The 119,691-nt window shown below is 38.6% G+C and overlaps 1 protein-coding gene and 1 pseudogene across 6 annotated transcripts; both read right to left on the reverse strand.

Annotated features, from left to right (window-relative positions):
• Positions 1–31,540: 31,540 nt before the first annotated feature.
• On the reverse strand, positions 31,541–117,997 carry SLC30A9 (solute carrier family 30 member 9). Of its 5 annotated transcripts, XM_086407731.1 has the most exons (18): positions 117,756–117,997; positions 105,333–105,485; positions 91,768–91,830; positions 89,236–89,335; positions 87,038–87,130; positions 86,215–86,297; positions 79,509–79,567; positions 75,598–75,665; positions 73,123–73,225; positions 62,041–62,096; positions 59,734–59,869; positions 56,277–56,316; positions 55,269–55,340; positions 54,611–54,718; positions 51,743–51,908; positions 43,765–43,894; positions 40,898–41,011; positions 31,541–32,976 (listed from the first exon to the last, which is right to left on the reverse strand). In XM_086407731.1, the coding sequence occupies exons 1-18, from the start codon at positions 117,865–117,867 to the stop codon at positions 32,932–32,934; spliced, it is 1,701 nt and encodes a 566-aa protein (XP_086263857.1). In that variant the 5' UTR covers positions 117,868–117,997; the 3' UTR covers positions 31,541–32,931. The 5 variants fall into 5 exon arrangements, with proteins under 5 accessions (XP_086263857.1, XP_086263860.1, XP_086263861.1 ...); XM_086407734.1 differs by lacking the exons at positions 105,333–105,485; positions 117,756–117,997 and adding an exon at positions 99,019–99,144; XM_086407735.1 differs by lacking the exons at positions 105,333–105,485; positions 117,756–117,997 and adding an exon at positions 98,042–98,521.
• LOC147370757 (E3 ubiquitin-protein ligase RNF126 pseudogene) lies at positions 82,997–86,297 on the reverse strand (annotated as a pseudogene). Its single transcript, XR_015166181.1, has 2 exons — positions 86,215–86,297; positions 82,997–84,350 (listed from the first exon to the last, which is right to left on the reverse strand). The product of XR_015166181.1 is annotated as an E3 ubiquitin-protein ligase RNF126 pseudogene (transcript).
• Positions 117,998–119,691: the final 1,694 nt, after the last annotated feature.

Here is a 119,691-nt window from a genome sequence, read left to right on the forward strand (position 1 = left end):
TCCATTTGATCTAGTGAATGAAGGGGACAACCAGTGATGAAGTGAAAGTGACATGTGATCCAAAATTTCTGTCCAGCATTTTCTGCATTCACACTTTAAACATACATGCTTCTGTAGTTCTATTGCTCAGGGAGAGGACGAATACTACAGTTTCTTCTCTTGACCTTTTAACAGTGAAAAGATGTTGATTGTTTATGAACAGTGACCTCATTACAAAAGCAAAGTAGCTATGGCTAAATAAGATGGCATGGTGGCTTCCCACTAGTTACTACATAAAATGAATCTAAAATACCAAATACTATTGAACATTGAGACTGAATGTATCATTCATAAGTTAGACCAAGTAAAAACTAATACATTTTTTCATTTAGGGAAAACGTTTTATTTTTGCACTACAAGGTGAGTGTCCTAAACAGCAGTTTTGGATGGAAAAGCAATTTAGTCCAAATAATTTGAGTTTGAATTGGAATATAAATTAAAATGAAATTTAAATTATTTTGCTATTCTAAAGCATTGAAACAGGATTATTAAGTCACTTTGGTTTTTAATATTTTGTAGCAGGTCACACAGTAAAAGCTACAAATCAAACAAATGTTAGGAACAAATTCAGCAAGGTTGCAGGAAACAAGATCAGTATATGAAAATCAACTCTTCTATGCACTAGCAACACTCTGAAATTTAAAAACCAATTTTATTTTCAATCATATCAGAAACAAACCCTTAGGAATGAATTTTTAAAAATAAGTGCCAGACTTGTACTCTGCAAACTACAGTACATTAGTGGAAGAAATTTTAGAAGTTCTGAATAACTGGGAGGATACTGCATGATAGTAAAGTGGAGGAATCAATATTGTTAAGATGGCAGTACTTCCCAGATTGATCTACGAGTCCATTGTAGTTCCTAACCAAATTTCAGGTGACCTCTGCAGAAATTGACCACTTTATCCTAAAGTTCTTATGGAAATGCAAACAATGTTTACATTGGTGGTCAGTTGATTTTTAACAAGGGTGCTAAGATAATAAGGAAAGAATAGCCTTTAGGACAGATTATCCTGAGTCAGTAGGATATCCACATCCAAAAGAATGAAGTTGGACCCCTACTTTTATACCATGTGCAAAAGGTAATTCAAAGTAAATGGAAGAGCTAAAACTACAAAACCCTTGGGAGAAAACAGGAATAAATCTTGGGTTAAGCAATAGTTTTCCTCAATACGACACCAGAAAGTATAACTGATAAAAAAAGATAAATTGTACTTCATCAAAGTTAAAACTTTTACATTTCCAAAAGCAACATAAAGAACAAAAAGCCCATAGAATAGAGGAAATACTTAACAAATTATATATCTGATAAAAGACTTGTAGCCAGAATATATAGATCTTTTACAACACAATAATACAACCTAATTAATTAAAGCACAAATAACCTATTTAAAAGTGGGCAAGGGTTCTAAATATACATATCTCCAATGAAGATATATACAAATGGCCGATAAGCACGTGAAAAGGTGCTTAACACCACTTGTCATTAGGAAAATGCAGATTAAACCACAGTGAAATAGCAATGAAAAAGGTAATGTGATAACGTATCAGAATATGGAAAGATGAAATACTCATACACTGCTGGTAAGAATGTAAATGGTGTAAGTCACTTTGAAAAACAATTTGGCAGTTCCTTAAAAAGCTCAATGTCGTTTGACCCATCAATTCCACTAGTGGGTATATACCCAAGAGAACTGAAAAAATATGTCTAAACAAAAACTTGTACATAAATATTCATAAGAGCTTTACTTACAATACCAAAAAGTGAAATCAATTTACATTCATCAGGTGATGAATGGACAAATAAAATGTGATATATCTACAAAACAGAGTGGTGTTCAGTTACCAAAAAGGAGGAAACTACATACTACATCAGTACAGTCACTCAGTCGTGTCCGACTCTTTGCAACCCCATGAACCGCAGCACGCCAGGCCTCCCTGTCCATTGCCAACTCCCGGAGTTCACTCAGACTCACGTCCATCGAGTCAGTGATGGCCATCCAGCCGTCTCATCCTCTGGCCTCTCCTTCTCCTGCCCTCAATCTTTCCCAGCATCAGATCAGGGTCTTTTCAAATGAGTCAGCTCTTGGCATCAGGTGGCCTAAGTATTGGGAGTTTCAGCTTCAGCATCAGTCCTTCCAATGAACACCCAGAACTGATCTTTAGGACGGACTGGTTGGATCTCCTTGCAGTCCAAGGGACTCTCAAGAGGCTTCTACCAACACCACAGTTCAAAAGCATCAACTCTTCAGCGCTCAGCTTTCTTCACAGTCCAACTCTCACATCCATACATGACCACTGGAAAAACCATAGCCTTGACTAGATGGACCTTTGTTGGCAAAGTAATGTCTCTGCTTTTGAATATGCTGTCTAGGTTGGTCATAACTTTCCTTCCAAGGAGTAAGCGTCTTTTAATTTCATGGCTGCAGTCACCATCGGCAGTGATTTTGGAGCCCCAAAAAATAAAGTCTGCCACTGTTTCCACTGTTTCCCATCTATTTGCCATGAAGTGATGGGAACGGATGCCATGATCTTAGTTTTCTGAATGTTGAGCTTTAAGCCAGCTTTTTCACTCTCTTTCACTTTCATCAAGAGGCTCTTTAGTTCACTTTCTGACAAGGGTGGTGTCATCTGCATATCTGAGGTTATTGATATTTCTCCCGGCAATCTTGATTCCAGCTTGTGCTTCATCCAGCCCAGCCTTTCTCATGATGTACTCTGCATATAAGTTAAATAAGCAGGGTGACAATATACAGCCTTGACGTACTCCTTTTCCTATTTGGAACCAGTCTATTGTTCCATGTCCAGTTCTAACTGTTGCTTCCTGACCTGCATATAGGTTTCTCAAGAGGCAGATCAGGTGGTCTGGTACTCCCATCTCTTTCAGAATTTTCCACAGTTTATTGTGATCCACACAGTCAAAGGCTTTGACATAGTCAATAAAGCAGAAATAGATGTTTTTCTGGAACTCTCTTGCTTTTTTGATGATTCAGCGGCTGTTGGCAATTTGAACTCTGGTTCCTCCCCCTTTTCTAAAACCAGCTTGAACATCTATCTGGAAAGTCACAGTTCACGTATTGCTGAAGCCTGGCTTGGAGAATTTTGAGCATTACTTTACTAGCACGTGAGATGAGTGCAATCGTGCGGTAGTTTGAGCATTCTTTGGCATTGCCTTTCTTTGGGATTGGAATGAAAACACCTTTTCCAGTCCTGTGCTCACTGCTGAGTTTTCCAAATTTGCTAGCATATTGAGTGCAGCACTTTCATAGCATCATCTTTCAGGATTTGAAATAGCTCAACTGGAACTCCATCACCTCCGCTAGCTTTGTTCGTAGTGATGCTTCTTAAGGCCCACTTGACTTCACATTCCAGGATGTCTGGCTCTAGGTCAGTGATCACACCATCGTGATTATCTGGGTCGTGAAGATCTGTTTTGTACAGTTCTTCTGTGTATTCTTGCCACCTCTTCTTAATATCTTCTGCTTCTCTTAGGTCCATACCATTTTTGTCCTTTGTTGTGCCCATCTTTGCATGAAATGTTCCGTTGGTATCTCTCATTTTCTTGAAGAGATCTTCAGTCTCGCATTCTCTTGTTTTCCTCCATTTCTTTGCCTTGATCGCTGAGGAAGGCTTTCTTATCTCTCCTTGCTATTCTTTGGAACTCTGCATTCAAATGGGTATATCTTTCCTTTTCTCCTTTGCTTTTCGCTTCCCTTCTTTTCACAGCTATTTGTAAGGCCTCCTCAGACAGCCATTTTGCTTTTTTGCATTTCTTTTTCTTGGGGATGGTCTTGATCCCTGTCTCCTGTACAATGTCACGAACCTCCATCCATAGTTCATCAGGCACTCTGTCTATCAGATCTAGTCCCTTAAATGTATTTCTCTCTTCCACTGTATAGTCATAAGGGATTTGATTTAGGTCATACCTGAATGGTCTAGTGGTTTTCTCCACTTTCTTCAATTTCAGTCTGAATTTGGCAGTCAGGAGTTCATGATCTGAGCCACAGTCAGCTCCTGGTCTTTTTGCTGACTGTATAGACCTTCTCCATCTTTGGCTGCAAAGAATATAATCAGTCTGATTTCGGTGTTGACCATCTGGTGATGTCCATGTGTAGAGTCTTCTCTTATGTTGTTGGAAGAGGGTGTTTGCTATGACCAGTGCATTGTCTTGTCAGAACTCTATACCATGGATGAACCCTTTTTAAGTTGATTATACATTCATACAATATATTTACTGAGAGCCTGATTGCCTGGCACTATACAGGTACTGTGTCCCAGGAATGGAATAAATACAGCTGATAGCTAAGTAACTATTTGGAGAAAAAGGACCAACACCTGTTATGAGAAAATTCTAAGTTCCACTGAGCAACTCATTTTTGAATATATTTTTTAAAAACCGCATCAGTCATACAAAGAGAAAATACATGTCTGTCTCTGTCACACTAAGATAATTCAATCTGAGCATCTCAGCCAAAGTACATGCCAGTTCAGGGAATTATTCACATATAATTTAATGTACTCCCAAACCCTGGTTGACTCTTTCTCATAATTCCTCCCTCCTCTTAAAGCTGTTTTTCAGGCCTCACATAAGACACCATCTTAGTGATACACACCTGGTGTTTGAACCAGCCTGTCAGGAAATAGATGGCACAGTCGATTTGAGAAGAATTTGATAAAGACACAGTCCAAAGGTGTGAGCAGGTTAGCCTGAAACTACAGTGGGGAGGGGCATCTAGCCCTTGCGTTGGCAGGGTGCTGTCGTCAGCCTGAAGAAGTGAGGTGAGCAGCGGTGGGGCTGGAATTGGGAGTGCCTGCTAGGAGATGTGGTCTCCGTGCGAGGAGACGTGGTCGGACTCCACAAAGCTTGCAGGGAAGGAGCCGGAAGAATCACCACCTGAGCCCCCTCTTTCTCTCTCCCGATGCTCCCCTCCGGCCGAAAGTACCTGGAAAGCAAAGGGCAGTGGAACAGGTGGGAGCCCATGCAGGTCAGCCCCCGGGCGCAGAGCCAAGGTGGAGACGGAGTCAGGGGAAGAAGTTGGTCACAACTGATACAGGGACAAGCTGGAGAATTCAAAGGATCTGTTTGGTTCCCCTTCCCTGAAATCCTGAGAGATGACTTCTTTACATAAATGACATTTTAGTTCTTAATAATTTGAATAGTTACCATATCAAGCCAGTAGTTTAATGCTTTCTCTCATTGTCGTGAATCTTCTTACGGCCTGTGAGGAAAACTTAATAGGATCCCTTGCTCAACAGATGAGTAAACTAATCTTAGAGGCATGGACCCAAGGTCACAGAGCTAGTGGTGGTGGCATGCTGAGGGCAAGGTGCTCATCCAGGCAGTCCAGCTCCAGGTGAGAAACCCAGCTTTCACCCATGCCAGTAAAACTGACCTTTGAAGACCTTCAAGGCTGAAAAAAGAATGGCAACAATAACGCTGATAAAATAGTGGACGTAGAAGTCATTCAGTCATGTCCAACTCTGTGACCATGTGGACTATGCAGTCCATGGAATTCTCCAAGCCAGAATACTGGAATGGGTAGCCTTTCCCTTCTCCAGGGGATCTTCCCAACGCACGGGATCAAACCCAGGTCTCCCACAGTGCAGGCAGATTCTTTACCAGCTGAGCCACAAGGGAAGCCCGTAACTACCTCTTAAGTCTACCCAGCTTTGACTGATCAAGTTATAATTCTTCTGTTCATATGGCCTGAGAAAACTGCTCAAAATCCTAAAAACAAAAAATGCCCCAGTGAATATTGGTGGAATTCCTGGGTCCCAGGTGAGTCTTGTTTCTGATTCAGTCCTAAAGATCCATAGAGATCTTAATGCCTCTATCAGCAGTCCTCCGTGTTCAGTGATCCTGATGTTTAAAACATATGCTTGCTTCTATAAATGAATGAGTGAAGAGATGATTGATAGATAATAGATAAGGTAGAGTAAGATACATCAAAATAGACTATCTCGAACTTGTTCTGATCCATTGTCAAATTTTAATAAATTAGGTTAAAACATGGGATTGAAATACAACTTTCATTCTCACCTAACAAAAACGTTATGGGCCACAGTGGTTATGATTCCAGGCTTTCACTGTCAAGGGCCGGGTTCAATCCTTGGTCAGGAAACCAAGATCCTACAAGTTGCGTGACACAGCCAAAAAAAAAAGTCATGGACCAGATTAGTTTCGATTTTTCTTTTAACTTCTTTACTACTAAAAAATAAAAATTCATCAAGGCACAGTGTATATAAGAATATCACTAATGAAAATGAAATATAGTGAACAATAAACTGTGTGGTTGGATACACACACAGAGAGACCAGAAAATGTATAAATATAGGCTGCTTTTAAAGGCTAAGGTGCACTTCCCAGCAGTAAGTGAGATTTAAAACATTTTTCAGTGTCTGCCAGATTCTAGGAAGAAACGCAGGCCTGTCAAGATGTGAGGAACAGGGGTAGGGAAATGTCTTCTAGCCTGTCTCCTTCTTGGTCCGAATGACAATGATTGTTTTCTCCTTCCTGGCAACACAGAAGCATTTTCAATTCAATTTTTAAAACATAATAATTATGTTTGATTGTGACTTGTGTTATGTTTTCTATTAACACATTGTACTAAATAATTACCCTTTCATTTCTTATGTAATTTCGGGTACTTTTTTTCTGTGACTTCAGAAGAATGTCAAAGTAAAAACTAGTGACATGTGAAATATATGTTAGCTTTAAAATTAGTAAAGATTAGATAATTCTGTCACATTTCCCTTTAAGGATGCTTAATGAGGAAAATCTCCTGAATCTACTATGAACCATAAACATATGTTTAATGAAGAAGTGAATAATCCTAATGAAATGTATAAAGGAAGACATTTCTTTGAAGGGTCATTAATAATTGAGAAGTTATGAATAAAACAAATTTAAATACTGTCTAATTCAGCAGGCAATTACTATCACATAGAAAAGTGAGGCCCAGAACATTCTACTAGTAACCTGTTACATTCATGCAGCTATTTGCTAGCAGTGCCTATATGAATATCAAAACTTAAGGCCCTAGAGCCGTACAATTTTTACAGCTACTTGTCCAAACTTCTTATGGGCTCTTCCCTTTTTCCCCAAGTGCAGCTTCCCTTAGCTCACCTTTTCCAGTCTGCTTATTCTCCACCACTACCGGCCATCAGCTTCTATTCTCGTCTTTGCATTTATCTTTGAAAGTTTATTGTAGCAGTGCTTTATTATTATGAGCTATTTTTACCTGGAAATGGAGGAAGTAGGGATGGTAAGTATGTTAGAATGCTTCCTAGAACATATATTGTCATGTTCAAAAGCTAACCCCAGAAATTAGAAATCTTCACCCCTTTCTGCCAGCTGCCCCACCCACCCCCCCAGCACTAACAAAAACAATGCAGACTGCTTGTCCCAACTCACCTATCTGGAATCTATTGTCTCAGCCCTTGTGGTCACATCCCTGCCAGGGTTCTCTCCCCTCTTTGTCTGCAATGAGGTTAAGAACCTGGTGGATGACAGAGAAAGACAAATATCATATGATACCTTTTATATATGAAATCTAAAAAAAAAAAAGGTACAGATGAACTTATTTACAAAACAGAAATAGAGTCACAGGTGTAGAAAACAAACCTACAGTTATGGGGGAAGAAGGGAGGGAGGGGTGAATTGGGAGGCTGAGATTGACATATACACACTGCTGCTGCTGCTGCTGCTAAGTCACTTCAGTCGTGTCCGACTCTGTGTGACCCCAGAGACAGCAGCCACCAGGCTCCCCTGTCGGTAAATTGGGAGGTTGAGATTGACATATACACACTGCTGTCCAAAAAATAGATAACTCACAAAGACCTACTGTATACCACAGGGAACTCTACTCAATACTCTAATGCCCAATACGGGAAAAGAATCTAAAAAAGTGGATATATGTATATGCGCAACTGATTCACTTTGCTGTACAGTGTAAACTAATACAGCTTTTAAATTAACTAAACTTCAATAATTTAAATTGAATCTGGTGGATAAGGAAAAATGAGGAACTTGTCCAGAGGTAAAGACATGTGATGTCCAGGGGACCTGCCCCCTCCTCTCTGGGGCCCTAGTTAGTTAGGAGACTTTGAGCAGAAGCCCCTCTGAACAAGGATCTGTTGTCTGACACAAGTGGGAAGTGGAAGTACCTTAGGGAGTGAGGAGCAGTGGGGGTTTTAAGCTATCAAGGTCTCAAAATTGTCTTGTTACTGCAACATAACTTAGTCTATCTGGACTCACACACACACTACAAGAGTTTAACTGTTAGGGTAAAGACCACTCTGAAAATCATAAAAACTTGGGACTCTCTCCCTAGATACACTCAGAATTTCCAGGCAATTCCAAGGGATTCTTACGCTAAGTTTTATCCATGGTCCCCATGTTAAGAACGCCTCCTAATCTAGAGCCTTCTCCTCAGCTCTGAATCGCTTTTTCCCTGGCAGCTTATCCCACAGCTTTTTTGTTTCTTCCTAGTAGGTGTTGGCTACATTGAAAGGCTTTGCAGTAAAATATGTTGCTGTAAAATATTAAAAGTACTATGCCCAAATTATTAGGCTAGAAAGAGGACATCAGAAAGACAAATGGACGAACCTGTTCCAAACTTGAAGTCTCACTCTTAAGAAAGCACTGCCCTGGGACTTGCCGCACAGTGCTGCAACTACTGAAGCCCACGCACCCAGAGCCTGTGCTGTGTCTCAAGAGAAACCACCGCGACGAGAAGCCCACGCACCGCAACGAGGAGCAGCCCCCGCTCACCACAACTAGAGAGACGCCGACGTGCAGCCAAGAAGCCCTAGCACAGCCAAAAATATTAATATTAATTAATCAATAATAATAAACATCACCTGCACAAAATGAGCAAATGTTATTTTTTTCAAAAAAGCATTGTGCTACAATCCTTATTGAAACAAAGCAGCTTTGCTCCCCAAATACCCTAAAATGAATGCATATACCTTCTCAAAATGATGCCCAGCCTTAATCTGGTGGGTTCTTTAATATTAATACTGAAAACTTTATGGTATACTAATAAAAATATTTATTAGGAAACATTTTCTAAGGATGGTTATTCTGTGCTAGAAACAATCCTTCCCACTTTGTTAAGCAGACAAGCTGCCAATTTATATTGCAAGCAGGCAGGCACTGCAGACTCAGCCACCCACATTATTCCCCCATGTTCCTGCCTCCCCTCCCTCCCCTTCACTCTAATCAGAAAAGCAAATGCAGTTGTTTGAGTGCCTTTACTCTACACCATGATATCTGTTCAGCGAGCAGATGTTCCTTACTGCCTAGGTACTAAGTGTCTAACCAGGAAAATACTTGGGGAGAATGTTTAAAATCGGGTCACTTAAATTTGTTCCCAAAATAAAGCAATTTTTACATACAAGTCATCAGACAATGACCCAGTGTTTTTGTAAAATGTCTTTAAAATCAGTTTCCTTTTTTCCTTTTTTTATTGGAATATAATTGCTTTCCAATGCTGTGTTATTTTCTGCTGTACAATCAAGTGAATCGGCTGTATGTTTCCAAATGTCCCCTCACTCTTGAACCTCCCTCCCACCCCTCATAGCCCTCTCGTAGGTCATCAGAGAGCACCAAGCTGAGCTGCCTGGGCTATAGCGCTGAGCCCCACAGGCTAGCTGTTTCACGTGTGATAGTGGATATTCAGCAATGCTCCTCTCCCAATTTGTCCCTCCCTCCTCTTCCCCTACTGTGTCCACATGTCTGTTCGACACATCTGCGCCTCTGTTCCTGGCCTGCAAATATGTTATCTATACCATTTTTCCAGAGAAGGCAATGGCACCCCACTCCAGTACTCTTGCCTGGAAAATCCCACGGATGGAGGAGCCTGGTGGGCTGCAGTCCATGGGGTCTCAAAGAGTCGGACAGGACTGAGCGACTTCACTTCCCTTTTCACTTTCATGCATTGGAGAAGGAAATGGCAACCCACTCCAGTGTTCTTGCCTGGAGAATCCCAGGGACAGTGGAGCCTGCTGGGCTGCCATCTATGGGGTCGCACAGAGTCGGACACGACTGAAGCGACTTAGCAGCAGCAGCAGCATACCATTTTTCTAGATTCCATATATATGCATTAATATACATTATTTTTCTCTTTCTGACTTACTTCACTCTGTATGACAGACTCTAGGTTCATCCACCTCTCTATAAATGATCCAATTTCATGCCTTTTTATGGCTGAGTAATATTCCATTGTGTGTATGTACCACATCTTTATCCATTTATCTGTCGATGGATATCTAGGTTACTTCCATGTCCTGGCTACAGTAAATAGCACTACAGTGAACACTGAGGTACATGTGTCTTTTGAATTGTGGTTTTCTCCATATATATGCCCAGTAGTGCAATGGCACCCCACTCCAGTACTCTTGCCTGGAAAATCCCATGGATGGAGGAGCCTGGTGGGCTGCAGTCCATGGGGTCGCTAAGAGTTGGACACGACTGAGCGACTTCACTTTCACTTTTATGCATTGGAGAAGGAAATGGCAACCCAATCTAGTGTTCTTGCCTGGAGAATCCCAGGGACGGGGGAGCCTGGTGGGCTGCTGTCTCTGGGGTCACACAGAGTTGGACACGACTAAAGTGACTTAGCAGCAGCAGCAGTGGGATTGTTGGGTCATATTATTTTTTGTCTCTTCCTGCTCCAGTTCTTATCCAACAACTAACAAAAATTAGTTTTATTTCCATCTTCCTTTTGAGCTATCTGAACACAAACCCTCAATTTTGCTTTACTTTTTTCTTTTTTAAGCATTTATTGAGTCTTCAGTATGTGTAGGCACTGTGCAAGTGGTCGGTCCTGGGCCTGTCCTTGGGTCTCCAGTTCCCTATCACCAGGGAAAGATGGGATCTGAAGGAAAGAGTATTGTGGTCTTTTCAGAGTGATATGGTGCAGCTTTCACACCGACTGCAGCCGGTCACTGGGCTCCAACCGGTGGACTCTGGTTGGAGAGAATCAGAAATAGCCCCAGTGTGATCTGGTCTTGTTGAGACAAGGAAGCGGGCTACTCCCAAAATCACTCCTGCTCAGCTTCCCCCCAGAACACAGCTCAGAATGAACACAGCAGGGTCTAGGTGAGCCCCTTACACTCTATCAGCTACAGCTGATTTTACTGCTCTTTTAAATGCATCCACAGCCATTTTTTAAATGCACTGCTGGAAGTGAAGAGTTTTATTCCAAAGTCCTGTAGTTAAAGCCTGCATTGTAATGAAAAATTCCTAGCTAATCTTCACTCTTAAAAAACCATCATTCTTTTAGCAGATTGGAAGGAAAAGGCTGAATAACTTTGAAAATAATTGCAAGTGACAGCACTTCACATTCAAGAGAATAGAAATATATTCTGTTAGAAATACATCACGTGGCTCCAAGCATGCTGAGGTTGAAATAATTTTTTTGTTAATAAATTATCTTACTTCTAGCTTGGTAGCTAGGATAGTATTAGTATAGTAGTAGTATTACTAAAATATCAACTTTTAGCTTGGTGGCTAGAATAGTAATGATATAGTAGTAGTATTACAAATAATAGTAGTATTTGTAATAGTTTCAAAGTCTTCAATATATTTGTAAAAGAAGAAAATGCCTATTCCATTGATGACCCTGCAAATAGGTCATCCTATTATCCAATCATGATAACCTGTTGCTCTCATATCATTTATGACATTATTGTGTATATTTGTGTGATTCTCTGTATAAAGTTTGCATGCCTCATCAGACTTCTAATTCTATAATATCAGGAGACATAGTTTGTTCATCTTTTAATATCTTTTACCTACCACAGAATCTTGCATATTTTATGAAGTGCCAAAACATGTTTAATGTGTTAGTGTACTATGCTCATATGTGTGTATTATACATAGATGATGAGCACAGCAAGAAGTTCGTAGAGATTTGAAGAGGTTTGTGAGAAGAGACTTCGGTCATCCTCACCGTGGGCAGTGCAGCAGGGCCAGGCAACACTGACACCATCTCATCCCACTCCCTCAGTTGTAGAGAACCTAGGCATATCCCGACCTGCGCTGGAGAGTGAAGACAGACAGGAAACCCCCAAGAAATAATTCTATATAACGTCACTGTAATTTGAAAAGTGAGAATATATTTTAGTTATATAGGCATGCAGAAATGTAAATGTCAATTATATGCACAAATGTTGGAAGACATAGGTTTCGTTGTCCAAATTATTCTGTACACATAGTACCTAGAAGGGATTTCTGGGTGGCACAGCGGTAAAGAACCCTCCTGCCAATGCAAGAGATGCAAGAGACGGGGGGTTTGATCCCTGGGTCGAGAAGATCCCCTGGAGAAGGAAAAGGCAGCCCACTCCAGTATTCTTACCTGGAAAATTCCAGGGACAGGGGAGCGAGCATGAGGGGTTGCAAAGAGTTGGACATGACTGAGCATGCCACACAGTAGCAGCAGGAGCTATAATGCACACACACACACACACACACACACCCTGCTACTACTACTACTACAGTACCTTGGCATTAAATAAAGGGCAGAGATCTTGGAAGACAGGGGACCTGAATTGAAATCCCAGCCCCAGGACATCCTGGCTATGTCACTTTGGGCAAGTTATTTAAAGCTAAACCTTAGGTTGCTTATCTGTAAAATACCTTTGCTTATTTGTAAAATATCTGTACAATACCACTTTGAATTAACACAAGAATTAACATCTTACTATTTGATTTTTGCCTCATCTTTTCTTTATTCCTTGTTTAGGATTTACTGAATATTTATTATGTTTCCATTTTATCTCCACTGTTGGCTTATTAGCTGTACCTCTTTGTATGAGGGTTAGCTAATAATGTGTTTTAGCATTGCTAAAACATACTGTCCTTTAGCCTTGCTCAGGCTGCCTGGAAATATAAGTGTAACACTTCATTAAGAGTGTAAGAGTCTTCTATGTCTCTATTCCTGTCCTTTTGTGCTACTGCTGTCATATATTTTAATTCTACATTTTATGGGTTTCGAAACTCAATTCCATTTTGGTCAAAGAATATACTTTGCATGATTCAAATCCCTTTAATTTCATCAACACATGTTTTATGGTGAAGCAGAAGGTCTTTATTGGTAAATAACCTGAGTGAACTTCAAAAGAATGTGCATTTCTGTTTCAGGATGAAAGGTACTACAAATGTCAAATAGGTCCAGGTAGCTGACAGTGTTGTTCACATCTTCTCTATACTTATATAGAGGACTTTCATCTGTGTCTATTGATTATTGTGAGAGGACCATTGTGTGCATTTATCTATTTCTCTTCCAGTTCTATCAGTTTTTGCCTCATATATTTTGAAACTCTGTTAGATAATGAGGCTGATTTCTTTAACCAAGAAACCGGAATTTATATCTTAAGGTAAACATTATTCTTCAAATCAGTAATTACCTTGAAAGAACTTGAACTCATTATATAATGACAATATTCATGTTGTTTGTGAGGCTTCTCCTACAAAATGAAATAATGAGCCACAAATGCAAAATAGATTTCATTATACTGCTCCTTATTTATCATCCCCAAACAATGATAACTAGCTTACCCATCCACATTCATAAGTCTTAGATCCAAGTGGTTTTGACAGCTTCACCCGAAATTCCATTTATCCTCAAAAGGTGAAGATATCTATCACTTCATCAGCCTAATTTTACAAACGAGTTACAAATACTAAACTCCCAAGCAGGTGTTCCAAACATATCCTAAAGATGGCAGCATTGTTAGAATAAGACAAGAGTCTCACAAGGGACTATTTTTAAAGGAACATTGACTTGCGCTTTCAGTTCAGTTCAGTTCAGTCGCTCAGTCGTGTCCGACTCTTTGCGACCCCATGAATCGCAGCACACCAGGCCTCCCTGTCCATCACCAACTCCCGGAGTTCACTCAGACCCATGTCCATCGAGTCAGTGATGCCATCCAGCCATCTCATCCTCTGTCATCCCCTTCTCCTCCTTCCCCCAATCCCTCCCAACATCAGAGTCTTTTCCAGTGAGTCAACTCTTCGCATGAGGTGGCCAAAGTACTGGAGTTTCAGCTTCAGCATCAGTCCTTCCAAAGAACACCCAGGGCTGATCTCCTTTAGAATGGACTGGATGGATCTCCTTGCAGTCCAAGGGACTGTCAAGAGTCTTCTCCAACACCACAGTTCAAAACCATCAATTCTTCGGACCTCAGCTTTCTTCACAGTCCAACTCTCACATCCATACATGACCACAGGAAAAACCATAGCCTTGACTAGATGAACCTTTGTTGGCAAAGTAATGTCTCTGCTTTTCAATATGCTGTCTAGGTTGGTCATAACTTTCCTTCCAAGGAGTAAGCTTCTTTTCGTTTCATGGCTGCAATCACAATCTGCAGTGATTTTGGAGACCCCAAAAATAAAGTTTGACACTGTTTGCACTGTTTCCCCATCTATTTCCATGAAGTAACGTGACCAGATGCCATGATCTTAGTTTTCTGAATGGTGAGTTTTAAGCCAACTTTTTCACTCTCCTCTTTCACTTTCATCAAGAGGCTCTTTAGTTCCTCTTCACTTTCTGCCATAAGGGTGGTGTCCTCTGCATATCTGAAGTTATTGATATTTCTCCCGGCAATCTTGATTCCACCTTGTGCTTCTTCCAGCCCAGCATTTCTCATGATGTACTCTGCATAGAAGTCAAATAAGCAGGGTGACAATATACAGCCTTGACGTACTCCTTTTCCTATTTGGAAACAGTCTGTTGTTCCATGTCCAATTCTAACTGTTGCTTCCTGACCTGCATATTGGTTTCTCTTGCGCTTTAATGTTTATTAAAAATATGTTGACATTGTTTTATGATCATACTTTGGATACAATTCCAGATTAACTCCCAACAATTAATTATGTAAGAAGGCACATGTATTAATTATGTAAGAATTATGTAAGAATATATATGTATTAATTATGTAAGAATGCATATGTAAGAGTTCCAAAGAATAGCAAGGAGAGATAAGAAAGCCTTCCTCAGCGATCAATGCAAAGAATTATTGGAAAACAATAGAATGGCAAAGAGTAGAGATCTCTTCAAGAAAATTAGAGATACCAAGGGAACATTTCATGCAAAGATGGGCTCAGTAAAGGACAGAAATGGTATGGACCTAATAGAAGCAGAAGATATTAAGAAGAAGTGGCAAGAATACACAGACGAACTATATAGAAAAGATCTTATGACCCAGATAACCACGATGGTGTGATCACTCACCTAGAGCCAGACATCCTAGAATGTGAAGTCAAGTGGGCCTTAGAAAGCATCACTATGAACAAAGCTAGTGGAGGTGATGGAATTCTAGTTCAGCTAATTCAAATCCTGACAGATGACTCTGTGAAAGTGCTGCACTCAATATGCCAGCAAATTTGGAAAACTCAGCAGTGGCCACAGGACTGGAAAAAGTCAGTTTTCATTCCAATCCCAAAGAAAGGCAATGCCAAAGAATGCTCAAACTACCACACAATTGCACTCATCTCACGTGCTAGTAAAGTAATGCTCAAAATTCTCCAAGCCAGGCTTCAGCAATACGTGAACCGTGAACTTCCAGATGTTCAAGCTGGTTTTAGAAAAGGCAGAGGAACTGGAGATCAAATTGCCAACATCCGCTGGATCATTGAAAAAGCAAGAGAGTTCCAGAAAAACATCTATTTTTGCTTTATTGACTATGCCAAAGCCTTTGACTGTGTGGATCACAATAAACTATGGAAAATTCAGAAAGAGAGGGGAATGCCAGACCACCTGACCTGCCTCTTGACCTGTATACAGGTCAGAAAGCAACAGTTAGAACTGGACATGGAACAACAGACTGGTTCCAAATAGGAAAAGGAGTACGTCAAGGCTGTATATTGTCACCCTGCTTATTTGACTTCTATGCAGAGTACATCATGAGAAACGCTGGGCTGGATGAAGCACAAGCTGGAATCAAGATTGCTGGGATAAATATCAATAACCTCAGATATGCAGATGATACTACCCTTATGGCAGAAAGTGAAGAAGAACTAAAGAGCCTTTTGATGACAGTGAAAGAGGAGAGTGAAAAAGTTGGCTTAAAGCTCACCATTCAGAAAATGAAGATCATGGCATCTGGTCACATCACTTCACGGCAAATAGATGGGGAAGCAGTGGAAACAGTGGCTGACTTTATTTTTCTGGGCTCCAAAACCACTGCAGATGGTGATCACAGCCATAAAATTAAAAGAGACTTACTCCTTGTAAGGAAAGTTATGACTAACCTAGACAGCATATTCAAAAGCAGAGATATTACTTTGCCAACAAAGGTCCATCTAGTCAAGGCTGTGGTTTTTCCAAGAGTCATGTATGGATGTGAGAGTTGGATTATAAAGAAAGCTGAGTGCTGAAGAATTGATGTTTTTGAACTCTGGTGTTGGAGAAGACTCTTGAGAGTTCCTTGGTCTGCAAGGAGGTCTAACCAGTCCATCCTGGAGGAGATCAGTCCTGGTTGTTCATTGGAGGAACTGATGTTGAAGCTGAAACTCCAATACTTGAGCCACCTGATACCAAGAGCTGACTCATTTGAAAAGATCAATGCAGGAAAGATTGAGGGCAGGAGGAGAAGGGACGACAGAGGATGAGATGGTTGGATGGCATCACCAACTCAATGGACATGGGTTTGGGTGGACTCTGGGAGTTGGTGATGGACAGGAAGGCCGGGAGTACTGCAGTTCATGGGGTCGCAAAGAGTCGGACACGACTGAGTGACTGAACTGAACTGATTCTGCCATTAGAAAAGAAATCCTGCCATTTGCAGCAACATGGATGAACCATGTTCAAGGGCATTATGCTAAGTGGAATAAGTCAGACAGAGAAACACAAATACTATATGCTATCACTTCTAAGTGGAGTCTTAAAAAAAAAAAAAAAACCAGAGAGCAGATTGGTGTAGGGGCTGTGAAATGGATGAAATTGGTGAAGGGAGTCAAAAAGTACAATCCTTCCAGTTATAAAAAATGTCAGGAGGATGTAACATGCAGCACAGTGACTATAGTAGAAAGAAGTGTTAGTCGCTCAGTCATGTCCGACTCTTTGAGACCCCATGGACTATACCGGCCAGGCTCCTCTGTCCATGGGATTCTCCAGGCAAGAATACTGGAGTGGCTTGCCATTCCTTTCACCAGGGAATCTTCCCAACCCAGGCATTGAACCCAGGTCTCCCGCATTGCGGGCAGATTCTTTGCCATCTGAGCCACAAGTCGCTAGGGAAGCCCAAGAATACTGGAGTGGGTTGCAATACCCTTTTCCAGGGGATCTTCCTGACCAGGGATCGAACCCCGGTGTCTACATTGCAGGCAGATTCTTTAACATCTGAGCCACCAGGGAAGCCCCAGAGGGGACACTGTGGCTGCATGGCCCGGGAATCAAACCCATGCCTCTTGCCTGGCAGGCAAGAATTCTACTACTGAACCACCCATACACCGGTTAACAATTGCGTGTTTGAAAATTGCTAAGAGTAGTTCTTAAAAGTTCTCATTACAAGAAAAAAAGTTTGTAACTATGACTGGTGATGGATGTTAACTAAACTTGCGGTGATCATTTTCAGTGCATAAGCATAGTGACCCATAATCCTGTGCACCTGAAACTTATATGATGTAATATGTCAGTTATACCTCAATAAAATTAAGTAAGTAAATAACCTGTAAGAAAATTGAAGTGCCTTAGTCTGAAAACACTGCCAAGCTTGAGAGGTGCTCCTACTGCAGCACTAAGCCCATCTTCAGGACACAGCAAGGCCTTGGGCTTCAGAGATGTGAAGGTGGAGCTGAGAGGCCTGGGAGGAGCCTTGCAGGCTGGGGCAGGAAAGAAGTCCCAGGCGACAAAGGAAAGAGCTGTGACATCCATTTCATCCCTTCTGGAGGTCTGAACTGTTCCCCATTTGGAATAAACTGAGAATGTTTATACCAAATACAACTGCCTGTAAAGTTTTAAACTGCTTCAATCTGAGTTTAACAGCCACCTCTCCCTTCACCTCTTACTAAATCATCTTAAAGCTACATCTAGAATTCAATAGGAAAAATTACAATAAAAATGGGTTTTAGGGTTTTCACAGATTTATTCAATATTTCTACTGAGAACAAATAAATCACAATTCAGAACTCCAGCAAGAAACAATACCTTGAAGCTACACTTATGAGGAAACAAGTTAAATCTACTGAACCACCAGAGACACTCTATCTACCATTGCAAAATAAGCGTGAGAGTCTCATCCTTTATGCCTCTCCAGATCCAGCAGAGATGTAGCAGAGTGGAATTCACTCAGTACTGACGGCTAGAGACAGTCTGCATGAACACTCGAGGAACAGGTTCTCAGGAATGAAAATGCACTCTGATATTCCTGTTAGAATGAGGTTGCATGAGCCCAGTTAGAGCTATCAGTTGAAGATCAATACCATATTTTTGTACACATTCCTTTCCTCTTTCCTGAAACACACCACCCCGTGCTCTCTGTCTGACCTCCAAGGGCACAGCCTGGAGGAGGCTTTCCCATCCCTACTGCCCAGGTAGGAATGAGGTGGACAGTGCCCAGTGACACAGGGTGCTCTCAAAACATCTGTTGAGTGAATGCAATAATTGAAGCCTCGGTTTTTTAAATTTCTCTTTCAGTTTTCCAATTTTATAAGACAATTTCTCTAGGCTTCTCTGACAGAGAAGTATCTGTTTTTACAATAACCCATAGTGAGCTCCAAGACCATGACAGATTATATAAATGAAGAATTAAGCACATGGCCTTCTTGAGTTTGAAATACAACTGTTTTTTAAAATTTATTTTTAAATTGGAGGATAATTGTGTTACAATGTGGTGTTGGTTTCTGCTGTACAACAATGCAAATCAGTCAGAACTATATTTATACCCCCTCCTTCTTGAACCTCCCACCCACCCATCTCACCCTCTAGGTCATCAGAAAGCACCAGGCTGGGCATCCTGTGTTATATAGCACAATATACCCCTATTTTTAGGGCTGGAAGTTCCTATGGGAAAGTTGAAATCTAATGGTATTAAACTCAAGTTTTAAAAATAATTGAAAGAAACCATCTTATCTTCAGCCTTTTCCCTTTAAAATTTTTGGTTCTTATTTCTTTTTGAAAGGGAGTATTAAAGTTAGAATTCTAATTCAGAAATTCTAACATCTTAGTTTTACGATACTCTATGATGTTTTCAATTATATCAGGACAGTTGAAGAATTGTCGGTCCTTTTCAATTATCTTTTTGTTATACTCTATAACATCTTATGGAAAACCTGAACAAGCTTTTTGATCAACCCAATGAAAGACACATTCATCACTGGAAATCTCTAAATGACAAAAAAAGAGAAAAGTCATATTGAACATTGTTACTGCTTAGTGTATGTATTAGGTTGGTGCAAGTTTTGCATTGTTGAAATTTGCCATTTGATATTGGAATACATTCTTAAATAAATGTGGTTATGTTATACAACATTTTAATGCACATTTCTTGTTTTATGTTTTCTGCTAGTGAATTATTACTTGCTATTTATTTTACATGTGTTTTAGTTATGGAAATGATGCTAGACAGAAGCAAACTTGAGCAATATTCTTATTCCAGTTCAAAATGTGTCATAAAGCAGCCGAGACAACTTGCAACATCAAGAACTCATTTGGCCCAGGAACCACTAATGAATGTATAGTGCAGTGGTGGTTCAAGATGTTTTGAAAACAAGATTAGAACCTTGAAGATGAGGAGCTCAATGGCCAGCCATTGGAAGTTGACAACGACCAATCAAGAGCCATCATTGAAGCTGATCCACTTACATGAGAAGTTACCCAAGAACTCAACATCAACCATTTTACTGTCGTTTGGTATTTGAAGCAAATTAGAAAGCTGAAAAAGCTCTTAAAGTGGGTACCTCATGTTCAGTTCAGTTCAGTTCACTCACTCAGTCATCTCCGACTCCTTGCAACCCCATGAACCACAGCAGACCAGGCCTCCCTGTCCATCACCAACTCCCAGGGTCTACCCAAACTCATGTCCATTGAGTCGGTGATGCCATCCAACCAGCTCATCCTCTGTCGTCCCCTTCTCCTCCCACCTTCAAACTTTCCCAGAATCAGGGTCTTTTTAAAAGAGTCAGCTCTTCATAACAGGTGGCCAAAGTATTGGAGATTCAGCTTCAACATCAGTCCTTCCAATGAACACCCAGAACTGATCTCCTTTAGGATGGACTGGTTGGATCTCCTTGCTGTCCAAGGGACTCTCGAGAGTCTTCTCCAACACCACAGTTCAAAAGCATCAATTCTTCGGTGCTGTCTAGGTTGGTCATAACGTTCCTTCCAAGGAGTAAGTGTCTTTTAATTTCATGGCTGTGATCACTATCTGCAGTGATTTTGGAGCCCCAAAAAATAAAGTCTGTCATTGTTTCCACTCTTTCCCCATCTATTTGCCATAAAGTGATGGGACCAGATGCCATGATCTTAGTTTTCTGAATGTCGAGCCTTTAAGCCAAATTTTGCACTCTCCACTTTCACTTTCACCAAGAGGCTTTTGAGTTCCTCTTCACTTTCTGCCATAAGGGTGGTGTCATCTGCATATCTGAGGTTATTGATATTTCTCCCGGCAATCTTGATTCCAGCTTGTGCTTCATCCAGCCCAGCCTTTCTCATAATGTACTCTGCATATAAGTTAAATAAGCAATGGGTGACAATATACAGCCTTGACATACTCCTTTTCCTATTTGGAACCAGTCTGTTGTTCCATGTCCAGTTCTAACTGTTGTTTCCTGACCTGCATACAGGTTTCTCAAGAGGCAGGTCAGGTGGTCTGGTATTCCCATCTCTTTCAGAATTTTCCACAGTTTATTGTGATCCACACAGTCAAAGGCTTTGGCATAGTCAATAAAGCAGAAAGATGTTTTTCTGGAACTCTCTTGCTTTTTCCATGATCCAGCAGATGTTGGCAATTTGATCTCCAGTTCCTCTGCCTTTTCTAAAACCAGCTTGAACATCTGCAAGTTCATGGTTCACGTATTGCTGAAGCCTGGCTTGGAGAATTTTGAGCATTACTTTACTAGCATGTGAGATGAGTGCAATTGTGCAGTAGTTTGAGTATTCTTTGGAATTGCCTTTCTTTGGGATTGGAATGAAAACTGACCTTTTCCAGTCCTGTGACCACTGCTGAGTTTTCCAAATTTGCTGGCATAATGAGTGCAGCACTTTCACAGCGTCATCTGTCAGGATTTGAAATAGCTCAACTGGAATTCCATCACCTCCACTAGCTTTGTTCGTAGTGATGCTTTCTAAGGCCCACTTGACTTCACATTCCAGGATGTCTGGCTCTAGGTCAGTGATCACACCATCGTGATTATCTGGGCCGTGAAGATCTTTTTTGTACAGTTCTTCTGTGTATTCTTGCCACCTCTTCTTAATATCTTCTGCTTCTGGTAGGTCCATACCATTTTTGTCCTTTATTGAGCCCATCTTTGCATGAAAAGTTCCCTTGGTATCTCTAATTTTCTTGAAGAGATCTCTAGTCTTTCCCATTCTCTTGTTTTCCTCTATTTCTTTGCATTGATCGCTGAGGAAGGCTTTCTTATCTCTCCTTGCTGTTCTTTGGAACTCTGCATTCAAATGGGTATATCTTTCCTCTCTCCTTAGCTTTTCTCATCTCTTCTTTCATAACTGTTTGTAAGACCTCTTCAGACAACCATTTTGCCTTTTTGCATTTCATTTTCTTGGGGATGATCTTGTTTCCTGTCTTCTGTGCAATGTCATGAACCTCTGTCCATAGTTCTTCAGGCACTCTATCAGATCTAATCTCTTTAATCTATTTGTCACTTCTGCTGTATAATCATAAGGGATTTGATTTAGGTCATACCTGAATGGTCTAGTGGTTTTCCCTACTTTCTTCAATTTACATCTGAATTTGGTAATAAGGAGTTCATCATCTGAGCCACAGTCAGCTACCAGTCTTGTTTTTGCTGACTGTATAGAGCTTCTCCATCTTTGGCTGCAAGAATATAATCAATCTGATTTCTATATTGACCATCTGGTGATGTCCATGTGTAGAATCTTTTCTTGTGTTGTTGGAAGAGGGTGTTTGCTATGACCAGCGTGTTCTTTTGGCAAAACTCTTAGTCTTTGCCCTGCTTCATTCTGTACTCCAAGGCCAAATTTGCCTGTTACTCCAGGTGTTTCTTGACTTCCTACTTTTCAGTCCCCTATAATGAAAAGGACATCTTTTGGGGGTGTTAGTTCTAGAAGTTCTTGTAGGTCTTTATAGAACTGTTCAACTTCAGCTCTTCAGCATTACTGGTTGGGGCATAGGCTTGGATTACCATGATATTGAATGGTTTGCCTTGGAAATGAACAGAGATCATTCTGTCATTTTTGAGATTGCTTCCAAGTACTGAATTTTGGACTCTTTTGTTGACTATGATGGCTACTGCTTTTCTTCTAAGGGATTCTTGCCCATAGTAGTAGATATAATGGTAAATTCACCCATTCCAGTCCATTTTCATTCACTGATTCCTAAGTTGTCAATGTTCACTCTTGCCATCTTCTGTTGGGCCACTTCCAATTTTCCTTGATTCTTGGACATAACCTTCCAGGTTCCTATGCAATATTGCTCTTTACAGCATTGGACTTTACTTCCATCGCCAGTCTGAGTGTTGTTTTTGCTTTGGCTCCATCCCTTCATTCTTTCTGGAGTTAGTTCTCCACTGATCTCCAATAGCATATTTGGCATCTACTGACCTGGGGAGTTCATCTTTCAGTGTCCTATCTTTTTGCCTTTTCATACTGTTCATGGGGTTCTCAAGGCAAGAATACTGAAGTGGTTTGCAATTCCCTTCTCCAGTTTTGTCAGAACTCTTCACCGTGACCCGTCTGTCTTGGGTGTACACAGCATGGCTCATAGTTTCATTGAGTTAGACAAGGCTGTGGCCCATGTAATCAGACTGGTTAGTTTTGTGTGATTGTGGTTTTCATTCTGTCCACTCTCTGATGAAGAAGGATAAGAGGCTTATGGAAGCTTCCTGATGGGAGAGACTGACTGAGGGGGAAACTGGGTCTTGTTCTGATGGGCGGGGCCATGCTCTTTAATCCAATTTTCTGTTGAAGGGTGGGGCTGTGTTCTCTCCCTGTTAATTGATCTGAGGCCAAACTATGGTAGAGGTAATGAAGATAATGGTGACCTCCTTCAAAAGGTCCCATGCAGGCAACCCTACACTCAGTGCCCCCAACCCTGCAGCAAGCCACCACTGACCCATGCCTCCACCAGAGACTCCTGGACACTCACAGGCAAGTCTGGATCAGTGGTTTGTGGGGTCACTGCTGCTTTCTCCTGGGTCCTGGTGTGCACAAGGTTCTGTTTGTGCCCTCCAAGAGTCCATTTCCCAGTCCTGTGTAAGGTCTGGTGGCTCTGTGATGGGGTTAATGGTGACCTCCTCCAAGAGGACTTGTGCCACACCCAGGTCTACTGCACCCACAGCCCCTTCCCCCGCAGCTGTCCACTGATGACCCGTACCTCCTCAGGAGATACCAAACACAGTTCTGTCTCAGCCTCTGTGGGGTCTTTGGGTCCTGATGCACATAGGTATATTTGAGTCCTCTGAAAATTTCTGGCGGGTATGGGGTTTGATTCTAAACACAATCTTTCCCCTTCTACTATCTTAGTGGAGCTTCTCCTTTGCCCCTGGACATGGGATATCTCCTCAAAGTCGCTCCAGTGCCGCCTAGCCACTGCTCCAGCACCTATCGTCTTGCTGGAGCTTCTCTGCCCTGGGGTGTAGGGATCTCCTCACAGTTGCTGCAGTGCCATGCAGCTGCGCTGTGTTGGTCATTTAACTAGACTGTGAGTCTATTTTTTTTTTAATTTTTATACCTCTAGAGATAGCACCATACATGAAATATTAACTTGTCAACATATATTTATTGAATGCCTACGATGCCAATCTAGATGCCAATCTAGTTTCTGGAGATCCAGCTCTCATGGATGTTACATGTTAGTAGAGATAGACAATAAACAAAATAAAATTGTAGTATGCAGGTAATAAATGCTATTGTCAAAAATAAAACAAGGAAAAATTAGAGGTGTGAGGAGAGAAATGGAGAGGGTTTGCTACTTTATAAAGGGTGGTGAGGAAAGGCCTCACCTTTAATCTATGCTTTTTTTAATATATTTATTTGGCTGCACCAGGTCTTACTTGCCACTTGCGGAATCTTTGATCTTTGCTGCAGCGTGGGCAAACCCTAAGCTGTGGCGTGTGGGATCTAGTTCCCTGACCAGGGACTGAACCCCGGCCCCTACACTGGGAGCACAGAGTCTTAGCCAATGCACCACCAGGGAAGTCCCTGTTAAGGTGGCCTTTGAACAGATATCTGAAGAAGCAAAGCAACATACTGTGCAGGCATGTGGTGGAAAGAGTATTTCAGGCAGTACAAAGGCCCTAGGTGGAGAGCATATGTACAGCCGTAGGATGTATAAAAAGCAGAAAGGAGGCCAGTCTAGCTGGAACAGGGGGAAGAAAATAGAAAATGAGGTCTGAGAGATGGTGGAGAAAGTCATCATGGAGGACTTGTAAGCTTCGTCCGAACAGACTTTGTTAGTCTGTATGAGATGAGAAACTACAGGGAGGGCTTCAAGAAGTGACATGATCTAATACCTTTTCAAAAAAGCACAAGCTGCTGTGTTGAAGCAATGTGAGGGCTAGGATTAGGAGGAAATCACTGAAGAGTCTATTTTGAAAATTCAAGCAAGATATGATGATGGCTGACATGAAGATAATTGAGATGCTGAGAACTAGATTCTAAGTATATTTTGGAGCTAGAGCCCGTACATCTTGCTAAGGGGTTGAATGTTCATTGTATGAAAAATAAAGAGGAGCCAGGCATAAAGACAAAGTTTAGGGCAACTGAAAGGATGAAGATGTCACTTAATGAGAAGGAAAAGACTGCAAGAGAATTGTTTTGAAGGTGAGACGAAGAAACTGGGAGTTTTCTTTTTTGATATGTTGAATTTGAGATATTAGTGATCTCCCAAATCTCAGTAATGCTCACATTGCAATGGTTATGGGTTGGTTGTCTTTCTGTTCCATGTGCCTTTTTTATTCAGGAAACCAGATTAAAATAAAACAGCCCCTATCTGGAACATGCCATTCTCAAGAAAGAGGGAAAACAGCTATGGTAGAATCATGCAATAGCTCTTAAAACATCTGCTCAACTAACACAACACTTTAAATCAACTAATCTGCTCAGACATGGCATATACCACTCATGCTCACAATATATTAGCCAAAGCCTGTTGCATGACAAAGCCTGATGTTAATGGAAAGTACTGTAGGTCTTATGGCCATGGGATAATTATTCAACAGGGACGTGTAATGTTCTTTCATAAAGGCAGTGAATAATCAGGACCAATCACCTAATTTACCCAAGTGGAAAGTCAAGCTGGCAACTGGGTGTATGAACCTAGGGTTCAAGATATAAAATTCAGATTTCAATAAACAGTGGTTTTTGAAGGCATAGAATTGAGTCACCAGTGAATGAGTGTGGCCAGAGAAGAGATGTAACCCTGGGACATGCCAATTGTTGGAGGTAAGGGAAGTGAGGAATAACTTGCAGAAGAGACTGGAAAAGAGGCCACTGAGGTAGGAGGAGAACTCAAGAGAGTGGGGTTCAGAAAGTCAAAGATTCAGCATCACATGTTGCTGGGTAGGTCAAGTCAAATGATCACTTAAGACTGACCATCGTATTTAGTAGTATGGAGGTTTAGCAAGGGGTTAGCAGAAAGAATGAAAATGGGAAAAAAGAAGAGCAGCAAATATAATGACTCCTTTGAGCTTTTTTCCTGTAAAGGGAAACAGAAAATTGGGAAAGTAGTTGAAGGATTTTTTTGTTCTTAGAAATTCATGAGTGTGTGTGATTGATGTTTGTTTTAGTTCATTTTCTATGATGGGAGACATAAGAGCATATTGATAAAAATCCAGACATTTTGTGAAGATTTCATACATTGTCAAACATAGCAAGACTGGCCAAAAGTCTGCACCGACTAGCCGGGTTGTGAATGCAAAGGAAAAGTTCTTGAAGGAAATCTTAAGTGCTACTCCAATGAACAGATGAATGATAAGAAAACAAAAGTCTTATTGCTTATATGGAGAGAGTTTTAGTAGTCTGGCTGGAAGACAAACAAGCCACAACATTCCTTAAGCCTAATCCAATGCAAGGCCCTACCTAACTCTCTCCAACTCTGTGAAGGCTGGGAGAGATGAGGCAGCTGCAGAAGAAAAGTTTGAAGCTAGCAAAGGTTGGTTCATGAAGTTTAAGATAAGGAGCCATTTCCATAATATAAAAGTGCTAATATAGAACTTTATATTAGCAAGTGTAATGGAGAAGCTGCAAGTGCTAATGCAGAAGCTGCCACAAGTTATCTAGAAGATCTAGCTCAGATAATAAATGAAGGTGGCTACACTATGTAACAGATTTTCAGTGTTGACAAAGCCTTATATTGGAAGATGCCCTCTAGGACTTTCATAGCTAAAGAGAAGTCAATGCCTGGCTTCAAAGCTTAAAGGGACAAACTGATTCTTTTGTTAGGAGCTAAGGCAGCTGATGACTTGAAGCCAATGCTCTTTTACCATTCCCCAAATCCTAGGGCCCTTAAAAGTTAGGCTCAATTTACTCTACCTGTGCTCTATGAGTGGAAGAGCAAAGCCTTCAGAAGACAACGTATCTGCTGTTGTCACACACAGCTCAAAAAAAAAAAAATTCCCTTTCAAAATACTGCTCTTGTTCTATGATCCAATGGATGTTGGCAATTTGATCTCTGGTTCCTCCGCCTTTTCTAAATCCAGCTTTTATATCTGGAAGTTCTCAGTTCATGTATTGCTGACGCCTAGTTTGAAGGATTTTGACCATTACTTTTCTAGCATATGAAATGAGCACAATTGTGCAGTAGTTTTGAGCATTCTTTGGCATTGCATTTCTTTGCGAATGGAATGAAAACTGACTTTTTCCAGTCCTATGGCCACTGCTGAGTTTTCCAAATTTGATGGCATGTTGAACACAGCATTTTAACAGTATTGTTTTTAGGATTTGAAATAGCTCAGTTGAATTCCATCACCTCCATTAGCTTTGTTCGAAGTAATACTTCCTGAGGCCCACCTGACTTCACACTCCAGAATGTCTGGATCTTGGTAAGTGATCACACCATTGTGGTTATCTGGGTCAGTAAGATCTTTTTTATACAGTTCTGTATATTTTTGCCACCTCATCTTAATTTCTTCTGCTTGTTAGGCTCTTACAGTTTCTGTCCTTTATCGAGCCCATCTTTACATGAAGTGTTTCCTTGGTATCTCTAATTTTAAGACCTCTGGTCTTGCCTATTGTTTTCCTCTATTTCTTTGCACTGTTCACTTAAGAAGGCTTTCTTCTCTCTCTTTGGAACACTACATACCTTTCCCTTTCACTTCTCTTCTCTCAGCTATTTGTAAGGCCTCCTCAGACAACCATTTTGCCTTCTTGCATTTCTTTTTCTTTGGGATGATTTTGGTTACCTCCTCCTGTACAATGTTACGAACCTCCGTCCATAGTTCTTCAGGCACTCTATCAGATCTTATCTCTTAAATCTATTTGTAACGTCCACTGTATAATCGTTAAGGGATTTGATTTAGGTCATACCTAAATGGCCTAGTAGTTTTCCCTACTTTCTTCAATTTCAGTCTGAATATTGCAATGAGCTCATGATCTGAGCCACAGTCAGATACAGGACTTGTTTTTGCTGACTGTATGGAGCTTCTCCATTATTGACAATGTACCTGATCACCCCAGAGCTCTGATGGAGATGTACCACAAAACTACTATTTTCATGCTTGCTAACACAATATCCATTCTGCAGCCCATGGACCAAGACTTTCAAATCTAATTATTTAAGAAATATATTTCATAAAGCTGTAGTGATTCCTCTGATGGATCTGGGTAAAGTCGATTGAAAACCTGGAAAGGATTCACCATTGTAGATGTTATTAAGAACAGAAGTGGTTCACAAAAAGAGGACAAATTATCAACATTAACAGCAGGTTGGAAGATATTGCTTCCAACCCTCATAACTTTGAGGCGTTCAAGAACTTCAGTGGAGGGAGTAACTGCAGATGCGGTGTAAACAGCAAGGAAACTGGAATTTGAAGTGGTGCCTAAAGATGTGACTGAATTACTTCAATCTCATGATAAAACTGTAATAGATAAGGAATTGCTTTTTATGAATGAGCAAAGAAAGTGGTTTCTTGGGGTGGACTGACTCCTGGTGAAGATGCTGTGAAGAATATTGAAATGACAACAAAGTACTGAAAATATAATATAAATTTAATTGATAAAGCAGGGCAGGGTTTGGGAAGATTAACTTCAATTTTCTACTGTATAGAAAATTGGAGGAGAATCTACAAAGTTCTACTGTGGGTAAAATGCTATCAAATGACATAGAAACTGTTCAAGAAAGCAAGTCCAATGATGTAAGGAAACCATTATCTTAAGAAATTGCCACAGCAACTCCCAATCTTCAGCAACTGCCACTACCCTGGTCAGTCAGCAGCCATCAACATGAAGACAAGACTCTCCATCAGCATGAGGCCTCTCAAAAGGCCCAGAGGATGGTTAGCATTTTTTGGCAATAAAGTACTTTTAAATTAAGGTATTTACATCGTGCTGTTAGGCATAATTCTAGTGCACACTAAATAGACTACAGTGTAAACAGAACTTTCTAAACATTTCTTTGGCTGTGCTGGGTCTTCATTTTGGGCATGTGCAATCCTTTCTTAATTAAAAAAAAATTTTTTTTTAATTTTTAATTTTTTTTAGCTGCGGCATTGGGGAACTTTAGTTGCAGCATGCAGACTCTTAAGCTGTGGCATGTGGGATCTAGCTCCCTGAACAGGAATCAAACGCAGGCCCCTGCACTGGGAGCACGGAGTCAGCCACTGAACCACCAGGGAAGTCCAACATAACTTATATGCCACGGGAAGCCAAAAAATGTATGACTTGCTTTAGTGTTTGCTTTATTGCAGTGGTCTGGGACAGAACCTGCAATCTCTCTGAGGGATGCATGTACATAAAAAATGGCACTTGGCATAAACAGCTCAAATTATCCTGTTGATAGCCGTATTATACAACAGATTTTTTTTTTTTAAACTTTTGTCTATTTTAAAACTTCTACGAGCTCTTAAAGACACACACATATTTTGTATTTTGCTTCACAAATTCTAAACTGTATTGCTTTTATTTTCAATATGTTTTGATTTGGAGGGAGATATGCCCTCTCAAAATACCAAATTACTTTGAATAACTAATATGGCTCAGTTTCTTGTGAAAAAGGAAACACAGTTGGGCTTCCTGCAGGATTAGTACAGAATTCAACCTGGATCACACTGCAGGCTGGCTCTAGGCTCAATCTTTTGTTGTTTTAATTTTTGTACTTTTTTCCCCCTAAATATACTATATAGGTATATCTCAAAAGACATAAACCAACTAACATGTTCCAATAATCTTATTTTGTTAAAATGTAGTGATACAGTATGTGTCACTAAGAAATATATATGTTTTAATTTTCACCTTACCACGTACATGATATTCTAACAGTATATTAATAATAGTTCTCTTTATACGGAAAATGGATTATAAAACAATTAAGGGTTTTTATATCTTAGTTTTGTAAAACTGAGGACACCCACAAATTAACAACCATGCTCAAGAAATAATAAATTGTTTGGAAACAAAGGTATGATATTTAAGGTTAGCACAAGAAGTATTTAACAAACATTTATTTATCAGGGGGGAAAAATCCCAAACTAAGAAGTAAAACATTCTTATTTACATACAACATTTATTAAGGAAGAATGCATCCTGAGGGACCAGGGAAATCTAACCTGCCACAGAGATCAGACAGATGAAATACAATGTAATAGAAACAAAAATTTTCTCTTTTCCATAAAACCAAGTCTAGAGATGCTAGTAAACTTAAATGCAAATATAAAGGCTGCCAGACCAATCTTCTATATAAATGCTTTCCAAAGTTCCATTTCAGAGACAAAGATGAGGGATTTAGGGGGGACAATCTTTGAATCAACATTTTACCTTCAATTCTTTGCTTCAGTGACTTCTGACAGTTTGGCAAATTGGGGGTCATCACATTTAAAAGAAATGCCAAAGTTTGACAAATGCAATCTAAGAAAAATAGTATAAATTCCAAATGCCTGTGCAATTTTCTGTAGTTTCCAGCATTCTCAAAAAGTTATCAGATTTAAAACTTAAGCCATTTCCTTTAGATGGTATAACTTTACCAAAAAGCATTACCCAAAGTACAGGATAATTAAGGTAACACACTGAAGTCATATACCCAAAATTCAAATCTAATGCCATTTTGTTGTTCTGGTTTATTTGGTGTGTAGGAGGATGTATGCAGTTTATTTTTTAAAAAACTTGAAGGTTTTCCAATCTATCTTACAGTTTCCTAAGTATATGTTCAGGAATCTCCCTCTTTGGAACTGAATATTACTAACATAATAAGTGGACACTAACATAGTCCACTTAAAAACAGATCTCTACTCCTCATCCTCTGCTGTGGTCTGAGAGACATGCCACCTTCCATAGTCTGGGGCCTGTTACTAACAAGTACATTTCACCTTTGCTACTTTCCAGATTTCAGCTTAATACAAAGAGAAGTAGTGGCCTTAACTGACCTCTTCTCTGTCCAACATTAGATATCATCTTATTTTTAAAGAAAGGGGATCAAATTCCCTGATTTCAAAATTCAAATTTGACTCTCATTTAAAAGAAAAAAAACAAAACAAAACAAAAAAAGGACCAGTGTTGTTATACATTAAATTCCTAGACAGGCTGTACTTCTTTATGTCAGATTTCACTTAAAGTATCAGTGCAGGACAAGACCAAGAAGAAAGGACAGAAACATAACCTTCAATTAGGTATTACTTCAATCAAAATCAGATTAGAAAAGTCAAAGAAGTATCAGGAATTGGCTTCTTTCAGGGAGTCCTTTAAACAAAATCTACCACTTGGAATAACTATTGCACATCAACTTGAGATTTTTTTTAATAAGTTAATATTCTTGTCTAGCTATGTGATATTTTTCCGAGTAATTTTACTAGGAGGAAACTGGATATAATTTGGTACCTTTCCATATGGCATTGACATGGAATAACAAAACGGCAGGTGGGAAAGGGGAGGGAGGAAGACATAGAAAATATAGAGTGAATTATAATGGGTAAAAAAAGTTTCTTAAAAAGGGTGAAGAATTTGAAACTGTAAGAACAAATTGTGGGTGTATACAGGTATATGTATAAAAGAGTTTAATATCTTAAAAAATAAAATTGGAATGTTATTTTTCTTAAAATATACAGCATGCAAAATGCTACAATTGTAATGGTAAAAAATGTACAGAAAACTAGATTTTCACAATTTTCCAGTAAATGACAATTCTGGGTCAAAAAATTACCACTACAAACCCTTTAATCAAATGTTTATTTTTTGTTTCTGGCATTACAATTTGCTATAATTGGTAAACTTCAATCTAAATAAGTTTATAGACACTGACCTAGGTCCTTAAACACCCCCTTATCCAGCAAAGAGATTATTCACCAGCTATCCCTCTTGCGTGGACAACGCTCACCGGTACCTGAACAACTTAAAGTGCGTGTGAACTGGTTTGATGAATGGAGAGACACAGCTGTAGTTTTGCACTCAGTTTTTAATTACTGAATTATGTTTTTTCACCTTGATACTTTATGATCATCAGAAAGCTACTTACATAATTTATAATCATACTTTATGCTAAATGCCCATTTGTAACTGCAAGAAACTCATGTTACACTATTGACTATGATATTAAACAAAGTCATGGTCACAAGTTTTTGTATAAGAGGTTTATGTCTCTATCTCTTAAAGCAAGAAATATCACACAGTTCAGATTTACATAAGTAGTGCCTCTTTTAAAATAAATTAAAAATAAAATGCTGTGGTGTCTGTAAAATTATAAATATTTCTAGTCCACTTTACAGAATGTTAAAATACTTATAAATGCATTATCTCCTAGTAAATACACATGGCAGCATTGGAGCCAGTTAAAAAAAACAAAAACTAAAAACCAGTCATCACACTGGCCCATGGAAACATCTAGGGTTATTTTATATTTCCTACCATTAGAAAAATTAAACTAAATAAGGAAAAAAACAAAGGAGAGAAAAGAAATTTTACAAAATGGCAACTAGCATGACCTAAAAGAGTGTACTGAAGTTATCTTCCTTCAATTCAGTAACAGAGTCCTATTGGAATGAACATTTATGGATAACCAAGTTATTACGACAGTGTTCCTCTTAGTGCTCAGGTTTGACAACCTATGTCAAAATAATTTCTACATTCTGTAAGGAAAGACAGACTTTGAAAATGGAGTGACTGTTTCAAAAACCAGAATACAAGATTTAGCCAGAATGTTCAAGATTGACAGGTTTTGATGGAGTGAAATCTTCACTGGCCACAAAAAAAAAATCATAATCTTACGGATGCTGCTTATTTTTACCCATGTGAAGGAAGGAAACATGATTGCAGGTACAATACACACTGACAGGCTAAAGTAAGAAATTATGAACAATTTAAGTAACTAAAACGTTTCCATTGAAACATAAAAACATGATTTCCAAATTGATTCAACTTGTAATAGGTCTCTTAGAAGAAGCTGTTTTAGTTCTATGGACTGTTGAATTGCCCTTTTCATATAAATACTTCCTCCATCTTCAAATAAACGGCTTCTGAATGGCATTGACTCCCTCAGGGTGGGAAAGTAGTCTTGGCAAACTTGGTTCCAAGGCTCCCTCCAAGGTGATTCATCCCATCAAGTTTATAATATCTCTAAATCTACATGTCGAACTTCAGGATTTCGTTTCTGGAAGGAAAAAAATCACCGTTACGTTATTAATAGCAAAAGACAATCTTCTATTTCCTTTATTCCTTTTTTAAAAATTTTATTTATTTTTAAATTTAAATTTATTTATTTTAATTGGAGGCTAATTACTTTACAATACTGTATCAGTTCTGCCACACACCAACATGAATCCGCCACGGGTGTACACGTGTTCCCCATCCTGAACCCCCCTCCCACATCCCTCCCCGTTCCTTTTTATCAACTTTACTTTATTTACGTAGATCCACCATATGGCATGTGGGATCTTAGTTCCCCAACCAGGGATCATACCCATGTGCCTCCAGCATTGGAAGCTCAGAGTCTGAACCACTGGACTGCCAGGAGAGTCGCTCTTTTTATTTCTTTTGCTCCCTAAAGCCAATGAAAACTTTTGATCAAACTATTTCGCTGTAGCATAGTATCAAGAGAAATATTTACATAGGGAAAAACACAAGATCAATAGATAATGACCAATTATACACTATAAACAGTAACAGTAAGTAGTCCAACCTCCCTGAGTTTTGTCCATATGTTCATTAACACAATAATGAATTAAGAATCTAGTACATGCAAAGTATTGCAAAGCAGTGCAAATACTCATTTGTGGTGAAAATCACTGCAGAACAATAATAATCAGAATTAAGCTGATATTAACTTATTTTACATATTCCAGTAACGGTCCATATAGTCTTGATCTAAGACTGTTCTAGAAAGTAGAGCTATGGTTATTAAATAAGACTCTGCTTCTAACCCTGAGGGACTTAGTTTACTCAGAGGCAAGTATATGAATAACCTTTATGAGTTAAAGCATTATAACTAATAATAATAATCAGTTAACCTTTAATGAGCAGTTACTCTTGTGTCAAACACTGTGTAAGAGGCTTCATGGAATAGTATGCACTTTAAAACTGTCATAATAACCAATTATTTCCATTTTACATATGGGAAAACTGAAGGTTAAAGAAATTAACTAACCATCCAAAGTCACACAGCTAGTAAGTGATGGAGGCAAGACCGATTCCAGGCCTGACTCCAGACCCCAAAGCTCCTAACTATTTTTATGTACTAAATAATGATTCTGGTTATAATAACATGAGATCTATTACTTTCGTTCACGAGATCCAGAAAGAATTCACTGAGGATATAATATCTAACCAAGGTTTGAATACAGTGAGTTTTCCAGACAGATGAGGAAAAGGGTCTAGACAGAAGAAACATGAGCAAAGTCAGACAGCCTGCGAACTCTGCACTGGCAACACAGTGTGATCAGCACAGAAACTGCAAAAGGGCGGGTTAGTGATAAGGCTGGAAAGATAAGCAGAAGTCAGACTGTAGAAAAATCTAAAGAAATTTCAACAACAAAAATTATTATAGGCCTAGACTGTAGCAAGCACTGAAGTATACAACAATGAACAAGAAACAAACAGCACTTGACTGGAAAGAACTTATCTTTAGTGAGGAAACACACGTTAAGTAAGCAGACATTATAACGTTATGCTACTACAGAGCAAGTTAAGATTTGGGAGGATTTTCCCACTATGGATATGATACGTAACGCAAGAACTTTTCCTTTGACTTGAGATTAATTGTACCTTATGACCACCTTCTCCTCCTCTCCTCCTACAGGAGGAGAAGGGGACAACAGAGGATGAGACGGTTGGATGGCACCACCAACTCAATAGACAAGAGTCTGAGTAAACTCCAAGAGTTGATGATGGACAGGGAGGCCGGGCATGTTGCTGTTCATGGTGTCACAAGCAGTCGGACACGACTGAGCGACTGAACTGAACTGATGACCACCTTAGTAGCTATGCTTCCCTCATAGCTCAGTCTGTAAAGAATCTGCCTGCACTGCAGGAGACCTGGGTTTGGTTTCTGGGTTGGGAAGATCCCCTGGAGAAGGAAATGGCAACCCACTCCAGTATTCTTGCCTGGAGAATCTCATGCACAAAGGAGCCTAGGAGGCTGCAGTCCATGGGTTGGCAAGAGTTGGACACAATTTAAGGGACTAAACCACCACAACCACATTAGTCAGGGATATCTGCACCTAAAAGTGTAGGCAAAATGTGGCATCTTGGTTTGAAAGACTTACATAACTCAAAAACATGAGATAATTCAGTCTACTAATGATTTCAGTTCGGTTCAGTCGCTCAGAGTGTCCAACTCTTTAAGACCCCATGGACTGCAGCATGCCAGGCTTCCTTGTTCATCACCAATTCCCAGAGCTTGCTCAAACTCATGTCCATCGAGCTGGTGATGCCATCCAACCATCTTATCCTCTGTTGTCCCCCTCTCCTCCTGCCTTCAATCTTCCCCAGCATCAGGGTCTTTTCAAATGAGTCAGTTCTTCGCATCAGGTGACCAAAGTATTAGAGTTTCAGCTTCAGCATCAGTCCTTCCAAAGAATAATCAGGACTGATTTCCTTCAGGATTGAATGGTTTGATCTCCTTGCAGTCCAAGGGACTCTCAAGAGTCTTCTCCAACACCACAGTTCAAAAGCATCAATTCTTCAGCACTCAGATTTCTCTACAGTCCAACTTTCACATCCATACATGACTACTGAAAAAACCATAGCTTTGACTACACAGACCTTTGTCAGCAAAGTAATGTCTCTGCTTTTTAATATGCTATCTAGGTTGGTCATAGTTTTTCCTCCAAGAAACAACGGTCTTTTAATTTCATGGCTGTAGTCACCATCTGCAGTGATTTAGAAGCCAAAAAAATAAAGTCTATCACTGTTTCCCCATCTATTTGCCATGAAGTGATGGGACCAGATGCCATGATCTTAGTTTTCTGATGTTGAGTTTCAAGCCAACTTTTTGACTCTCCTCTTTCACTTTCATCAAGAGGCTCTCTAGTTCTTCTTCACTTTCTGCCATAAGGGTGGTGTCATCTGCATATCAGAGAAGGCAATGGCACCCCACTCCAGTACTCTTGCCTGGAAAATCCCATGGACGGAGGAGGCTGGTGGACTGCAGTCCCTGGGGTCGAGAAGAGTCGGACACAACTGAGTGACTTCCCTTTCACTTTTCACTTTCATGCATTGGAGAAGGAAATGGCAACCCACTCCAGTGTTCTTGCCTGGAGAATCCCAAGGACGGTGGAGCCTGGTGGGCTGCCATCTACAGGGTCGCACAGAGTCGGACACAACTGAAGCAACTTAGCAGCAGCAGCATCTGCATACCTGAGGTTATAGATATTTCTCCTGGCAATCTTAATACCAGCTTGTGCTTCATCCAGTCCTGCATTTTGCATGATGTACTCTGCATATAAGTTAAATAAGCAGGGTAATAATATACAGCCTTGACATACTCCTTTCCTGATTTGGAATTAGTCTGTTGTTCCATGTCCAGTTGTAACTGCTGGTTCCTGACCTGCATACAGATTTCTAAGGAGGCAGGTCAGGTGGTCTGGTATTCCTGTATCTTTCAGAATTTTCCACAATTTGTTGTGATCCACACAAAGGCTTTGGTGTAGTCAATAAAGCAAAAGTAGATGTTTTTCTGGAACTCTCTTGCTTTTTCCATGATCCAACAGATGTTGGCAATTTGATCTCTGGTTTCTCTGCCTTTTCTAAATCCAGCTTGAACATCTGGAAGTTCATCATTCACGTACTGTTGAAGATTGGCTTGGAGAATTTTAAGCATTACTTTGCTGGCATGTGAGATGAGTGCAATCGTGCAGTACTTTGAGCATTCTTTGGCATTGCCTTTCTTTGGGATTGGAATGAAAACGGACCTTTTCCAGTCCTGTGGCCACTGCTGAGTTTTCCAAATTTGCTGACATATGGAGTGCAGCACTTTCACAGCATCATCTCTGACAGTTTGAAATAGCTCAACTGGAATTCCATCACCTCCACTAGCTTTGTTCATAGTGATACTTCCTAAGGCCCACTTAACTTTGCATTCCAGGATGTCTGGCTCTAGGTGAGTGATCACACCATCGTGATTATCTGGGCCGTGAAGATCTTTTTTGTATAGTTCTTCTGTGTATTCTTGCCACCTCTTCTTAATATCTTCTGCTTCTGTTAGGTCCATACCATTTCTGTCCTTTACTGAGCCCATCTTTGCATGAAATGTTCCCTTGGTATCTCTTAATTTTCTTGAAGAGATCTCTAGTCTTTCCCATTCTATTGTTTCCCTCTATTTTTTTGCATTGATCACTGAGGAAGGCTTTCTTATTGCTCCTTGCTATTCTTTGGAACTCTGCATTCAGATGGGTGTATCTTTCCTTTTCTGCTTTGCCTTTAGCTTCTCTTCTTTTCTCAGCTATTTGGAAAGCCTTCTCAGACAGCCATTTTGCCTTCTTCCATTTCTTTTTCTTGGGGATGGTCTTGATCACTGCCTCCTGTACAATGTCATGAACCTCCATCCATAGTTCTTCAGGCACTCTATCTATCAGATCTAATCCCTTGAATCTATTTGTCACTTCCACTATAAGGGATTTTATTTAGGTCATACCCAAATAGTCTAGTGGTTTTCCCTACTTTCGTCAATTTAAGTCTGAATTTGGCAATAAGGAGTTCATGATCTGAGCCACAGTCAGCTCCCGGTCTTGTTTCTGCTGACTGTATAGAGCTTCTCCATCTTTGGCTGCAAAGACTATAATTAATGATTTAATGGCTTCTAATTAAATCACGTGCACCGTCAGTTGCATCCAACTCTTTGTGACCCCATGGACTACAGCCCATCAGGGTCCTCCGTCCATGGAATTTTCCAGGCAAGAATACTGGAGCAGGTTGTCATTTCCTACTCCAGGGGATCTCCTGATACAGGGATTAAAACTGCATCTCCTGCACTGGCAGGTGGATTCTTTACCACTGAGCCACCTGGGATGTCCCAATTAAAGCAAAATAAGCTTAAAAATAATAAGCTTATATGATTATGATAAGAATAAATACACTTAAGAATGGCCAACTTGTTAAGTATTCTCCAGTCCATACTGTGATGTACTGTTTCCAATAAGAGTAAAGCCAAAATTAAAAATTAGTTTTAAAAATCCATTATTTTCCTTGCCAGGGACATAAAAGCAGATAGAATGGAAATGTAACATATATTCATTCACCAATTACCCAGCATAAAAAGAATCATCTCACATTTTATTAAGAACAATGGTTTTCAAAGTTTGGTCCAGGGATTACTGGGTTATGGAGATATTTTCAGGGGTGACTCCGAGGTCAAACTATTTTCCTAATTACATAAGACGCTTTTTGCCTTTTGTATTATGCTGACATTTCCTCCAATGGCATAAAAGCAATGGTGGATAAAACTGCTGGGACCTTCATACAACTCAAGACAACTTACACCAAACTATACTGACATTCATTTTGCTTCTTTACTGCCACTCCATTGGTTTTTTTTTAAGCCAGTTTCACTCTGAAATGTCCTTCATGAAGCAGTAAAAAGTACTAATTTATTAAACTGAAATTGTGAATACAATTTTTAAAAAATGTTTTGTGATAAAATGGGAAATATGTATAAAGCCCTCTAGTGCCACACAGAAGTCTGATGTCACAAGGAAAGGAACCCCCATGACTGCCTGAATTACGAGCTCAATCAGATGCTTTTTATCTGAACACCATTTTTACTTGAAAAAATAACTAACAAACCATGGTTATTAAAATCTGGTTATTTGGTAGGCACCCTCTTGTGAAATAAACAAAATGAGTCTACTTCAAGAAAAACAACTAATAGTATTTTGTTGCTAATAATAAAATGCAAGCTTTCAGGTCAAAATTAGGATGCTGAAAAACTCATATCCACCATGATGAGTCTGACAGTTTCCCAATATTTAGAAATGTATCAACATTTGAATGATGTGCATAAATTCAATGAGCCAGTATTTTCCAAATGACCAATTCATAATGCTAAAGAATTATGCATGGGTTAAAAGATCCCATCAGACAGAGAACAAAGACAGGCTAACAGATTTTAATATAATAATGTATAGGACAGAACTTATTGTACCCAAACAGAGTTCTGACAGTTGCTCTTGGCTACTGGGAGATAATCTTCAGGCCCTTGGAAATCCTGCCTGATAATTATGTTTTTATCTTTGGCCACATGGTGGCTGCTGTATCTCCAGAAAGGGGTGGAGACTAGAGGTGTCAGCTCTTCCTTAGAGGGGCTGGAGATGAGAGATAGGCTACTCAAGCAGTCAACTACAGAGCCCCGAGAAAACTCCTGGATACCTAAGCTCAGCTGAGCTTCTCTGGTTGGCAGCACTCCATGCAAATTGTCACACATCATTACCATGAATGTAACACTGTCCATGACTCCCCGGGGAGAGGACAGAGAAACTCCAGGTTCAGAACTCTGCTCTATACACCTCTTTCTTTGACTAGCTTTAATCTGTATCCTTTCACTGTAACAACCCATTCAGTGAGTTCTGTGAGTCCTCCTAGTGAATTATCAAACCTGAGGATAGTCTTAGAAACTCCTTGAACTTTGCAACTGGTATCACAAATGAAGATGGTCTCCTGGACTATGCCCTCTAACTTCAAACACTGTATGAAAAGTTCATTGAATGGTTTCATATTTCACATCACAACTAAGCTTTAAGAGGTTACCAATTGCCAGGTTTTGATATAATATTAAAAGAGAATATAACAATTTAGCTTTTTAAGTGAATGCTGCTGCTGCTAAGTCGCTTCAGTTGTGTCCGACTCTGCGACCCCATAGACGGCAGCCCACCAGGCTCCCCCGTCCCTGGGATTCTCCAGGCAAGAACACTGGAGTGGGTTGCCATTTCCTTCTCCAATGCATGAAAGTGAAAAGTGAAATGGAAGTCGCTCAGTCGTGTCCAACTCTTCGCAACCCCAGGGACTGCAGCCTACCAGGCTCCTCCATCCATGGGATTTTCCAGGCAAGAGTACTGGAGTGGGGTGCCATTGCCTTTTCCGTTTTAAGTGAATAAATATTCTTAAATTTCTCAATTGTAATTTATAATTTGCTAAGTATCAATAAATATAACCTACCAAAAAAAGCTCAAGTCCTCAATAATATTTAAGACAGTAGAATCCTAATATCAAAATACGTGACAATTACTCATCCAGAAGTTCTGAAAATCATGCCTGATAGAGCTCATGAACTATAATATTAACATTAACAAAATCATCAAAATTAAAACAAATACATTAACAAAATCATCTTTTTTTGAAGGGCTTTGATCACATACGTAGATTCTAAAAGATAGTAAAATAGTGATAAAAATGTTTCCCTTCAATTTGTCATTCCTCATCAACTTTTAACAATATTAAAGATTGATCAACATCAACTGAAGAAAATTCACTGCCTTCAACAAGCTATAGATGTTAACAATCATTTACAAGTTTTCTTCACTGCAAACGATTAGAACTCCAACGTCAACAAACGACAATTTCAGAACACAGAGGTATTTTTAAAGGCAGTCTGGTTACGTAATATTTTAGTTAAAAAAACGATAGGTTGTAATGCTATCCAACTGAACAGAAACAAACAGAAAATATAAATTAATGTCAGACAGATTAAAGAAAAATGTATATACTTAAAGTCACTTTCTTTAAACTTTTGAACAGAATCTAAGGTTTCCCCTTTACCTTTCTCTAAAAATATTAGAGACCACTTCTTAAAGACAAACCTCTGACTATTTTAGAAACTAAGCAATCAGTATAGAACAGGGGTTAAAAATACTGAATCTTAAACTAAACAATAAAGGTTCAAATCCCAAGTCCCCTGTTTCCTTGAGTATATTATCTAACTTCTCTAACCTGGTCATTTTGTTGACCGTAACTACTGATACGTTATGAGGTTACTGAGAAGATAAAAGCACACAAGTAATGCAATTAGCAAAGTGCCTGACATAGATAAATATTCAAAAAATAGGTGACACTGTTAGCATATTATTATTATGAATATATCTTACTTTCAGTTCCTTCTCAAGTCTATCTACTTCAGCTCCTAAAGTATCAATAATATTTTCTCCATGTTTAAGCATAAAGGTCTCTAGTTCTTCAGGAGTCTTCACTTCTTGAATTTCCTATAAAAGAAAATGATAGGATAAAAACAAAATAAATTCTTAAAAAAAATCATAGTCATACATTGATAATTTCTTCTAAAAATTATAACAAATACCATTGAGTTTTATGAAATATGGAAAACTTTCAAGCCATAAGCAATGGACCATCTATTTCTAAAAAAAAAAAAAAATCAATCTCAGAAAAATTGAATACAATGACCCACAGAGGTAATACTGCAAAATCAGTGAGAAATGAATGGACAAATCAGTAAGTAGTGCTGAGAAAATTATTTTTTAATAGGAAAAAAAGCCTAAATCCCTTAAACTAATAAATAATTCCAAGTGGACTGAAAACCAAAGGTATAAAAGTAAACCATAAAATTTTTAGAAGAAAAGAATATTTTATGATAATGGGATACAGAAAGGTTTCTCAATCAAGATAATAAAAAGCATTTCAAATTTGACATAAAATTAAAAACTGCATTAAATCTTCTGTAAAACAACAAAGTGGAATGATAAGTTACAAACTAGGAAGTTATCCACATATACGTAACTGAGGAACGATTAGTACTCAGCGTATTAAAAATAAAACATTTACAAATCTGTCAAAATAAGAGAAAGTAAATTAACAATGAAGTAAGTAGAGGAAATTCCAATGGTCAATAAATTTCTATGCTTATTATCCTTACTACTATCACGGAAATATCAACTAAATCAACAGGATAGTATTTTATATCTATCATAATGACAAAATTTTTAAAACTCTGTCAATACAGTCTACTGAAGATGTAGCAATAGAAACTTTGCTACATTGATGATGGAAGTTAAACTGACATACTTTGGAGAACAATTTGCCAATATCTAAGGAAGCTGAAGATATGTTCAGCCCATTGCTCACATATTTTAAATCGAGCTATATAATAATGCCCTAAATTTCTTGCACATGTGCCCTAAAGTTTTGCACATGCAAACAAGGAAACATGTATAAAAATGCCATCGTAGTGTTGTTTCCAATAGTTTAACACTGGGGCCAATATAATTTCCCATCAAATGGGGACTGGATAAATAAACTGCAGTATGTTCATTTATACAATGAAATACTATATAGCAAGTAAAAGTAAATTAATAGGGTATATATTACCATAAAACACACTGCTAAACAAATTATATAGATAATCATATTATACCATTTATAACAATTTTCAAACATCTAAAATGTTATTCTATCTTGTGCTAAGAAAAATATCTTGAAAAATATAAAAATCTGAATGGAAATGACAAGTACTAAATTCAAGATAATTGTTAGTTCTTGGAATGGAAAAAAGAGAATGAGATCTAGAAGGAGAAACAAGGACTATAACTATTTTTGTAATGATTTCTTTTCGTTTTTTACAATCTTAAGCAAATACAGTATTGTAAATGTTAATATTAGACAAAGGCAAGTGGTAACCTCTGCTCTCAGAGAAGGCAATGCACCCCACTCCAGTACTCGTGCCTGGAAAATCCCATGGATGGAGGAGCCTGGTGGGCTGCAGTCCATGGGGTCACTATCAGAATGACACGACTGAGCGACTTTCCTTTCACTTTTCACTTTCATGCATTGGAGAAGGAAATGGCAACCCGCTCCAGTGTTCTTGCCTGGAGAATCCCAGGGATGGCGGAGCCTGGTGGGCTGCCGTCTATGGGGTCGCACAGAGTCGGACACGACTGAAGCGACTTAGCAGCACCAGCAACCTCTGCTCTATTCATTATACTATCGTCTATAAATTTTCTTTTAAAGTACTCCTAATAAAAAAGCATGGATTCTGGAGATACAGATATCTAAATGAATATCTGACTCCATATTATGGCTCTGAAATTTAGGCAAGTTATCTAATCTTTCTGTGTCTGAATTTGCCTATATATAAAAATTAAGGGGCTTCCTTTGTGGCTCAGTGGTAAAGAATCTGCCTGCCAAAGCAAGAGATATGGGTTTGATCCTTGGTCCAGGAGGATCCCACATGACATGGAACAACTAGGCCCTTGGGCCGCAACTATTAAGCCTGTGCTTTGGGCTTCCCTGGTGGCTCAGAGGTTAAAGCGTCTGCCTGCAATGCGGAGACCCAGGTTCAATCCCTGGGTTGGGAAGATCACCTGGAGAAGGAAATGGCAACCCTCTCCAGTATTCTTGCCTGGAGAATCCCATGGACGGAGGAGCCTGGTAGGCTACAGTCCACAGGGTCGCAAAGAGTCGGACATGACTGAGCGACTTCACTTCACTTTGGAGCCCAGGAGCTGCAATTACTGAGCCACTTGCTCCAACAGCCAAAGACCACACACCTTAGAGTCCGTGCTCCGTAAGAGAAGCCACCACAATCAGAAGCCCACGCACCACAACTAGAGTAGACCCTGATGCTGCAACAGGAGGAAAGCCCACACAGCAATGAAGACCCACTACACCTAAATTAAATAAATACGAATTATTAAAAATAAATAAAATAAAAATGAAAATATTAATTCTTCACCTCACAGGTTGTTGAGAGTAAATAAAATAACATATATAAAATGTGTGGCACCAACAAGCACTTTAATAATAAATTACCTTTTCTGCTGTCTCCTTTGAAACACTCTTACACTAAGTAAAAAGGTCTTTGTCAAATTTTAGAGCCCTAAGAAGCTGAAACTTGAAGTGACTTTAAGACTTACAAAGAAAAGCTTTTATTTTATTTACTCAGGAAGTAACTCTTCAACCCTTGGCTATATTAGAAAAAAAATTTAAAAATACATAAACTTACTTGTAGCATTTGGTCAAAATCTTGTTTTTCCAAATACGATCTCGTAACAACTCGTCCATCGAAATCTACTTCTGCCTTAAATCTCACTTTCCCTAATCCCAGGTCTGTGGCTTTAACATCATGAATTGCCCTGTAATCAATAACAATGCATACAAATTTATACACACACACAAACTTTTTAGTGGCAAAAGTCTAGAATTCTTTTTTTTCCACCAGTGATGAAAATGGACTAAGATGGCTTCCAGAGTGCTCACCATTAACCACCTACCATTTTCCAAAAAATTGCTCGTTAAGTTTTTTTTTTTTTGATATAATGCCATACAAAGGTGCAAACAATACTATTTTACGGTAATTTTAATATACATTAATCACATAGTTTGTAGATTAAAAAATCAACTCTAAATTGCTTTTTACAATACTGTCATTTTATCTCATAATCTTTTTTTCAATAGCTCCTTTTTCACACAATGCTCAGAAGTACTGTATTAGAATGAGCTTAATAATAACTACCTAACAGGACGGATTATAGAGTTTTGCCAAGAAAATGCACTGGTCATAGCAAACACCCTCTTACAACAACACAAGAGAAGACTCTACACATGGACATCACCAGATGGCCAACACCAAAATCAGATATATTATATTCTTTGCATGCAAAGATGGAGAAGCTCTATACAGTCAGCAAAAGCAAGAGAGGGAGCTGACTCTGGATCAGATCATGAACTCCTTACTGCCAAATTCACTTATATTGAAGAAAGTGGGGAAAACCACTAGACCATTGAGGTATGACGTAAATCAAACCCCTTACGATTATACAGTGGAAGTGAGAAATAGATTCAAGGGACTAGATCTGATAGATAGAGTGCATGATGAACTATGGATGTTATACATAGTTTGTGACGTTATACAGGAGACAGGGATCAAGACCATCACCAAGAAAAAGAAATGCAAAAAAGCAAAATGGCTGTCTGAGGAGTCCTTACAAATAGCTGTGGAAAGAAGAGAAGCGAAAAGGAAAGGAGGAAAGGAACGATATACCTGTTTGAATGAAGAGTTCCAAAGAATAGAAAGGAGAGATAAGAAAGCCTTCCTCAGCGATCAATGCAAACAAATAGAGGGAAACAATAGAATGGGAAAGATTAGAGATCTCTTCAAGAAAATTAGAGATACCAAGGGAACATTTCATGCAAACATGGGCTCAACAAAGGACAGAAATTGTAGGGACTTATCAGAAGCAGAAGATAGAGGTGTCAAGAATACATAGAAGAACTGTACAAAAAAGATCTTCATGACCCAGATAATCACGATGGTGTGATCACTGACCTAGAGCCAGACATCCCGGGATGTGAAGTCAAGTGGGCCTTAGAAAGCATCACTACGAACAAAGCTAGTGGAGGTGATGGAGTTCCAGTTGAGCTATTTCAAACTCTGAGAGATGATGCTGTGAAAGTGCCACACTCAGTATGTCAGAAAATTTGGAAAACTCAGCAGTGGCCACAGGACTGGAAAAGGTCCGTTTTCATTCCAATCCCAAAGAAAGGCAGTGCCAAAGAATGCTCAAACTACCACACAATTGCACTCATCTCACATGCTAGTAAAGTAATGCTCAAAATTCTCCAAGCCAGGCTTCAGCAATACGTGAACCGTGAACTTCCAGATGTTCAAGCTGGATTTAGAAAAGGCACAGGAGCCAGAGATCCAATTGCCAACATCCACTGGATCATGGAAAAAGCAAGAGAGTTCCAGAAAACATCTATTTCTGCTTTATTGACTATGCCAAAGCCTTTGACTGTGTGGATCACAATAAACTGTGGAAAATTCTGAAAGAGATGGGAATACCAGACCGACCACCTGACCTGCCTCTTGAGAAACCTGTATGCAGGTCAGGAAGCAACAGTTAGAACTGGACATGGAACAACAGACTGGTTCCAAATAGGAAAAGGAGTAAGTACATCAAGGCTGTATATTGTCACCCTGCTTATTTAACTTATATGCAGAGTACATCATGAGAAAGGCTGGGCTGGAAGAAGCACAAGCTGGAATCAAGACTGCCGGGAGAAATATCAATAATTTCAGATATGCAGATGATACCACCCTTATGGTAGAAAGTGAAGAAGAACTAAAGAGCTTCTTGATGAAAGTGAAAGAGGAGAGTGAAAAAGTTGGCTTAAAGCTCGACATTCAGAAAACTAAGATCATGGCATCTGGCCCCATTACTTTATGGCAAATAGATGGGCAAACAGTGGCTGACTTTATTTTTCTGGGCTCCAAAATCACCACAGATGGTGATTGCAGCCATGAAATTAAAAGATGCTTACTCCTTGGAAGGAAAGTTATGACCAACCTAGACAGCATATTAAAAAGCAGAGACATTACTTTGCCAACAAAGGTCCGTCTAGTCAAAGCCATGGTTTTTCCAGGAGTCATGTATGGATGTGAGAGTTGGACTATAAAGAAAGCTGAGCATAGTAGAATTGATGCTTTTGAACTGTGGTGTTGGAGAAGACTCTTGAGAGTCCCTTGGACTGCAAGGAGATCCAACCAGTCCATCCTAAAGGAGATCAGTCCTGGGTGTTCATTGGAGGGCCTGATGTTGAAGCTGAAACTCCAATACTTGGCCACCTGATGTGAAGAGCTGACTCATTTGAAAAGACCCTGATTCTGGGGAAGACTGTGAGCAGGAGGGGAAGGGGACAACAGAGGATGAGATGGTTGGATGACATCACCGACTCAATGGACATGAGTTTGTGTAAACTCCGGGAGTTGGTGATGGACAGGGAGGCCTAGCGTGCTGTGGTTCACGGAGTTGCAGAGAGTCAGACCCGACTGAGAGACTGAACTGAATTGAACAGGATGGATGTGGGAAATAATGAACCAAGATACATAAAATGTTTAATATGGCACCACTTACACAGCAGGCTTTTAATCAATGACATTTGCAAAGTAGATTAAGATGGCATGTTTAATTTATAGATAAAAGAATCCCAGAGGGATATGAGAGACCTAAGGTAATTTATCTAGTCAACAGGAGAGCCAGGCCTCACCCCAGATCTTTCGATATCCAAACCTAGTGGCCTTCCCGTTATACCATTCTGCCTCCCAGAAAAGGAAGCAGACGCTCAAGCATAACTGATTTTTATCCTTCCTGCCCTAATCCTAGGCATCAATCTTCCCCGGAACACTATTGATAAATTCCCTTCTTTTTATGGTAATCACTATAATATCTTTTGTTTACAGGATACATAAGAAAACTAAAACCCCTCTGAATTCTAAGGACATTGAGATTTTCTACTGGGAAAACAAGCCTAAGTGAGGCACCAAGTACTCTTAAAACATCTGCCTGAGAGATCTTAAGCAAGTTACTATGGAGTCTAAAATTCTTTATCCATATGAATATAGATTTATAGATGAAAATAAGAATTAGTGGCTGAATATTTATAAAGTTATATATGTCCAAATTGAAACAGAACTTGTCCAGATTTGTAAGAGGCTATATAATTTATTCATTTTAGAAAAGTGTATCTAACTCAGTCTTAACAAATGATTTAAAATACTCATGACTTGACTAAAATTAAATAGCAGTTAAAAATATTGATATACTTTCCCCTTATACTCTTAGTTAATTTATATATCTTAACTGCAGATAGAAAACTGTGATAGGCAGTGTTTATCATGGTTCCAGCGATCCTCTCCTCTTGTGTTCAGGCCCTTGTATAACCCTGTCTCTTTCAATGCAGGCTACCCCTGGTGATTTGCTCCTAACCAAAGAATATGGCAAGATGATGAGGTGTCATTTCAAGATCAGGTGACTGATCTGTGACTTTTATCTTGTCCACACTCAATATCTATTGTCTTCTCTATTTGCATACTTTGATTAAGCAAACTGCCATGTTGGAGAGTTCCACATGGGAAGGGAACTAAATTCTGTTGATAATTGTGGGAGTAAGCTTAGAAGCTGATCCTTCCCCAGGAGATGACTGAAGTCTCAGTCAATACCTTAACTGCAATATGTGAGAAACCCTGGAGTGGAGACCCAGGTAAACTGTGCTCAGATTCCTGACCCATAGAAGCTGTGAGGCAATAAATGATGTATTAAATCACAAAGTTTTGGGGTAATTTGTCACAGACCAATAGAGGTAACTAATACATTGCTTTAAAAACTGTATAAACTTTCTGAAATAACTAACATTTATTTTTCCAACAATTTAATATATAGATCTTCACTATTTCAGTTCAGTTCAGTTCAGTCACTCAGTCGTCTCTGACTCTTTGCGACCCCATGAACCACAGCACGCCAGGCCTCCCTGTCCATCACGAACTCCAGGAGTCCACCCAAACCCATGTCCATTGTGTAGATGATGCCATCCAACCATCTCATCCTCTGTCGTCCCCTTCTCTTCCCGCCCTCAATCTTTCCCAGCATCAGGGTCTTTTCAAATGAATCAGCTCTCCACATCAGGTGGCCAAAGTATTGGAGTTTCAGCTTCAACATCAGGCCCTCCAATGAACACCTAGGACTGATCTCCTTTAGGATGGACTGGTTGGATCTCCTTGCAGTCCAAGGGACTCTCAAGAGTCTTCTCCAACACCACAGTTCAAAAGCATCAATTCTTCAGCGCTCAGCTTTCTTTTATAGTCCAACTCTCACATCCATACATGACTCCTGGAAAAACCAGGGCTGTGACTAGACAGACCTTTGTTGGCAAAGTAATGTCTCTGCTTTTTAATATGCTGTCTAGGTTGGTCATAACTTTCCTTCCAAGGAGTAAGCGCCTTTTAATTTCATGGCTGCAATCACTATCTGCAGTGATTTTGGAGCCCCCAAAAATAAAGTCTGCCACTGTTTCCCCATCTATTTGCCATGAAGTGATGGGACCAGATGCCATGAGCTTAGTTTTCTGAATGTTGAGCTTTAAGCCAACTTTTTCACTCTCCTCTTTCACTTTCATCAAGAGGCTCTTTAGTTCTTCACTTTCTGCCATAAGGATGATATCATCTGCATATCTGAAGTTATTGATAGTTCTCCCGGCAATCTTGATTCCAGCTTGTGCTTCTTCCAGGCCAGCCTTTCTCATGATGTACTCTGCATATAAGTTAAATAAGCAGGGTGACAATATACAGCCTTGATGTACTTACTCCTTTTCCTATTTGGAACAAGTCTGTTGTTCCATGTCCAGTTCTAACTGTTGCTTCCTGACCTGCATACAGGTTTCTCAAGAGGCAGGTCAGGTGGTCGATCTGGTATTCCCATCTCTTTCAGAATTTCCCAGTTTATCGTGATCCACACAGTCAAAGGCTTTGGCATAGTCAATAAAGCAGAAATAGATGTTTTCTGGAACTCTCTTGCTTTTTCCATGATCCAGTGGATGTTGGCAATTGGATCTCTGGCTCCTGTGCCTTTTCTAAATCCAGCTTGAACATCTGGAAGTTCACGGTTCACATATTGCTGAAGCCCGGCTTGGAGAATTTTGAGCATTACTTTACTAGCATGAGATGAGTGCAATTGTGTGGTAGTTTGAGCATTCTTTGGCACTGCCTTTCTTTAGGATTGGAATGAAACAGACCTTTTCCAGTCCTGTGGCCACTGCTGAGTTTTCCAAATTTGCTGACATATTGAGTGTAGCACTTTTCAGGAAATTTCAAATTTGTCACCATCTTTCCTTTTACAGTTCTTCCCTAGAGTTTAATTATAAACAACATATACAAATTATAAACACATTATTCCTAACAAATGGGTGCCAAAATACATGAAGTAAAAACTGACAGAAATGAAAGGAGAAATGGGCAATTCAACAACAATAACAGGCAACTTCAATATTCTACTTTCACTAATGGAGAAAACAATGAGGCAAGAGGATCAATAAGGAAACAGAAAACTTGAGCAGTATAAACCAACCAAATCTAATAGACATCTACACAACACTCCTTACAATAGCAGAATAAACATCCTCAAGTACACATGGAACATTATCCAGGATAGATCATGTTAGGCTATAAAATAAAGCTCAGTAAATTCAAAAGGACAGAAATAATAAAAAGAGTGCTTGACAACCACAATGGAATGAAATAAGAATTAATGAAGACAGTTGAGAAATTAAACCACACACTACTAACCAACCAATGGTCAAAGAAGAAATCTAAAGTGAAATTAGAAAATACTTTGAAGTAAATGAAAACGAAGACATAACATAATACAATTTATAGGATGAAGTGAAAGCAGTACTTAGAAGGAAATTTATAACTGTAAAAGCCTATATTAAGAAAAGAAGATGGGTATCAGATAAAAAACGTAACGTATCATCTTAAGGCACTGAAACAAGAGCAAACCTAAATCAATACTAAACGTAAACCAAGCAGAAGGACAGAAATAATATAGATTAGACCAGGATTCAAGAAATAGAAAAAACTACAGAAAATCAATTAAACCAAAAGCTAGTCCTCTGAAAAGATCAACAAAATTGATAAATCTTTAGCTGGACTGACCAAGGAAAAAAAAAAACCAACACTTAAATTAGCAGAATCAGAAATGAAAGAGGAGACATTACTACCAATCCTAAAGAAATACAAAGGAAAACCACGAACAGCTGTACCAACAAATTAGATAACTTCGAAGTAATGGACAAATTTCTAGAAAGACACAAACTGCTGAAACTGACACAAGATGAAACAGACAATCCGAATAAATGTGTAAAGAGATAGAGCAAGTAATCAAAAACTAACCAAGCAGAAAGCCCATCCCCAGATGGCATCACTGCTGAATTGCACCAAACATTTAAAGAAGAAATTATAACAAGTTTTTTTACAAACTCATTAAAAAATTAGAAGAGGAGGAGAGGAAACACTTCCAAACTCATTTTATAAAGTCAATACTACCATGATACTAAAAGTAGAAAAAGAAATCACAAAAGAAATCACAAGAAAAGGATATTAACATGGAGAATCTCACATGAAGTCACTAAGCCTAGTATTGATTCTAAAAATGCTCAACTTCTAATCTTGATCTAGCAGGTAACTACTTTTTAAGAATAAACATGTAGGGCTTAGAATATAAATATAGTAATCACATACTCATTTGTTTTAGTGATGTAGATACAGAGGTCATTCTTAAAAGACTGAACTTTTAATTATAACTTTTTAATTATAACTTTTAATTAAAAAGATTTTAATTATAACACAAGAAAAACACATTCTTAGAGTTAAATATGTGTGTGTGTGTGTGTGTAGATTAGTAGAAAATTAGAATTTTAAAGGATTGTTCCTTTCCCTTCACTCTGAAACTATACTACTGCTTAAGTTCACTAAGTTCTATTAGAACACTTTATCTCTTCTGATTATCTATTAAATCTTCAACTCTTTATCATTTAATGATAAAGATTATAAGGAAAAACATTTAAAATAAGCTAAAATAAGATGTTTATACTAAAAAAAGTATAAATTATATTCAATTTGGTAGTCATATCCCAATGAATAAAAATCTTTTAGGTTCAATGTATTCAATTTGTGGGGACTTCCCTGGTGGTCCAGCGGCTAAGACTCCAAGCTCCCAATGCAGGGGTCCCAGGTTCAGTTCTGGTCTGGGAACTAGACCTGACATGCTGTAACTAAGACCCAGTGTAGTCAAATAAATTTTTAAAAATACATATTCAATTTGTAATTATAAATATAAGGCAAATATAAATACGAAGATTTCATATAAGTGGTTCCACATTGAAGAGGCAAATACTTAGCAAACTTCTGTTCCCATTATATGATCTAACTGTTTCTTATTTTTAGAAAAATTAAAGATATAAAAAATTTAAAAGGAAATTCAGGGAGTTTGCTAAATGCTTTCACTTGCTTTCTTGTAAGGTTGCAATGCTGCAAAGTAATAGATTAAAAAGTTCTGAAGGCTAAGGATTCAAAACCTCTTTTGGAAGAACTTATAAAACAAGCATTTCTATTTCTCTAAACTTTAATAGCATCACTGGAATAAGCTGACCTTACTGACGGATCGTTCTCCAGGAGCTCAGTAAGCCGTTGTACTTGTTCTGGCTGGATGGATCGCCCTAAGAGTGCTTCCGTGTTAGTGTAGATGAGGAATGCTGAGACCACGCCTAATAGGGTGCCCACACCCAAAGAACCGAGGCTGTCATACAGTGGGTTGCCTAAATAAAAGCACATAAGAAGTCAGTAAATTAACATGTTCCATTTCAATGAGCTTTAGGGAGCAAAGAACCTGAATTAGTAAATCAAGGGACCTGAAATTCATTCCTAATTCCTTTAATGACTTTCTCCTAATAGTTTTACTATTCTACAAAATAAGAATGCTACAACTTGCTGCATATTACATAAAGAGTATTATGCAGTTTAATTACTTATGATCCATTACTTGCACCTGGTTACATGGGTTAGGGTTCAGAGCATTTTCAAATTAGAGACAAGATATATATACGAAAGTAATAGAGTCCATTTCTTTTTTGATATGTTGGTAGCACTTTTCCTAGTTGACAAAATAATTGTAGGATCAACAGCTAAAAAAAATTTTTGTGTTTTGTCTTATAAAGATTCTGTGAAAGATTTAAGCCATATAAAAAAATACGTTTGAGGCACTTTTATCTCTTTCAACCAAGAATGATAACATAGGTAGTAACATTCTTAGATACACAAAAAGAAAGCAGAAAGCAAATGGAAGTTCATTTGCATCTAACGGCTACCTTAAAGCAGTGGTTCTCAAAATGCAGTCCTATGACCGGCAGCAGCCGCAGCATCACTGGATAACGTGGCAGTGATGCAAATTCTCAGGTCTCGCTCAAGACCTTCCAAACCAGAAATCTGCAGCAGGGGCCTAGCATTCTATGCCTTCCCAATCCCTCCAGATGATTCTGATTGTAAAGTTTGCCTTAGGCTGTTAGGGCTTTATTCTCTTCCAGAACCTGTAAGAGTTGACTTATTACCTATGAATGTATCAATAAATATTATACTTTAAATCTTTATAATAAATTTTACACACAAGGTTTTTATAATTAAGCATTTATTCCATAGATCAAATGTCAGTATTAAATTTAACTACCTTAATGCTTGATAAAATATGCATGTTTTACTAAAAAAAAAAATCTCAATTTACATTAGTTTTATTAACATATGGTCAAAATATAACACTAAAAAGGGATGACTTATTTTGTACTACTAAAGTATACAAATATGATCCATTTGTAAAACATAATCCATTAGGAAGTTTGTAATTATAGAGTTTCAAATCAAATACTGTTCTTCTTTAGAAATCTAAACTTAATTATTTTTACTTTCAAATATACATTTTTAATAACTGAATGACAATAAAAATGAACAGAATTATTAGCTGGAAAATATTTTATTTCCTGGCATGTCATTTAATGTAAATGACTTAAGTAATTAAATAAAAATTAAGGTGAAACTTTAATAATACATACTTGGTAGAACGAGATCTTTATCTTGATTTTTTTTCAACCTCGTTTTTTTTTAAATTTATTTTTAACTGGAGGAAAATTGCTTTACAATGTTGTATTGGTTTCTGCCATACAATAACATGAATTAGCCATAAGTGTAAATATGCCCTCCCTCATGAACCTCCCTCCCACCTCTGATCCCATCCTACCCCTCTATTAAAAGTTGACCTATTCATCAAGTCATACTTTCCTTAAGCCTTACATTTTGCTAAGAAATTATTTATGTCTGCTGCTGCTGCTGCTGCTGCAGAGTCGCTTCAGTCGTGTCCGACTCTGTGCGACCCCAGAGACGGCAGCCCACCAGGCTCCCCTGTCCCTGGGATTCTCCAGGCAAGAACACTGGAGTGGGTTGCCATTTCCTTCTCCAGTGCATGAAAGTGAAAAGTGAAAGTGAAGTTGCTCAGTTGTGTCCGACTCAGCGACCCCATGGACTGCAGCCTACCAGGCTCCTCTGTCCATGGGATTTTCCAGGCAAGAGTACTGGAGTGGGTCACCATTGCCTTCTCCGTATTTATGTCTAAAAAGTGTCTAAAATGGTAAGGTCAACTAGAAAAACAATCAAAACATTTAGGAATATTTTGGATCACAGTGAAAATCAGAAAATGATGGTTTAGTCTCAATATGCACATTCAAAATGAGAAAAATCTATTCATACTTCAGACTATGTTAATACTGCAGAACGGTGGAAGCTCATTACCTAAAATTATTTTAAATATGCTAGGACAAACAGGAAAGAATGGAAATACCATTCCGAGAGAATTCCAACCTCAGAAATTTAGTTTCTTCATAATAATTGGTTCATTTATTTTAGAAAATAAAAATAAAATGGTTTATCTGTCTTATTGACCTGTGCTGCACTGGCCTTCAAAACATTTAACTAGCTGCCAGAATAAGGATGGAAGCAACTAAAGAATCAAGGAAACAGGAAAGCAAAAGCAGTTATTATTGGCACTAACAGTGGAGAAAGACAAATGAATGAGCCACAATGTATATTTATTTTAAACTTTAGAGTTTATTAAAGTTCTCTGTCGTATATTATCTCAAACCTGTAAGGTCACTAGGACAAGTATCACCAATATCTACACATAAAGAACTTAAAAGCTCTGAATAGTTGTGTAATTTACTAAGTCACAGCTAGAAAGGTTTAGAGCATTATAGAAATGCTCTATTAGCAGCTTTCTTTATTTCTAAGAGAAATTTCTAACTCAGAAATCTGAATACTTTTACTATCTTATTTGTCTTATACAAACAGTTAGTATGAAATTCACATTTAACAATCTATTGATTTAAACTTTTTCAATGATAAAGAAGGAAAATTCCCACATATTAAAGGATTATTTAAGTAGTACAAATAAATCACCCATAATCCGAGAAATATTTACCTGTTATGGAGGTAAGGCCCATACAAGTGGCTGCTATTGTCACTCCCAACACAGCTGCAGTATCCTCCAGTAATATAACATTTGTACTAGGATCACGACTTTCCATTACTTAGTCATTGGGGTAGAGACAAGAAAAGAAAATTTTGAAATCTTAATTTGATGTTTTCAGGTAACATAAAATGTCCATTAATTTAACTTAATTTAATTTGAATTAAAAGGGAGTTCCCTAGTGGCCTAGTGGTTAGGATTATAGGCTTTCACTGCTATGGCCCAGGTTAAATCCCTTGCTGGGGAACTTAAATCCCATAAGTTGTGCCCAATGGCCATTAAAAAAAATTTTTTTAATGTATAAGATCCTGACTTTTAAAACTGTTCAATATAAATATAGTTACTTGATTTAAATGGTAACAATAACTGATATGTAAAGTCAAATTACTTTCTCAAGTTACGTAAGCATACACAGAAATATCCAAATATAAAGCACTCCTATTCAAATTACACTACATTTTTCTTTTTAAAAGAGCTAATATATAAGAGCCATAGGGAAGACACTGAGATATATTTTGTACACATCTATGTGGAACAAAGCAACAGTACTCGGTGATTTTAGGCAAATAACGATGATGATATAATACACCTACATTTCTAAAGTACATACCATACTTGTAAAATGACATTCCTTTGGCCCGAGCACTCCTACGAAGCTCATTTACAGCAACAAGAAGTGTTGCTGAAAGAAAAGCACTCATATCAGATGGAAGAAACTTCATGCCTCCAAACTTTAAAGATGGCATCTCAAAAGATAAATAAATAGGCACAATGCTTTAATGCTAAGAGCTGTCAATAGGAAAAGTTCTATATTAAACTAGCCATTATCAAGAACCCCAGTTAATCATTATAATAAAATGAATCCCATATTTTTAGCTACCATAATTTAAATATCATTACCATCACAACAGCCTTAATTTATTAGAAAACGATTAGTTGTCGGGTACCACACTAAGCACAATCATTTTTGAGACTCCCAACCTTTTGAGGCAGGTGGTATTATCAACATTTTACAAGACTGTCAAAGATGAAGTGATAATGCATAGAAAACGACAATGTTTCAAAAGTAAACATACTATAAGTAGAGCAGCAGATAAGGCAGTTTCATGCATGGTACTAGCACTTCTCTGTCATATTACTTCTATAGCTGAAACTTTCAAAAACTTAAAAATACTTGTTCTGCAAAAAGGGACAGCCTTCCCAGGTTAACATTACTAAAGCCTGATTCTTAAAAACTCGCTATATAGTTATGTATTTATACTCCATTTAAAATGTTCTGAGCTTAAAAATACTTGTTCTGCAAAAAGGGACAGTCTTCCCAGGTTAACATTACTAAAGCCTGATTGTTAAAAACTCACTATATAGTTATGTATTTATACTCCATTTCAAATGTTCTGATACTTAAGAACAAGAACAAAAAAAGCTTTTCCAAATTTGGCCTCATCCATTACAGGAATCAACATAGTACATTATACAAAGAATTTCCTCCCTCAAAGGAGACAAAACTTTATTCTTATTTCTACAGTTTTCTTTAACCAAGAGAACTTATTATTAATAGCAAACTACAAAAATGGAGTATAGATTATTAAGAATAACAAAATTCTGGGATAGTACGTACCTCCTTCAGATACTAATGATCCCGCTAAAATACAGTATGCCTAGGAAATAAATATTAAAATAAAGCATAAGTTAATATTTCACTAAAGAATTATAACAGTCCATGCATAAGCTTAATGGAAGGAAACATCAATTCAATCCTAATCAGATAAGGATTTTGATGGGAAATAGTTCAAGTGAGGACAATGAGACACATGGTGTCTTCATAAGAAGAAACAAGAGTTAAAATTTGATGACCATCTCATTTTTTAATACCTGGAAGAGTAATATATACACACACAGTAGAATGTTATACCATGACCTAAGTTAATTCATGATATAAAAGAATTATTACTTAACTGGTAAAAAAAGTTTTTGAACTTCAAAATGAACACAAACATTTGAAATCTAGGGTTGTGGATACAGTATGATCCACAACCATACCCAGTTATGTCTTAATTTTCTTTGGACGCCCAGTACCAAGAGAATTCTTTCTCGGTCCTGATTCAGATGGATCAGCAGTTATACACAGTAATCAATTTGGGGGAGGAAGACAATACCATTTTCCTTACAAGCCCAGACACTCTTGAATTAGATAAAGATATCAAGAGGTATCACTAAGAACAAAGCTAGTGGAGGTGATGGAATTCCCAGTTGAGCTATTTCAAATCCTAAAAGATGATGCTGTGAAAGTGCTGCACTCAATACGTCAACAAATTTGAACTCAGCAGTGGCCACAGGACTGGAAAAGGTCAGTTTTCATTCCAATCCCAAAGAAAGGCAATGCCAAAGAATGCTCAAACTACCACACAATTGCACTCATCTCATATGCTAGTAAAGTAATGCTCAAAATTCCCCAAGCCAGGCTTCAGCAATATGTGAACCGCGAACTTCCAAATATTCAAGCTGATTTTAGAAATGGCAGAGGAACCAGAGATCCAATTGCCAACATCTGCTGGATCATCAAAAAAGCAAGAGAGTTCCAGAAAAACATCTATTTCTGCTTTATTGACTATGCCAAAGCCTTTGATTGTGTGGATCACAATAAACTGTGGAAAATTCTGAAAGAGATGGGACTACCACTCTACCTGACCTGCTTCATTAGAAATCTGTATGCAGGTCAGGAAGCAACAGTTAGAACTGGACATGGAACAGCGGACTGGTTCCAAATTGGGAAAGGAGTACATCAAGGCTGTATATTATTACCCTGCTTATTTAACTTATGTGCAGAGTACATCATGCAAAATGCAGGACTGGATGAAGCACAAGCTGGTATCAAGATTGACAGGAGAAATATCTATAACCTCAGATACGCAGATGACACTACCCTTATGGCAGAAAGTGAAGAAGAACTAAAGAGCCTCTTGATCAAAGTGCAAGAGGAGAGTCAAAAAGGTGGCTTGAAACTCAACATTCAGAAAACTAAGATCATGGCATCTGGTCCCATCACTTCATGGCAAATAGATGGGAGAACAATGCAAACAGTGACAGACTTTATTTTTTGGGGCTCCAAAATCACTGCAGATGGTGACTGCAGCGATGAAATTAAAAGACGATTACTCCTTGGAAGGAAAGTTATGGCCAACCTAGATAATATATTAAAAAGAAGAGACATTACTTTTCTAACAAAGGTCTGTCTAGTCAAAGCCATGTTTTTTCCAGGAGGCATGTATGGATGTAAGAGTTGGGACTATAAAAGAAAGCTGAGCGCCGAACAATTGATGCTTTTGAACTGCGGTGTTGGAGAAGACTGTTGAGAATCCCTTGGACTGCAAGGAGATCCAACCAGTCCATCCTAAAGGAGATCAGTCCTGGGTGTTCATTGGAGGGCCTGATGTTGAAGCTGAAACTCCAATACTTTGGCCACCTGATGTGGAGAGCTGATTCATTTGAAAAGACCCTGATGCTGGGAAAGATTGAGGGCAGGAGGAGAAGGGGACAACAGATGATGAGATGGTTGGATGGCATCACCGACTCAATGGACATGAGTTTGGGTAAACTCTGGGAGTTGGTGATGGACAGGGAGGCCTGGCGTGCTGCAGTTCATGGGGTCACAAAGAGTCAGACATGACTGAGCGACTGAACTGAACTATCAAGAACACCTTTGTGCTTTAGTCCAAGACATACAGAAAGAAATAACAGATTTTAAAAAAGTTTTATATGAAATTCAAATGATAAATTTTATATGAAATTTAAAAATTCAAATATAGAATTTTTGGAACCCCAGCCTTCCCTGAAATAGAGGTTTAAAAAATTTGAACCCACTTCAACTTTCTCCTCATCCTGTTAAGGAAAGCTAACATTTCCCAAAGCTACGTGATTTGCTTGAGTATATGGAAAGGTTATTGAAATAAGAACTAGAATACAGGTTTTCCTATCTCAATTTTAGGCTCCTTCCACTGAATCTTACTGGCAACATCAGCAGAAATAGTCTGGAACTACACCATGAGATACAAAAGCTGACAGGGGTGCCACATGACCACTTTGCACTTCTCAAGGGAGCTATGGTCACAGCTGCCAAGCAGGGTAATCTCCAAGAAGTTCCCATGAGAAGAAAAAAGACAGCTTTAGGTACCTATGAAGGCCAGCGGATACCAGTGCAAGGTGATGCTGGTACCCGCTGCTGCTGCTAAGTCACTTCAGTCATGTCCGACTCTGTGTGACCCCATAGATGGCAGCCCACCAGGCTCCCGCATCCCTGGGATTCTCCAGGCAAGAACACTGGAGTGGGTTGCCATTTCCTTCTCCAATGCATGAAAGTGAAAAGTGAAAGTGAAGTCGCTCAGTCGTGTCTGACCTCAGCGACCCCATGGACTGCAGCCTTCCATGCTCCTCCGTCCATGGGATTTTCCAGGCAAGAGTATTGGAGTGGGGTGCCACTGCCTTCTCCCACTGGTACCCGCAGAGCAGTACTTTTCTGCTCCCTATCTCTACCTTCAGTGCCGCCAGACGCAGCCTAGGGAGCAGGAGAGAAGAGTACAGGCCCTGAGGTGAAAAAACACAGAAGGGAACCACACTCCCATTCTCCCAAGTAGGCTTCCGACCAGAATGTGGGAAAAGAAGATGCTTTAAGAAAAATTCTAATATATGACTGTTACAAGGGAATGGATATTTTAACTACTGACAGATTATTCTTAGTACTAAAACTGAACAGAGGTCTTCTGGCCTTTCTGCTTTTAGTAACAGCAGAAATTAATAGAACTGTCTAAAATTTTAGCCAAGGATGCAGTGCTTAACAACTGTACCTAAAGAGATACTCTTGCTCAACATCATTGAATCACATGGATCTAGAGGTCAGGTTCAGTCACATCCTAAAAAACACATACAGGTGTTTTTATGTGTAATATAATCCTATATTACCGTCAAGAAGGTATATTTAGTCCCAATCATTAACATTAATATAACAAAGGTATTCTACTGTACTTAATTGTTATTTCATATTACTTTAAAACTGAGGAGGGAAGGAAGGAGAAAATTACCCATAGAAGAGATTCTATTGGTTGAGGATTGAGCAATCCCATGATTCCATGGTACCAAGATAATCCTGCACCCATCATGAAAATACCAACACCACTAATCAGTGAAGCAATATAGCGCATATTTGAAAATCCATACCTGAAAAATTAAAAACAGTTTACAAGAAATACAAATTATTTCCTCCCAAAATATGTTTAATAGTTCAATGAAGAAAAACCTCTTACAATATCAAGATGTTATGATTTTATAGTTAAGTAAAAAGTAAGTGCCAAACTCAAATTTAATCAGAAAATAACATATAAAGTGGTAAAAACTGCAAGATCTTTGAAACTATATAAAAATAAAGTGAATATGATTTAATTCAGGTTTTTGCTAATCCTTCTTATAATTTGCTTTGATTTACTACAGTGACTTTACTCTTAAATACCACAAACACAGATAAAATTTATTTTTTTAATGTATTCAAATGTTTAATGAAGAGTGTAACATTTCAATTTCCTTGTAATGAAGTTTCTAATTAAATACTGTCTTACATAATTTATATTACCTATAATTTGATGCTAGATACTTTTTGTGGATTCTGTAGAATTTAACACACAGTAACTGACTACTATTATTAAAAGACTAAGAGCTTCAGTTTTCTGGGTGTTTTGATAATTTTTTTGTTAAATTGCAATTATATTTTAACAGTGTTTGGTCAACATGTGCATTACTTTGTATTACTGTATGTACCGATAAAATAATGAGTAATAAATTTAAAAATATGAGATAGTGTAAGAGGGAAAGAATCACGCATTGATACAAAAGTTTCTGGGAAATTTACCCCCAAATTCAAACATGGTACCCCTAGAGTAGATGCAACTTTAAATAAGAGTTCTTAAAAGGGCTTCCCAGGCGGTGCAGTGGTAAAGGATCTGCCTGTCCATACAGGAGATGCAAGAGACACAGATTCAATTCCTGGGTTGGGGAGATCCTCTAGAGTAGGATATGGTAACCCACTCCAGTACTCTTGCTTGGAATCTTAATTAAAACTGTTTTTTTAATTCCTTTTGCAAATATGTAAGCTTACCATAGGAAATTATCAGTTTATAGATGTGACAGTCTTCTATAAGCTTGATTTAGAAAAATTAACATTCTTCTCAAGTTTTTCCCACATAGATAGACTATATATATTTAAGATAATTTAAGATCTAAAGTAAATAGCATTACTTTCATTTTATGTGTTTTCAAGGATGTGTATATTCTTACTGAAATTTTTAATTATGTAGATCTGCACTATCCAATATGTCACTAGCTACATAAGACTATTTAAATGTAAATTAAGTAAAACTAAATAAAATTTTAACATAATTCTTCAATTGCACCTGCCACATTTCCAGTGCTCAACAGCCACATGTAGCTAGTGACTAGCATATTGAATAGATATACATAAATAGTCCTATTATTATAGAAAATTCTATCAGGCAGCACTAACGCAGACTGTTGAAAATATCTTATGAAAGCTACACACCTAAAAAATTTCAATTTCACCCTGTTTTAAAATTTTTGGTATATAAAGGCTTCCTGACAGTTACAGGATATTCAAAATATGCTATTATTTACAAGAAGACAGGAGTGCCTGGATTTCAAGATATATAAAGCACAGAGGCAGACTCCTAAACAGAAATAAAAGTGTACTTCTTTTGCCTTAAGGCAAATTTCATTGCTCAAATTCTACTACTGAAGCTTGTTGAAAAAAGAAAAAAATACATGTAGAATCCAAAAATTTTACCTGGTTATATTAGTAGAAGCAGTAGCAAGTCTTTGTATCAAATAACTAATATAATTCAAAACAATATGTGCTAAAGAGCACATTTCTTTTAAAAATAAGTCATTTTGAAACATTAACAATACTATCTCCAAATGACAAAAAGGGGATTAAAATACATTAAGCATGAATTTAATAGAAAATTATCACTAAAATTTAAGAGTGGCCTATTAGTCCAAATGTGAAATATATGTATTTCCTCTGACCAAATAAAACAACTCCAAGATCAAAATATGTGCTTTGTTATTAATTATCAAATACAAAGAGGACAAGATTTTTATGTTGTATTACAAAGAATAAAAATAATTTGAACTCCATTTTCAAATTAGATCTTGACTTTACTTTGACAAAGCAGTTGAATCCTGCATTTTAGATACTACAGCAGAAGAAAGGACCAACTCTTTAACACAAAGCTGCAGGTATATAAAACTTCAGGACATATCGGTAATTCAACGACTTCCTGCCAAAACAAATGAAAACATAATAAAGACAGAGTCCTTACGGATGAGTAGGATCTGGTGTCTGAACAGACTTACTGATGCCCAATGCTAGTAAGGCCTATGGAAGAAAAAAAGTAAATAACCATTAGCAAGATAGGGAGTATAATAAGGTAAAGCCAATCTAGAGGGCACAACCTGACAACAGCAAAGAAACACTTAACACATGTATGTCCAACAACCCAGCAATTCTGTTCTCTAGTACTTATCATCGAGACATAAAGATGACCAGGAAAGGGTTTAAAAAACACTGCTTATAAAGCTGAGAAATAAGAGAGCAACCTAAACCTTCTTCAGTAAGGAATGGCAAAATAAATCATGGTACAACCAAATAATAAACATCCTCTACCTCAGTGTAAAAGAATAGAGTTGGGATACAGCTCTCTGTGCTGACATGGTGAAAGCTCCAAGACATAACATTCAGTGAAAGGGAAAAAAGCAAGTTTAGAAACGGTATGTATAATACAAAAGAACTTGTGTTTTTTAGTTTCTGTAAACAACATATAATGTAAAGCATAGGAAAAAGCCTGAAAGAACTCACATTTAACCTCTGAGAAGAAAAGTAGGATTAGGGTAACCTGTAATACCTAATTTTTTTACAGGAAGAATAGCTTGTATAAACTGAACAAATAAAAGATTTAAAGACTACAAACCGTGTATACACATGATACATTTGGGCTTTGCTGGTGGCTTGGAAGGTAAAGAATCTGCCTGCAATGTAGGAGACCTGGGTTTCATCTTTGGGTCAAGAAGATCTCCTGGAGAAGGGAATGGCTACTCACTTATTTTCTTGCCTGGAGATTTCACAGGCAGAGGAGCCTGGCAGGCTACAGATATGGGGTTGCAAAGAATTGGACATGACTGAGTGACTATTCTATTCTATGACACATTTACATTTTTAGTCAAGCTCCAAACCTATGTGCGTGAAGTATACATATCAATGTACACACAGCAGTGACTATCTGGAGTGTGGAAGGAAGAAATAAAGATGGAAGACTAATTACAACAAAAATTTTATTTCTTTAGGGGAAAAAAGTCATGACAAAATGACAAAATTTTGCATGATAAAAATGCAAAATGTCTTTTATATTGGTTACCATCTTTCTTTCCTTCCTCCTTTGCCTTCATCTTTTCTTCCTTTATTTCTGTTTATTTGATATTTTCGGTCATATCTTTTGTTAAAAAAGACTGATTCACTGGAACTGCTCAGTATTATGTTTGCACTAAGTATCTTTTCTATTAATTTCATGTAAATTTAGAAATCTGAAAAAGATTACCTTATTAAAATTATTTATCTAATAAAAACACAAAGCCTCTGAGTGAATATCCTATGTAATTTTATTCGACTAAGCTGGGGGTTTTCCATATTTTCAGTATGGTATCAAATAGGTAAACTTTCAAGATAACCAAATTCTTTACAGTTGAGGTTTCTCTGTAGGTTACCATGCATTTAATAGAAAACATTTTCTTTTGTTAAATATATGGACATTATACCACCCTGAAAATTACTAAAACACATAAATACCAGACTTAAGTTTTGATATTGGAAATTCCACCCTAAAAACAAAGAATATTTCAACTTTTTTTCCTACTTGATTACAAAGGAAAAGAGGGTCAAACTACCTAAAACAGATGATGGCTTTTCAATAAATTAAGAGAATGAGAGTAAATTAAGAACATACAATTTTAAAACTTGTATACTAAAATTAAAATACTCATTATTGATTCACACTATATATGTCTGTGTTTATAATGTTTACAAAATAGTCAATAAGTGTTCAATCATTTTTAAAATACTTAATGTTCAGGTTGGCTGTGCAATGAAGCGTGAGGTATCAGAAGTTCTATAAATTTAATATGGGCCATATTTATTCTTATAAAAATAAGATATCACTAATACTGTTCTCCAAAGATTAAAGTCAAAGTTCTAGAATTTAATGTAAATGGAATCATGCAATTACTACTCTTTTGTATTTGCCATCTCTTGTTTAACATACTGTTGGAGATACATATATGCTGTTACAGATAAGAATTTCATTTTTTCTTTTTATTGCTAGGTAATATTCCATTGTATGAATATACCACAATTTGTTTATTCCACTGTTGATGAACATTTGTGTTGACTCCAATTTTTTGTCCATTACAGCACCTTTACAGTGCTATAAACATTCTTATACAAGTCTTTGTGGACTTTTGTTCCCACTTCTCTTGGTTAAATATTTAAGAGGGGAATTGCTGAGTCTAACAATAGACACATGTTTACAAGAAACTGACTAATTTAAGAGTGGTTGTAACATTTTACACTCCATCAGCAATATCTAAAAGGTTTGGGTGCTCTACATCTTAACCCAACATTTGACTGTCAGGCTTTTAAATTTTAATCATTATAGGGGATGTGTAGAGAGGCCCTGTTTGGGTGTCAATATACATTTCCTGATGATGAATAGTGCTGAACACCTCCTTGTGTCCATCAACTACATTCATGTATCTTTGTGAAGTACCTTTTCAAATCTTCAGCCTTTTAAAAAAAACTTAGATTTTCTTTTTTAATACTGAGTTATAGCTCAGTACTTTGGCCACCTGATGCGAAGAGCTGACTCACTGGAAGAGACCCTAACACCGGGAAAGATTAAAGGCAAAAGAAGAGGGCAGCAGCAGATGAGATGGTTGAATAGCATCACTGACTCAACGGACATGAATGTTAGCAACTCCGGGAGTTGGTGAAGGACAGGGAAGCCTGGTGTCCTACAGTCGGTGGGGTCACAAAGTCACATGTGACTTAGCAACTGAACAACAATAACAAAATAGAAGTTCCTTATTTACCCTGGATACCAGTCTTTTGTCAGATTATAAGCTTTACCAATATTTTTTCCCTATCTGCAACTTGCCTATTTACTGTCTTAAAAGTGTCCTTAGTAAGAATATTTAATTCTGATGCAGTTTTTCTTATTTTATGGTCCTATTTCTGTGTCCTATTTAAGAAATCTCTGCTTACCCAAAGGCCTAGAAGATATTCTCCTAGGTTTTCTTCCAGTATTTTCATAGAGTTAGCTGGTACTTCTGGGTCCACCTTAAATTTGTATGAGGCATGAAGGCATTTGTATAAGTCGAGGTCCTTTGTTTTTTATCCATGTGAATATCCAATTTTTCCCATACCATTTGTTGAAGAGTTTCTTTTCTTCACTGAACTGCTTTGGTGCCTTTGTCTGTTGGACCCTCTACTCTGTTCTCCTGATTTGTCAGTCCTTGAGCCAATACCTTGAAAGTGTTAGTTCTTCAGTTACGTCCGACTCTGCGATTCCATGGACTATAGCCCACAAGGCTCCTCTGCCCATTGAAATCTCCAGGCAAGAATTCTGGAGGGGGTAGCCATTTCCTTCTCCAGGGAATCTTCTCCACCAAGGGATGGAACCTGTCTCTCCTGACTGCAGGCAGATTCTTATGGTCTGAGCCACCAGGGAATTCCCTACTGTCTTAATTATTGTGCTCTGAAATAAGTCTTAAAATCCTCCAAAAATTTTTTTAGATTGCTTTCAATATTCCAGGTTCTTTACATTTGCATATAAGTTATAGAATTTAATCAGTCTGTCAATTTCTAACAAAAAAAAAGTCTGCTGGATTACATTAAATTTGTAAATTAATTTAGGGAAATCAGACATATTAATGCAGTAATCCAACCCATGATCATAGTATCTTTATCCATTTCCTTAGGTCTTACTTCCTCCAGTTATATTTTAAGTTTTCAGTGTTAAAGTCTTACACATCTTTTGTTAAATTTACTGAGTATTTAATATTACAAAGGGAATTTATTAAATATTTCATTCTCCATTTGTTTGTTGATAGTAGAAATGCAATAGATTTTCGCATATTAATCTTCTACTGACTTTGAATATTTAAATTTGCATTCCTAGAATATTCACTGGATCATGATCTATTATAATGTTTCTATATTGCTAGATTCAATTTGATTATATCTAAACGAACATGAACTTCCTGATGTTCAAGCTGGTTTTAGAAAAGGCAGAGGAACCAGAGATCAAACTGCCAAAAGCCACTGGATCATGGAAAGAGCAAGACAGTTCCAGAAAAACATCTATTTCTGCTTTATTGACTATGCCAAAGCCTTTGACTGTGTGGATCACAATAAACTGTGGGAAATTCTGAAAGAGATGGGAATACCAGACCACCTGATCTGCCTCTTGAGAAATTTGTATGCAGGTCAGGAAGCAACAGTTAGAACTGGACAAGGAACAACAGACTGGTTCCAAATAGGAAAAGGAGTATGTCAAGGCTGTATATTGTCACCCTGTTTATTTAACTTCTATGCAGAGTACATCATGAGAAACGCTGGGCTGGAAGAAGCACAAGCTGGAATCAAGATTGCCGGGAGAAATATTAATAACCTCAGATATGCAGATGACACTACCCTTATGGCAGAAAATGAAGAGGAACTCTAAAGCCTCTTGATGAAAGTGAAAGTGGAGACTGAAAAAGTTGGCTTAAAGCTCAACATTCAGAAAACGAAGATCATGGCATCTGGTCCCATCACTTCATGGGAAATAGATGGGGAGACAGTGGAAACAGTGTCAGACTTTATTTTGGGGGGCTCCAAAATCACTGCAGATGCTGACTGCAGCCATGAAATTAAAAGACGCTTACTCCTTGGAAGGAAAGTTATGACCAACCTAGATAGCATATTCAAAAGCAGAGACATTACTTTGCCAACAAAGGTCCATCTAGTCAAGGCTATGGTTTTTCCTGTGGTCATGTATGGATGTGAGAGTTGGACTGTGAAGGCTGAGTGCCGAAGAATTGATGCTTTTGAACTGTAGTGTTGCAGAAGACTCTTGAGAGTCCCTTGGACTGCAAGGAGATCCAACCAGTCCATTCTGAAGATCAGACCTGGGATTTCTTTGGAGGGAATGATGCTAAAGCTGAAACTCCAGTACTTTGGCCACCTCATGCGAAGAGCTGACTCATTGGAAAAGACTGTGATGCTGGGAGGGATTGGGGGCAGGAGGAGGAGGGGACGAGAGAGGATGAGATGGCTGGATGGCATCACCGACTCGATGGACGTGAGTCTGGGTGAACTCCGGGAGTTGGTGATGGACAGGGAGGCCTGGTGTGCTGCGATTCATGGGGTCGCAAAGAGTCAGACACGACCGAGAGACTGAACTGAACTAAACTGAACTGAAAGGATATCTTGCTGTTTCGATGATCCAGTGGATGTTGGCAATTTGATCTCTGGTTCCTCTGCCTTTTCTAAAACCAGCTTGAACATCTGGAAGTTCACGGTTCACATATTGCTGAAGCCTGGCTTAGAGAATTTTGAGCATTACTTTACTAGCGTGTGAGATGAGTGCAATTGTGTGATAGTTTCAGCATTCTTTGGCCTTACTTTTTGGGATTGGAATGAAACTGACCTTTTCCATCCTGTGGCCACTGCTGACTTCTCCAAATTTGGTGATATATTGAGTGCAGCACTTTCACAGCATCATCTTTTAGGATCTGAAACAGCTCAACTGGAATTCCATCACTTCCACTAGCTTTGTTCATAGTCACGCCTACTAAGGCCCACCTGACTTCACATTCCAGGATGTCCGGCTCTAGATGAGTGTGAATGATTACACCTTAGTGATTATCTGGGTCGTGAAGATCTTTCTTGTACAGTTCTGTGTATTCCTGCTACCTTTTCTTAATATCTTCTGCTTCTCTTAGGTCCATACCATTTCTGTCCTTTATCAAGCCCATCTTTGCATGAAGTGTTCCCTTAGTATCTCTAATTTTCTTGAAGAGATCTCTAGTCTTTCCCATTCTATTGTTTTCTTCCATTTCTTTGCATTGATTGCTGAGGAAGGCTTTCTTATCTCTCCTTGCTATTCTTTGGAACTCTGCATTCAAACGGCTGTATCTTTCCTTTTCTCCTTTGCTTTTGCTTCTCTCCTTTCCACAGCTATTTGTAAGGCCTCCTCAGACAGCCATTTTGCTTTTTTGCATTTCTTTTTCGTGGGGATGGTCTTGCTCCCTATCTCCTGTACAATGTCATGAACCTCCATCCATAGTTCATCAGGCACTCTGTTTATCAGATCTAGTCCCTAAAATCTATTTCTCACTTCCACTGTATAGTCATAAGGGATTTGATTTAGGTCATACCTGAATGGTCCAGTGGTTTTCCCCACTTTCTTCAATTTAAGTCTGAATTTGGCAATAAGGAGTTCATGATCTGAACCATAGTCCACTCCCAGTCTTGTTTTTGCAGACTGTATAGAGCTTCTCCATCTTTGGCTGCAAAGGATATAATAAATCTGATTTCGGTGTTGACCATCTGGTGATGTCTATGTGTAGAGTCTTCTCTTGTGTTGTTGGAAGAGGGTGTTTGCTATGACCAGTGCGTTCTCTTGGCAGAACTCTGTTAGCCTTTGCCCTGCTTCATTCTGTACTCCAAGGCCAAATTTGCCTGTTACTCCAGGTGTTTCTTGACTTCCTACTTTTGCATTCCAGTCCCCTATAACGAAAAGGACATCTTTTTTGGGTGTTAGTTCTAGAAGGTCTTTTAGGTCCTCATAGAACCGTTCAGCTTCTTCAACATTACATCCGTTGGATCATTGGAAAAGCAAGAGAGTTCCAGAAAAACATCTATTTTTGCTTTATTGATTATGCCAAAGCCTTTGACTGTGTGGATCACAATAAACTGTGGAAAATTCTGAAAGAGATGGGATACCAGACCACCTGATGTGCCTCTTGAGAAACCTATATGCAGGTCAGGAAGCAACAGTTAGAACTGGACATGGAACAACAGACTGGGTCCAAATAGGAAAAGGAGTACATCAAGGCTGTATATTGTCACCCTGTTTATTTAACTTCTATGCAGAGTACATCATGAGAAATGCTGGGCTGGAGAAAGCACAAGCTGGTATCGAGATTGCCGAGAGAAATATCAATAACCTCAGATATGCAGATGACACTACCCTTATGGCAGAAAGTGAAGAAGAACTAAAGAGCCTCTTGATGAAAGTGAAAGTGGAGAGTGAAAAAGTTGGCTTAAAGCTCAACATTCAGAAAACTAAGATCATGGCATCTGGTCCCATCACTTGATCGCAAATAAATGGGAATTGTGGCTGACTTTATTTTTGGGGGCTCCAAAATCACTGCAGATGGTGACTGCAGCCATGAAATTAAAAAGCGCTTACTCCTTGGAAGGAAAGTTATGACCAACCTAGATAGCATTTTCAAAAGCAGAGACATTACTTTGCCAACAAAGGTCCATCTAGTCAAGGCTATAGTTTTTCCAGTGGTCATGTATGGATGTGAGAGTTGGACCATACAGAAGGCTGAGCACCGAAGAATTGATGCTTTTGAACTGTGGTGTTGGAGAAGACTCGAGAGTCCCTTGGACTGCAAGGAGATCCAACCAGTCCATTCTGAAGGAGATCAGTCCTGGGTGTTCACTGGAGGGCCTGATGTTGAAGCCGAAACTCCAATACTTTGGCCATCTAATGCAGAGAGCTGACTTATTGGAAAAGACCCTGATGCTGGGAAAGATTGAGGGCAGGAGGAAAAGGGGACGACAGAGGATGAGATGGTTGGATGGCATCACTGACACAATGGACATGGGTTTGGGTGGACTCCGCAAGTTGTTGATGGACAGGGAGGCCTGGTGTGCTGTGGTTCATGGGGTTGCAAAGAGTCAGACACGACTGAGCGACTAAACTGAACTGAAAGGATATCTACATCTATGTTAATGAGAGATATAGGTCCATATTTTTTTCTTGCAGTATCTAAGATTTTAGATCAGGGTTAAGGTGCTCTTCCATAGTGACTGAGTGGTAAAGAATTCACCTGCCAATGTAGGAGATTGGACCATGGGTCGGGAACATCTCCTTCAGAAGGTAATGGCAACCCATTCCAGTATTCTTGCCTGGAAAATCCCAGAGGATTTTGGCAGGCTACAGTCCTTGGGGTTGCAAAAGAGTCAGATACAATTTAGCAATTAAACAACAATCAGGGTTCAGTTCAGTTCAGTTGTTCAGTCGTGTCTGACTCTTTGCGACCCCATGAATCACAGCACGCCAGGCCTCCCTGTCCATCACCATCTCCCGGAGTTCACTCAAATTCATGTCCATCAAGTCGGTGATGCACTAGCCTGATTAGAGGAAATGAAAAGTGTTTCCTTCTCCTCTATATCTGAAAATCTTTGTACTACTGGTTATTGTTTCTTCCTTACATGTTTGATGTAATTCTCTTGATAACGTCCCATATGTCTAAGGCTCCCTTCATTTTCTTTTTTTAGTCTTTTTTCACTCTAGTGTTAGTATGAATGCTTTCTACAGTCGTATGTTTACTTGAGTTTAATGATCATGCTTTCCAAAGTCTAATCTGCTCTTAATTCTATACATTGGATTTTTCATATAAGATATTTTTCAGCTCTAAAATTTCCATTTGGTTCGTCTTTCTATCTTCCATTTCTCTTCTCATTATATTCATATTTTCTTTTGATACATAATATGAATGCATCTTTAATAGCCATTTATCCTTGTCTGCTAATTCTATCGTATGTCAATTGAGTCTGTTTCTATTGACTAATTTTTCTCCTCGTTGAATGTCAAATTTTCTGCTTCCTGGTTGTCTAATACAAATTTTTCAAATTAGGTATGGACACCATGAACGTTATACTGCATGTCTAGAATTTGTTGTCTTACTTTTAATAAGCGTAGGGCTTTGTTCTGGCAGGTAATTAAGTTACTTGCAAATCAGTATGATGCTCTAGAGTTTTGTCAGAAAGGTTCTAAAATTTAACAACTAAGATAATTTAGCCCTACTACCAAAGTCTAAGCCTGGGTAATCCGTCAGGACTTTCAACCTTAGAAAGTCAGAACTTAATCCAAGCCCTTTCTGAACTCTAGGGATTACTCAGGTTAATGTTCCCTGCTGGTTCTTTGCCTAGTCTCATGGTGCTTTACCCGACTCATGCGTAACAAAACCTCAGCAAAGATTCAACTCAAGGAAAACCCTATGTAGACTTCTGTAGCTTTTTGTCTGCATAGCTCCCTCCTCTGTGTAATCTGCCTTGTAATTTCTAGCCACCTCAGACTCACTGAACCCTAATTTCTACCTTCTCAACTCAATGATGGTAACCCACCCTGCTCCACTATCCCAAAAGTGCCTCCAAGCAAAAAAATCAGAGTGATCATAATTTAATTCACCTGTTCCCCTTCCTCAAGGATCACAGTCTTGGCACTATTAAAGTCCAATGTTTGAAAATACTGTTAAATATACTTTGCATAGTTTTTCAGCTGTTTATAGCAAAAGACTGTGAGTCTAGTCCCCATGGCTAGAAACATTACATTATGTACATATGTTTTGCAACTTGATTTTTCAGTCATATGGTTATTATTCCAGATTAATACATAGCTATCTACCATATGCTTTTATTTATCTATTGGCTGTGGCACGTGGCATGCGGCATCTTGGTTCCCCAACCAGGGATCAAATCCACGCCCCCTGCAGCGAAAGCATGGAGTTTTAACCACTGGACTGCAGTGCAAGTCCCCCTACCACCTGCTTTTAAACCCTCAATAGTATATCAGAGTATGGACACTTTAAAATTGTCTTCAGTGTTTTAAGTAACAACTAAAATTAATAATATGCACTATTTTTACATTTTAATTTTCTCATGTTCACATAAACTTAAAACAAAATAGCTACTGTGTGTTATGTATTTCTCTCTCACCCACCTCTCCCCCACTCAACAGGCAAAATATTATATAAATAGTAGTTATTAAGTAATTACTGAGTATAAAAATTTAAGAAAATGATTGTTAGTACTAATAGCAAGTGTCTGTACTTTTTCCTTATCTTTAAAAAAAGTTGTTTAAATATTTATTTATTTGGCTGCACCAGGTCTTAGGTGCCACTCGTGGGATCTTTGATCTTCTCTGCAGCATGTGGGATCTTTAGCTGTGGTATGACAACTCTTAGTTGTGGCAAGCGGGATCTAGTTTCCTGACCAGGGATTGAACCTGAGCCCCATGCATTGGGAGCGTGGAGTCTTAGCCACTGGACCACCAGGGAAGTCCCTACCTTTTTCTTTACTTTTACAAAAGGTTTAATCTGACAGTGAGTTTACATGAGTTCTTAGATTTAATTTTTATTAAAATTGGTCTCCCTGCTCCTTACCATTATTATTTTTAACTTTGTCTTAAATATTCTTACTGTACGTACCTGTGTCTTTTGTTATAAGTTCTCCCAAATCATTCTTATATAATAGGAGGATAAACAAATAAAAACTAAAAAGGTTTTCTTTAATAGGCCACTTTTTTAAAATGTGAAATGATATACAAGTAGAAATGTTGTATTCTTAAAAAAAGGCTTAGATTTGTAGTATTCAAAATTTGAATTAAAGGGAGTCTGGACGGAGGAGCCTGGTAGGCTATAGTCCATGGGGTCTCAAAGACTCGGACACGACTGAGCGACTTCACTTTCACTTTTCACTTTCATGCATTGGAGAAGGAAATGGCAACCCACTCCAGTGTTCTTGCCTGGAGAATCCCAGAGACAGCGGAGCCTGGTGGGCTGCTGTCTATGGGGTCGCAGAGAGTCAGACACGACTGAAGCGACTTAGCAGCAGCAAGAAGGTATTTTAATTTTATAAAAATTATTCTCCATTTGTAAATTCAAGGAAAAAATCACAATACTAGTTTATTGTGAAAATCATTTTAATTCATCAATCACATATGACTATTTTATATATTTATTCAAACAAATCCACTGGCTCTTATAGTTATAAGAACTAATATTCTTAAATCAAATTTCTATTTAATGTAAGAATCACTTTTGAAAAAGCCTCTGCCCAAATACCTAGTATCTGATAATCTTATACTTCATTGTTAAAAGCTTTTAAAGCATAACAATCAGCTTTCAAATACTATGATCATAATTCTTTGTATGTCATCATTCAAAAGTAAAACACCTTCCATTTTCTTTTACAACCCAACTGTAGGAATCATTCAGTTTTTAAAATGTCAACTTTTAGACTAAAATCTCAAAAAATATTACTTTAAATTAGTAAGAAAGCTTTTACCCCTCACCTGGTTACAAGTATCAGATAAAGAGTGTATCGCTTCTGAAAACATGCTTGCTGAACCCGTATAAATCCAAGCAAGAAATTTGAAGAAGCAGTTTAATCCATTGCTAGGAGAGAAAGAAAAGATAATTTAGCATAGGTTTAGATAAAAATTCCCACCAAAAGCTTATTTATACACATACACACACACACGATTTTGTTCAAAATAAAACAGATTTCTAGTTTATTACACTTTAGGCAAGAGAATACAAATTTGAAGAATATAGATTATCGTTTCACTAAATATTTAAATGAAAGAGGCATGATATGTGCAAACAAATTACTTAAGAACTGATGAGAAAAGAGGGTGTTCTACATTTGGACAAAACGGAATCAGAAAGGAAACTGTGTCTTAGGTAGGTGAAAGAAGATCAGCACGTGATGTAGTTCAGCAGGTCACTGTCAAAGACACGACACTGGTGAAGATCAGGTTGTTTAATTAGGCAGATGCTCGAGGTGAAAACAAAGCTAGACCAAGTAGTCTGGGTCATACTAGAAGATCATACATGCTAAAATAAACATGATTATCTCCTGAGGAAGCTAGTTGTGCTCAGATTCGGACAGTAATAACTAGTATAATTTATCTCAGACACTGTACTTAGTCACTTATTATGTTTTACTATAACTATTATACAAATATTAATAAGTAATAACATCCTCATTTTATAAATGAGGAAACGGGGGCAAGGGGCTTCCCGGTGGTCCAGTGGCTGAGACTCTGCACTCCCAATGCAGGAGACCTGGGTTTGACCCCTGGTCAGAGAATCCTATATGCAGCAACTAAGAGTTTGCATGCTGCGCCTAAAAGATCCCACTGCTGCAACTAAGATCCAGTGCAGCCAAATAAATAATTTTTAAGTAAATAAATAAAAATAAATGAGGAGCCTTACTTCCCCTTCCAGCTACCCTTTTCTCCTCTCCTCTTCAGATAATTTCTTCAAAGAACTGTGTCTGCTCTTGCTGTCTCAGTTTTCCTCATTCTGTATTCAGTCTTCAATCCCTAAACAATGGCTTCACCACCAACACCTCATAAGATTGTTCTTAACAATATACTGTTTCTTGCTATTAAATTCCTGAAAACATTTTTAATAGTTTCTTTAATCTTATAGAGGTATTTGCCACTATCTTCTTAAAACACTGTCTTCTTTGATTTCTACCAGACTCCTGGTTTTTTCCCCACCTTTCTCTTTACTGTTTCTCAGTCTCTTCTGCAGGCTTTTTTTTTTTTCTTCTACCAATTTCTTAAATGTGAGCATTCTTCAAGGCTTATTCAGGAGTGCTTTTCCTTCCTCATAGATTATAATGTATATACATATACATTCTCCAGGTGATCTTAACTATTCCTATGACTTTAATTATTCCCTATATCCTAATAACTCTCTAGTCTTTATCTCTTAATTCAGGTCTCCTTCCTGAGCTTCAAACCAATATATATTAACAATAATAACCATCAAGTGTATTATATAACAGTATATATAATATAAACACTAAGTATATTATATAATAATATATATTATATATAATATATATTATATATTAATATATAATATTATATAACAACCGTATTATATAACAGAAACTATGCTAAGCAATTTACATACCCTGCATCACATTCCTCCAATATAAAAAGCTTTAGCTGCTAATCCCACTTTATTGACAAAAACAATTATTTCTGTTGACCAGCTCTACTTGGGTGCCCTATAAATACCTCAGACTCAAAAAGGAACCCATTATTTTCTTTGCTCCCACCCTGACTCTTCCTTCCAGTGTTCCCTTTTTCTCAGCGATAGTACAGTATCTATCCAATTGTCCAAGTCAGAAACCTGGGCACCATCACTAGTCAGTCCTCCTAAATTCTTTTTGAACCTAACCATGTCTCTCCACCCCTATTGCCACTATCTGTGTTGTATTATTATAAATGACTCTTAGTCTAGTGCCCCTCCAGTCCTTGAAGATAAGAATTACGTATTTTACCTTCATGTTTCCAGACCACATCAAAATTCCTGACACGTGTAGTATATGTATTTGAGAAATAAAAGCACAAACTAATGAACTACGAATTAATGCTCTTAAATAAATATCCTAAAATAGATTACTCAGTACAATAGATTAAAAGGTAGGCAACATAATAGAGACCAAGAAGACAGAGGAGAAAAGAAAGAGGCAAAAGCATCAGTTATGTTCTACCGGGTTAAATGGCAGAAAAATAAAGAGGGCAGATTCTCTTCAGTAGTCATAATGCAGGTTGGTTTACTCTAAATGTAACTTCGGCCAACTCAACTTTTTAAAAAAGATTTCTATAAACACCAATGAAAATAGAAGAAAAATTTTCATACAGCGCTTTTATCTTTATCTAGATACCAAGTAATAAATTTATATTCATATATATACATTAAAAACAATGTAATTTATTTTTAAAGGTTTATTTTTCAGTACTTACATGCAAATGGCAACCATCACCACTTTCCCTGGCCCCTTTAAAAAAATTGATGCCGTTCTAGAGCGTGGCTATAAAAACAAAACAAAAACAAAAAAATTTCAAACATTTTTCCAAAAGGCACAATGACCATTATATGTGACTCTGACACACCAGAAAATATCTCCCCTATCAATGCCTCTTCACAACTAGATTTACTTAATTCTTTTTCTCTAGACTTTCCTATTTAAATTGTGGGAAAATGGAAATTGAAAGTGCATGTCCAGAATGTTGTTTATTTCCTTGTAATTCATTTCCTATCTACTCCCAGAAAAATTCTGAGTTGTTTACATTAAAAAACAGAAATAAAGTGATAAAAATATACTGAACTGAAATAACCTAAAATTTTCCATTTCTTGAGCAACTTCTTAAATTTTAAAACAAGAACAGCCAAAGCCAGTAAGTCTGTTGCCCCTCATTTAACTCCTGACTATTCTCTAAAGACTGAAGCCCTCAAATAACACTGTGTTTAATTCCAAAACTGAACAAAACAAAAGGAAATCAAACAAGTAGAGAACATATTCAAGGAGAATATTTTTCTTCAGTTAAATATTCTTTGGCTACTCTTTGAATTTATACTTTCTGTGTTTCTTTTCCTGCTCTTTCCTCTCCCGGGAATGCTATCATATGTCACTATAATCTCTCTAAGCTTTACTCATCTTCTTTCATATCTGGCCAAGGGTTACCCTTCTATGTAAAGCCTTCCTTGATCCCCCAGAGAATACTCACACTGCTCCACATTTATGGTTGTACTTTACTTTTCTATTAAAGCAAGTCCTGTATTCTGCCTTATGTAATTTATTCAAGAAATATTTACTGGGCAAGTACTACATACCTGGCACAGTTCTAGATGCTGGAGCACAAGAGTAAACAAAAGAGAGTCCCTGCCTTCATAGATCTCACGGTCTAGCATAGGAAGGGGAGAATGAATCCGTCATATCTGAGTGATAAATAAAGAAACTAAGACAGAGACTGATAGAACAGAGTTGGGGGTATGACACGGAGGGCTATTTTGATTAGAATACTAAGGGAAAGGAGTTCAGTGATGAGAAGGAAGCAACCATGAAAAATCTGGAAGAATGTTTTAGGCAGAGTATACAGCACATTCAAAGATTCTGACAGAAGTAAGTTTTGTGTGAAGAAAGGATAAAAACAAGGCCGATGTGGCATGAGGGGAACAAAATGCTTTTCTTTTTATCTTGCACTCTGATAATGCTTTGCAGTCAGGTCTGCAGGTTAGGGTTTAAAAAGCACCTACTAAGTTCCTGTGGACAACGGAACAAAAGAGGGAGCTGCAAGCTTTAAAGTGATTCATTTATAAAGTCCGACCATGGTTCCACATTTCTGAGTTATGCCATTTACTGATAAACAAAAACCAGTGTATGTGCATTTTACTACAATGAGAATATACCATATCGTTTGCTTAGTACAGGGGGAAAAAATGAAATTGTTATAGGAATAGTAGAAAATGAAAACATGCTACTCAAGGAAGAAGATGAAAAGATTTCTTTAGAAGAAAGTTTTGAAAACTTATGGAGTAAACAAGACAGATAGGGAAGGAAAATGAGATTTTAAAACGATAACAGAATGTTATAGTAAGGAAAAAACGATTCACTGAGCACAAATCGCTCTGAAAGAGAGAATTCCCTGGCAGTTCAGTGGTCAGGACTGGGCTCTTCCACTGCTGGAGTCCTGGAGAACTAAGATTATGTAAGCCTCATGGCACAGCCAAAAAGAGAGAGAGAGAGAGAGAGAGCTGTAGGAAATGCGAAAATATGTTGGTAATAATTAGGTCAGAAATAGCGACAAGGTCCTGGAGAAGGAAATGGCAGCCCACTCCAGTACTCTTGCCTGGAAAATCCCATGGATGGAGGAGCCTGGTAGGCTACACAGTCCACGGGATATCGAAAAGTCAGACATGACTGAGCGACTTCACTTTCACTTTTCATTTTCATGCCTTGGAGAAGGAAATGGCAGCCCACTCCAGTGTTCTTGCCTGGAGAATCCCAGGGATGGAGGAGCCTGGTGGGCTGCCGTCTATGGAGTCGCACAGAGTTGGACATGACTGAAGTGACTTAGCAGTAGCAGCAGCGACAAGGTCCAAGGAAATCTAGCAGCAAGGGAAGCAAAATCTCAAAAAGCAACAGATCCATAGTAGATGGATAGATTTCAGAGGACTAGGAGGAAAATCAGCATAAAATACTCAAAGAGCTACAAGTAATTTCAAAGTGACACTATCATTTCAATCCCAGGTGGCGCAAGTAGTAATGAATTCACTTGCCAATGCAGTAGATGCAAGAAACTTGGGCTCGATCCCTAGGTTGGGAAGATCCCCTGGAGTAGCAAGTGGCCACCCACTCCAGTATGCTGAAAGACTATCCCAAGAAGTTCGAGAATTAGGATTAGAAGGAAAGGCACAAAGAAGTAGAAATATTAAAGGGAAAATGTATTAAAGGGATAAGAAATAAGATATCAGTTAGAACACTGAACATTGAGAGAGTGCGTGTGCCAAACCTAAAATATAGTGAGTTCATATATTTCACTATTGGAGTTCCCATAAAATGAAGAAGAATATAAAAGAATATAATAAGAGAAGGAAGTGTCTGGATCAGAGAGAAAAAGGATACAAAGTAGGTGGGTGAGAAGGAGGTTTAAGAGGGAGGGGATATGTTTATACATATGGCTGATTCACTCTGTTGTACAGCAGGAGCTGACACATTGAGAAGCAATCATACTCCAATGAAAAATAAATAAATAATAAAAAGACAAAAAAAAAAAGAAGAAGATATTTTTATTCCAGGCAACATGAATAATCCTGTTATGTTTTAGAGAAGGAAACCAACCATCTTTAGTGAGAGTCTCAAGTGAGTGTTCCTAGAAGGAATATGGAAACAGTAGGAAATTCAATACTAAAGTCTTATTCTATTACTATTTTAAAAAAAAGTATAATAGAAATTTTATTCAAAATCTGTAACATTTCAAGGCTGATTAGTATTAATCTTCAAAAGGGCTCTAAGTGACACAGATTTCAGAAGTCAAACAGCTGCTATTCAAAAATCTGGTGCTGATGATCCTCCATGCAAAAAAGATATAAAGCTAGCAGTAAGTCTTCCCAGGAGGCAGATCTCACCAGCCTAAATTACTCCATAGCAAGAGGCAGGGGCGGAGTCTGTCAAGGCATAGAAGTGACTCACACAACATACAAAGGCCCTACCACCGAAGAGAATCCAGGTCTTCAGTGCAGCACTGGGGTGCCAGAAATGCAGGGCTCAAAAGGGAAATGGAAGTTAAGAGGCTTTGAATACGATGAATGGGAAAGAAAAGCATATCAAATAAGGTATGACTACAGTTGTCATCATTGCTAATTTCTAAATTTTCTAAGAAGGAAGCAATGACTCAAATTTAAGTCAGAAGAAAAGAGACAATTTGCAAAGCTAGCCCTTTCTCCAGGTATGGTGCTCACTTCTTGACAAGAGACACCTCCAGCTCAATTTAAAGGCAAGGCTGACTCTGAACATGACTACTTGGCATCGTGGAAGTGTCGGTGGCTTTGACAAGAGCTATTTCAGTGGAGTGGTGGGAATGCAAGTCCAATGAAGGACTCAGGAGAAAATAAGAAGTGGACAGTAAAAGTAAGCTTTCTATACTGGTCCCAATATTAATTTCCTTCTGGTAGGAACGAAAATAAGAGTATTCTGGCACATTTGTAGATAAGGCAGTAAATGTGGTGATGGAAAGATAACGTATTTTTTTTTAGCAGATTAGATCTACCTTGGAATAGGATCACAGACATGCTAGATTTTCATCATGGACAGATTCTAGGATTTTATGTGAAATACATACTCAACATAACATTAAAAGAAAAATATTCTTACCTTGGTATTTCCCAGAAAGTCTCTATATTCCCTCAGTATTTTTTGGTTTCTAAATAGCCCTATAAAAAAGAATTACGAAATACATTTAGCTCATACATATTCTTATCCTTTCACATTTTAGATTAACACAATTATTCTAAGACTATGTTAAATGGTCTTCTCCCAGATACAAACAAAAATATCAGGTGATGGTAAGAAATCTGAATTTGCAACTTGATTAAAAAATGGGTTAAGGACGTGGATAGACTTTTCTCCAAAGATGATATACAGCTGGCTAACAAGCATATGAAAAGATGCTCAGATCACTAATCATCAGAGAAATGCAAATCAAAACCACAATGAGGTATCACTTCACAGCCATTAGAATGGCTACTACCACAAAACAAAAAACAAAGAGAAAGAAAAAATAACAAGTGTAGGCAAGGAATGCAGAGAAATTGGAGATCTTGACTATACTGGTAGGATTATAAAATATTGCAACTGCTATCGAAAATAATATAGAGGCTCCTCAAAAAATTAAAAACTATCATATGATTTAGTAATACCACTTCTGGGTATACATCCAAAAAAAAATGAAAGCACTGTCTCAAAGAGGTTATTTTCACACCCTAATTTATCACAGCACCATTCACAATGGGCAAGAAGTGAAAGCAACCAAAACGTCCATGGACAAATAAATGCTGAACCATGTGGTATATACATACAATGGAAATCCTGTCACATGGACGAACCTTGAGGACATTACGCTAAGTGAGGTAACTTAGTCAAAAAGACAAACACTGAATGACTCCATTTATACGTGGTATCTATAGGAGTCAGAGTCATAGAAACAGAAAAAAAGAGTAGCTACCAGGAGCTAGAGGGACAGGAGAACTGTTGACAAGTACAGCTTGAGTGCAGCAAGATGAGTTATTTAAGCTTGATATAAGAACCAATTCTCCATCTATAGCTCAAAGTTTAAAAATAAGGAAAAAATATTTTATTAGTGTGCTTTCTCAAATTCTGTACTTTAAGTATGTCCTCTAATATATGTAAAGGCTATTCACAGCATCATTATTTTAACAGTAAAAGACTGGAAACGACCTAGGTGAAAAGGACTGAATAAACTCTGGTGCACCCCCAAAATGGAGTGTTATAAAAGAAATGAAGAAACCTCTCTGTTTCCTGCTATGGAATGTTCTCTGGGACACATAATCAAGTTAAAAAAAAACAAGCACAGAAAGTACATAGACTATGCCTTATTTATGAAAAGGAGGGTCTAAATTACCAGTATGTATGCTATTTTAGTAAAAATAACACTCAAACTAATTTTTTAAACAATTACCTATGCTAGAGGGAGGGGAAAGGGTGGAAAAGACAGGGATGGAAGCTAAACTTCTCTAAAGTATTTTGTCTTTAAAGTATTTGAGGTGACTTTGGAACCATATAAATGTTTTACAAAATTATAAAATAAAAATAAATCAAATTTCTTAAAATCAGAAGCAGAACGAAACAAACGAACCTATTTTTATATCTAGTAGATGGTTTATCCATACAGTGAGAAATTACAAGTGACTTTAAAACACAGGCATTTGACTGTACATCCCCAGTGAGATATACAGTAAAGACAAAAAGAAAAATAGAAATCTTAAATCACCTTACTAGCAAGAATACTGATACTAATAGTTTGAAACAACACTGTATTCTGTCTATATGTGTGTGTACATACATAAAGAACAAATAAAAAATGTAATTAATGATGTTAATGAATTAAGAAATAAGATTTTCAGAGTAAGAGATACAAAGGAAAAAACGGAGGGAATAAGTTTATCAAAATAACCTACATATTTTCTCTTAAGAAACAAAAAGTATGTCCTAACTCTGTCCACTGAAATACCTTAAAAATATATCAACCTATTAAAAAAAACTGAGTACCCCTAATGCCCACAGAAAAAATGGAGTAGCCATCATGGTCAACAAAAGAATTCGAAATGCAGTACTTGGATGCAATCTCAAAAACGACAGAATGATCTCTGTTCGTTTCCAAGCCAAACCATTCAATATCACAGTAATCCAAGTCTATGCCCCAACCAGTAACACTGAAGAAGCTGAAGTTAAACGGTTCTATGAAGACCTACAAGACCTTTTAGAACTAACACCCAAAAAAGATGTCCTTTGCATTACAGGGGACTGGAATGCAAAAGTAGGAAGTCAAGAAACACCTGGAGTTAACAGGCAAATTTGGCCTTGGAATATGGAATGAAGCAGAGCAAAGACTAATAGAGTTTTGCCAAGAAAATGCACTGGTCATAACAAACACCCTCTTCCAACAACACAAGACTCTACACATGTACATCACCAGATGGTGAACAATGAAATCAGATTGATTATATTCTTTGCAGCCAAAGATGGAGAAGCTCTATACAGTCAACAAAAACAAGACCAGGAGCAGACTGTGGCTCAGATCATGAACTCCTTACTGCCAAATTCAGACTTAAATAGAAGACAGTAGGGAAAACCACTAGACCATTCAGGTATGACCTAAATCAAATCCCTTATGATTATACAGTGGAAGTGAGAAATTAGACTTAAGGGCCTAGATCTGATAGAGTGCCTGATGAACTATGGACTGAGGTTGGTGACATTGTGCAGGAGAAAGGGATCAAGACCAGCCCCATGGAAAAGAAATGCAAAAAAGCAAAATGGCTGTCTGGGGAGGCCTTACTGAGCTGTGGAAAGAAGAGAAGCAAAAAGCAAAGGAGAAAAGGAAAGATATAAGCATCTGAACGCAGAGTTCCAAAGAATAACAAGAAGAAATAAGAAAGGCTTCCTCAGCGATCAATGCAAAGAAACAGAGGAAAACAACAGAATGGGAAAGACTAGAGATCTCTTCAAGAAAATTAGAGATACCAAGGGAACATTTCATGCAAAGATGGGCTCGATAAAGGACAGAAATGGTATGGACCTAACAGAAGTAGAAGATATTAAGAGGTGGCAAGAATACACAGAAGAACTGTACAAAAAAGATCTTCACGGCCCAGATAATCACGATGGTGTGATCACTGACCTAGAGCCAGACATTCTGGAATGTGAAGTCAAGTGGGCCTTAGAAAGCATCACTACGAACAAAGCTAGTGGAAGTGATGGAATTCCAGTTGAGCCATTTCAAATCCTGAAAGATGATGCTGTGAAAGTGCTGCACTCAATACGCCAGCAAATTTTGGAAAACTCAGCAGTGGTCACAGGACTGGAAAAGTTCAGTTGTTATTCCAATCCCAAAGAAAGGCAATGCCAAAGAATGTTCAAACTACCACACAATTGCACTCATCTCACACACTAGTAAAGTAATGCTCAAAATTCTCCAAGCCAGGCTTCAGCAGTATGTGAACCGTGAACTTCCAATGTTCAAGCTGGTTTTAGAAAAGGCAGAGGAACCAGAGACCAAATTGCCAACATCCGCTGGATCATCAAAAAAGCAAGAGAGTTCCAGAAAAACATCTATTTCTGCCTTTTTTTTTTTTTTGAGCTCAAACATCCATTTATTTCAAAGCAGTAATAATTTAAAATTATAAAAACCTTTCCGCTGTTGAACATGTAGAGGGTGAGGTCAGAGACAAAGGGGAGGGAAGGTGGGACGCCCGGGCAGTGTGTGCGGGCGCCCGGCCCAGCCAGGTTGTCCCTGGGGAGGCCGAGCTCCCTCCGCAGCTTGGAAGGGTGGGTCCTCCGAGCCTCCTCCGCGGCGGGCCCGGTGGCGCTGCAGTCCGTGGGCGCGTGGGCTGTCTGCTGTTGCCCTGGGGGCTGGTTAGCCGGTTTGCTCAGGAGCTGCTGGCCGGGTTCTCATTGCCAGGTGAGCTGGAGGACGAGGAGGAGGAGGAGGAGGAGAAGCTCACCACAGCCAGGCCCGGGGGGTCAGTGGCCGTGTTCTGTCCTGTGAGGCTTTTTCGGCAGACGGGGCAGCTGTCGTGCTGCTCCAGCCAGGGCACGATGCAGCCATTGTGGAAGAAGTGGTTGCAGGGCAGCTGCCGCACATGCTCACCCAGCCCATAGTCATCCTTGCACACGGGGCACTCCAGCCCCGAGCCAACGTGCTCCTCAGTCACGGGCACGGTGGGGAGGGCCTGGATTTTCTCTTTGTCTGCGGGTGGGGGACCCGAGTTTTCAAATTGATTAAGGAGCTGCGTGATGATGGCGTCCAGGCCGTTGGCCCCCCAGGCGTAGTCCATCGGGTTTGAATGCAGGACGCCCCAGGGACCCAGGCCCAGGTTGGGGATGGTGGCCGGGGTGATGATGCCGTTGACCAGCTGCTGGATGATCCCTTCCAGCGTGGGGTCGCCTTCGTGCCGGCCGGTGGCCCGCCGCGCGGTGAGGCGGGCGCGGGGCTGCCGGGGGCCGTACGGGTGCCAGGAGTCCTGCTCTCGCTCCCGCCGGCTCTCGGGGTCCCTGCTATCATCAGCCTGTGCCCCAGCGGGGAACGTGGGGATCTCAAAGCTGTCGTCAAAGATGCCGAAAGCAAAGTGCCCATAGCCCTGCGGCAGCGTGAACAGGGGCTGGTCCACATTCTCGAACGGTTGCTGCCGGCTCTGGTCCGCAGAGGCTGTGGAGGGGGCTGAACCATTCTCTGCACTCCTGTTCTCTTCCGGAAGCTCCTCGATAAACCCAGACTCGCATCTTGGGCAGATGTAATCCGGCAGGCGCGGCACGATCTCGACTGAGCAGCAGTGGCAGAAGTACCGTCCGGGCTGCGGCGACGCCTCTGCCATGGCCACGGCCGCCTCCTCCGCGGCGCCCGCCACCGGCTGTTTGCTGCTCCCTCGCCGGTTGTTTGATTATATCTAAACGATCATGAACTTCCTGATGTTCAAGCTGGTTTTAGAAAAGGCAGAGGAACCAGAGATCAAATTGCCAACAGCCGCTGGATCATGGAAAAACCAAGAGAGTTCCAGAAAAACATCTATTTCTGCTTTATTGACTATGCCAAAGCCTTTGACTCTGTGGATCACAATAAACTGTGGAAAATTCTGAAAGAGATGGAAATACCAGACCACCTGACCTGCCTCTTGAGAAATCTGTATGGAGGTCAGGAAGCAACAGTTAGAACTGGACAAGGAACAACAGACTGGTTCCAGATAGGAAAAGGAGTACGTCAAGGCTGTATATTGTCACCCTGTTTATTTAACTTATATGCAGAGTACATCATGAGAAACGCTGGGCTGGAAGAAGCACAAGCTGGAATCAAGATTGCTGGGAGAAATATCAATAAGCTCAGATATGTAGATGACACCACCCTTATGGCAGAAAGTGCAGAGGAACTCAAAAGCCTCTTGATGAAGATGAAAGAGGAGAGTGAAAAAGTTGGCTTAAAACTCAACATTCAGAAAATGAAGATCATAGCATCCGGCCCCATCACTTCATGGGAAATAGATGGGGAACAGTGGAAATAGTGTCAGACTTTATTTTGGGGGGCTCCAAAATCACTGTAGATGGTGACTGCAGCCATGAAATTAAAAGACACTTACTCCTTGAAAGAAAAGTTATGACCAACCTAGATAGCATATTGAAAAGCAGAGACATTACTTTGCCAACAAAGGTCCATCTAGTCAAGGCTATGGTTTTTCCAGTGGTCATGTATGAATGGGAGAGTTGGACTGTGAAGAAAGCTGAGCGCCGAAGAATTGATGCTTTTGAACTGTGGTATGGGAGAAGACTCTTGAGAGTCCCTTGGACTGCAAGGAGATCCAACCAGTCCATTCTGAAGGAGATCAGCCCTGGGATTTCTTTGGAAGGACTGATGCTAGAGCTGAAACTCCAGTTCTTTGGCCACCTCATGCAAAGAGCTGACTCATTGGAAAAGACTCTAATGCTGGGAGGGGTTGGGGGCAGGAGGAGAAGGGGATGACAGAGGATGAGATGGCTGGATGGCATCACTGACTCTATGGACGTGAGTCTGAGTGAACTCCGGGAGTTGGTGATGGACAGGGAGGCCTGGGGTGCTGCAGTTCATGGGGTCGCAAATAGTCGGACACGACTGAGTGACTGAACTGAACTGAATGCCCAGAGGTCTCTAAATTTTATTTCCTATTAAGAGGAAAAGGGGCTCCTACTATAAATGCTGATTACCAATCTGGGGCAGGGTAGTGGTTACTGGAGGGGAAGGGGCAAGGTTGAGGGAAAAACGGGTAAAATGAATCAACTGTGTGGTATCAGCTGGAAACTAAATTTTTGGTGGTAATCAAGTTGTAGGGTAAACAGAAATAGAACATAAATGTTATGTAAACCAATGTTACCTCAGGAAAAAGTAAATTAAGAAAGTAAACATTTCATTCCTGTAGATTTAAATGCAGGTCTGTTTAGCTTATCTGTGAATATAAAGATACTAAACAGCTGTTTGCTTCTTCTGAGAGGCCAAAACCCCTTAGAAACTAGGATTCACTTTTACAACAGGTACAATCTTCAAATCGGACCCTGAGTTTTAATATTCATATGTCTTATAGAAACGACAAATTAGCTTTCCTTGCTCTCATGATCTTTAAAAAGCTATAGAGAGAAAAACAAACATATTGTTTTTATAAAATAATTAAACCCCAAAATGAAAACTGGCATTTGCTAGAACCAACAAAGCCAAACACAAGAGGTAGGCAACCACTAGGGAGGACACAGTTATTATAGACACAGGTCTCATTTACAAGTTGCTTTTCAGTTAACTCGGCTTTAAACTGAATATACTTACTTTCTCTATATTCTATTTCTGCTTCCTTACGAAGTTTTTTCTCTCTGGCAAGAGCTTCAGGACTTCCCCAAACTTCCAAAGATCTATGTACATACACATGGCCACCATTCAGTAATATAATTTTAATGACTTCATGAAAATCATATTTAAATCTAGACAACTGAAAACTATATGAAAATTTAACAAATCATAGGTCCTTTAGGAAAAATATAAAGCACTTAAGAAAGTTTTCTAAATTAAATCTACACAATAAGAATAAATTCAACAGCAAATTTTCTTAAAAAAAAATCTAATTTTTTTTGCTAATTAATATATACTAGTAACTCTCAAACAAATCTGCAAATGCAAAAATATTCTGCTTTTGGATTTTCCTGGTGGTCCAATGGCTACAACTCCGTGTGCTCCCAATGCAGGCGGCCTGGGTTTGATCCCTCGTTGGGGAACTAGATCCCTCGTGCTGCAACAAAGAGCTCATATGCCACAACTAAAGAGTTTGCATGTTGCAACTAAAGATTCTGCATGCTACAACTAAAGATCCTGCATGCCACAAAGAAGATCAAAGATCCTGCGTGTCACAATTAAGACCTGGTGCAGCCAAATAAATAAATAAAAGTAAATACTTTTATTTAAATACTTTTTTTAAAAAAAAGTATTTTTTAAAGTATTTTATTTAAAAAAAGTATTTTTTAAATACTTTTTTAAAAATATGTATATATTCTGCTTTTAAAACATATCATTTTAAAAATTCTGAGTCTATCTAAAATGGATTTTTATTAATCCCAAATTCAGCTTGTATTTTATCCTAAAAGAACTATGTTCTTACTTTGCCTCCACATCTGATCTCAAGTATACAGTAAAGGACTCAGTATCTTCATGAGGACTTCGTCGTCTGATTTTTCGAAGCTGTTCCAGATCACTGAAGAAAGAAATATGTTGAATTTACTCAGAGAAGGTTCATATAGTTCAGGATTATTAAGGGCAGATAAAAACCACTAAGCCTCATTTTCGGAGAAGGCAATGGCACCCCACTCCAGTACTCTTGCCTGGAAAATCCCATGGATGGAGGAACCTGGTGGGCTGCAGTCCATGGGGTCGCTAAGAGTCGGACAAGACTCAGCGACTTCACTTTCACTTTTCACTTTCATGCATTGGAGAAGGAAATGGCAACCCACTCCAGTGTTCTTGCCTGGAGAATCCCAGGGACAGGGGAGCCTGGTGGGCTGCCGTCTCTGGGGTCGCACAGAGTCGGACACAACTGAAGCGACTTAGCAGCAGCAGCAGCGCCTCATTTTAAAAGCTAAAGGTGGATAGCCTGTAAAAATCAGTTTAAAGATGATATTTTATACATAAAACTGGTTTAGAAAGAGTTGAAAACCTAAGAATTACTCTTGACTCAATATAGATACCATAATATAATAGGTAGTGAGTCAAATCCTTAAACAGTGCTTGTCCTTTATCTGCTATGGATATACCACTGCAATATCTGAAGTATGAATAAAAAAAAAGTAGAAAGAACACAGATTAGAATATTACTCCTCTATTTGAGAATGTAAACTTAATATTCACAGTCATTTGTTTACATCCAGATTAATTGTCATTGTTCAGTCGCTAAGTCGTATCCAACTCTTTGCAAGCCCATGAACTGCAGCATGCCAGGCTTCCCTGTCCTTCACTATCTCCCTGAGTTTGCTCAAATTCATGTCCAGACTAATACTAAGTGGTAATATCATTCATAGGTATCAATTTATAAAGAGTATATGTCAATTTCATGCCATTTAATTATTTTCCTTTCTCTTAAATTCTGAAAGGTTGATACATGCATCAAGTCACTCTGCTAAACAGTCATTCTAAATTTGATCATTGGTCTTCCTAAGGAAATTTTGTAATAGCAATAAAAGACCTATAAACAAAAATCTGAGGAATTCCCTAGTGGCCTAGTGGTTAGGATCCCGGCTTTCTTGCTGTGGCCTAGGATCAATCCCTAGCCAGGGAACTAAAATGTTGTAAGCCGTGTGCTGCAGCCAAAAAATAAAAAAGTAAAGGTCTAGATCAGGTAGCAAAAGATACGTATTCTGATTCCCACTCTGTCACTGACTCACTAAATGAACCAGGTCATTGCTAACATCTTTATTATATTTCCTGGCCTATAATATGGAGATACCTATACCTAAGCTATTTTACTCACAAAGTTTTTGTATGGGAAACAAAATATAGTTTTATAGCATTATTACAATTGGTTATTGTTTCAATATTTATAGAAGTTATAAAACTGATTATAGGAATCCTTATTTACTGATATTATACCATATGCTACCCACTCCAGTATTCTGGCCTGGAGAATTCCAGTCCATGGGATCACAAAGAGTCAGATGCGATTAAGGGACTTTCACTTTATACTCTAGAAGATGTACCATGGTGGGGGTGGTGGAGGGAGAGCCTAGATCATCTGATGTCTAAATTGCCAAGAAATCTTCCACTTAAATATATAGCTTTCCTAGACAAAAGAGGGGAAAACATTTAAATTTGTAAAAAAATATACCTCAATAAATCTCTTCAGTTAGAAGAAAATAATAAGATACCAGAAAGAAGTAAAATAATTTACACTCAACACAAACCACAGCTGGAATGTGAACATAATAAAATTGCTCTACCAAAAAAACCCCAAATTTTAAAGCTATATTAATATACAAATACTCTTATTGATAATTCTGCTACATGTTAACAATAGAACTCCTAAGGTTCTTATGTAACACACAGATTTTTGAAGAACCTACTTTTTTGAGTTAAAGGAGCCAAGAAAGACTGGAATTGCTCAAGCTGGAGCAGTCTTCAGTTTAATAAGCTAACAATTTTAACATTTAAAAAAAAATATTTTTAACTGAATAAAAATATTTCTTCAATTTAGGAAGGAACCACAGTAAAGTTTCCAAATGGATGGTATCTGGTAACAAATTCTATGAAGTAACTGGTTATTTAGATTAGATAGAACAAACCACTACATTAAAAAAAAAATTACCATACCTGGATTTGAGGCAGAACTCATTCATCGCTCTGACTCCAGTGATGAAATTATTCTGAGTATACTTTGGTCCATATTCCCTCTTTTTAAGAACTGCTTTGACTAAAACCAAAGAAAAGGAAAACATACTAAATATGCACACTGGAAGTCACATTTGAAGATAAACATATACTAATTTTTAAGTGGGGTCACTAGTGAGTTCCATAGAAAACAGGTTTTTCCTGATGCACTGGATGGCATCTGGGGAAAATAAAGTCTACTTCAAGTACAGAATGCTGCTGCTGCTGCTGCTAAGTCGCTTCAGTCGTGTCCGACTCTGTGTGACCCCACAGACGGCAGCCCACCAGACTCCCCCGTCCCTGGGATTCTCCAGGCAAGGACACTGGAGTGGGCTGCCATTTCCTTCTCCGATTCATGAAAGTGAAAAGTGAAAGTGAAGTCGCTAAGTCGTATCTGACTCTTTGAGACCCCATGGACTGCAGCCTACCAGGCTCCTCCGTCCATGGGATTTTCCATGCAAGAGTACTGGAGTGGGGTGCCATTGCCTTCTCCGAAAGTATAGAATAGGACAGAATTAAACTCGCAACCACCCAGCTTTTAACTCCATAGTTCATCAGTGCATGCTTGCATGCCAAGTCTCTTAGGTCATGTCCGACCCTTTGTGACCCACCAGATTCCTCTGTCCATGGGATTCTTCAGACAAGAATACTAGAGTGGGTCAGGGGATCTTCCCAACTGATGCCAAAAGATCAACCCTTTGTCTAAAGGACACCTTGCAAAGGTATCACTGGTCTGTTAAATCGTACTAGTACAATTTAAATTGCTTGGAAAATCTAAGTGAAAATGAACTGAAGTTTCAATTAAAAAATTACATGCTCATTCAGTGTTTTATAAACACCGGTGAAACCAGCATTAAAAAAAAAAAACAAAAACAGAAAGTAATCAAGGAGTATTGCATATAATGAAGAATCAGCAGTTTTTGTGAAAACTTTTGTTTCAGTTACATATAATAATCTATATATATACTAAATCATTAGTACTTCCTATGTGGGTTGCAGTCAAAAAACTCTGAAATTCACTGAACGATTTCACATAAAGTAACAAAGGTGAAATAAATATATGTAACATTTTTATTAGTTAAAAATTATAGGAAGTTAATTATAGATTATAGGTAAAACACTGCCTTCTATTAAAATATTCCCCTATTATCAAGTATCAAACTGTTCATAAAAAATGACACATCAATAACAAAATACCAATTTGGCATCAGTTATACCCTGTGGATTAAAAATTACAGCCAACATTGGTCTGTTCATTTTTATAAAGTTAGACTTTTAGTCACATGATATAGATAAATAGCATAAGCATATCTTGGAAAAGCAGGAGAAATACAGCAGAAACTCATGTGTTCTGTTTCAAATTGTCGCCAAGTTACTTCATATTCTATTCTCATATCTAGTAACTACTAAGTCTTCTGTTGTACTTGCAAACTGAAAGAATAAATTAAGACTAAATTATCCACCACTGAAGAAGGTAAAAAGACTCTTAAAACATAAACTATGAAAGTCAAAATTCACAAATCATAGTTAATAAGAACATTTCAAAAATAAAGTTCAATAAAAAAATCAAAACTTTATTTGAAAAAAGTATATAAGGAAGTTCAGGTTTCTTTTTGCATAAGTTTAAGTCTCTGAACTACCTTACTGTAATAATCCTAAAATATTAAATTCAAATAAGCTTCTCAGAGAGGAGAAATAATCTCTCTTCAAAAAGATTAATTTTTTCTAATTACTTTTTAATAATTTCTTCAAAGTATCTAGAAATCCCTGTTGGCCTGTCCTGGCCCAGATTATTGATGGTAACACAACATTAAGTATTCTTAATTGTGACCATACAGTATATATCATCTCCAAAGTTATCCTATAAAAAAGAAGTCCCATTCTCAGCACCACCATAGAGGAGAAAACTATGACTCAGAAAAATCAAGTGAACTGCTCAAAGCCATAAAGCTGGTACATGCTAAAGCTACAAACTGAATTTACTTTTGTCTGACGCCAAAGCCATGGTGATCCTACTCACAGAATTAGTACCTCCATGAAATATGCTACTTTGGACATGGGAGCCATAGCCCAATTATAAAGAAGAGAACTGCAAACAAGAATTCCTTCATTACTTAATCACTCCTAGAAATGGAAATCAAGAATGTCCAAACTATCTCGATTTCAACATGCCACAGGTATTGGCCTCTAGTTCCTTATTAATCACATTACTTTTCTAAAAATGATAAAACCTTTTTTATTTGCCTTTACTTTCTTTGGGCTTTTGAAAATAACAATTACCATAAAATTTATGACCAGAATGCAAATTTCAGTAGAAAATTAGTTTATAAATAGAACAAATCCTTATGGTCAATATATTTTTTTAAAAGTAAAAATGAATACACCTTTATAACCATAAAGATATCTATATAAACTAATTTTATATATTTAATTCAAAACACCTTTATAATAAAAAACAGAATAAAATATATTTACCTCTTACTTGGAGAGGTTCTTGCTTAATAATTGGAGCTTTCAGTTCTGCACCCATATTTTCTGCTGTAAAGATTAAAAGTTATTTTAAGTAGCTGTTTTCATATAAACCCTATAAACTTAATTAACATTTGCTAAAACAATCTGCTGCTGCTGCTGCTAAGTCGCTTCAGTCGTGTCCGACTCTGTGCGACCCCATAGACGGCAGCCCACCAGGCTCCACGTCCCTGGGATTCTCCAGCCAAGAACACTGAAGTGGGTTGCCATTTCCTTCTCCAATGCATGAAAGTGGAAAGTGAAAGTGAAGTCACTCAGTCATATCAGACTCTTAGCAACCCCATGGACTGCAGCCTACCAGGCTCCTCTGTCCATGGGATTTTCCAATCTGGCAATGTATAAAAAAGATAATATATCACAGACCAAGATAAATCCGAGGATTTATTTTAGGAATGAAAGAGTAGTTAAACATTGTTGTTTAGTTGCTGAGTCACGTCTGACTCTTCTGCAACTCCATGGACTATAGCCCGCCAGGCTCCTCCGTCCAGGGGATCTCCCAGGCAAGAATTCTGGAGCAGATTGCCATTTCCTTCGCCTGAGGGTCTTTCTGACCCAGGGATTGAACCTGCATCTCCTGCACTGGCAGGGAGGGTTCTTTACTACTGAGCTCCCAGGGAAGCCCAGTTAAACATTAGAAAATCTATTAATTCCTCTCATTAACAGATCGAAGGAAAAAAACTGTAGAAGCATTTCAGGAGCTAACCAAAAAGCACTTAAAATACAGCACCCATGCAAGTTTCAAACCTTTTTAAGAAAAATTAGCACAAAAGGAATTTCCTTGGAGGGTAAAGCAAACCTGTAACAAACACTGTATTCAATGGTAAAAATTTAGACGCAACCCTTTAAAACAAGGAACAAAACAAGGGCACATGCTGTTGATTTTTCCACCCCCAAACTGTTCTAGAGATGCTCTTCAATGAAGAAAGGATGACTATTAAATGGTTATTGGAACAACGGTACAACCCTCCCCCACTTCAAAAAACATTTAATAAAATGAAACTGTAATCTACCTCATACCATAACCAATTCCAGGAAAATTAATGATTAAAGACTAAGGTATTTATATGATTAGGTGGCACTAGTGGTAAAAAATCCACCTGCCAGTGCTGGAGACGCAAGGGGTGAAGGTTCAATTTCTAGGTTGGGAAGATCCCCTGGAGGAGGAAATGGCAACCCACTCCAGTATTCTTGCCTGGGAAGTCCCATGGACAGAAGAGCCTGGCCGGCTACAGTCCATCGGGTCGCAAAGAATAGGACATGACTGAGGCAACTTAGCATGCATGCATGATTAACAGACAATATATAGAGAAAAGCAAGCTGCAAACCCGGCGACTGTATTTCCAACAAATACAATCAACAAAGGATAAGTATGAAGAATACTTAAGAATTCCTCCAAATGTGTTAAGAGAAAGACAGAAAGGGGCAGAATACAAGAACAAACTTGCACAGGAAATGCAAATAACTAATAAACATGTGAAGAGATGATAGCCTCGTTATTAACAGAATCCAAATGAAATCACAAGATGCCATTTAACAACCACTGGATTATGAAATATGAGAAATATGATAACCCTAACGTTGGCAAGGGTATGGAGCAATGGCAAGTCATACACTACTGGCTGAAAGACAAACAGGGATAACCAAACTGGCATTATCTAAAGTGGCTCAGATGGTAAAGCGTCTGCTACAATGCGGGAGACCTGGGTTCGATCCCTGGGTCAGGAAGTTCCCTGGAGAAGGAAATGGCAACCCACTCCAGTACTCTTGCCTAGAAAATCCCATGGATGGAGGAGCCTGGTGTCCATGGGGTCGCAAAGAGTCGGACACAACTGAGTGACTTCACTTTCACTTTCAATGTAGCTGAACACAAGCATAACCTACAATTTAGCAATTCTATTTCTAGGTCAACATACTCGGCACACAGAAACTTGTACAAGGGCATAAAAAGATGAGCATTCAAAGCAGTGCTGTGTTCTGCTGTTTCAAACTGGAAACAACCCAAACGTCCACAGGCATGAGAACAAATAAAGAAACCATGTTATATTCATTCAGCAGCATTTTGTACATCAATAAAGAAGAAAAAACATAATAATGGCTATCTTTCTTTGCACCTTTACTATTAAGGTAACTGCAAGCATTATTTAAGCACTTAATGTGCATCAACTCATTTAATTCACACAAGAGCCCCCAAAAGTATATGCTGTAATTATCTCAATGAAAATTAATGAACCAGACACATATACAATTAAGATAAATCATGGCAAAAAATTTTAATGAAAAAATAAATCACAGAAGCATACAATAAACTATCACAATAAACTAAGCTAAACAATTAAGGACATATACAATTGTCTAAATCTATTTCTTTTTTCTTACTCAAGAGACGGAAACACAAAATTCAGGACAGTCACATGGATACAAAGGGTGAAAGGAACTATGAAAAGAAGTATTAAGAATAACAAGAATGTGATCAAAAATGCAAAGTCAGGTTAGGTGGTAAATTACAAGGTTAGGTGGTAAATTATAGGTGTTGATTACATATATTCTTATACATGTATCAAGTAGTTTGTAATAAAAACCTCATCCTTAAAATATCTTCCCTTATTATATTTATACCCTCATTCAATAATAAAATAACATTTTTGAGCCTATTAAGAGCTTACATTTACTAACTACTTACCATGTGCCATACACAGTACTATGTCCTTGACATGCATTATTTCGCTTAATCCTCACAAAGCTGCTCTGAGGTAAGTACTATTATTATCTTCATCTTATTCATCTTATTTGGAACTTGCCTCAAAGTCACATAGCTAGTATTTTAAATATGGAAGCACAGTCAGGATTAAAACCCAAGTCATTTTATTAGTCTATTCTTTTAACCACTTTCCTACACTGCCTCTATATTTAAAATAATATTTGGTTTATAAGTTGATATTTGTATGTTTTCAGGAAAAGAGGACAGAAGTGAAAACTGGATCAGCAATGTGGAGATCACTGGTAACCTTTTGACAACAGCAGTTTCAGCAGAAAGAGTAGTGATGGAAGCAACAGGTAGAGGTGAGAAAGGGAGATGAGACAGTGAAAGCAGTATCTGGACTTTCAGTAAGAGCTGGAAAAGAGAACGGAATCAAGGAATCATTATTTATCAAAAATAAAATAATGATTTTATTTTTATAGAGGTAGAAGTAATGAAATAGGGAAAATAATCGTTTCTACATATTTAGAATATGCATCTATATAAATGATAGGCATCACCAGACTTCTGCCACCTTACTGTCCGTCTTTGGTTTACCATCCTTTTTTTTTTCTTGCCTTTATTTTTGCCTTTCTGGCCATCTGTTAGATTGATAAAATTGATAAAATTTTCTATATTCTCCTCTCACCCCACCTGCTGGTTTTTGAATTTACAAGATTAAAGTTCTACTGTTTTCATGATTCCATTTAGAAATTTAACATACATGCTTTCCTGTCAATCTCTCTAATCATCTGTAAGGTTATTCACCATCTCTACCTTCCTCTAAACAAGAAAAATATCTGAACCACTGAAATTTCTTTTATCTTACTACTCTAAAATTTCAGCATTTAATATAAAGTTTACTTTTACTATCAATAACTTTACTAACACATTTAAACTATTTCTTGCTCTTCATTGTCCCAACCCTTCTTTGCCTGAGTTTACTCTGCAATCTGTAAGAAACACGTATTTGAATAGTTGTGTTTTTTTTAATATGGGTGGTTTAGTAGTAAATGATAAGTCATCTTTACATGTGAAATGTTATTTTGCCTTTCCCCTGGAATGATTATTTGCGCGCTCAGTTGCGTCCAACTCTTCGCGACCGCATGAACTGTAGTCTGCCAGGATTCTCTGTCTGTGGAATTCTCCAGGCAAGAATACTGAAGTGGGTAGCCATTTCCTTCCCCAGGGGATCTTCCCAACCCAGGGACTGAACCTTCATCTCCTGCATTGGCAGGTGGATTCTTTACTATTAGTGCTACCTGGGAAGCCCAAGAGCCCATAAGATTGAACTTATTAGATGATATAATCCTTCTAAAGCCCCAGTGATTATTTAGACCATGTAAAATTCTAGGGAACACTTATTTTTCCTCTGACCATTTCATGGACAGTACTTCAAATCATTCCTCCTTTATTTTCTGTATATTGTTGCAGATAAAAAGTCTACTTCAAAAGAGTAATAACAATTGTACTAACAACAGCCTGACTTTTTGGAAGCTAAGTTAGGTTGTTTCTTTTTCCGTTTTGAAATCTATGGATTTCTTTTCATTTATCCTGTTTAGTACTAAAAGTGTACTTTTGATCTGAAGATTCATTTTCTCAAATTCTGAAAAATTCTCATCCATTATCTCTTTATATATAATTTCTCCATCCTCTCTCTGAAATGCCTGTTGAATATAGGCTAAAGCTTCATGCCTTTCAAAAGCTTTTTCATTTTTTTGGAAAATCTTTTTACTTTCTTATGCACGTTCAGAATGAATTTCAATTTACTAATTCTCTACTTGACTATAGCCATTCAATATACTATATTCTTATTTTAATGACCACACTTTCATTTCTAGGCATTCTCATTGGCTCGTCCAGATCTACTTCTTATGCTTTTATTTCTGTCAGTTTGTATTTCAAAATATGAGTACTTCATTTATTCTTTTGAGGATATTAAACTTATTTGAAGCAATTTGTGCTCTTATTTTAAAATTATCTGGAGTTAATTCATATTTGATTGTTGATTTTGTTGGCTTTCTTGTGTTAGAATTCTTTGTGCATTTTTTACTGAGATATATTGACACAAAGTTAAGGTGTATATAATACATTGATTTCATTAACTTATATATTACAATATGACCCTTCCTGTACTTCTAAATTTTGGAATTTGCAGTCTTATTCTGAATAGGATATATCGTTTCACTCTCCTCTTCATGATCTATTGTCCAAAACTCAATCCGACCCTTCTGTCCTGAACCAGATCTCACACTGCCACTGTGAAATAACTATGCTCCAGTTTAGTATGCCAGCCAGCAAAAAGGTTTAAGTTCCTGTTCTTTCTGCTGCCTCCACCTACCCTACAGCCTCCTATAACACAGAGCCCCAGATGACAAATAGAAGAGGCTAGCTTCAGCCTCCTATAGGAGGATGGATGGGTAAATTCACAGTCTGAGTCTGGCTATGCATGTAGCACTTACAGATCCATTATCACAAATGAGCCAAACTTCTGGCTGCCAGTGCCTGCTTACAAACCCAGAGGCCAGTATCTTCTGTTTCAATTCTTGGACATATCTTTTTTTGAGTCCACTTACTTCTTCAGTTTTCTCTTTGTATATTCAGTCTATCACACCAGTAAGTGAGAAGTTGAATGGTTACCTCAGAGTATTCTTTCAACAATGCTATTGCTATCTGATCCAAATTTCTGCCAATCCATTGATTTACCTTCTTTTAACGCTCTTATGTATAAATTAAATATCAACAGAATAGGCACTTATTCTATTGTGCCTATTTATTCATTTATCAAAAACAAAACTCTCTTCTAAATATAAGCAAAAAAATCTTACCTGTAATATTTAGTATATTTCTCAATTATTTTTCAGGGAAAGCCACTGGGAAAATGACTTACATGGTATATTATGTTTTCATAACTAAAACATATACAGAAAATCCAAAAAGGCTTTATTTTTACTGTTCATCAGATTCTAAGTAAGTTATAATGACACACTGGTTAAAAACAAACAAAAAAGAGGCCTAAAAACACTTCTATTTAATTAGTAACTATGGCTTCCAATATTTGACACTGATCAGTTAAATGACTGATATTTTATTTCTGTCTGGCTATACAGCAAACAAATTCTAAAGCATCTTTATCTACAGAATCTATGTTTATCAATTACTTAAAATTTTGTTTTGGGGAATAGAGCCCTGGGCAGATAAAAGTGAAGGGATGGGGTAGTGGAATATTAAGCTTTCAACACTCATCTAGTGTATGAACAACTGAAATCTACTATTTAAAATTTCACAGACAGCCGTTCTTTCTACAATGATGAAAGTCATTCAAACAAATCACATAAAATGAGGTGCTCTAATACTGATATTTTTGGATCTTCTTCTTAGCACAAACTGTCTAGATATTACTAAATATATAGTGTTAAGACTCACAAACAAGAAATGCTAGTAAAAAGCTCAAACACATATAGGAATACTTTTTTTACATACCACATCTTAATAAATTTACACTGGATCCCTGGAGTAGAATCTTGATGATTTCAATAAGCAACGAGACATGCTATCCATGAATATCTCCAGACATTTTGTTTTAAGCTCAAGCCCTGGCTGTTTGCCACACATCTGCTGTCATTAGCAAAATTAAAACTGATTTTACTAAAATTTAAAACATCTGAATGCTCCTTAAAAACTTAACGATTCCTTAGCAAGTCTCTGCCTCTTAATAAGCTGTTTCTGACTTTATCATGTGATTTGAATTATTCAAAAGTCAATCTCAAACTCTTAAATATACAAATTATCTTTCAATCAAGCAATTACTTGCTGTCTATCTGATGGCTGGTAGTTTAGTCGCAAAGCTGTGTCCAACTCTTGCAACCCCATGGACTGCAGCCTGCCAGGCTTCTCTGTCCATGGGATTCTCCAGATAAGAATACTGGACTGGGTTGCCATTTCCTTCTCCAATCTGATGCCTAACAAGGTCTAATCTCGCCTAAGAAGATTCTGAAAAATTAAGCCCAAAATAAAACCATCAGTAAACAATGTAGTCCTAATATAATACAATAAACTAATATTTAAATTTCACAAGTCAGCAGAGAAAAAATAAACTGAGTCACAGATTTCAATTTCAAGCATTCTGTAAAGTAGAACCAACATTAAATATCTTTGCCTGAGTCAATGTTCACCTCACAATAGCATTATAACATGTTTTACCTTTAATTACATTATTCCACGACCCGTTTCTTCTCAATGTTCTAAATAAATATGCTTATTTCTGGAACTTAGGGACTCATGATCCTCTCCATTCCTTCATCCTCTAATACCAGACTCTCAATATTTACCCCAGCAGTTCTTCATCACAAGGAAAAGAGAAGAAACTCACTAAAACTGGATAATAAGCCCAAAAAGAGGATGCGGCTTGGGGAAAAGGATGAAAAACAGGCATGATAAACTGTCCTGCAGTATCTCACCGTGCACACTGTTCACTGAACCCAGGGTAGGTAAGGTGCGAGCTAAGAGGCTGGAAGAAAACTAGAAGAGCCGTAGAAACTGCAGACGTGTTTATTCTCTCCGGGCTGGCACAGCAGCCGTAGCAGCAGCAGACACGCTGTGTTCTCTCGTGATTGACCCAGCGTACACAGCTGTGGGTCTGTGAGGGTCCTCACAGCCTCACCACCATAATGCAACCATAACGTAGCCCCAAGGGCTTTTTCAGCTGGAGATTATATATACATGCATACAAAACAAAAGCATGGTAGCCTGTGGCCAAGTGGTTACCTTGTCACGTGCATGCACAGTGCTATAAGTGATCTCAGCTGTTACATAATCATTATTTACAAAACGTGGGGCAAGAGTGAGAGGGTGTGGGGGCGAGAGAGCCTGACCACCGCCCTCTTGGCTAATTTGCTCTTTCCCTGCTGCTGCTAAGTCGCTTCCGGCATGTCAGACTCTGTGCGACCCCACTGACGGCAGCCCACCAGGCTCCCCCATCCCTGGGATTCTCCAGGCAAGAACACTGGAGTGGGTTGCCATTTCCTTATCCAATGCATGAAAGTGAAAAGTGAAAGTGAAGTCGCTCAGTCGTGTCCAACTCTTCGAGACCCCATGGACTGTAGCCTCCCAGGCTCCTCCGTACATGGGATTCTCCAGACAAGAGTACTGGAGTGGGGTGCCACTGCCTTCTCTGGCTCTTTCCCTAGATAAACATAAACACAGATTTCTCAAGGAATCTGTAAAATCTTTCCTGTGAAAGACATCCAACTAAAGGAAAGATGGTCTTGAAATGTTTATTATTCTTCAAACACTCTTCTCCTAACACCATCCTCTCCTTGGCTTTTCTCCTCCTTCTCCAGGCTGTTCCTCCTCAACTATTCTTTGCAAGCTTCTCCTCTTCCACCTGTCCCTTACTCACTGGGGATTTCAGACTAGCTCTTACCTCCCCAATCTAAACTATCCCCCTGTACTGTCTCAAACACACTTATGACTTCAGTTACCACCTGGATATAGCTAAAAACTCCTAAATCTTTATCCCCAGGTTAGAACTCTATGCATTTACTCATTTACAAAATTTATTAAACCCCTACTAAAAGCAGACATTACTTTGCCAACAAAGGTCCATCTAGTCAAGGCTATGGTTTTTCCAGTGGTCATGTATGGATGTGAGAGTTGGGACTATAAAGAAAGCTGAGCACAGAAGAATTGATGCTTTTGAACTGTGGTGTTGGAGAAGACTCTTGAGAGTTCCTTGGACTGCAAGAAGATCCAACCAGTCCTTTCTGAAAGAGATCAGTCCTGGGTGTTAATTGGAAGGACTGATGTTGAAGCTGAAACTCCAATACTTTGGCCACCTCATGTGGAGAGCTGACTCATTGGAAAAGACCCTGTTGCTGGGAAAGATTGAGGGCAGGAGGAGAAGGGGACGAGAGAGGATGAGATGGTTGGATGGCATCACCAACTCAATGGACATGGGTTTGGGTGGACTCCGGGAGTTGGTGATGGACAGGGAGGCCTGGCGTGCCTGCGGTTCATGGGGTCGCAAAGAGTCAGACATGACTGAGCAACTGCAATGAACTGAACTATAAGCAAACTACTCTAAGCACTGACAGAGAAGGCAACCGCACCCCACTCCAGTACTCTTGCCTGGAAAATCCCAAGGATGGAGGAGCCTGGTGGGCTGCAGTCAATGGGGTCGCTAAAAGTCGGGCACAACTGACAGACTTCCCTTTCACTTTTCACTTTCATGCACTGGAGAAGGAAATGGCAACCCATTCCAGTGTTCTTGCCTGGAGAATCCCAGGGATGGGGGAGCCTGGTGGGCTGCCGTCTATGGGGTCGCACAGAGTCGGACACAACTGAAGCAACTTAGCAGCAGCTAAGCACTGAAGTTCCTGCTATGATGAGGTTTGGAAACAAGGGGAAAAAATAAATAATACAGATACTGAAAATATCAGTTAGTAATAAGTGATGTCCACACAGAGAATTAAAATTACTGTAATATCAAGGACTGACTGGGTGTGCAGAGTTGACATGTCATGTAAGATATAAATTACCAAAAAGGGTCAGCCAGATGAAGAAGGGCATCATGGAAAGTTAAAGCAACTAGAACAAACACCCTGTAACAAGAACAAGCTTGGTATTTTCTTATTTTCTAAGAACTAAAAGAAAAATGGTTTGACTAAAATATAGTGATAAAGTGAGAGTGGAACCAAGGAGCCCAGAGAGGCTACTGCAGCAATCCAGCCAAAGAGATGATGTCTCACAGTAGAAAAGTAGTACAACAACTGCCTACTAGTCATCATCTGTTAGAATGCCCCAGAGGCACCTAGAGTTCAGACATCCAAGACTGAGCCCTCAACTTCTCATTAATACACATTCCAGCCTTGGTATTTCTACTTTTAGAAGTCAATGAAATCACCAATACAAAAGCCCAGTCAAATCCAATAACCATGCACTGTCCTTTACTGACTCTCTCTTTTAGTCCACCAAATTCAGTCAAGTCGATTATTCAGCTCCTAAATTTCTTGCACTCGCCTACCCCCTTAAGAAACTCATTGCCATTAGCCTAGTCTAGAGCCTGATTCACATCCGTTTTCAGTTCCTTCCTCTGCAATCTGTTTTCCAGTCTGCATCTAGTTATCTTTCTAAAATCTTAAATATGATTAAGTGCTTCCTCTTCTCAAAATATTCCAACAGATTCCCACTGCCTCTGAAACAGTCCACACTCCTGAACAAAACCCTGATCTGATTACTGTTTACCTCTTGAGTTTCACCCCTTTCAAAACTACCAACCCCACCATGAGGTGCTCTACTCACTAGTCTGATCACAATGAACTACTTGCAGTGTTATCTTTTCTTCCCACCATTCATCACACCAATACCTACTCTCAGGTCACTAATCAGATAGCACTTCCCTATGGAAACCGTCCCCAGCCACTCAAGACCCAGGTGTCCCTCCAGCACACAGCACTTCTTCCACCACAGTACTTACTGTACTTTTTTTGCTTAATTTTCTGTTTCAGTAATAAAAAATATAAACTCATTCTCATGTGCTGCTATATAAAAAGTGCTCAATAAATACTTCTTCAATAAAGTAATGAATAAATACAGACTTCTTTTTAATGCCGCAAAGTGGACTAGATATCCTGAAAAAGTATCTTTTCAAATGCATTCCTAAGCTAGCAAAATGATCTGAAGGGGGCAAAAATGAAGGGAAAGCAGGATCTCTATAGAATAAGAGAGCACACCAAAGTTTCTTCCCTGATGATTTCTGTTGACCCTTACACTCTTTGAGGTTCTATTTCTACAGTTACGCCAAGTGTCTAGCTTTGTTTCTGGGTATCTCCTCTTAGAGTCTCCATCTCTAGCAGAATTCTCTAGAATTCTGGTAACAGGAGATATCCAGAAACAAAGGTAGACAAGGCATAACTGTGACCTATAAAACACATATGGGGCTTCCCTGATGGCTCAGTGGTAAAGAATCTGCCTGCGAATGTAGGAGATGCCTAGGGTTTGATACCTGGGTTGGGAAGATCCCCTGAAGAAGAAAATGGCAACCCGCTCCAGTATTCTTGCCTGGAGAATCCCATGAACAGAGGAGGCTGGCAGGCTACATTCCATGGGGTTGCAAAGAGTCGGACACAACTGAGAGATTACACAACAACAAGAAAAAACACAGAAAAGGAGTCAGCAAGGAAGTAAGCCTGCCCTGACTTGCGTGTTAAGTAGTGGAGAAGAAAAAACTCCACTGGAAATCTTAGGGATAAGGCAGCTCACACAAATTTACAGTCTGAATTCATACTGCTAACATGGTCCAAAAATCTTAAGCTGACGATTTAATTTAATGTGGTCCCAAGTTGTATCCCCAGCAGCTAAGAGAGGCAAATGCAAACTCTCTATGCAGGAACACATTCTCAATCAGAGACATCAAATAGTTCAAAGATATTAAACTACATGGAAAATGAACAATTCTCAGTTTAAAAACAGATCATCATGAATGAAAGCTGGAAATGAAGGAAAAAGGTAATACAATAAAACCAAAATATTTCAGATAGCAGAATTTTCATAGAATATAAAAATAGCTATGTTTAATGTCTAATAAAAGACAAGTTTGAAAACACACAAGAGACCAACCAAGCAAGCTGAAAAATAAAAATACACTATTTCTAGAAATGAAAAATACAATCATTAGAAATAAAAAGCCCAACATGGTACCAGCCAGCAGATTAGAGGCAACTACTCAGAGAAAATTAGTATACTACGTAGACTTAAGAAAATAATCCAGGTGTCAGGCCAGAAAGATAAAGAAATACAAAGTATGTCAGAGAGGTTTAGAGACATGAAAAATTATGCAGTAAACATTTCAGATTTCTTAATAGAGTTCCAAAGGCCAAGAGAGAGTTGAGAAGCGGTAATAATACACACCTCAAGGGACGCATGCTAAGTCAGTTCATCTGTGTCAGACTGCTTGCAACCCTATGGACCGAGGCCCACCAGGCTCCTCTGTCCATAGTGTTCTCCAGGCAAGAATACTGGAGTGGGCTGCCATGCCCTCCTCCAGGGGATCTTCCTGACATAGGAATGGAACCCAGATCTCCTATGGCTCTTGCACTGTAGGCAGATTCTTTACCGCTGAGCCACTGGGGAAGCCCAGCAATAGTGACAGAGAACTGCAGAATTCCAGAATTGTAGAAAAACAATTCTCAGATCCAGGAAGCCCAACAAATCTCAGGCAAGGTAATACCTCACTCATTTATAGTAAAACTAAACTTTACACCAAAGAAAAAGACTTTCAAAATAAAGTTAAATTTTAAAAGCAAACAGAAAAGACATGAAAACAAAGGTATGATATCTGACTTCTCAGCACTAACAGTGTCAGCCAAAAGACAATGGAATAAGCTATGTATTAAATGTGCCTTTACCATGAAAGAGTCTCACCTAAAGAAATTTCTATAGGATGTATCGACACATCAGATAGAAAAGCAGAGACATAAGAAAAGATGGTTAACAAAGATATTAGATTAAAAATTTTAACAAATAATGGTATAAATTTTAGAGAAGGAAAAGAGAGGAGAACAGATACAAGCTACCAGCCAGCAAATAACATGTAAGTTGAGAATGGGCGACCACAGTGAACATTCCAAACCCTTTGTATGTTTCAGAAGGAAAGTAAACTTTTCAATTACCCTTAGACTTAACACATACATAAAGCATATACCTCCCAAGCAAGCGTGTGTACGTTGTGTATATGAGGGTAAGAGGATAATGGAATAAGAAAACTAAGATTTTATTAGGAGGCAAAAAAAATTAAACACACACACACACACAGGGAAGCACATGATATAATGGCAGAAATATGTCCAAATATATCAACGACTGTAGTAAATGTAATCAGACTAAACCTTCCATTAAAAGACAAAGATTATCAAACTAGGACAAAAAAGCTTGAAGTCAAAGGACAGGAAAACTGGGAGACTGGAATTGACATATATATATTACTATATAGTATTACATATAATACTATATTAGATAACTAATGAGGATCTAAAACAATTTAAAAATTAAAGATTAATGAGCAAAACAGCTAACTGGTCATTAAAAATGATTAACAGGGGACTTCCCTGGTGGTCAGTGGCTAAGACTCCAAGCTCCAGTGCAGGGGCCCAGGTCTGATCCCAGGTCAAAAAACTAGATCACATGCTACAACTAAGAGTCTGCATGCAACACCTAAAAGACACATGCTGCAACCAGCAATCTCGCATGCCACAACTAAGACCCAGCCCAGCCAAATAAATACTTTTTCTTAAAAATGAATAACAGAATAAATACAAAGGAAGCAGAAAGGAGAATATAATTAAGTAAGAGTAGAAATTAATGAAATAGGAAACAAAAATACAATATAAAGATTGAAAGTAAAAAAATTATCACTTAGTAAAAATAATAAAATTGACAAAGCTCAGGCAAAATTAATCAAGTAAACAACCACCACCAGGAATGAAATTAAAAAGAATACATATGCTATTTTAAAATGTATATAGAAAATATAATGAACTTTATATCAATAAATTAAAATTTTAGTTGAAGTGGATAAATCACTGGAAAAAAAATGGAACTTACCGAGTCAAAAAGAAATAGAAAAATTAAAAGAAATTAAGTTAGCTCCTCATGAAAAACACACTAGTTCAGATGGTTTTACTTATAAGTTCTATCAAACATTCAAGGAACAATCTCATGCAAACTATTCCCATATACAGGGGGAAAAAAACTTTTTTAAAAGATTTATACATACCTGCTTCATCAAATGAAGGTACTTTTTCCATTTTCTGAGATTGTGATCCCTGTCCTTCTTTCTGAACATTTGTGGAATACAACTTTACTTGATTCAGTGTACAGCATGGAACACTGTTTGAAAAGCTTCCAAATGTCACTAAACTCTGCCATTCTAAAAGAAAAAAATTTAAATTTCAAACAAACTAGTAATAAGGATTTTTATACCCAATAAAGCCTACCTATGATTAGAAAGAGAACAAAATAACAGTAAAATCTGTACTCTGTTAAATACCCAAATGCACAACGTTAAGCCACCCTTTCCGTACAGGTGTTTCACCGGCCCTTAGGTATACAGCGTCCATATTCTGTAAAGGAAACATAAAGATAACATTGCTTCTTTTCTCACTTGCAAATTTATATAGAAATTTTTTAATTACATAAAGTCAAATAAACATTTATATTATTCAGCTATTCTGAAAGGTCTTTGGCATATAAAAGGTACTCTTTATTTTGTATGTTGGTTGCATGCTAAAAGAAAATGGCATAATATACCTTTCAAAATAAGAACTCTGAAAGGAGAAAGGTCATGAGGGCTTTCTACTCAAAATTACATTGCGTCTTCCCTCTGCTAGCTGAAACTAGGTCCTCTTCCATTTCACATTCACTATGTGAATTATATGAATCAGTCAGTCATACTGTCACTGATTTTTTAAAATCAGATAAATAAATCAACATTTGGAGAGATTCCTCAGTATATGAGGAATAATAATGATGAGTATATATTGAGGGAAGAATAGAAGTCTAATTACAAAGCACGTTAGCTGCTACATCTGGGTTGATTGTGGGCTTTGGAGGGCTGAAATAGAAAAATGTAGTCCACATTTGCATCAAAGTGGTAGAAAAGTAAATCTGTCTCTACTCTTGGGTGACCCTGTCTCCCTGTTACTTTTTATGCTGAGGACTGAAACTTGAAAACCTTGTTTAGGTGCAATTTATACATTTTCTAAAATTTAGGTAAAATAGTGAAATTATATCATTAGAAACAGTCAAGTTAAACATTTAAGAGTTCAAACTTTTCTAACTGCTTAATAATGATCTTCCCAAAACGTTAATTCATGTACTTGCATGTGCAGATTGCCTTCTGAAATCAAAGAAAATAAATATTTTTTTAATGGCTCAGAGAATTCATCAGGAACATCAATTACTGTGAATATCAAAGGTAATCTGAAAAGCATGAGGGACATAAGGCAGCCTTAAGTATTCACTCAAATTTCAGGCTTAGAACTTGTTTTCTTGAAAAACTTCCTGATGCCAACTTAAATCTTTCATTTGGCAAATATTTGTTGAAGGCCCAGTATGGTTTTTGTTTTTTTTTTTGTCATTTGATGCTACTTATTAAAGGCTGAGTAAAGCAAATATAACAATGTATCTTCTTTCATATTAAAATAAATATGTCACTAAAGGCTAAAGCAAACTCTCCCTGGAAAACCACCCTCCAGGAAAGCATCTTCACCACCACCACCACTGGTGTTCTGACTTGTCAGCCCTATTCAAAGTATCTTTTGTGATTATTACCAAACAAAAACAATATACCACTAACATTTTTTTAATCCACTGATGAAATACTTCTATAGACATTGTGCTAAGGTGTTTAAAGAGGGATTACTAATCTAAAAGTCTTGCCTCAGAAGATGACAATATATTCGTAACTTGATCCTCGATCTTGTTCAAAGTTCTCCCGAATTTTAAAAATATTTTATTATAAAAAATTTTAAATATATACAAAGGTAGAAAAAAACAGTACAATAAACATACATGTACTTCTTACCTAGCTTCAACAATTATCAATTCATGGACAACTTCATTGTATCTCTACCTCACCAATATCTCATCTACATATTAATTTGATGCAAATCTCAGACATAAAATAATTTCACTCATAAAACTTTCAGTATGAATTCTAAAAGATAAAACATAGCTATACCACCATTGCAAGTTAAAAAAAAAAAAATCTTAATATCATGAAAATAGCCTCAACTTCCAATAATCTCAATTTTCTCAATTTCCAGTGTTGTAATTTTTATATATCTGTGAACAGATCTTAATTCAGTCCACATACCATAAACAGAGTGCAACTGTGCGGTAGTTTGAGCATTCTTTGGCATTGCCTTTCTTTGGGATTAGAATGAAAACTGACCTTTTCCAGTCCTGTGGCCACTGCTGAGTTTTCCAAATTTGCTGGCATATTGAGTGCAGCACTTTCACAGCATCATCTTTCAGGATTTGAAATAGCTCAACTGGAACTCCATCACCTCCACTAGCTTTGTTCATAGTGATGCTTTCTAAGGCCCACTTGACTTCACATTCCAGGATGTCTGGCTCTAGTCAGTGATCACACCATTGTGATTATCTGGGTCGTGAAGATCTTTTTTGTACAATTCCTCTATGTATTCTTGCCACCTCTTCTTAATATCTTCTGCTTCTCTTAGGTCCATACCATTTCTGTCCTTTATTGAGCCCATCTTTCCATGAAATGTTCCCTTGGTATCTCTAATTTTCTTGAGATCTCTAATCTTTCCCATTCTCTTGTTTTCCTCTATTTCTCTGCATTGATCACTGAGGAAGGCTTTCTCATCTCTCCTTGCTATTCTTTGGAACTCTGCATTCAAATGGGTGTATCTTTCCTTTTCTCCTTCACTTTTTTGCTTCTCTTCTTTTCACAGCAGTTTGTAAGACCTCCTCAGACAACCATTTTGCCTTTTTGCATTTCTTTTTTTGGGGATGGTCTTGATCCCTGTCTCCTGTACAATGTCACGAACCTCCGTCCATAGTTCATGAGGCACTCTGTTTATCAGATCTAGTCCCTTAAGTCTATTTCTCACTTCCACTGTTTAATCGTAAGAGATTTTATTTAGGTCATACCTGAATGATCTAGTGATTTTCCCTACTTTCTTCAATTTAAGTCTGAATTTGGCAATAAGAATGCTCAAACTACCGCACAATTGCACTCATCTCACACACTAGTAAAGGAATGCTCAAAATTCTCCAAGCCAGGCTTCAGCAATACATGAACCATGAACTTCCAGATGTTCAAGCTGGTTTTAGAAAAGGCAAAGGAACCAGAGATCAAATTGCCAACATCTGCTGGATCATCGAAAAAGCAAAAGAGTTTCAGAAAAACATCTATTTCTGCTTTATTGACTATACCAAAGCCTTTGACTAAGTGGATCACAATAAACTGTGGAAAATTCTGAAAGAGATGGGAATACCAGACCACTTGACCTCCCTCTTGAAAAATTTGTATGCAGGTCAAGAAGCAACAGTTAGAACAGGACATGGAACAGACTAGTTCCAAATAGGAAAAGGAGTACGTCAAAGCTGTATATTGTCACCCTGCTTATTTAACTTATATGCAGAGAACATTATGAGACACGCTGGGCTGGATGAAGCACAAGCTAGAATCAAGACTGTGGGGAGAAATATCAATAACCTCAGATATGCAGATGACATCACCCTTATGGCAGAAAATGAAGAAGAACTAAAGAGCCTTTTGATGAAAGTGAAAGAAGAGAGTGAAAAAGTTGGTTTAATGCTCAATATTCAGAAAACTTAAGATCATGGTATCTGGTCCCATCACTTACAGATGGGAAACAGTGGAAACAGTGTCAGACTTTATTTTTTGGGGCTCCAAAATCACTGCAGATGGTGACTGCAGCCATGAAATTAAAAGACAGACACTTCTTGGAAAGAAAGTTATGACCAACCTAGACAGCATATTAAAAAGCAGAGACACTACTTTGCCATCAAAGGTCCGTCTAGTCAAGGCTATGGTTTTTCCAGTAGTCATGTATGGGTGTGAGAGTTGGACTATAAAGAAAGCTGAGTGCCAAAGAACTGATATTTTTGAACTGTGGTGTTGGAGAAGACTCGAGAGTCCCTTAGACTGCAAGGAGATCCAACCAGTCCATCCTAAAGGAGATCAGTCCTGAATATTCATTGGAAGGACTGATGCTAAAGCTGAAACTACAATACTTTGGCCACCTGATGTGAAGAACTAACTCATATGCAAAGACCCTGATGCTGGGAAGATTGAAGGCAGGAGAAGGGGATGACAGAGGATGAGATGGTTGGATGGCATCACCGACTAAATGGACATGAGTTTGGGTAAACTCTGGGAGCTGGTGATGGACAGGGAGGCCTGTCATTGTGCGATCCATGGGGTCACAGAGTCGGACATGACTGAGCGACTGAACTGAACCATAACTGAGGGGTTTTTTAATATTTATTTATTTGGCTGTGTCGGGCTTTAGTTGCATCACACAGGATCTTTCACTGCCACATAGGCTCTCTAGTTGGGCACACGGCTCCAGAGCTCACCAGCGTACTTGCTCCAAGGCATGGGGATCTTAGTTTCATCAGGGATCAGACCCTCACTCTCGATAGTGAAAGTGAATAATCCTAGCCTCTGGACCACCACGGAATTCCCAACTCCTGTGTCCTTGTGATACTACCCTAGTAATCTTGTTAGCTTCCTTGTTCACTGTTTCAAAAAATTATTAAATTTTAACTTTAGAAGAATTTCAGATATCAGCAACTTTCAACGTACATATTTGGCATAATACAAGACAAACTGCAAGGAAACTGCAGAATATATAGGACAACATTTGACTCAATAAAATACACAGAATACCTAAAATTCAGCAGTAGAAACTCAACTGTTGAATAAATTACTGAATTTGTTAATTAATTCTGGGAGGCAAAAAGATAGTAAAAAAAATATTACCCATCATTTATACCCTCTCTTCAAGATGACTTCTAAAATAAGCTATGTTAAGCTACAGATTAGTCTTTAGTTCAGTGCTCACTACTCTATGGGCGTGGAAAAGGAACTTCTCATTGCTGTATATACAAGGGTTGTTTTTTCATCAAGACTGCAGAGCTAGGTATCTTATCTGTCTAACCGCAACAATCACTTTTCTCTGCTTTTATTTTACTGTTACTGTCTCTGCAGCTGCTAATGACATTGGTACTGATCACCCCTTGTCCTCTCCAATCTGCTTTGTCACCTACCACTTACTCTGGCTTTTGGAGGAAATTTGGCCTTCTTTTTCAGACTACAATACAAAAAGCTCTCTTTCTGCCAGGCAAACCGACAATTCTATCTACCATGTGTGTTGCTTCTGCAATAACAATAACTAAAAAACAAAAAGATTTCTTAATGGTTTGAAGTATTTTACTTTAGGCTAGTTTCAGGACAAGAGATAAACATGTACCTAAGTCTTTCAGAGATCAGTCTCTATACTTGAGACCACTGCAGATGGATGGACCTGGACATTATCATACTGCGTGAAGTAAGTCAAAGAGAGAAAGACAAATATCATATTGCTTACGTGTGGAATCTAAAAAGATGACGAAAATAAACTTATTTACAAAGCAGAAACAGACTAACAGATATAGAAAACAAACCTGTAGTTACCAAAGTGAAAGTGAAAGTCACTCAGTCGTGTCCAACTCTTTGTGACCCCATGGACTATACAGTGGATGGGATTCTCCAGGCCAGAATACTGGAGTGGGTAGCCTTTCCCTTCTCCAGGGTATCTTCCCAACCCAGGGGTCGAACCCAGGTCTCCTGCACTGCAGGTGGATTCTTTACCAGCTGAGCCACAAGGGAAGCTCTAGTTACCAAAGGAGGTAAATTAGGACCTTGGGATTAACATACACACCTGGTGTGTCAGACAGTAAAGAATCTGCCTGCAAAGCAGGAAATCCACCCAGGTTCGATCCCTAGGTCAGGAAGATCCCCTGGAAATGACAACCCACTCCAGTATTCCTGCATGGAGATTCCCACGACAGAGGAGCCTGGTGGGCTACAGTCCATGGGGTCATAAACAGTCAGACCTGGGCGACTAACTTTTTATACATAAAATAAACAAGGACCTACCGTATAAGACAGGGAACTATATTCAATAACTTGTAATAACATACAATGGGAAAGAATCTGATAATATATGTGTGTGTGTATAACTGAACCATAATGCTGCATTTTTAAAAACAAGCAAAATACAGGTTGATTTCAACTATTAAATGGATTATGCATCTGGATTATGCATAATTTTTACTCTATATCTTAATATTTTTCTGTATTTTCCCCAACGCCTAAAATTTTAAATTAAAAATATATGCACTGTTAAATCACTTCTAACATTATTTCTGCTAATAGGAGCACAATGATTGTCTCTAGTTTACTTTTATACTTTCAGCGAGCAAAATAAAATGCAGGAAAATCCCTTTCAGGTCTAATCATCAGGCAAGCAAAAGGACTGCCTGGTGACTTACACCAGTTAGCTCAACCTTCAGGACTAGTGCTGATGTGATTTTTCACCAGAACAGACTAAGCAACCAGGAATCCTTTTTTTTTTTTTGCGTATGTAAAGAATATGCAACTTTCTGCACTGCATCTTGGCACACAACTCTACTTCCTTGCTTAATTCTTAATTTTTTCTTAGAAAGGGGGGGGCGAATATTTAATATATTAAGGATTCACCAAGTGCCACTGTCCTAAATGCTCTACCTGTATTATCACACTATAATTTATATCCCAAAGTATGCCTCAAAATCATCTGCATCTCTCCATCTCCATTGCCTTTTCATACTGTTCATGGGGTTCTCAGAATATTCATCGGAAAGACGGATGCTAAAGCCAAAACCCCAATACTTTGGCCACCTGATGTGAAGAACTGACTCACTGGAAAAGACCCTGATGCTGGGAAAGATTGAAGGCAGGAGAAGGGGACGACAGAGGATGAGATGGTTGGATGGCATCACTAACTCAATGAACATGAGTTTAAGCAAGCTCCAGGAGCTGGTGATGTACAGGAAAGCCTGGCATGCTGCAGTCCATGGGGTTGCAAAGAGTCAGACATACTGAGCGACTGAACTGATCTCCATTACTAAGTACCATGGCCCAACTACAATCTTCTTTGTGTGGCTAACTCTAATAACCCTCTACTGATCTCCTTATTCCTTTCCCCTTTCCAATCCAACATTAGTCAGAATGATATTTTTAAAACATTTCCTTTTCTGGCCCCTTAAACCTATGGCCCAAAAGGCTATGAAAGTGAAAGTTGCTCCATCATATCCGACTCTTGCGACCCCATGGATTACAGTCCATGACCTTCTCCAAGCCAGAATACTGGAATGGGTAGCCTTTCCCTTCTCCAGGGGATCTTCCCAACCCAGGCATTGAACCCAGGTATCCAGCATTGCAGGCGGATTCTTTACCAACTGAGCCACCAGGGATGCCCAAGTATATTGGAGTAGGTAGCCGATCCCTTCTCCAGCAGATCTTCCTGACCCAGGAATCGAACCAGGGTCTCCCTGATACCTCTCAAATCTCACTTCACACATCCCTCCCTTTCCAACCACACTCCAGCCAAAGCATGTTTCTTTCTGCTCCTGAATACTATAAGTCTGGTCTTCTCTGCCTGGATTGCTCTTTGCCCCAGATCTTCACCTGGCTTGCTGATTTTCATTTGTCATGACTTGGTTCAGTCACCACCTCCTTAGAAAAGCTGGAGTCCCAGGCCAGCATAAATGATAAAATGGCCCCTGCAGGCTTCTAGACTGCCACTCGGCTTACTTCTTTTACAATGTTTAGGTATGTTCCTCATTCCTCATTTCCAAAAAAGGTGGAAAGTCTGTCTTGTTCAGCACAACACAATCAGCGGCTACAATGCCTGATACCTCTTCCTGAATGATCCTCACTCACAAAAACCCTACACATGAAACACATGCTGTGGCTAACCTCACTCCACAGGCAACCTTATCACTAACCTGAACTACACAGAATCCTGCTGCCACTCTGCCAAAATGGTCTTTTACAACTGTCAATGTTCCTGTTGCTTATTTAAGGGATTCAATCCCCACTCTACTTTTCATGTGGTAGTACCAGCACATTACAGACCAAAATCTAAAAATACAAAGGTTAATTTCTATCTTTTTATGTAAAAACAATACTTTTATTAATCTTGGATTTCAGCAAAAGCCTGCATCTATTGATTTGTAGTCGTTAAGGGAGTATCCCCCCACCTCAAATCCTTGTCAATGAGGCAAGGTACAAATACATGAAAAACAGGTGAGACATATACATCAAGAACATTTTCCCAAGTCACTAAATATTCTTCTAAATTATATTTTTTTAACAGCTGCATCTATCACCAGCCCTTAATAAATATACCCAAATATGGTGTATTTATTATACCATATACTTTTCATAACTGTAATATACTCTTCATAACTGTGTTACCTATTTATTACTATTAATAATAAACTTGTGTGCACACTTTAGTATGTATCTGGTTATTTCTTGAAAGCAAATCCCTTTAAGTAGAACTGCTGGGTAAGAAGGCACAGAACTTTAAGGTTCTTTTTAGTACAAGGAATAACTGACCTCCAAAACACTGACCAACTAACTACGTGTCCCAGTTAGTAGTAAGAGTTTCTGCTTTCCTGCACCCTCAATATGGAGTATCACTATGAAAAACTTAGCTAATGTGAAAGCAATTAGTAGTAAACTCTTTAGATTTGTATTTCTATACTTATTAGTAAATATGGAACATTTTTGCATTTTTATTGGTCACTCGAATGCCCTTATGAATGCATTCATCTCCTTTGCCCATTTTTCTACTGGGCTTGTAAAAATTCTTTATAAATTAGGAATACTAATTCTATATCTGCACTGCCCAGAAGTCACTGTTCACTGAGTACCTTAAATGTGGATAGTCTGAACATGTGCTGTAAGTGTAAAATACACACTGGACTCCAGAAACAGTTCAAAAAGATAAAGTAAAATACCTCAATAATTTTTATACTGATCATAATATTGAAATACTTTGAATATACTGGATAAACTATATTAACAAAATTAATTTCATCTGTTTTTACTTTTTAAAATACGGCTATCAAAATTACATACATGATACACATTATATTTCTTTCAGACAGAACCGCCCTCGAATATTGTTCTCCTTGTTGCCTTTAAATGTTTACGATGCCGGGAGCCGGCATATTGCATACTGAGTGCATATTGCATATTGAGTGCAGCACTTTCCACAGCATCATCTTTCAGGATCTGGAATACCTCAACTGGAATTCTATCACTGCCAGGAGCCAGCGTGAGGAGCTCCACCCATGACAAAGGTCATGAGGAAGGAGGCTCGGCGTAATCGAGCCTCAGGAGTCCCCCTGGAAATTCTCGAGCATCTACCCCCAAAACCAGAGTCTGCCTACTTTCTGCTTTGTGCTTTCACCTACACCTCTGACTTTACTGGGGGCTGTCCCCCACTACCTCTCTCTGAAAAAAGAGTTAGCTTACAGCTCCAGTTAATAATTCCTGGGTGTGACAGTGTTTCAACCTACAAACTCCTTTGGAAGTCCTCTAGCCTGCCTGAATAGGTTTTTCCAGCCACATGTGATTGCTCAGAGCCTCCCAACTGTGAGAGGTATGAGATGTTCTAAACTGTCTAAATACAGATTCCTTTGAGCAGTTAAAAGATTGATTAGAAATTGTATTGGTGAAAAAAAAAAAAAAAAAAAGAAATTGTATTGGTGAAGGGATTTTCACTTGTTGGGCCAATGTTTGCTGCTAAGTTTCCATATCCCTTACCTGCTGTGTCCCTGGCAGTGTATTGATTAATATAATTGGTGTAAGTAGTAGCTTTAATGTTTGTAACCTGGGACCCCTGAGTTAATTCTTTTTCTTGTTATAGCCCACCACACGTTTGCTCTGTAGGAATGCAACTTTATCTAATGCTTTTGGAGGGTGGCTCCTGACCAATCACCTTTAGAGAAAAATAAGTTTTCTGAAGAAAGGGTCTTAAAGTGTTAACAGGCCTCCGGGCCAGAAGATGATGCAAATCACCTAAGCTTTTGCATATGATAAGTTTGCAGGAAGAAAGCCTGGCTTGCTGCATGACTCTACCCCTTCCCCCATTATCCTCTATGCATAACTTAAGGTATAAAAACTACTTTGGAAAATAAAGTGCGGACCTTGTTCACCGAAACTTGGTCTCCCCATGTCGTTCTTTCTCTCACCTTCTGGCTGAATTATTCAGCCTCTTTTCTCCACTGAATTTCCTCACTGAGCTAGCCTTATTTCAGCCTCTTTTCTCCACTGAATTTCCTCACTGAGCTAGCCTTATTCTATTACTCTTTATATCCTTAATTAACGTTTAATTAAGCAGTTGTTTCCTGATCCTCGCCGATGCCGTCCCCGCTTCGAATTCCCTGGATCCACCGGGGCTGGACCCCGGCAGTTTACAGTGTTAATTTGACCCACCAGCATTTCTCATCTTTGAGCATGTATAAGAAGCAGTTTGGAGAAGGAAATGGCAACCCACTCCCATATTCTTGCCTACAGAATCCCGTGGACAGAGAAGCCTGATGGGCTGCTGTCCATAGGGTTGCAAAGAGTCGGACACGACTGAAGCGCCTGAGCATGCATGGACGCATTGGAGAAGGAAATGGCAACCCACTCCAGTATTCTTGTCTGGAGAATCCCAGGGACAGAGGAGCCTGGTGGGCTGCCGTCTATGGGGTCGCACAGAGTTGGACACGACTGAAGCAACTTAGCAGCAGCAGCAGCAGCAAGAAGCAGTTGTTTCCCTTAAGATTCTTCCTCTACTACTCTTTTTAAATTTACACAGGGCTTTCAGAAGCACAAACTAAACTTTATTTCTTGACAAAGTAAAAACACTTATTTTTAGAAATTTCTCTCCAAAAGTTCTTCCAATATTTCTTTCTTAGGTGCAACCAACTTGATTAGTACTTTTTCTAAATAATCCTTTTGAAGTTTTGTAACAATTATGGTCACCCTTTTAAAAGCTGTTTAGGTATTATTGAAACTAAATTTTCACCAACAAGGTTATTTTTCAATCTACTATTTTTAAGTATGAGAACACACTTTAATTTTTTGGTAATAAATACTGTAAACAACTTTGCAGTCATTGTGACTGGTGAAGACAGGCGATTCTTATCACAGAGGGATGAGAAAAGAGCACATAAATTTCAACAGAGAATAATGAATTACAAATTACACCATTTCACCTCCTTTTACCAACACTTAAAGGCAGTTTAGACTAAATTTAGCTACAGTCCACTGGGTTGCAGAGTGGGACATGACTTCGCGACCAAGCAACAACAGCCACTCCACCTAATTTAAGTGTAAAATGCCAAAACTACTTGGTCAACAGAAGCAATCATGCTAGAAAGCTTAGATGAGGATTTTGGAGTATGGTAGAACTAGATGATTCATCTTGTTCACAAGAGAATCGGGTATATTTCCCATTACAGGAAAACTCCACAGTTACACGTTTTTATCACTACCTAAGTCTCCAAAACAGCTCTTTTAAAATGAACCCTTCTGAAATTTTAAGAGCCAGTTTCTACATTTACTACAAATCAAAAATAGGACCATATGCCAAAATACCTACACAGTAAAGAGCTTCTAAAGCTTATGTTACTTAGAAACTTGAATGACTACAACTTCCAACTTTTATTGCAAAGTCACAAACATGCTACAAGATTTTTCAAACATAAACTTTGGGGAAATGTTTCTTTAAATTCTCTTTTCACCCACAAGAATCTGGGGGATTAGGTTAGGAGTGGATTTGATTCTGTCTCTCCCTCTTTGTTCCTCTCGGCCTGCTAGGGACTATTGGTATGGCAAAAACGGAGGTAAGCTTGACTCAGACTTGCAAGTTCAATGATATTTTGCAAACTGCCAACTGAAATTTGAGTCAGAAAAGATTGTTGGATAAGAATTATAAAAACAGTAAACCAGTAAACATTTCTTCACCAAAAAGAGTCTTCAACCGAACTGGGTTCATTCAATTAATTGCGGGACTGTCAGAGTCTCATATTAAATAATTATTCGTAAATGTTAAGTAGTAACTCCCAACTTCCTCTCAGAAAATTTAATAAAACAAGCTGGGCATATGAGAAAAGCAATAGGGTAAGAAAATCCAGAGTCACAAGTGCTCAATAAAGGTAAGGCGGTGAGCTTAAAACACCCTGGAACTTGGAGTCAGCAATTTCCTATTGACTGGGGGAGGAGGCGGGCCGTCACCGCCATGCACTAAGATGCTCACGTAACCTTTCATCTGAAACGAAGTAGTCGGTTTCATGGATGCCATCGGACCGCGAAATGCCCCAAATTCCCGCGGGAGCCGTGCTAGAACTGTACGCGAGACCAGATCAAGGAGGCCTGTAGGGGCCACGGCAGGGTGGGTATCCTGAACTGCGAAGACGGAGGGCCAAAAGGAAGGTTCTTTGGCTGGGGAAGGGCAAGGCGGCGTACTGCCCGAGGCGAGGCACCCGGCTCCGAGCCCGGCCTTGTCTTCAAGTCCGGCTTCCGCGGAGTCAGTGGTCGGCGCGGGACACTCACCCTGGCGGTCGCTGGAGCCCCGGGCCGCCGCCCTGCAGCGCAGACGGAGCCGGCACAGGGAAGACCAGCTACATCTGTGGGCCGCAGCGGCGGCGGCCAAGCCCGGTAACATCCTGGCGGGGCAAAGGCCCCCACTCGGACACCGCCTGCTGCCTCCGCGCCGCCGCCGCCACCAACTGACTCCATAGACCGGACACTACCGAACACCGACCCTTGCGCCGCCTGAGGCGGCTTCAGCGAACCCGGAAATGGTAACATCATTTAGAGACCTAGCTGCGGAGACAGCGGAAGTGGCGTGCGCGAGCAGGACCAATCGCGAGACCTTGCCAGACCCTGACCACTTGGGGAAGGCGTGGCTGCGCAGGAACTTTGGCGTTTTCCCTGTCTTCCGCGCTTTTACTGTGGCGCTTTGTTTGAATGTCTGGAATCAAGATTGCCGGGAGAAATATCAGTAACCTCAGATATGCAGATGACACCACACTTATGGCAGAAAGCGAAGAACAGCTAAAGAGCCTCTTGATGAAAGTGAAAGAGGAGAGTAGAAACGTTGGATTGAAACTCAACATTCAGAAAACTAAGATCATGGCATCCGGTCCCATCACTTAATGGTAAATAGATGGGGAAACAACGGAAACAGTGATAGACTTTATTTTGGGGAGCTCCAAAGTCACTGCAGATGGTGACTGCAGCCATGAACTTAAAAGACGCTTACTCCTTGGAGGAAAAACTATGACCAACCTAGACAGCATATTAAAAAGCAGAGACATTACTTTGCCAACAAAGATCCATCTAGTCAAAGCTATAGTTTTTCCAATAGTTATGTATGGATGTGAGAGTTGGACTATAAAGAAAGCTGAGCGCTGAAGAATTGATGCTTTTGCACTGTGGTGTTGGAGAAGACTCTTGAGAGTCCCTTGGAATGCAAGGAGATCAAACCATTCAATCCTAAAGAAAATCAGTCCTGAATATTCTTAGGAAGGACTGATGCTGAAGCTGAAACTCTAATACTTTGGCCACCTGATGCGAAGAACTGACTCCTTTGAAAGGACCCTGATGCTGGGAAAGATTTAAGACAGGAGGAAAGGGGTCAACAGAGGATGAGATGGTTGGATGGCATCACCAGCTTGATGGACATGTTTCACCAAGCTCCAGGAGTTGGTGATGAACAGGGGAGTCTGGCATGCTGCAGTCCATGGGGTCTCAAAAGAGTTGGACACTTCTGAGCGACTGAACTGAACTGAAATCATTAATAGACTGAATTATCTCGTGTTTTTTAGTTATATAAGTCTTTTAAACCAAGAAGCCACATTTTGCCTACACTTTTAGGTGAAAACATCCCTGACTAACATGGTTGCGGTGGTTCAGTCACTTAAATTGTGTCCTGACTCGATGGACATGAGTTTGAGTAAGGTCCGAGAGTTGGTGATGGACAGGGAGACCTGGCATGCTGCAGTCCATGGGGTCACAAAGAGTCGGACATGACTGAGCAACTGAACTGAACTGTCTTCCTTGCTTCTACTGTGGCACTTTGCTTGGATGTCTACACGTGAATTATTTGCTTCTTAACAGCCCATGAAAACTTGGGCAGAAGTGACAGCTTTGGGGGGCTCTGCCTACTCTCCTTTTTTCTGGGCTCAGATCCTGGGCCATGCTGTTGGAACAGGATGGAAGATGGGAAGGAAGGACAATGGCCTTCTGAGCCTCTCCTTCTCCTGAGCCTTATTGGATAAGCCCAAGACTAGGCTAATTGGTCCTCAGTGCTCTCAGAACCTGTTCCACAGTATGTCACAACACTGCTGTGTAGCCATTACCATGAGGGCAAGTACCCACAGAATCAGAACTTGCCTTACTAACCTCTGAACCTGGGACTCCTGTCTGTAATATAAGACTTACATGCTCAGGATTTATGTGGGTAGAGCAGGTGTGCAGACAAGTA

Source organism: Bos grunniens, chromosome 6 (genome assembly GCF_055505025.1).
Source record: "Bos grunniens cultivar Pamir isolate PY7600 chromosome 6, Bosgru_T2T1.0, whole genome shotgun sequence".
Taxonomy (NCBI): Eukaryota; Metazoa; Chordata; class Mammalia; order Artiodactyla; family Bovidae; genus Bos; species Bos grunniens.

Bases quoted from the DNA above. Each gene is read 5' to 3' on its own strand.
- SLC30A9 (XM_086407731.1), bottom strand. From the start codon at position 117,867: ATGTTACCGGGCTTGGCCGCCGCCGCTGCGGCCCACAGATGTAGCTGG. The intron at 105,486-117,755 runs GTGAGTGTCCCG...TTTTTCTTTTAG, and splicing joins GGGCTCCAGCGACCGCCAGG to AATGGCAGAGTTTAGTGACA. The intron at 59,870-62,040 runs GTAAGGACTCTG...TTAATTTTTCAG, and splicing joins ACACCAGATCCTACTCATCC to GTATGGATTTTCAAATATGC.